This window comes from Crotalus tigris, unplaced genomic scaffold (genome assembly GCF_016545835.1).
Source record: "Crotalus tigris isolate CLP2741 ecotype Arizona unplaced genomic scaffold, ASM1654583v1 scf7180000023617.9722795, whole genome shotgun sequence".
Classification (NCBI taxonomy): domain Eukaryota; kingdom Metazoa; phylum Chordata; class Lepidosauria; order Squamata; family Viperidae; genus Crotalus; species Crotalus tigris.
The window spans coordinates 8,513,796-8,642,096 of record NW_024100081.1 but is presented as its reverse complement, the minus strand read 5'-3'; the positions used below and the strand labels follow the sequence as shown (position 1 = coordinate 8,642,096).

The 128,301-nt window shown below is 35.9% G+C and overlaps 1 protein-coding gene and 1 long non-coding RNA gene across 7 annotated transcripts; one reads left to right on the top strand and one right to left on the bottom strand.

Annotated features, from left to right (window-relative positions):
- Positions 1–7,894: 7,894 nt before the first annotated feature.
- LOC120297322 (phosphatidylinositol 3-kinase regulatory subunit gamma) lies at positions 7,895–51,322 on the bottom strand. Of its 3 annotated transcripts, none has more exons than XM_039319821.1 (11): positions 50,453–51,321; positions 35,102–35,357; positions 22,729–22,840; positions 21,131–21,229; positions 17,718–17,898; positions 16,826–16,951; positions 15,839–15,981; positions 14,215–14,391; positions 13,377–13,451; positions 12,702–12,872; positions 7,895–11,802 (listed from the first exon to the last, which is right to left on the bottom strand). In XM_039319821.1, the coding sequence occupies exons 4-11, from the start codon at positions 21,199–21,201 to the stop codon at positions 11,604–11,606; spliced, it is 1,143 nt and encodes a 380-aa protein (XP_039175755.1). In that variant the 5' UTR covers positions 21,202–21,229; positions 22,729–22,840; positions 35,102–35,357; positions 50,453–51,321; the 3' UTR covers positions 7,895–11,603. The 3 variants fall into 3 exon arrangements, with proteins under 3 accessions (XP_039175755.1, XP_039175756.1, XP_039175754.1); XM_039319822.1 differs by lacking the exon at positions 35,102–35,357 and adding an exon at positions 42,518–42,632 and having other exon boundaries at positions 50,453–50,543; XM_039319820.1 differs by lacking the exon at positions 35,102–35,357 and having other exon boundaries at positions 50,453–51,322.
- Positions 51,323–51,481: 159 nt separating this feature from the next.
- Positions 51,482–92,968, top strand: LOC120297394. Of its 4 annotated transcripts, none has more exons than XR_005553785.1 (5): positions 51,482–51,843; positions 55,602–55,666; positions 84,443–84,598; positions 86,631–87,627; positions 90,842–92,968. It is a non-coding gene; the product is annotated as an uncharacterized LOC120297394 (long non-coding RNA). The 4 variants fall into 4 exon arrangements; XR_005553784.1 differs by having other exon boundaries at positions 86,631–88,051; XR_005553783.1 differs by lacking the exon at positions 90,842–92,968 and adding an exon at positions 87,775–90,815.
- Positions 92,969–128,301: the final 35,333 nt, after the last annotated feature.

Here is a 128,301-nt window from a genome sequence, read left to right as displayed (position 1 = left end):
TGGTGAACAGGATTAAGCAAAATGCCAACCAAAGGGGAAAAAAAGGAAAATATTGAAATATATACACACATAGTTCTCAATGTCTGTGCTTGCAGAATGGCTAATGAAACTCAGCCACACCACAAGGCAATTGGCTCACACCCAAGCAAGGCATAGACAAGATGATGCAGTCAAGACAGAGGAGTCCCAGCCTTAAAAAAGGAAGTGGTAAGTGAATCATTTTCTGATTATTCAGAAAAATATTTAAGACGGAGCCTGGTGTGAACTGACATCTTCAAAGCCAGAGTTGGGGAGGTGGATTTATCTTATTCCGTCCTTATTTATTCCATCTCGCTCTTTTCTCCCACTTGTGTGTCCCCAGTTTTACAGAAGTATTCAAGTATTTTGACAGGGTTTCATAAGCAGGAGGAAAGGGGTCATGCTTAACCTGTTTAGAGGAGAGACTTGAAAAGAGGATGTAGTTTAGACCCAAATTTCTTTTATTTCTCCCACTGACTGGAGTCAACTTTAAGTTTAAACCGTCTTGACTCAGTTGAGTGTGAACAAGTGTACTAGAGATTGGACAAGTAAACAGTGCTTAGAGCCTGCTTATTTCAGTCCAGCAAAATTTGACGGCTTCTGGAATTATTAGCAAATTGCCACACCACACTGGCTTTTGGCTTCACTGTCTGCAGATTTAAAGTGCCTTCAACAGGGCCCTGTTGACTTGCTAGTGAGTTTGGATCTTGCAAAGAGTTCTTTCAGATCTGAATGGACAAACAGAGCATAAGGCAACCTGTGTCTTCTTATATCAAACTGATGCCTGTTTTGTGAATGATCATACAACCCTTTCCCCTTTCCTTCACAGAAAGATAAGAAACTAATTTTGAAACGGTCCCTCCATGCAGTCAATGCATTTATCTAGATGTAATATAATTTGGTCCTTTGCAAACATTTCTTCAGGATGCTTTGGAGATTTGCAAGGGAAGATTGACTTTTGAAACTATTTGTAAATTCGTTGAGAAATCTCAAAAATCTTCTAATCATTATAGTGGTATTTCTGTAAGGCCTATTGGGCGTATGAAATGTGTTACCCCAAGATAACATGAGAGAGTTGGATGACAATAAACATTTTGTGTAATATACAAGCTAAATGACATTTGAGGGCTTTAACCCCAATGGACTGAAGAAAACACTAGCTCAGAAGCAGATGCTATGGCTGATCTCTCCATTGAGAAAACAGTTGTCACAAAAAAGATACTCTCTCCAAAACACAGGGGAAAAAGAGGGCAACTTGTTTCCTGGAGAGTTGGAGGTTTTGAATATTTGCACTGTGGCAGTGCTGATTTGTAGACTGTAGATGGACCATGATGTGGAAGTGAGTGCACATACCCAGAGAAAATCTACTTGAGAATTCTGAAATTGCTGACCTAGCAAAAATAATCTCTCCTTCAAATTGTGCGTTATGCTAAAGGACTGGAAAGTGAATGTGGCACCAGTTTTAAAGAATGTAGTATTGGATCCAAGTAATTATAAGCTAGTTAGCTTAATGTTTGTACCAGGCAAACTGCAAGATATGATCATCAAAGAAAATCACACAGAAATACAAACTTGCTGAAGGAAAATCTGAAACGGTTCTGCAAACCAATTCTGTTTTACCAATCTGGAATTTTAAAGAACATGAAGAGAGGGTATGGATGAAGGTGACATTGTATTCATGAATATTCAAAAAGCCTTTGACAAAATTATTCACCGTGGCCCTTGAGTAAACTTAATAGTCCTGAGATAAGAGAACTCTGTTGGGACTGGTGCTTTTTTTAAATTCATAAATTATCTTGAAATAAGGGAAAAACAGCAAGATGGCCACATTTGTAAATAATACCAAATTACTCAGGATGATAAGATAAAAAATGAGATCCAAAAGGAACTTTATGAATGGTCAAGAAAACAGCAGATTTGATTAAATTTCAATGTATAAGAGCACAGATTGGGAAAAATCCATTAACTTCTTATATGCACTAATGGGATTTAAGCTGTTTGTATCTACCCAGGAAAAACTTTAGGCCAATTACTCTCTCAATCCAACACACCTAATAGGGTTGTTGTTGTGAGGAAAATAAGAGGAAGGTGTGTTGGATATGTTCTCTGTCTTGAGTTACTTGTCACAATAATAATGGCAGGATATAAATAAATCAAAAATATTTTAGTATCAAAATAGATTGCTCAGTTAAAATGTGAGGCAAGTATGCAGATGCTATGAAAAAGAACTCAAATTCCATCCTAGGTTCATTAGGAAAAGGAATATAAAGAAAAATATCAACACTATGATGTCTTATTATAAATCTATGATACACCCACATCTGGAGGATTGTGCAGTTCTCATTGTTGTATTGGAAAAGGACATATCAGAGCTAGAAAAAATGAAACAAACTACCAAAACAATCAGGGAAGTCAAAGATTTACATTGTGAGAAAAGTCTGTAGTATTTGGGGCCATTTTGTTTGGAAAAAAGGTGAGTGAAGACCAGACACATTCGAGATGTATAGTCATACCTGACATGGAAAAAGTACAGAGGAAGAAGCCTTTACTCCCTCTCAAAACCTTGGGGCCAGGAGTCATCTAATGAAGTTGACTGAAAGATTTAGAACAGATAAAATCTGGCCATATGACTGTAACAAACTGATTTGATTTGAACAGATAAAAGAAAGTATTTGTCACGCTGACCTTACTACCTAAGGTTTTCATTACCATAAGAGGTAGTCTTAAAACAAAACTGGGTAAATTTACGGAGGACAAACTTATCAAGGGCTGTTGGCCTTGAAGATGCAGTTTTGCCTTACAGCTGAGGTGAGCATTTGACAGATACCAGTTCTAAGAAAACAGTGGCAGGAGTGAGGCCTATCTCCACCTCTTATCTGTGAGCACCCTAGGGTCTTCTGACTGTTTTAAGAAACAAAATGCTGGATTAGTATGGAGCTTGACTTGATCTATTTTTCTATTTTGCAGATCAGAAAATTCAAATTTGGAAGTGTGCTTGAATCAGAATAAATACAATTTTGTCAGCTTTCTTTTGTAAGATTCACAGTTGATTTGTCTTAGTCAAGCATTTCTTCATCCTTGCCTATAATTCTGCTGATAGTTTTGATTTCTTCCAAATTCTTCTTATATATATATATAAAACGTATATTTTCATTGGTTAAAAAAACAGAAAAAACAAGAAAGAAAATATAGTACATACATATAAATATATTGTACAACACATCTAAATTAACTTATATTGTTAATATTTTTGCTATTGCATAAACTAAAGTGAAAACTGAAATGATAATTCAAAATATTGAATTATCAAATCAAATCATAGCTATATCAAAATTTAAAAATAAAAAAAAACACAGAAAAAAGTGTTATTGTAGTCCCCTTTTAGGAGATATTGTAATTAAAAAAAGGAAAAAGTATTCAGCCTTTGTTCTCTTTTTTTGTTTCCTGACCACTACCTCTTATTTAAATATTTTTATAACATGTTTAAACTTCTGGGATTATTGCTTATTTTGATTTAACTCTTTTTGATGATTTTTTCAACATTTTTTTTCTGAAACCACATTCTGAATATCTTAACTTTTCTGACTGTGTGTAGTGGTTTCCAGTTTCAGTCTAATATAATGCAAACATTGTTGAGTGCAAACAGCATGACTTTAGGAAGTGCAGAACCCTCTATATATTGAATAGAAAACAAGCATTTTAGTTCCAATGTGTGTGCACTTTACTCTTTGGGAGAAATCTTATTACGTATCAAAACATTTAGGATGCAATTCATATTCGTATTGGGCATTTAATCTTAGCATAGCATTGAGCCCAGGTCAAAGACCATTTAAATAATCATCTGATGGGTGCAATTTATAACAAAACCTGAAGCTTGGCAAAATTGAGAAAATAAGTCTGTTTCATGATAGATAGATAGATAGATAGATAGATAGATAGATAGATAGATAGATAGATAGATAGATAGAATGATCTAGGAAGCACATTGCAAAGGGAATAGAACTGCAGGAATAGGAAATCTTTAGAATTTTATTAGTAACAGCAAAATTGCAGTAGACTATATCTAGTAAAGATTCTCTTAACTGAAGAGAGAGTTCCTGTAATTAGCTTTGAAGTATGCATTAATGCTGTTAGGATAGATGGAGTTATATAAATATTAGTTTTTATTATTAAGGCTGGAGGATTTTGGTCAGAACGCAAGGGATAATAAACTCGATTGAACTGAACTGAATTTATTTAATTTATATGCTGCCCATTTCACTACCAAGCAACTACCAAGTATCCCTCTTTAAAAATATTACAGTTTTAGCATTGTCATATTGTGCTAGGTTATCATAATGGTCCCTCAGACTGCAAAATGCTTGAAGACAAGATGCTAAAGATGGATTTGAAATTTTGAAGCAAGAAAAAACTTGATGTTGGTATTCTAACTAAGGAACAAAGCAGTTTGGTAATCAGGATTTTAAATTGGTAAGATTTTTGGAGATTCCACAATGATATAATTACTGAAGTATCAAGATTTATAAGAATTTATAAGAAATCAAATGCTACATTGTCAAAAGAAAGCCAACATACTTTTACCATCACATCATACCAACTAGGCTGTATTTCTGAATTTATTAGAAACAGCGGTCAGTACATCCTTCTGAAACATTACATTTAAATGTGCTTTATTGCAATCTTTATTGCATTTTTTATTTTGAAGCAAAATAGGCCAGAATGCTTAGTGTCTGAAATTCCAAAGCTCAACCATCTATTTTTTAAAAATAAAAAACATAAGAAACATCATAGTACACTTGGTGACACATATGATGTTGCATTATTCATCTAGAAACTACAATATGATTTAACATACAACTGTTTTCTTCATGAAGCAGTTTCTTTTCGAAAGTTAAACAACATGAATTGGGCTACATTATAAAATGACAGAACAAGTTTTACATACCAACACGAATACCAAAATTACATGCTAGAATTCATATGAAAAAGAATAAAAATAAAAACAATAGCTGTGGCTTCATGAGTAGCAAATCTTTTGATAAAGAGTATCCTTAAGAGGAAAACCAACATGTATTTTAAGAATGCAGTGCTTAGGTGTGAGTTGTATAAAGGAGTGCACATTCCTAGCATACTCCATTAAAATGAATAACCGTATATTCTTAGAGAAAATAATGTTCTATTTATATCTACAGATATAATTGTTTCCATATGTTGCAATTAATGCTACAGTACTGCTCTCTTTTGCACACTATTTCTAGATGATGTGACTTTCACTTTTTAAAAAAGTGAAAATGTTACTTTATCTCAAAAGAATTTAGGGTTTGTAGAAAGCATTACAACTTTGCTTTATTTGAAGTGAGATAAGACTCATTTTACTTTTTGTAGCGTGGGCAGTCAAACAATGATCCCAGTTACGGCTGAATAGGTCTAGCAAGAGCAAGTGGCAATTTGGATTCAGTTGAGCAATGTCATGGCTAATGCATATAAATGTATAGGTGGATCCATTTTCCATCTATCTATCTATATACATATAGCACACTTGCACACACTCAAATACACAGTCAGAAAAGGTGCAGACCAATAGATCATATGGGGCTGCAAAACTCAATTAACAGACTCATGTTTCTTTATAATCAGTCACCCCAAACTCAAAATACTCTGTACAGGTGGCTAGCCTGGAGTAGGGTGCAAACTGCCACAAACAGCTGTGATGAAGAGATACGGAGAATATGGTCTTCTAAAAATGCCTGGAAATAGTTGTTTTCCTACAAATCTTTATTCCCTGTCTTAAAAAAATACTAGGTGTTAACTTCCACCATTGCAGGCAGATTACAAAAATAATGTGGAAAATCAAAGCAGACTTTAAATGACCCATTGTTTTATTTTTAGTGTTTCAGTTCTCTTCTGTTGAACTCAAAAGTTGCTTCTGTGCTATTTGCTGTGGAGAGCTATTTAAATTATATTCTAAGTTAACAGGAGTTATTTGTATCAAGGTATGTTGCTGAAGACATTAAATAAAAAAAATCGGCTTAAATTTATGGTGCCAGCCAAAATGGCAGGATTTAGACCTTTTTTTTTTTTTTAAGAAAAGTCATATTATTGGTATTGACCTTTTAGAGCAAACAAAATTATTTCCCTCCCACCTGCCTATAGAACTGCCTATAGAATACCAGCTTTTTTTTTAACCAACAAAGTAAACAAGTAATTGAGGTGTATACAATTAAGGTACTTAAAAAAAAAACCAAACAAACCTCAAAGTAACAATGTGAACTTGAATCACTCCAGATTGCAGGAATTGTGAATTTAATTCACAAGCTGGTATTTTGCCCCTGCTGAGTGCAAATACCTTCAGGCACCAGATTGTTTTTTTCTTCCATTTTCCTCTATAGGGCAAAAAATGCTTCAGGGCACTGATTTAACTTGCAAGTTAGCATGTAGGGGGAGGGAGGGACAAAAATTATCCCATAATTAAACATTTACCTAACATTATTATCTTAATAAACTGGATAGTGGACAATTGTTATGTCTTTGTTGGGCATAAATAAGTTTAAATGAGTTGAAGTAAAAATCATTTGTGTCATCATTAATTTCCTTGCATATTTGCTATATATAGAAATATTCAAATCCTTTCCTCTTTTCCAGACTCTTATCGCTACCTGCTAAACAATCGATTCTTTGTATTTCAATGTGGCTTTTGCATTAGTTGGAAGTTCAACTAATATAAAATCAAGTTCCTGGATTGTGATCTACCCCATTGGAACCAAAAATTCAATCCAAAAAGATTGAACAACTTCACAGGACTTTTATATATTTCTTTACGTTTTCTCCAACGTATGGGGCTTATAGTAGAAATTATCATGTTAAGTTTCCTTGACATTAAGTACCATCTGTAAAATACTCTGCTTCTCCTAATATTCACTGAAATTTATTTCAATTGTTTTAGTTTTGTGAGGGTGTTAATATCCCAAAGGAATAGAAGCTTCCCCCCACCCCAGCATTTCCATAGCGTTAGTTAACTGCCATTTCCATTTCACTGTTCTTTCCCCACTGTGATATAGTGGAAGATTGCTAGACCAGTGATAACATATGAGAATGGAAGGGAGGCACTGTTGGTAATGAAGACATCTACCATTGGCAAAGAAATACAGCCACTAAAAGTATGCTAGGATAGACTGCTGGCCTAAGTACAACAGCAACTTTCTCTCTACCATTTGATGACACAGAATATTTTTCTTGACTTAAGCAATGGAGAAGCAAGAGGTGAGTTGCAGGAAGTATTGTGACATTCCTAAAGCTTCTAGGAAGGTGGAGAAAAGCCTGGGTTTGAAGAGAAAGACTTGATGGGTCAGGTATAAAGAAAAGGCAAAGACAGCAACAGAGACTAATGGTGGCTCCTCATTCTTAATGTTGACTTTAGCATCTGCCTAATCAATCCAGAAAGAACGAACCATTCTTTTTTTTTCTTTTCTAAATGTAACTTTCATATTCCCACTGTAGTGTTTTAAAACAACCGTATCCTTGGAATAAGACCTTCAGTTTTGTTTTTTGTACAAGAATAGCTTTTACTATTAAAGTTACTGACAGTCGAATCTACAGTTAATTTTGGCTATACTCTTCTAAGCAAGTAGGGAGTTTCAAGAAATGAAAAGAAGAATTCTGCTTCCAACTACAATTCTCTTTAAGGGCAAAAGAAGACTGTATGTAAATTTACTTCAGAAATATATTCAAATATCCCAAACCATAAAGCACTGATTTAAGAATTAATGTGCACAAATAAAAAATAAAAACATGAAACCAATGGTTGACCATATATTAAAATGCTTGGCTATAATCCACATGTAACCTGTAACCTAAAAATAAAAAGTTTGCCACAATACACGGGCTACCACTTTAGCTTTTTATTCCCCATTAACTGTAAATTTAAGATACATAAAATTTAAAACAAAAACAAACAAAAAACCCAACAACCATACATTTCATCAGGAAAAAAAATCAAGTACCAAAAAGGGCTTTTCCAGATTTGAAAAAAGAGCAAAAAAGCAAAATTGCTACATGAACAAACACTGTATTAAGTCACCGTACATCTTGTCAAGACTTTCCATAGTGAGTGCCAATGTTTACCCTCCAAATCCATAACATAGCACTAAACATGTCCCTATTTCTTTAAACAGATCAGTATCTACCTATTCCAAGACAGATTAAATGACCTGTCTCTATTCCTGAGATTATGCAAGTTGGTGTCTTGTAGAATTGATGTGGTTTCTTTTATTTTAATCCAAGTGCTACATTATATAATTGAAATGCAATATGACTGGACAAATTGCATATAAATGAGTTCAGTGTAGATGGATTTGATAGACGTAGCTGGAAATTGGAGTATTGTATTCCAGCATAAGAATTTCATGCTTTGGCCATGATTCTAATGTATCCTACAGATGTGCAAGAAGTTGTAACAGTGTTAGTCTATATGACCTTTATGAAAAACAAAAATATACAAAAGTAATTTCTGAGGCAGTGTAAGAGGGAATGGAGAAACAAACAGTTCCCATTTGCTCATATGAGGCCTTGAATACGTTTAAAATGAGTCTCAAGTTCATAAACTATTTATATGATTAAATGAACGGTTCAGGGTTCTTCTTAGGGCTAAGAGTGCAAAAGAGAAGTTATACCCTAGATAGTACTGCTTCTTGAAATTTCCAATTAAATGTATGCATTAGTTCTTATTAAACACCACTGGCAAAGAAATTAAGTACCAGAAGTACTGGCATTTAGTTGTTTTTAACGTGACCCGCTGAGTGTCACAGCAAATTTAGCAACTGCATAAAAGATGAACTTATAAAAAAAAATACTGAAAAATTCTCAGCCATAACTGTGCATATTAGACAACACTATTTCATCCACCCATTACCATTTAACACTGCAAAAACAAAGAAATCGATAGATCATCAACATCAGCATTTTGTTTGAAATCATATTCTTAGCAACCCAAATATTTTTGTTTTCAAAAGCAAATATCTTTGCTTTGCGTTGGATGTACGTTTTCATTCATTGATTAGACTTCTGGAATTTTGTTGTTTTCCGTTCATTTTAGCTTTGCTGTTAATTGGTGATGCTTGTAGGGCAGCTAAGCCTAACAATCAGCCAGGAGAATTAAGAATGCTGCCACTTGAGGTCAGCTAAGTCTCACTAATGTAAAAAAAAAAAATATTGCACTCAAGGACATTAAATCAAGAATGCCTGCTGAAGCTGAATGCAGATGTTAAAACATGTTCCCTATATATTTCAATTAGGCTTTAGAGAGTAGAAAAGAATAGAGCCATATTCATAAATTGGATCATGGTGGTTCCTGAGGTGTACATGAAATAGATAATGTTTAAAGGAATTGTACATTTCAGAATTTACTGAAATCAACAAATTCTGGTGAGCTCGAATGGGTAAACAAGGTGAAATTTATTCATAATAGTGGGAGTTGGTAGATTTTTATACTGGCAATTCATTTTATATTTAGTTATATTTTAAACAGCAAAATTGATTACTGAAGGCCCAGAAAAGTTCCACTGATGTTGACATTTGACTTCTGTAGCCTAACCAGTACTTGAAAAATGAGCAAGTGCCAGATCAGACCAGTATCTCCGTGCTATTTTTGAAAACTAGCACATTCAAAATCACACTTAGCAATAGAAGTTTTGCTGGTGAGTAAAAGAAAAGTGTGGTGTCCAGGCTTTATTTCAGAAGATGGGAAAGGGTCATTCATTATCTATGCAGAAGCCTAGGGATTACACAGCTACAGTTCTTTTCACAAAGAACTACAGTCAATCCAGGGTTTTTTTTTCTGAAGAGACTACTGCAGCTCTTGGCTTAAATGGCAGTAGAATAGTGCAAATCAGAAGTGCTGTTGGGACATATTAAGCATTTCTACTTTGGCCCCTGCAGCTGATGATTAGAACTCAAGATTTTTCAATTTCTGTTTAGCAATTTCATATTCTGCATAATACGTATGCTTTCTGTAGTGCATTCTGCTATATGTAAACATTTGTAACAGTCTGGGGCTCAAGATGTCATGAAAGGAAGGTAAAGACAGAAGAGGTCCATGTCCCAATCCTCTGGCATGCACTTCATGCTGAGTTTGCTTGTTTCCCCCTTTGTGTGAGTAATTGTTCTAGCTCAAGTATACAGAGAAGATTCAAGAAAATCATATGTGTAGTGACAAAATGACAGCCTTTTTAGGAGCACAAATTCTCAGTCTAGTGGATCCAGTTGTCATTATTTGCTATTATTATTTGATGCTACACAGAATCTAGATGGATCTGATGACAGCAGAAAACCAAGCAGAGCTGTTTATATTCTGATAAATTCTACCACTTTTATAGCTTGAGCAGTCTGACAAAATTCAGTTACCCAAATATTTGCTTGATGGCAAAACAACAATGAATTATAAGGATATGTATACAATCTGTGCAATGGAATTAATGGTTTAGGGTGCAAGTCAAATATATTACAAGTAAAATTATTGTAGCCAGTTTTAACAATATATAGACTGCACTCATAGGGTTTTTTTTTTTTTTTTGGTTTAGCAAGCCACTGAGAAGCAATCCATTGCACTTTTCAAGAATTTTTTTTTATAAAAACAAAATCAAACAATGTTTTCAAAACAGCAAAAATTATTAAGCATTTTAAAAAACATGCCAAGAGCCCGCTTCATTCTAGTATACATTCCAAAGCTTAGTATCTTTTAAAAAGAACATCTGAAATAGTTATAAGAAAAGAAAAATGTTAAAAACTAATGGGGAAAAGTGGTGCAGTTACATCAGGTCAGTTATAAAAATGACATGAGAAAGTTGTAGCTTTCATAATTTTCTCTTCAAGTTTTGGCAAGTGTGCGATTGCAAATGCAATTATCCCCATAAGTGCTCAGTCCAGCAATGAGAGAAGTTTTGTTGGATAAAGTTTGCTTTTTTTAATTTGAAGATCTGTAGTGCTGTTGAAACTGAAACTTTGTTATTGTTGTTAATATATAAAGCAACATTTCTTTGAGGATATTCTTTTAAGAATGAACCTGAAACTTCCCCCAAAGTTCCTTTGGTCTCCTCACCAAATACCATGCTACATCAAGATGAGCCCTCATTTGTAAGTTATTCTAATTTGCAGCAAAGTTGCTAAAATTAACAAGGAAAAGCTTCTTTAAGTGAGCCTTCCTCCTATTTTCCTGGAGTTTAAGACTGAAAGACGTTACCAATACCTCAGAAAAGAAAAATCCATGTAGAAATTCCATTGATGGTGCCAAGCAAAAATGTTTCCTCAATTTTGCTTCAATGGATTTTTAAACACAGAGTTTGAGAGAGTTTTCTTGTTCTTTTTGGGAAAGCAAGAGGCAGTCTCCTTATGAACACAGCTGATCTTCAGGTAGCACTATGGTACCTCTCCCGAAGCTGTTGCTGCTAAGTTTCCAATTCACATTCATCATATCACTTCTTGTGCAAAACAAGCAGTCTAAGGAGAAAGAATGCCCTCTGAGTTCTAATAAAAATTGTAGAAAAGAAATTTGAGATAACCAACACTTCACCTATACTTCATTTTCCTAAAATTTATCTACAAAGGGAGGGCATCTGTGCGTAGACAGGATAAGCAAGACGGACATTTAGAGAGTCGTTGTGTTGGACGAGAGAGGTATGCTGGTAATGCAGGACTAATTCTTTAAGGGTGCTATATAGGTTATATGGCTCTGCAAAGCCATAACCTCTTGGAGTGCTGTAGATCACACAGTGTTTAACTTCGCCTTCAGTTCTGTTAAGGAAAAGAAACAATATTTAATGTGATACATCAGCTAGAAGAGTACAATAAAAAGATTCAGAAATTAATGGACCACATAGCTTAAGAATATTTTTTTTCAGCTCTGTAATCCCAGCTATTTTTAAGAAGATTTTCAGACCATTAAGACATCTATACTTTTAATAAATGTAAAGCTGTATCTAAGAGATTACATGTATACTATTTCTACCAAAATAGTTTTGTTTTTTAAGTAATAGAATTTAGACAATGGGAGAACTGAAGAATGAAATATTTTGTCAAAAGAATTTGAGTGAGAATGAACAAAACCCCAGTTTTTAAATAAAAACAGCCTCAAATTCCAATTAATTGTATCACTTATTTCATTAAAAGATTTGTATTTCGCTGCTTGTTCTAGTGATTTTCTCACTGTATAAAACACTAAGTTCCCCAAAAAGAGAAATATTAGGGCAATTGTGGCTGGGGAAGTCCATTATAAAAAGTCAAGTTAAAACACGCTGGTATGTATCACAAAGTGAGGCTATCTCACAAGAAAAACACACTATCAAGAAAAGCCTTCTCTATGTTGTTGATTGGCCTTCTTAAGCCATATCAGAGACACAAGCACCTCTCCTAAAGATTGGATCATTTTGCCTAGCAAAATAATGTACCAATTACTGTGGCTATCTTCCATCACATCCCATCTCAGTTTAAATATTTTACTTGTACAGAATTCACAGAACAAGTCTACTTTTTAGGTTTTTAAAATGTTTTTAAGAACTAAAAGGAAAAAAACATCCTCAAAACAAAAAGCAGATACACTGAACCACTCCCACCCTAAAGCAAGCTCCTATAATATAGTTACGTTTCGTAAGTGTGCCAAGAGCTTTCAGGTAATTCATAAAGCCAATACTTACACCACAGAACAAGCATAGCAGCCTTTCTTGCTACTTTCTCGAATTAAAAATGCTCCATCAGGTTTCCCGCAAAGCAAATCTTCTGCTTGGATGCGATTGATGTCTCCCACAAACCAAGTCTTTTCATCATAATGTGGCAGATTTTCATCTTCCTCATTCATAAAATATGTACTAGGAAAAGAACAAATCCTTTCTCCTTAATGCGGGGTTACTTTTTATAATAGGATCACTTATTCTTGAATAAAACAACGTATGCAAACATCAGCAAAACCTTGCCTTAAAAAGAGTCTGTAACACTACTATCATCAACTTCTGTTAGAAGCATAGCACCGACTGTGGAGTAGGTATCAGTTATCTCATATATAAATGTCCATACATATAATTAAAATAATGAAAGAAGAAGGTACTGAAGCATTGGTTACATTTTTGATGTTATATGCTACCTATGATAAAATGCATTACAATAATAAAGATTACTTTTTTATGAAAGTATATAAAACAGAAAATATTAGTGTTATTCGGCTGTTCTTATGGATTTTAGACATGATAATTTGATTAAGAAAAATATGCATATTTATGCGGTGACAACCTTATTCTAGCACAGATCTGTATGCAGATCTATTAGGATTTTAAATACAATTTGATAGCAATTTAACATTAAACAATTGCACTTACTCATCAACAGTTTCATTTTTGATTCCCAGCCAGTCATTAATTCGTTTCTGCCTTACTCCTTTATGATTAAGCCAGCTGCCAAAGAGAGACAATATTAGTTATTAACTTTCTATAATAATCTGGATCATTCCATCAAATGCCTCTCCAAGATCCCAAGAATACTAGACCTATTATTTTATCAATAGAAATGGTTTTATCACAGAGCTATGCCCAACAATAATGGTTTAAGAGAGAAAAAGACAGTTGTGCTTCTTTTGTGTGTGTGTATATTATGTGGCATTTTCTTTCTTGGCAAAAACAGCTGATTATGGCATAGAAAATATTTGTGGTATATAAGAACATATCCTTCCTTCTTCTTCCCTCAGTAATGAGAGAGAATGGCTGATTTATTCAATGAAGCTCCCAATCATCATAACACTAATGCACGAAGTCACCATACTGCAGAATGGCATAACTGAACTAATTAGTCTATGAACATTGCATTGCCTTTCATTTCAAATTATCTGGGAATATGGAACAAGAATAGTAGTGAACAAGCATTGAAAAGGCTAGCTAAATTTGCAATTTTTTTGTGTCAAGAGACTCACTTACCTTATACTATGTTATTAATAGAGGCAAGCAGAGGTGAGGAAGTTTACCTGATTGGCCATGGTTTTTTGCTTGTAATTAGAATCCCAATTTGAATCAGAAACCATGTATATAATTAAAAACTATTCAAATATTTTTAAAATGCTTTTGTAATATCTTGTTTAGTTTTGTTATCATTCTCTTTGAATTAAAGTAGAGTGTTGCAGTAGGTAGTGAATAATAGTTAGTTGCTTAGCTTGTGCTTACTTACACAAGGTACTGATCTCTGATTTTGCGTAACTGGATAAGATCAGGTTTGATACTGTTCATTTTCTTGTCTGTTTCTCGGTTGTCCAGGGCTTGCTTCTTCAAATCTTGTTCCAGTCGCATCTTACTATCATGAATCTCACCCAGGCGTAATTTCAATTTTTCATAATTTATCATAATCCTATAAAACAAATTCTAGTGTTTTAAAAAGTTACAAATACACTTCTCAAACTAAAATATTAAGTTCTGATTTTAAAAGTTGCACATATTTTATTCATAATTATATAGTCCCCACATCAATAGCAAGCATTCCACAGAGTAATTCTCGTTCGACTTGAAAACATCCTACAGTATTTCCAGTTCCTCCCTTAAAAAAAAAAAGCCTCAAAGTTTTATTAATGATATATATATATTCGTGTCAACCTCAATCAGCTAAATTATCTTCATTATATCAGGAAAAACGCTTATAATATCTAGCATGTACCTGTATCCCTACAAACTGCTTTGATGTGTCTTAGCTGATAGAAGTGATGAAGACAGAACCCTGATCTCAAAGGGAAACATTGAGGTCTCCTCTTGCCTTTTGCCAGCCTCCAAATGCTGGGTCTTTGACAAGATGAAATATCTCAATCCAAGGAAGTCCTAGCCCAAATATGAAAGAGGGCTGAGAATATGATAAACGTAAGCCTGATGTAGAGAGCATAGAGAATGGCTTTGAAGGACAGCGGAAGGATCCATGACCAAGCTAATGATCAGATAAGCACAGAGACTTTCCCAAAAAACAAATTTAAGAAAATGCCTCAAACAGGGCTCTCTCTAATTCACACAAAGATAGAATGAGGGAGGAGTGGGGCACATTCCGACGCGCAAGATTCTGTTACTGTAGTTGTTCTAATGGCCTTAGATTCATATGGCATTTGTTTCTTAGTCTGGTCTACCTTTGGCAACTCACACTTGCCCCCAGCTTTCAAACATTCCTACACCAAGGAGGGGCTTGTTTTGTCCTCAGACTGACCACTACCATTTCCTTCTTTCAGATAATATTTAAATGATACTGTGAGGAAGACGAATGACATGCTGTTTAAAGATGATTTTGCATATGGTATCAGAATCTGAACTAAAAGGAAATTCGGTTATATAATTAAGTATTGTTCTGCTGCTACACTTATACCTCTAGAATATATACAAACTTCATTCAATACAGGATTGTGTTATTAAATTTTTCTGCTTGGTTGTGTTTCTGTCTGTCCTGCAAAGTTTCTGCTGTTTTCAAACAGCATAATTAAGTTTTTTAAATTTCAATTATCATTTTTATAATGAAGAATTATTTAAATGTACCTGAACTGTTTGTCCCTTAATTCAGAAAATGGACATTCAAAATATTTTTTTAAAAAAGGCTCTTGTGTTAAAACCATTAAGCTTTCTGAACTCAACAGAACATTCCTGTAATTCATAGCTAAAAACTGCATATTTATGTAATGATTCCAAATTAGTTATTTAGGTACTCTTTAATATTTAATGCAGCTACTTCGAAGCTGAGTGAGAACAATTAAACAATATGGGGCTGACAATGTAGTTACCACATTGAACTAAATATTATTAGTAGGTATAGTATTTGGTAGACTTACCGTTCAATTTCTTTCTCATTCCCTTCTCTTCGAAATCGTTCAATGTATTCTTTGCTATACCGTTCTTGGGTGTGGCACTGCTCTTCAAATATTTTAATTGTTTCATTAAAAGCTTCTATTGCTGTCCTCTTCATCTGAATTTCCTGCATAAAGTAGTCCATTTAAAAGAGGATAATTTACAACCAGAAGCATTAGAATGACTTTTTATTACCATTATATGAAAATATTGCACACTATTAATTTAGGAGGCAAAATTTACAAAATTCAGGTTTTTGAGACTTTAAATTTGATTAAAATTGGTTCAAATCCAGATTTGTTGCCTTTCCCAAAGCTTTACATGATATGTAAATAAAGAAATTAAAGTGGCCTCAACCATGAAGAACTAAGTGAACCTAGCCATCAAAATGTGAACCCTCCAGCTCTAGATCTTAATATAGAAGCACAAGAGAGTTTAAGGAGGGAAGCAACTTGAGAAGCAAAAGTAATGTCAGCACAGGTCCATTTGCATGAAATATTGATAAGATATGAGAAGGAGCTTTCACAAATGACGTGATAATTTTTCTGATATGTTTTGTTTTTCTCCTGAATGTACCAATCTGGGAGTTTATTTTAGAAATAAAGAACAGGAAGTAGTTTGTAGCATTACAGATGTGGTTGTATCTCAAAATGTCTAGTACACATCAAAATGCTTCCTGTTCCAGAAGGTTTATTGCCAAAAATAGGAACCACCCTGTAATTCTTGCATTCTGCAAGAATAGTTCCCACCTGGATTATTATGATATAATCTCAGTTTAGAAGGAATATAAGGATGGTAAAGGAATGTAAAATTCTGTAAAGAAACAACTATACATACTGTAACTACTAATATAGCAGCTTGGTTCAAGTCACAAAATCTAATTACATATTGGGCATTTGCATGGGCATTTACTGTCAAATTCTATTTTTTCCATAGGTCACCACGAGAATGTAAATCAACTTGCAATATACCTGTGATGTTCTGGTATATTCTTCATATAATCTGTCATATTCTTTACTTTTCTCTTGATACTGAGTGTGGTATTCCTGAAGCTTTTTGCCCACAGCATCAATATTATCTTCTTTTACCAACTGATCCTGCATACATCAGAGCAGAAAATAGATACAATTTTCTACAAAAGAAATTCAGATGCTGCTTTTGATATATAACTATCTTGGGGAAAAACACATCAATCTTCTTAATCCTATAGAACAAAGTCTTCTCAATTATCAACATTTCTCCACCCAGATTTTAAATGCTGACTGTTCCAATTACTAAGGAAATCTATATGTCTAAAGATGATATAGTTTTTGAACTTTTTGGGAAATCAACTTTTTTAGGATAAATGCCCAACACTAACTTCTTAATGAATTGTTTAATGTCATTACAAAGCATGGTAGGTATTCATCAATGAAACTTTTGGGGGCTTTATTTTCTTTTTTAAAAAAGATATCAAATGCAGATTTTATTGTAAGTAGACAAAATTATAATCTGTTCAATTTAGCTTTGCATCAAGATTCATTTAGATACACTTTTTAAAAAAAAAGATGCGAAATTATATTAAACAGATCTCAACCATTATAGTTTAAAAATGATGCAAAATAATTGATATACATGGTGTAAAGATCAATTCTTGCTAGCAAGTCTAAAAAGCGCCTGCAATTATTTATGTCAAAATAGTAAACTTTTATTTTTACATTAGATACTTAATGAAATGAGTCCTCTAAAATAAAAGCTCTTGAAACAATCATATTTTAGTTGTGGTAAATTAAAGTATTCAAACAGGAGTAGAAAAGATTGTTCACAGCCTATTTTTCCAGAAACATTCCATGAAATCCATCTATAAGCTCTTTCAAATCTTACCTGCTGATATTTAGATACAGGATACATCAGCTTCACATCAAGTTTAGGATTATACTGGGCAAGAGATTCATGATGATAGTGGTTAATCAATTCCACAACAGAATTAAATGTCAGTGGATCAGAAAAGCCATATTTCCCATCCAGATGATAAATTTTTATTAATTTATTGTTGCCACCCTTCCTAGAAGGTAGATAAAAACAATCATCAGGTACATAGCACAATTGCATTGGTGATGCATACAAATCATAACATACTTTATGCTAGAACAGAAAGCCAAACAGAACAATTTCTGAATAATTATTTTGCACCATAATTTTTTTTACTTTTGTCTGTAACACTTCATTCATTTCTTTAATATTAGCACTTTAAAACCTATATGAAAATGCATCCTAAATAGAGCTACACCCAAACCCCACTAATCATTAAGAACACCATGCTTAATTAAAATTTTAAATTAAAATTTGGTAGAGGAAGTTTTTTTTATGAATGAATAGAAAACATTATTTTTTAAGCCTGAGAAATTTTATAAGGCATGATTTGGCTTCTTTGCCTAATTATATGATCAGATGTTCTACAGCAGAGGTCCCCAACCTTTTGGGCACTAGGGACTGGTTCCGTGGAGAGAGGTTTTTCCACAGACCGGAGGGGGCATGGTTTTATGTGCTGCCTGCATCCAGTGGATGGGGTTTTGCTTGTTTGCGCAGATCCGTTTCTAGCATGCCGCGGCCCGGTACTGATCCACAGACTGGGGGTTGGGGACTCCTATTCTACAGAACTACAAGAAAAATAATTTAGCTGGCCTCAAATATACTGCAGTCATTTTGTATCTGTGTTGCTATAGACAAATAAAACAATTCTTCTGGATTCAGTCTACTAAAACTATTGCTAGGGTGAACTTGGAAAATTCAGTGCTTTCCATTTCCAGATATTTTACTGTAATGGACTTTCCTTGAAGAATTAGTATCTCAAAAACAGCTGAGATAAATATGAGAATATAATTCTCAATAGCTTTTAATCATGTGGTTCTTGCACACATATATGTAACAAAACTAAAGATATTAATGGCCTGTCAAGTAAATGTTTTAAGCAGAGAGCAGAAGCAAGCCTTTAGCTTTTGCATTCTTTTTTACAGCTAACCCCATTTACTAAAAAAAAAACCTAGCTGCCGTTAATTCCAAGAAAGCAAAATAAAACACTGTACTCAAGGGCAAAGAAGCAAAGACAAAACAAGTATTTTTTTTAATAATGAAAAATATAGCCACAAACAGGAATCCCTATAATAAGGTAGATCTAATTTCTGAGGGTAAAATAAGGAGAAAACTTTATTTCTCACCCCAGATTAGGAGTTAAATACAAGAGAGAAGGATACAAAAACAACACTCCTTGCCCATCTATCATGAAAATAACCTTTGATTTGAGTTTGAGAAACAATTTGAAGTAGTGATTAAGGCGTCAGCTGAAACTGGGAGACCATGAGTCCTAGTTCAACTTAGACACAAAGCTGCCAGCTAGGTGACCTTGGGTCAGTCACTCTCTCTCAGCCCTTGGAAGGAGGCAATGGCAAACCACTTCTGAAAAACCTTGCAAGAAAACTGCAGGGATTTGCTCACGCCAACTCTGAGAATTGGTTATGACTGAACAGAAGAATTTTTTATTTTTTTAAAGGCATGGCTCATTTGCTTGTCCTGGCTATAGCAGTAGTATCAGGGCTTTTCAACCTTTTCATATGACAACACCCGAGTACCACCAGTCACCTAGCAAGGTGTCAAAAACTTGATGACAAAAAAAGTGATAAAATACAGGTAGTCCTCGACTAACAACAGTTCGCTTAGTGACTGTTGGAAGTTACAATGGCACTGAAAAAAGTGCTCCCCCCAAGCCACAGCTGAGCAAGACACCTGCCTGCCTGCCCGGCAGCGCTCTTCCTCCTGTCCAAAGTTTTCATTGTTGTGAGCATTTCTGTTGAGGATTGGCAGCGGGATGGGATGGGAGTGTTTGGTTTTTATCCCCCCCCCCCCGGGTGGTTGCAGCAGGTTTTGGTCACTTCACATGACCCTTGGACACTGTGACCATCATAAATATGAATCAGTTGCCAAGCATCTGAATGTAAATCACAAGACCCTGGAGATGCTGCAACATCCTAGTTGATTGGGGCTTCTTCTGGGTTCAGAAACACCAGGATTAGCACCGAGCTCCAGTTGGAGACTGGTGCGGATCCTGATGCTTCCGCTGAGCCCTGACAGCCCTGCAACTCCAGCCATCTCTGGCTCAGGCTTGTGCAGTGCTGCCATCGGTTCAGCTGATTCCCCTCCCCCACTACCACTTTTCTAGGATGGTCTCGTACCACCTGCCAGGTGCCAATGTACCACAGGTAGTACCTGTACCACTGGTTGAAAAGCCTTGGTATATATGAAAGATACAGGTAGTCCTCGACTTACAACCGCAATTGAGCCCAAAATTTCTGTTGTTAAACAAGACAGTTGTTAAGTAAGTTTTGCCCCACTTTAAAACCTTTCTTGCCAGAGTTGTTGAGTAGATCACTGGAACTGTTAAGTTTGTGACGCAACTGTTAAATGCATCTGGCTTCCCCATTGACTTTACTGTCAGAAAGTCAATTGCCAAGTGTCTGAATTTTGATCACCTGACCACGGAGATGCTGCAACAATCATAAGTGGGGAAATGGTCCTAAGTCACTTTTTTCAGTGCCGTTGTAACTTTAAACAATCACTAAATAAATGGTTGTAAGTCGAGGACTTCCCTGCATGTGAGAGATCTCAAGAGACTGGAAGTATATAAAAGACTGAGAAATTTCACCTCTTCCTTTCCCTGGCACATTTAACTTTTTGTGAAGTTAATTTGAGCTAGTGATTCCAAGGAAAGGCAAGTATTACTATTACTATTAAAGAAAATCATCATATATTGTTGCTTATTTTGAGATCTTTAGTTTGCCCTCACATAACTTTCTGGGACAAAAGAAAAGGTGTGGACAACAGCAACAGGGAAACTGTTAAGGATAATTATAACAACCAAGGCAATGAAAAGGAGCTTTGCAGTATCCAAAAGCAGCACAAATCCTGGCAACCCTGTTTTTAATTCAGACTTCTCACATCCTTCGAAATCACTCTGAAACCATCATCTCCAGAACCTGGTTTTATAGAGAAAGGAAAAAAGTCCTAGGCTGGCAATTTCCATATAGTTTGCAAATGCTCTGGCACAGATGATGCTACTCTTTCGTATTATGCAGCATTTTTATAGCCCAGCACATACAGCACATAAAAAAAAACATTCTAGGACAATAAAGAATATTTACCATTCACATTCACTGGTTGCAACACATCCATTTACTAGCAAGCGCTAAACAGAATTTTAAAACAGACAGGACAACTTATATGATATTATCCCAGTTATTTACCGGAGCGTGAGTGTATAGTCTCCCTGTTTCTTTGTTGATGCATCTCGCACCAAGAATGTTCCATCTGGCATGTCTCGGAGTTTGTCATTTACCTCTTCTCTGGAAGTATAAGAAGTAAATAAAATACGTTTACTTTTACTTTTAATGGGATTCCATCATAATAGCAGTGTTAATTACAAAAATATATAAGGTACTCTTGTTTTGTTTCCTTCTAAAACTAATATACACATTTCCTGCTTAAAACTTTCAGAACACAGTTGCCTAAAGTAGTTTGCAGTCGATTTTTAGAATTTACTCATATTTTTTGCAGCTTTAATTAAACTTTTTTTTTTAAAAATGGGCTAATGTTTGAACTAGTTACTTCTGACTAGTTGTAGTTACTAACTGATAAGTACACTAACTAAAGATTGCTTCCCATCAGATTATTTACTGTTGAAACTTTTAAATCACCTGAATCCAAAGGCAATTTTACATTATTTAAATGTATACAATGTATGAACTTTTTGTTCTGTAACTGAGTGTAACATATACTTGGTTGTAAGAAATGATTAAGATGCATGGGGCTTTACCTAAATAGTAGTCTACTTTTTTTGTTGCTTTTATGAACCAATATAAGAAAACTGCAAAACCAATGATTTGAAGAATGACGCTGATGCGTGGTGGTTACTGAGCAAAAGAGATTTTCTTTTACGAAATGAAAGGAGAGATGCAAAGTCGTTATTGATAATCACAACTTTTCTAATTTGCACAATAATGGTGGTAATGTGGCTATAATAGGAACTGTAGCTCTGCCAGTAAAAAAGAAGCACTGCTACTCCCCTCCCACTCTCTAGGAGTACATTGTACATGACCTACTGCAGTAGTGGCAAACCTATGGCATGGGTGCCAGAGACGGCACTCAGAGCCCTCTCTATGGGCACGTGCGCCATTACCCCAGTCCTAGGCCTTCAGCTGGGTTTTATAAAAACCTCTTTGTTTTAGGCCTCTGTCGCCATGTGCAAAAAAAAAAAAAAAAAGGTTCAATCAGTCAATTTCAATTTCTCATGGGAAAAAAAAAAGATCTTGCAAAGTTGGAATTGATTGAACTTTTTAGTCCCACCTAGTCTGCTGTTACCACCGCAGCCACGGCCACCCAATTGGCTACACCCAGCCAATGGGCTACACCCACCCGGCACTCAATGATGCATAAGTGGGTTTTGGGTTGCAGTTTGGGCACTCAGTCTCTAAAAGGTTCACCATCACTGACCTACTGAATCACATACGCTGTGTTACCTAATCAAAAACTTTTTCTCCAGATTCTTTTTTAAATTAGACAGCTGTATTAATGCAAAAAGGTTTAAGATCGAATTCACTTAAAATTAGGCTATTTTAGACATTTGATTTTAATGTAAAAATCAGTTTTTACTTACAAAAATTAAGCTTTAAAAAATTTAAGTGTCCATTTCTGAAACATGTGTTCATTAACTTACACTGATTTCATTATGGCTGAACAAGCAAGAAAATCATAATTTTAACATTCAGTAAAAAAAAACTCTTCACTAAGCTTATTGTCTTTGCAATACTACCTAGATAATTGCATATTATTTAATATTCTTTACCTTGAAATGTCTCCCCAGTACCATTCCGCTTCCTGCAATGGAGAGCTGCAGTTCTCTTTTATCTCATTTGTATTTATAGAAGTTATTGGCTTGGAGGGCTTTGGAGGAAGAGCTGAAAGAGAAATTTGGTCTATTATTTCTGACTGCATAAGTACAATCTAAAAATATTAAAGAGAAAATTCAAGAGGGAATAAGATAACTTAAGAACACAATATTAATAAAATAAACTAAAGAACTAAAGACAAAAGTGTCCTTCCTGAGATCCCTGAACATTCTGTTTAGCTGTTATTTGATTACATATAATCTGCAAATTTTATTCTGGAGTTGGGTGGTACCTGAATTAAATAAATTACATTAATATGTTTGCCATAAAGCAACATACAGTTATCTTGCATTTTGAGTTCAATCAGTTGTTACAGCCAGTCAAAATACTCTGTTGCTCTGAGTAATATGAATTGTATGTTGAAATAGAAGAAGCATGTATGATAAAATGGGCTAAGACTCTGGATATAACATACTAATGGAACAGTGGGAGAATATGTGTTTAGAAGGACTGAAATTTACATTGTTATAACTTAAAAGAGCACTTCCATAAAACTATATGGTGTTGGTTGACTCCAGAAAAATTGTCTTGAATGTATTAAAGGTGCTTCAAATTTATGTTAGAAATGTGGACAGTAAGAAGGGTCATTTTATCATGACTGGTAGATTTATAAAAAAAGCCATAAATTTTTGGACACTAATACATATAATGATATAAAGAATTTTAAAGATCAATATTTAACTGAAATCAGAACTTTTCTTGCTGGGTTAATGGAAAGTCAATTCAAAAAGACCCACGGAAGATTATTTAATACACACATGTAAACATGTGCATATGCGTGCGTGTACATACACCCCTAAACACCCTATAGGGATCGCAAAGGCAGTCCATTTATCTTGCTATCCCGCTTCTATAAAATGGTATTTCCCCTGGGATCAGGTCTGGTCTCCCTGACTTCAAAAACATACACAATTATATTTGATTAATACCCAGATAGAATAATAACAAGAAATACCAGGTATGAAAAGCTAATTGCAAATCACTTTTATATCACTGCCAAGAAAATTAACTGGACATATCCATGAAGTCACTGGGAGCTACGTGTGACTCAAAGGAGACACAATTTTATGAGTGATGAACCACATGTGTTTTCAATATTGGCGTAAAGAAACAAACCATTAAAGATCTCATATAAAATATTTTCTAAATCCTTTCTCGCAAATGTTTAGTACTATGTAATATATTGCACAAAATAAAAGCTGTGTTTAGTTTGAGGAGTACATTTTGTAGAAAACATGCAAGGTCTGCATCCTAAGGAACTTGATAGCATACTGCCCAAAACACATGGTTTGGATGCATAAAGCACCTGATGTTTCCATTTAAAATTACCCTATCCTAACTGGGCCAGGGAATTTTTTTAACAATAAAATAGATAGCCTACGAGAAACAATGTCCCTTGATGCTTTTAATACAGCTACATATGTTCATAAACAGGAAAAGTAAACCCTAATGTAGCCACACTAATATAGCTAAAGGAAAGCAAATAACAATGCTGAGGCCAAACTGCATGCTAATATTTTAAAACTTTTATGTAAATACAGCAAATTTATTCTCTGTTTACTACAGAGGGCAGAAAACAAACCAATAAACTCAAGTCATAAGAAATGGAACTGTGATAGCATACAACTATTTTCTGAACACCTGCTTTGTTAGCATTATGTACCTATGGAACAGTCAAATTACAGAAGATAAAGCTGCAGATTCACAAGATGATGTCATTATATCTTTCAGATACATAAATAAAATGTATTTGAGTATTTTGCCCCCATAAATTTAAAACAATTATTGATATGACAAATTTAGGATTCTTATTTCAATTTCTGTTCTGATCCTGGGACATTCATCACATATCTGCAAGGTACTGGGCTCACAAAAAGCATCATGTAATCATTAACCAATCATAGTTTTAATCACAGTGCAGAAAACTCCAGAATTATGTATTATATTTACAAATAATAGGGTATATTCACATTAGTTCTATATGAAACCATCACTGTTTCACAGAACAAACTGTGAATATAAATATACAGTATTTAAGGAAAATTACTTCATATGCTATCAATGAAAAGAACATACTATAAATTACGAATATAAGAGCAGGAATAGGGGTCTTAAGTAACAGGGAGGCAGATTTCTATTGAATATTAGGAAAAATTCAACAGTAAGAGCACTTTGTAGAAATCAATAACCAATAAGAATGTGAGCACTATTTCCCTGGATGTATTGAAACAGGCTGGACGGTTATGGGCACTTTTAATTGAATTTATGCACTGAACAAGGGCTAAACTGATTGGTTTAAATGGTCCTTTCAGTTTTATGATTTCATGAAATAAACAATAGCATGCTAGGATACAGTTACTCTGAACTATGTCCTATAACTGGAAAGGGACTGAGAGAATTAAGAACAAAGTGAGAGAATTAAGAACAAAGTATGTTAGTTGCAGTTTACTACTTGCTATACAAAGAATAATTTGCAAATATACAAAGTCATAATCTAAGCTGCCACACAGAGTTTGAAAACTGAGCTTGGCTCAATGGTCATCATTAGATGCCAAAGGACTCAGAAGACCAGAGCAGAAACTTCTCTCATAATCTTTTACAGCATCTGTTACAAATCCCAATGCAATGTACTGGATTTGTCTCTTTAGAAGGATAAGAATACTTCCTGAGTTCTTTGCAGTTCATAAAGAGACAAGAGGACTTGTATGTTGCTAAAGGCAGCTTTATTGTTAGCAGGCTATTTTTAATAATCTGTGAGCTGCTCTGGTTACCCTGATGGGCTAAAAGCAGCCGACAAATTCATTTGAATATATTCATCCTTACAAAACAAAAAACAAAAAACCCAGAGAATGAAAAATTGAAATTAAAAAGATAAACATCATGCATCAGGGGAAAAAACTGTATTTAAGAGAAAACATATGTATTTAAGAGAAAACAAATGTATTTAAGAGGGGAAAAAATTAAAACACATTATTAAACCTTGATCACACGGATGGACAATACTGGAACCAAATCAGCTATATAATATGAAAGAGAACATTCAGTCAGAATATATCCAGGCACAGATTGTGGAACATGCCACTAGTTTTAGGTGCAAACTATATGGATTATATTTAGAAAATAAAAGATAAAATATGTCCCAGAAAGATTTGATCTGGAAGATACAGTACATAGTTAGAACTCATGGTCAATATAAATAATGGGTTAAATATGCTTAACAAGTGAAAGAAACTCTAGGAGCTATGTGTAGAGATATTAGAAACAATAAAGTTTCTAGTCCCAATTTTTTAAAGAGGAAATAACTGGATGCATAGTAATTGAGCAATGACTTTCAGTATCAAGCAAGAGAGCAATAGGAATATATCTTAATCAAGAAAGTAAAACAAGGAAAATAATATAAATGAAAAATGTTTCCAAGGAATTACAGGAATATTTAGGAATATTTACAATATAGCCAAAACAGAACTACTAAAGAGCAATCATAAAAATTATGTAATAGAGACCAAAAAGATTAAATTAACATAGAAACCCTCTTCTAAAAGAAATACAAAAAGATTAATACAGCAAAGGGAATATATTCAGTAACCCACTCCACAGGAAACTTTGGTATCATAGGCAATAAACCAGCTGACCAATATAGGAAAGCATTAGGTGCTAAAAAAAAAAAGTACTTATTTAACTGTTAAAAGTTTAGGCAAAGAGGCATCTAAATTGCTGTTAAGTCCAACAAATTTCAACAAATATGAAATAAGATTCTAGGGCTTAGAGATGAAAAATTATCAGGATATATAGTCATCCTAAAGAAGGGAGACAAGAAAAAAATACTTGAAATTAACAAAATGTCATAGTAATTTCTCATGCAACAAAGTTTTGCTTAAAATTTTACAAAGAACAAAGCTATATAGGGAGATAGCAAAATGAATGGACAGGCAGTTTTCAGAAAAGATAGAGGGACACAAGATCAGATAGCAAACATAAAATGGATAAGAGAGGAAGGAAAAGAAAAAAGAAAATTACCTTTGCTTTATTGACTACAGCAAGGCTTTTGTGTAGATCATACCAGAATGTGTCCTACATTATAACTAATCAAAGTGTCCAAAGACCCAATTATTCTTCTGAGGAAGCTTTACAATGATCAAAAAAGCTACTATAGTATAAGAACCAAATTGGAGAATCACGGTAGTTGAGAATAAGGAACAGATTGAGAAAGAATGCACATTGTCCCCATATCTATTTAAATTGTACAGCAAATACATTTGAAGAATAGAACATGATGGATTGGATCAAAATTTGAGATAAAAATGCTAGCAATTTAGGAACTGCAGATGACACCACTTTGTTAGCTGAAAGTAAAGGAGCCTTAAAAGAATTCATTATGAAAATAAAAATGGAAACTGAATATTGCTGTTGAATATTTAAAAAAAGACCTTATTGAAGTGGTAGTTGATGGCAAAGTTTGAGAATTTTCTTGGGATCAGGAAACGTTAGTGTGCATTGTGCTAGATAAAGGAGGAAGCAACAACAAATTAAGATATAATAATCATTTCTATAATCCCCATTCCTCAAAAGACCCCAAAAAAGTGAAAATAATGGTTATTCCAGGGATAAATAGAGAAATGTAAAATCAAAACTTTGAGAAAAAGTGAGATGAAAAGATGGGCACCTTCAACTTGCAAATTTAGAGATGTTTACTGAGAACATTATGGATGGCAAAAATTAATCAATCAGTTCTGAATGAAAGAAAGACTGATTCTTCTTTAACTTGGAAAGTTTAGGAAAAAGAGAGAATGAGAAGGCAACAAAAAAGACAGATGGATAGGATCAAAAAGATTACCGGAATGCACTTGAAAGAGCTATAAATTATTGCTGGCACAGTTCCTGCCATTTATCTATACAGCTGCCGGGGTTTCGGCCCAGGTTAATAGCACATAGTTAAATTACTGAGGGTAAACAGTTTATACACATTAACAACTTACTCATATTTTTATTGTGTCATTTATAACCCACATCACCCTAAACAAAGTTTCCAAATACAGATTTAGAATGGCTTTTTTGTTAAAGTAATTGTAAAAGCTTCTTTCCAGTTCTAAAATTCTATGAAAAATAGATTTAAATATGAAAGAACTTCCACTTGAATGTTCTAGGCAGTTGCAGTCAATGGCTTCATATAAGTAGTAGAAGCAATAAAATTAACTGCTTTGGATTTTCTCTCTTGTTTCCCAGACCAGGTGTGAACTTGGCATTTTTAATAACCAACTTCCAATATTTTACTAACAGGGAAAAACCAATCAAATACCAGCTGCTATGTGACTATGAAGTGATGCCAAGAACCCAAAAGCAAACGTATCCAGATAAAGCTTGTCCAATATTATTTAATAGAATACCAACTTTTCAAATTACACATTATTTCACTGCATTTTAAAATAATACAAATAATAATTGAGAACAAAACTTCTACATTTAATTTTAACTCTTTGAACGTTAAAGGAAAACTAAACAATATAATAAAAAACAACTAAAAAATGAAAGCAAAAACGAAAACAACACAGTTTTTCTTTTACACTATACAACTCTGACTTGTGCAGTTTTTAAAAATCCAAATAAAAGGGTCAAACAGGAACGGCAGAAGATTCCTAAGGAATAAGCAGAAATTTTCTTCTCCCCTGTTTGCTGGGAAGTACGGATTCTTTTGGTCCTTTGGCCCCAGGTGTACCAGGAAAGCTACTATTTCTGGCAGAGATATGGATCTTTTGGCTCTCAAATATTTCAAAATTCAATTTAGCATGGCCAATATGAAAAATGCTGTTATTTAGTTCAAACAAGATTTGGAGGGACACTACATCCGTTAAAGGCAATACTGGATGGAAAGTGAACATTGTAACTTTTTTTTTTCAGAAAAAAAACCTTACATCTTGCTGATGGATCTAATTCAACATGGAATATCCTTTCATCAAAGGAGATGTTAAAGGAAATATTACTACATCTTTGGGCAACTTTGTATAATCCCAAACCCATCATTTTACTGCTCCAAGATTAAAAGATCAGCAGCCTTACTTGCACTCTTAAAGTTAAAAAAACCCCATAATTTGAGTTTGAAAATCTGTATTTTTAAAATCCATATTGTTGCAAATAATTGGGAATAAAGCATTATGAATTGGCTGTAAATGGTGCATATTTTTCAAAGCAAACTATCTTAGTTTGCTACTTTAGATAGATTTCTGGAAGTTAACACAGTACTTACTATTCATAGAAAGTGGGAATAATCACATGAAGGGCCCTCAAGACTAAGTTCCTAAATTTGCAAGACACATGCAGCCTTAGTTATTATTTGGCCAGCTAATAAAACCTGACAGTTCTAGGTTAAAATAGTATCTTTTTGAACCAAGCAATGGATGTATAAAGTAATTTAGATTCTTTCTCCCATAAAGCATTATGAACAAACTATCTGATTTGCTGATTTAACAAATCCCCAGTCTTTGGCATACAACAACAGTAGGGCACCTGGTATCAATGCTCCAGAAGTATCACACAACTTTAAGTAACTGTCAAAAACTACACTGATGAAGAACAATATTGCCACATAGTGTGTGCACTTTAAATTAAACCTGAAAATGTAGTTTATAGTTGTCAAACATAAAACAGTTTAATGTAGTGGGAGGAAGGTGGGAGAATAAAGAATGTAGATGGAAAAAATATTTTCCTTCGAAAAATGATTTCCTCATTTAATGCGTCTCTAATGCAATACATATAAATTATATAAAATATGAATATAGTGAATAAATGTATAAATAACTCTTTTCCCTTGGGGATCACTTATACTATGGTCTTTTGATAGAATTTTAAATATTCTAGTTTTTCTTTACTATATGTGCTTATTTGAAAACACAATATTAAAAATTGTAGCAATGATTCCCATTGATAGAAATGTTATCTATCCCTGAGATGCTTGATATTACAGTTAAACTATTTTTGCAGCCAATTTTGGTCACCATATCACAAAAAAGATGTTGAGAGTCTGGAAAAAATTCAGACCAAGAGGAAATAAGATGATCAAAGACCTGGAGACTAAAACATACAAAGAACGGCTGCAGGACTTGGGTTTGGCTAGTCTAAAGAAAAGAAGAAACAGGGCTAACATGATAGCAGTATTCCAGTATTTGAGGGGCTGCCACAAAGAAGAGGGGGTCACATTATTCATCAAAAGACCAGAGGGCAGGACAACAAACAATGGTTGGAAACTGGTAAAAGAGAGAAGCAACCTGGAATTAAGGAGACACTTCCTGACAGTGAGGACAATTAATCAGTGGAACAGCTTGCCTCCAGAAATCGTGGCACTCCATCACTGGAGATTTTCAAGAAGAGGTTAGACAGTCACTTGTCTGAAATGGTGTAGGTTCTCCTGCTTGAGCAATGGCTGGACTAGAAGACCTCCAATGTTCTGTTCTATTCTATTCTATTCTATTCTATTCTATTCTATTCTATTCTATTCTATTCTATTCTATTCTATGGGAAAAAATCAGCACAACAAAAGCAAGTTTGAATAACGATAGGCATCTCTAGTTTTGCATACCATGTTCACAATTTGACAAATATTTATTTTTCTGTACCTGGGAATCAATACAATCAATTTCAGATTTTGGGAGCTAGATAGGCACATGCAAGCTAGATTAGATGATTTCCCACAATAAGAAACACAACTGACAATGCAGTAGGCTCTTAAAATGTATCTATAGCCATACTCCCATTCTTAAAGTCAGCATTACCAACCAACCTGCTACATTCCAATGATTCTAACTGAACACTGGAGACCGAATTCTGAAAGAAACAGCATTTCCATCGAATATGAAATGTGCTTAAAATCATATGCTAGTGATGTCAGCATGCTGACTATTTGTGAATTTCTATCAAGGAGCTTTAGTACAGCTGCTCATGCTTTGCAAATTATTTTCCTTTTCTGTACACATAATTTAGCTCAATAATTCAATTTTTGTGTGAATGTGTTTATCTACATAGAAATAATGGCCTTTTTCATTCAGCCGGCTTTCATGTATAAATAGAGTTTGCACAAGACTGCAGTCTTATTACCTCAAAATATGAAACAAACTGAAGCTTTAGACAGCAAAAAGAAAGGTAGTCATACTAGTATTTTACACTACAGATAGTACTCACTTAGCAATCACAATTATGACCATTACTATGGTCATTATGTGAAACATAATGGCGATTTACAATTTTACTTGTTTTCTCTATTAACTATGATTGTCACAGGCCAGTGATGCAAATGGTGAGCACAAGACTACAGGATAGTCATAAATGCAAGGACTGGTTACAAAGCTATTTTTAAACATAGCTGCACTTCAAACAGCTATTAAATGAGGTAGTCAGGAAACAAGGCTTACCCGTACTACCAAGAATCTTGTGGTAACTTAAAAAAAGGTAAAGGTAAAGGAATCCTTGCAGATTTAACTCCTCTGGCTGCTATTTTTTAAAAATATTTTTTAATATTAACACTTAGGGATCTCAGGCCACTTTATCAGGTCCATGCAATGAATAGTCCCTGTTGTAGGACCTCATTCCATGCATCAGATGAAGTGGTATAAAATGTAATAAAATAAAATTGGATATAGCTCTTTAAAAAAAAAGATAGCGGGTTGGACTGGGACTCAGATTCAAAACCATCCTCAACTACGTTAGTTCAGTGGATGACTTTAGGACAGTCACTCTCTCAATTCAGCCTACCTCTGATGACTGTTCTGGTCAGGGGGGGAAAAGGTTGTATTTTTCATATATACCCCCTTGAGTTCCTAGAGGAAAGATGGGAAATCAATGTTACAGATGACCAGGCAAGTTCTTCCAATGGTGTTCCTTAATATTATGTATACAGTAGAAATCTTAAGTTCCAAAAATGTGTTCAAATCCATAGATTACTGCAAGTATTCATTTAGACTATAAAGGTTGGGGCTTCTAGCCTACTAAGAGCATTTTCATATTAGCTTTTATGCTAATTTAGACTCTGCTTCAAACTCCAGAGTTCCCATAGCATGGCCTGTATTGTGAGTGTCAAGCCACATTTTTCCTAGTTCTGTGTGGCTTATGTCACACTGAAACCAAAGCTAATAATTTCTTCTGCAATGCTGATGTTCTGCAGAAATTGAGAGTTGTTTGTTTTCCCATTGGCAGGAATTCTTGCCTCATCCTGTCACTTGATTTTTAGCTTCAGCATCCTGTTTTTGATAGCCTCTAAATGCCTATTGACCAGGATCTTCCCATCCTGTTTCTGATAGCCTCTAAATGCCTATTGACAAGGATCTTTCCTTCTCTAGTTCATCACAGCAGTATGGAGTCCATGATTAGAGGTGGCAGGTAAAATACCTTATTGCCAAAATGTTGATATATTATTCTTTCATCATCATTCCTTGTGAAATTATTTTAATTGCAGGAGAAAAGGCAACTTTATAACCAGAAAGATTATATCATAGCAATCAGATTTCCTTTCCCTACAAATGACCAAATACATTCAATATGGATTAATACTGTGATATTAAGTGGGGGATATTAACAATTTAAATTTCCCTCTTATGTGGGGTAGGGATCAGTGGGGGCTGTTGTTGCTAGTCAGTTGTAGCTTAGAAAATAGGAAACTGGTTTAATTTTTTTGTCACCTCTTTAAGCCCTGATTTTCTCAGGTTGTTTTCTGTACATTCTTATATGTGAATATGCAGAAAACAGCCTGAGAAAATCAGGGCTTAAAGAAGTGAATAGTGGTGAAGATGCTTGCTTCCCACTTGGAAATTTGAGATTTCAGTCCTAGGTAGCAGCAGCTGTTTCTCTCCTAGGGCACAAAGAAAAAATATCTGCTGTGAACTTCGTGTGGCATCCGGCCAGCTCAGCTCCATCCAATCGCCCTCACTCTACTCCGATTTAAGGCATGACATGGTTGCAAAAATGGAATTTTTCCTGTGATTTTTGTTTGGCAGGAAAAAAAAAAGATAAATACAGTATGGCATTAAATTATTTTGGAGGAATTGGAGTTAACAGCGGCAGTATGGAAATATTCTAAATCATACCACAATAGACTTTAGAGAAGAAATGTTTCTGCAACTTTACATTGTAACACTGATAAAGACAAAATTAAACAATATCTTATTATGAAAAGTATTATCATGGTTAATATTTATAATCATAATATTAAGTGCAAAGAGTTAAATAAGTAATTTAAAAAATGACTAAAATTATTTAGATCAGTGTTTCTCAACCTTGACAATTTTAAGGCATGTGGACCTCAACTCCCAGAATTCCACAGCCAGCAATGCTGGCTGTGGAATTCTGGGAGTTGAAGTCTATATGCCTTAAAATTGTCAAGGTTGAGAAACACTGATTTAGATGCTTTGTCACTATTATTAAGCTGCATATAGACGTTTGCCTTAAAGTACCAGGACATTACAAAAGAGGAGTCACAGGAAAGCCTGGGCGTTCTTCTTCTTCTTCGGTCCTACAAGGCTGTACAGATGATATGCATGTCATGTATGGACATCTGTGTCTTTTACTGTGTGTTCTACATATTAAAAAGCCCAGACTTGACTACTTCCTTTAAAACTTCAATCATTTACCTCAGTATTAACTGTTGATGTGATTGTTGTACATGTTGAAAAGCTTAAAATGGCTGGACATGATAAAATGCTGTTTAAAACTAAGTTGTCTTAAGATGCTTGCATGAAACTATTAAATTAATTCTACATTTATAAAAGAAGGCACCCATTTATTTTATTCTGTAGATTAATCTATGAATTGTGATTATGTTTAACCATATTGTAACATTTGCGTAATGATAAGTTCATCTTGCTGAAGAGTATCGCAGGCTTGTTACACTGTGTGACAAAATATAACAAAGCTGACTACTTTTGCTGTACTTTCATTTAGGATTTATTCTAGCTTTTATTTAGAATTTCTTCCGTTTCAAGAATTTGAATCCTAAAATTCATCAATAGGAAACAATTTATTAGTTCATATATTTAGACAGTATTCTAGAACTATCATTTTTAGGAAAATATAATTTAATGAACAAAGTGTTAGGCACAATATAGATGCAACGAACTTTAAACATTGTATCAATAGGCAAGAATATTACTATTACTATGGCTGTGTGCTAAAAAATGGTGACTTAGTTACACACTAAGTCACCAAATTATCCACCTAATTATTTCTTTGGGGTTTAATGAGTATTATTCCATTATAGCAAAATAATCAAGCCTACTTACAAATGCAAAATGAAAGAATTATTAAGGCACAAGTACTTTACTGTATCCAAACAAAACACTAATATCATATTTGTAATTCTTTAGATACCAGAAGATTATTGAATGAATTACATGAAGTTAGGAGGCCAACAGTTTTAGTCCAGCTCTGGACATGAGCGCTTCTCATCAAAAGATTAAACCAGCTGAATAATAGGATTTACATGAACAATTTAAAGAGTGGATTGGAAGTGCAGCTCTCTAAACTTAATCTAACACTTTAACTGATACACCATACTGGCTTATGTTGCATCTTTTCATTTCAAAACTCGCTAAGCAAAACATTTAGTTCAGCTATTTTGCTTTCATGTTCTTCTGAAACAAGATAATCCTTTTTTTTTGCTTTTTTTTGCAACTGAAGTTTTGAAGGAGATGGCTTTACACAATGCTTATTGTGTATTTGCTACCTTGTAACAAAATAAATCTGATTAGAGCAGTAATGGGAAAGATTAAAAAAGAATGCTGTATTTAATGGTAGAAACATGTCAACATTAGGCTAATCAAGAATTAGAACAGCCAAAAAAATAGAATTTACTTTTCTCATTTTTGTAACTATTGTACTTTGTTTTCATATAAAGAGAAAAGTCCTTGGAGATTAAGAAAGAACAGTTATAACAGTACCTAGAATAGTATTAATTAGTCTCTTCTGCCTGTTTATCCCTAAGATAAAAGTAATCTGGATATTCAATAGAGACTTGTATCTTTAGCTTAAACTAAAGCTATTAAGTGTGTTCTATGTTTCATGGAGAATATCTGTATCTTTACCGCATAGAACCAAGAGGAAGAAGGACAATTTAACTTGCAAAAGTGACATGAAAACCAGGCTATACATACATTCTTAAAATCAATTTGTGATTTTTTTTCAAGATCCAACAGCGAATTATAATTTGTTTTTTTAAAATTGTATACAGATATAGATACCTTAAATACAAATTTACTGTGACCCTAACTCAATCATTTTCTTCAGAAATACTACCTTTTCCAGATGCAGTAAGCAAATTCCAGACCAATCAGTTTTTCTTATTCCCGATAGAGGCCAACTGTTCAATGTGGATTATTCTGCCTTCTGACTATTACAAAAACATTCCATTCAATGCAATATTGCAAGGTTTTTTAAAAGTCAGGCTTTCTTAGGAACCAATTTATTTATGATTTTGTTCCTGCCTTTTAAGATATGCTCCTTCTGAAGAGGGCTTCCAAACGACTTGCAGGTCAATATAATAAAATGCAAGCTGTAAAATAAAACATTAAATAAGATGAAAATAATGACTAAATATGCCTCAATTGGAGGAAAGTACTGTTTATTTAATATCTCACACTTGAGCGGGAGAGTCTCTTATTGCAGCATACAGAACCATAAAAAGAGAGTCCTTTCCCTCAAGCTACAATCTAAAATATATTCATCCCTAGGATGAGGGGAAGGAGTGAAGCAGTATTAGTGTGCACTTAAACCAAATAGCCACATTATTATACAAAACAAAACTGGTAGAACAAGCGAAGATAGATATTACATGCATGTATTGAAACATTTGCTATTTGGAATCTTATTATTTCATTCTAAATGAACACTTGTAAAATAAATGTGGCTGAGATGTAAGCTTATATCCAATAATCATAAAACACATTCTGGTTGTCTTTTTCAAAATATTCTCCAAGATGGTATTGTTTATAATAAGGAAGTCAAAGAAAGATTGTACTTTTTGCTCTGAAAGGTACCCCTAGAGAACATTTTTATTGTTCTCATTAATTTGCACTTATAAAGAACTTCTCTAATTGCTTCAACTAATTCTGAAAATCATTGACGAACCATTCATTATAGTCTTTGTTTTCAGGTTTTGTTTTTTTGCTTGTCTTTCCTGCCATATTACTATAGTAGTATCAAAAGAACGAGACATGCATTCCTCTGCAATTTTGGGGGAGCGATGGAACAGTGGGACAATACTTCTGCCGCTTCATTTTTCAGACTTTTAAGACTAACAAAAGCAATTCTTGATAGCACTGTAGCAATTTTTTCAGCTAGGTCTCCTCTATTTCTCCACAGTCTGATCATCAAAAGTAAGAATAATGGACCACAAAAGTGGTCTAGAATTAATGCTATTGTGCACTCTACTTTTACCAGATGAGAGGTTTCGAAAAGCAGAAAACAAATAGTCCTGAAAACATGGTTTCCCTCAATATGTATAGGAAAAGGAACTGGAATGCAATCTTTATTTCAATCAAGCGCAAGAGAATAATGGCATATTTGCTGCCTTATGATGCCATAAAATGTAGTTCCTTTTTTGTTTTACCAAAACAGATGACTATCACCTTTTTTTCTCCTAAGGAGCCATTACCTCCTTACATTTAGATGCATGCAAAATCACAACTAACCAACATTCTCTCATACGAGCCCCAGATATAAGAAGAAGGTTACTCATGATTTTACACTCTTATAAATCTAACTAAGGAAGTAAGGGCTGCAACTTGACTTCAGGAGAAAGAAGGTGCTATGTATAGTGGGCTACATTTAAAGAATAATGACTTTATCATGAAGCAGGTGAGCAGTTACTTAAGACTGGCATAGAAGTTGCCTAAACCAAATTTGTGAAGAATGATGGTAGGATTTGTCAGCTTTCTAAATATGTATTTACAATCACTGAGATAAATAAAATTAACATTTGAGAAATTATTTATATTCTGAGTTTTAAACAACTTTTCCCTTGAAAAAGAACTCACCATTCCTTTAATGTAGTTAATTAATTCCTATCTTCCTGAAACTCAAGGCAACATATATATAGCATTTTGCACAATACAGTAATTACTTTATTTGATACGCTGGGCTGAGATACAGTTACAGGTCTTAAATCAATATATACATAACTTTTGCTAATTTCCAAGTAGCAGCCATGCTTTGTTATGACAAAATAAAAGAAATGATCTAATCAATATAATGTGAATGCTTTATGCTGATTAAAACAAACATGAACACAGAAAAATCCCATAGTAATTTTAATTGGGAAAAAGACCACTCTTTTTTGGAAATTATTTGGTCATTTAATTTAATATTCTGAAGGTAGCAATGATTAATGAAATATAATATACTTCAGCAGATACATGTGTACAAATGAATTGTGTTTTTTTTAAAAAGTTACCTTAGTGACCCCTGCTCTAGATAAAGCTTCCTTTAGATCTCAATTTAGATACATCCACAAATAAAAGTTATTATCTATTACAGATTACTCAGTTAAATACTTGGAAGGTGAAGTCAGCAGATGTTTGCAGCATAGGATTGTGTATCTCACCAGTCCTGCACATGGCAAATCAATAGACTGTCATGTCCAGCCATAGGGGTGTGAGTTTTGCCAAAACATGCTGCTCTTGTGTTCATTTGATTACCTTACCACAAAGAAAAGATATCAAAGTCTCACTGTTTTATTAGGTCACACTAGTTATTTGTTGAAGAAAACATAATGTTAGAAATGCTGTTTAATTTCACTCAGATTAAAAGATGAGTATAGTAAATTACGTATAGCTAGAAGTAATACATTTTACTAAAACAGACAAATTGATCCAAATTGAAGTAATGGTTATTTTTCCAGAATGTTATCCACTTTTAATTAACAAATACTATCATCCGGCTATTTCATTACTATGAGTAAGATAACCAAAAATACAATTTGCCAGCTTCAAATTATGCCATTAGAATTTCAAAAATAAAAACTTTTTTTTGCTTTTATGCTGTAATATCAACTGTAATATCTCAAGTGGAAAACGCTATAGCTAACTTTTAAAAGATCTACTCAGTAAGGAGATGAATATACATTTATGCTAAGATATGCAAATGCAAACATGCCCTTTTATTTAAGGTAAACCCTACATTGACATGCAGTTGATGCCATTATGATTTACTACATGTTGATGTGCCACTCATTCAAAAAACCCATAATGCAGCACCAAGACTGATACTGCAACTGCTTTTCTGATGTGTGCATGATTTTAAAAAGGGTCAGGCATGAGTTGTCCCATACTACATCTCTGATTTAGGAAGTACACTACTTTGTAATCCTGCCTTCTATTTTCATGGCATAAGAAAGAAGTTTGAAACATTCCCAGTATCTTTTAACAATCCCACAGACAAGAATTATGAAATCCAGCACAAATCAAAATATAACTACAAGATCCATCAACTTTTGCTTGAAAATCCCCTACCTTTAAGAGACTTAAAATGACTTTTTGTTCAGTATTCTACAGTCCATCCATATTGTAATATTCATTAGTATGTTAAAAAAAATGACACAACTAAAACTACATTTTAAAAAAATTCTTCAATTTTTAGGATCTAGATTTAACAAGATATATTTATTCTATAAATCATAGGAAGATAATAGTGGAACTATAATTGCTAAGAATATAATTAATGGCATTTTGAATGTTGCAGTCACGTCATATCAATAGTAGGTATAGAAAACGATAGTATATCAGCTTGGAAAAAGTGATAGAAAGGATAGTATATACCAGTGGTGGCGAATCTATAGCATGGGTGCCAGAGGCGGCACCCAGAGCCCTCTCTGTGAGCACATGTGCTGTTGCCCCAGCCTTGCCTCTCCCCGCGACCCCCTCCTCACCAGCAACCTCCCTGAAGGAGAGTCGCTCTCAAGCGTGGCCCACACGGAGCAGCGCAGCCAAGGACATGGCAGCCAGGCAGCATAGACAAGACTCTGCTCTCACACCCCATCATGCAGTTGATGCTGCAGGGCGCGATCAGAGGGTGTGGCCACCATAGCGCTGCTGGGCTGCCTGGGCGATCTGTGGTGGGCCCTGGACATGGTGAATGGTCCTGTGGGCAGGCGGGGCGAGGATGGGGGGGCAGAGCGGGGGTGGGGCAGGGCCAGTTTTTGGGCACTCGGTCTTTAAAAGGTTTGCCATCACTGGCATATACATTTTGAAATAATGTGAAACACGTAGACCAACAACTTCTAATTTACATTATTTATTCTTATGGAACATATAAATGGAATATTAACAATAACAGCAGCATTATGTCACAACTACAATATGCTTATATATCATGTTCTCTATTAACGTTGGAGAAATTTACAACAAAACAGTGAAGTCATAGTATTTTCTCTTAAATTGAATTGAAAGATAAATAACAGAGAAAAAGCCAGATAACTTTCATTATCTGACTAAAGAAATCTACAGAGCTCAAATTCAATGAATACAGTCATGATTCACACCACAGAATTTTAGGAGATTGTGTCATCCAACAGCCTTGTGAATTTTATTAAAGACACATATATACTTTACATTGTGTTCTCTGTCATTTATGTGGACTCAGCAACTATGACATCTAATCTTCACACATTTAGTACTCTTCACAAAAGGATTATTCTTAGAAAATGGTAGCACTTATGCAAATCATCCTTTTTTCAACATTTTTTCCCTTAACACAAACATACTAAAATTCTATTTTATAACTTTATTGAAGTTATTTTAGTTATGCAGGATCCAACCTGCGTCCATCACTGGGACCAAAGGTTTATTCTTCCCAGTTTTCGGGCTCCTACTTCTCTCTCTCCAGAATATGCAACATTATCCTGGGACACATATATATATGTTGATTCATTTTAGTGAAGTCAATGTGCTATAGCAAGCCTTATTCTATAGCAAGCTATAGAATATTTGTAGCTCAGGGTTGAACTGTGGGGTCCTTGGTGCTCTCTTAGCTTGGTTGTTTTCTTGCAGATATTTCATCACCAAATTAGGTAACATTATCAGTGCCTTTCCAGGAAGGGCTCAGAGAGCACCAAGATCCCCACATTCCAACACCTAATGAAACACAGAACAATTCATTAAAGGGAATGTGAAAGTGAAAATCTTACCTTCTACTTTGAATATTATAATGTGTAAGCTTTGAGGAATTAAAAAAACTGTTAAATTATCTAATCATGCTACCAGGCAATATCTGGTGATGGGGAAAATATGTCCCAGCATGCTTTAGGTATGTGTGGCAGGCAGATGTGCAATATGAAGTTATAAGACTCAAAAGGATGAAATCATAACATTTCAGTTGATCTAAAAGTGTACTATCTTCACAGATTTGATTTTTCCTTCATCAAAATGGTTACTTCTTTTTTTAAAATGTTCTTATCTTTGTCTTGTAGTGGATGGGGTTAAGCATCTATATTCACTTTTGATTTTAATTCGGCAAGATCAATGAATTCTGCTGACTTCATATCTGAAGTGTATCAGCTGAAAAGAGGCTAGATTTTAAAAGCTATTTTGATTAACTTTCAATCGATGAATTTTTAACAAAAAAATACTTTGATAGAATCAATATATATTGCTATCTTATGGTAGAGAAGGTCACTAGCTCTCATGTCAAAGATATAGTCAAATGGCTTCCCAATTTGTGCCCATTTTACTGGAGGCTGTATGTCATCATTCTTCAGAATACACTCACGATAGTTGTACCTATGCTCTGGAACTGGCTGAAGAAATCAAGGTGGCAAGAAACTGGCCCTCAAAAGGAAAAGATTTCTAGAAGAAAAGGAACTGCTTGGAGGTTAAAGAAAATCACAAGCCAAGAAATGGGAAGAAACTGTATACAATTGTAGAAAAGGTGGCTACATGACTCAAATATGTAAGATCTAACTGACTAAGAATATCTCTGAACATATTAAACATTACTCTGATAAGGAAAGAAAAGGTTAAATAGCTGAAACAATGAATAATGCCTCATTAAACTACGAGACAGGACCATAACCTTAAAAAAAAAGAATGTTCACTATGTGAAATGGAAGAATGCACCTAATCTGTTAGAAACTAAATATCAAATGGTGGTCACCATAGCCAAGTGTCATTAGAAGCATTTTTAGATATAGGCTGTTTCCAGTTTTACTAGAGATAGGAATTCCGTTAACACTGTTTCTCCCAAGAGAAAATGTAAAGATATTGAGTTCAACTGAGTCCTGACTATCTGTTAAGTGAGTGTACCAACTGAGGTGGGAGAAAGGGTTTTCTTTCAGAGTGGAAGTGAATCCCAAATTGCCTTATGAACACAATATCTCATTAAAGAATTTTAACGAGCCCCACATTGATTTCTCAGTTATTCCCAAATGTGTCACTTGTTTGATGCACTTGAAGATCCACAGAAGTAAGTGAAAATCTTGGAAATGCGGAAGGTACAAAAAACAGAAGAATGGAATTGGACCACCATAGGAAAAATTTCAATCTGACTGTTATAGTCAAAGAAGAGATGCATTGAGTCTCCCTGGGGTTGCAATTTTTATATCTATGTCTATTTCTATATGTCTGTCTGTCTGTCTATCTCATCTATCCATCCTAGTTTATATAGCTACTCATCTCACAACTGCAACTGTGACTCCCTATATAGTTTATATGCTTTGGTGCCTGGGCAGATTTGTAGCTGTCAGCTGATAATTGTGATAGACAATTTCTACAAACAATGTGGAAATAGTGCACATAAAATCCTAGTGATGGTTGTTGCCTTTCAGTGAAAAACTATGGACATAATGCTATCTCTATGAAAAAGTCAAGGAGGGCTCAAGTTTATTCTTAGACTGTTTAATTATATTATTAGGTACCAGAACTAATCCATGCAGGCAGTCTGCTTGGCATTGTTTGAATTGTTCTTGCAGATTAGAATGTGGAAGTAACTGATTACCAATCAAGAAAAAAACCTTACTAGTCAAGTTATAAAACTTCTTTATTTTGTTTGTTTGTTTATTTATTTGTTTTGGAAAATTTATATAGCCATCTACTCACTCATGGCAATTCTAGACAGCTTACAGAAAAATCTTTTGAAAATTAGAGTAAAAGGAATTCATACCATTATAAAATACACTATTGGAACCAGCTCCAACTGACACAGGTGGAATTTATTTTCATTTGCTTACTAAGAAGTACCAAAATCATTTCTATGTTTTTTTTCCTTTTTGAATTATTATATGCATGACAGACAGCTGAGAGAAAAATCCCAAACCTATTACAAATGCTGCCAAATACATTTTGAAAATGCAGGAGAGACTTTGGACCAAATGAGAATATGAAAGAAAGGGCAATAGAAAATGCTATATGAATAAAATACTAAGTTATGAGATTTCCACCTTGAACATAAAGGTATTTCTTTTGCTTCTTTATAGCACAACTGACAAGGACTTAGTGTAATATAGTGCACTGGGTCCAAATTATGAAATATTCATACATGGAAGATGGCCATCAAAATAAATCTGGCATATTAATTATCTGGAAATTTCTGGGAATGGTGGTTGGTATAGACAGTTAATCCTTAAGTGCTCAGGTAAGATGTTCCTCCAACTCATAAATCAAAATCAACAAAAGTGCAATGGGGCTAGGCTATGTGAAAAAGTGTTCAGAATTTGAAACTCACCTTTCTTCAAGCTTCAGTACTAAACATCCCAATTCTTCAGAGCTCTTCATATTTTAATAAAGATGCACACACTGGAAATGAGAAGACTTGAGCAGGTGCCATCCATAGGCACAGCCTAATAGCAATCAGTCAGAAGTTACTATGTGAGAAATTATACACTCAATTATGAAGCATGAATACATAGCTATTTAAGTAGAATAGCTATGGTAGAATTATTATTTGGCATAAAAGCTCTTCACCCATGAGGCTCTAAGATGGCTGCAAGCCATGTGATCAACCAAACCACCGGTCACATGTTGGTCTTTAACATTTTAACTCTATCAGTTCAACATTGTGTATGACCCAAGTAATGAAATATGATGGCAGATTATTTGTCCTGAATTAAAAAATAAAGGTGCTGCCATTTATGATAAAAATTTTATTGAAAGTAGCTAAACTTCCAAATAGACCTACAATCCAAAGTTCAAAAGAAACGAAACACATCTCCAAAAACCTTGTAACAAATCTAATGAAAAAATGGTCCAAGTTTCAGAAACAAGTTCAGACAATACATCCTTCTCCGATATACTAATCTTCAGTAGCTCACACCACTAGGCCAGGGGTCCCCAACCCCTGGTCCGTGGACCAGGACCGGGCCACGGCATGCCAGCAACTGGTCTGCACATAAAACCATGCCCCCTCCGGTCCACGGAAAAACCTCTCTCCACAGAACCAGTCCCTGGAGCCCAAAAGATTGGGGACATCTGCACTAAGCTATTTGGGAGCTAAGAAAAGGATAATGTGGTAGAGAAGAAACACCAGCTTTCTCATCTGGATTTGAAAATAGGTTTTGACAGAATGAATCAGCTAGTCTCCTAGCTGTGTTTTATAAAAAGGATTAATGAGGGAAGGGAAACATTGTAGAAAGAAGCTCTGTCCTTGGATTAGAAGAGATAAGATTTTTGTTTCAAGGGCCAAATTAACTGCTAGGAACACAGGAAAGCGGAGGAGAGCTGGAAGATACTGAGAAGCTTCATGTTGTGAGAGAATAATTAACAACTTTGCAAATTAATGGCTAACAGCCAAACAAACAGACTTGCACATCTGTGAGCCTCCCTCAGAAGGTATATCTCCCTTGGAGGAGCTAGCATCTCTGCAAACCATGGACAACTGAACATCAAACAGATTGGTTTGCAGAAAACCCCAGAGGCTTAACTTCAAATGGAGCTAACTTGAACTTCTAAAAGTGAGGAAACTGATCTCTGTTTTTCATACGGACATTTTCTTTTGTTTAAAGCAATGATTTTAGATTAGCACTGAAGCTTCCGGAACCTGGTTGTTCCCTCTAGGGAGAAGGAAGGAGAAAAGATAAACCCAATTTCCTTCTTAAAGCTTAGCTGGCGCCTTTGTTTACAGAGCTTGCAGACTATTTGGGGAAACTCCTAATTCTACCTAACACTATCGGCATATATAGTATTTTCGATTTTTAAAAAGCTTTTAATTGAAGAAATACAAACATGCAAGATAAAATAAGGAGCTCCTAAACTCTACATTTAAGCTATAGTAGTATTTTTAATCAACAACCAATGTCTTGATATCTTTGAAGATTTTTCTTCAAAACTTGCAAAATAGCTATTTAAAATAAAATGTCAGTGTACAAATTATCTATGAAGACTGTAGCAAAAAGTCAAGAACCTATATTATATTCCATCATTTAAACAGTAAATTTTAACCAAAATACTGAAAACTGTAGCTATTAATATATGAAAACTTACTGTTAATCATTTTGTTAGTATTGTAAGTCAATAAAATGTGTAAAAAAGGTAAGCAGATCAAGATCTGCTATTTAGTTTCTCTCACTTATGATACTAATAACCACAACCAAAATATTATGAGACCCCCCCCTTTATTAAATATTAATGAAGCAAGATATTTCAGCAAATTGTATCACCAGGTCCATGAATTTATCCTATAGTATTTAAAAATATTTGTCCATCATTTCACTTACTGTTTAAAAAAATGACTGAGAGCAGTTTATGGACACAATATTGACAAAAAGTTCAATTACAATAAAAGACAACACTGAACTTACATGAACATGTTATATGTATAGGAACCTTTCAGAAAAGATAGCTTGTACCTATTTAAATATATAATAAAATGAAAAATAAGATTATCAGAAGTTACTGGAAGCCATATTCATATTATCTCTACTTTCAATACTAATTGTAGAGGAATATAACTAGCAAAAGGCTAGTTTGTTTATGTTAGGCTTACTACAGACATGGCTAATTTCTGTGGGATTAGAGAGCTAGTTTACTGATCGCTCTAGTTTAAACAAAGCTTTTTCTTAAATTCAGTTCCTGGTGACTTCACAGACATGTTCATACAGTTTTCCTAGCAAACAGTATTGAAGTTGTTTGCCATTGCTTTCTTCTTGGATTTTGTTTTTTTTTACTCTGCATGTAGTCTGCAGCTCAACAACTAGATCCTGTGGTCTCCCATCCAAATACTAATCAGGAAAGTGAATGCTAGTGGGATAAAAATGCTATATTTACACTAAAAATGGGTGTGTGTGTGTGTGTAATCTGCTGGACTGCTGAGAGGATTCTAGGTTCCGAGAAGAGTGGAGAATGGTTAGGTAATTAAAGCTATTGATACTTGATTCTTGCAATAATTGCCTCTGAGCAGACTGTATTTGTTGACAATATTTTATTTTACATTGAAGACCTCCAGAAGACGAAATGTGGTATGCCAGAAATAATGCTCATTAAACCGATTGAATACAACTGATCTAAAAGTGATCACCATCAGTTGAAGACTGAATGATTTCCTGAAGAACCTGCCCTCAAACAGCAAACGGGGACAAATTCTGTCACATCTCCTATCTTCTCTTTTAAGAGAAGCAGAGGTCACAGAGTATTGCAGGATCCCTTTCAGACACACCTGGACATGGGATGGAAATTGCACTGGTTGCTCCTGTCCTGTGTGTGATTTATGACGGGATTTGGAGAGAAAAAGCCTAACCCTTTTGGTCCTCCTGAATTTCTGAACAGTCTTCAATATCACCTGTTGGGATCAGAGGCATTGCTCTGTTCTTTCTTAAGTGAGGGGCTTCAGTCTGGTGTGTACGGTAGGAGAGAAGCCAAGCTCTTGGCTACTCCAATGTGGGGAGTTCTAGGGTTCAGCCCTCACATATTGTTTAATATTGACATGAAGTTGCTAGAGAGGTTGCCCGCTGGCATTAATAAACTATGTATGTATGTATGTATGTATGTATGTATGCATGCATGTATGTATTCCATTCCATCTTTAGCTCTGGGCAGGTTTGAAGTTCCCTAAGAGGAGATTATCTATAACAGGAATCCTTCTGAACGATGAATCCATGAGCCATTGCTAGCTTCAGTTGGTGTGCCAGCTGAGGCTGTTCTTGGAATGAGAAGCACAAGTAACAGTATTTTACATCCCTGTCACTTGGTAGTTGTACTACTACAGTTCACTCTACATTGAGTTAGCTTTGAAGTTCAGGAATTATACCTGGTAAAAAAGGCAATTGCTCATAATTACTAGGTGAGAGCTATTATAGCCCAGTTACATCTTTAATATGGGACTTACACTGGTTACAATTTCCCAAGTACAATCTATGTACTACTAAAATTCTCATATCTGTAATCTTTAACAAGGTAGAACAGTACATATACCTACAATTTTAGAACCAAAGTACCTCAAATGGTCTAACATACAGAATGTGTCTGAAATCTGAGACCATGACTCCCGCAGAATTGAAATTTGACAAAGCTGAAATTGCTTCAGTGCTGCCGTGCTGCCATGCTGCCATCACTCAGAGATTCAGAAAATCAGTCTCACCCTAATTCTTTGGAGGCCAGGTGGGCTGGTTCCTCCTTTGGCCTCTGGAGATCACGTAGGCCAGTCCCACACTAGCTCTCGGGAGGCTGGGTGGACTGGACCCACCACCGGCTGCTGTAGGGCAGTCAGCTGCAGTCAGGTTAGCAAGAAGTCAAAAGTGGCTCCCACTCCCACTGCTTTTCCCCCCCCTCCCATTGTTTTTTCTTCTCCATATTCTGTTTCTCTATTTAGATAAGGAAATATCTCTGAAAAGATGATCTAATGGGTCATGGATTGTCTAGTGTCTTATATAGTCTTCAGTCCTGGGCTTTTTTGACACCATGTAAAATCTGCTCATTCTATTTCAACAAGCGGATTTGAAATGATAATACCCTGCCATTTGGGAAAGAGGTAAGATAAGTTCCCAAAAAACGATACTCCTTTGAGATGGCCTTCAACATCTGGAACATTTTGCCTTCCACTTTTGAAATTATAATGGCTCCCTTCCTGTTAAAATTCAGGAAGTTAAAATACTGCTGTTTCATAGTTTTTATGGAATAAGCTTTATGCTATGTTTAAATTATAAGTGTGTTACCTGGTGAATTTTTATAACAGGTTTTGTTACTTTTTGATATTGATAATTGATCTTCTCATTCAATAATTATTAGTTTATATTCTACTGAATTTACTTCATTGTATTGTAGGAAGCTGTTTAGTGTCAGTATTTGAAAAGGCATACCACTTTTGTAAACAAGTAAATTATGTCATCAGCAATGCAGACTGCTGTTCTGAAGTTATGCATTTTTTAGTCCACTGAAATGAGTGGAGCTTCTCTATCAGGACTAGATGCATTGATTTCTTGTACATCTCCAAAATCTTCAATTAAAATACACAACAGTTTTCACCTATTAGAAAAATCTTGGAAACTACTACTATTGGGCCTATATGTTTTCAGTTCTGCGTTTGACAAACAATTTGTACAGTGCGGTAGAAGAAACAACAATGAGCATTATAATAAATTTGTTTTAAAAAAAGATGAAGTTGTCTTAGCTGTAAGAATGTAAAGCCAATAAAGCCCTAGTCAGGCATTATTTGAAGTGGAAGGCAATGATTAAGCAGAGAAATGGGGTCATTTCGAGTACTCTACCTCTAATATGGCTTTTTCTAGTTTTCATGATTACATCATACATGCAGGTATCAGAGGAACAATTAATTAACCAAGACATCAGGGGTGAAATTACTCAGTGTATCTCTGTTCTCCACTTATGTGCTGCATTAATCAGTTTAAATTGTGCTTTAAAAAGTCTTAATTTTAAAAGATTCAACACGTATGTTTTAAAGGATTATTAACAGACAAATATCCTATTCTCACAAATAGTTATTATGATTACTTCCAATATTATTTTCTGAATAATTTGATCATAATGAACTTTTTGAGAAAAATATTTAAATTTCTGACAGCATATTATATATATTCACAAAATGATTGACATGGGGATGGGGAGTTTGTCTATTCATTAAATAGCTGTAACAGTGTTCATAACCAGCCACACAACATATATTTTACCAGAACAGAAAGAAATGAAGTTGCTCTCCACACTCCTATTCCCCTATCCCCCAGAATGTTCTCTACCCCTCCAATTTACCTTTGTCTTTTTTTTCTGAACAGGTGAGCAAACTTCCAAACAAAACACTGAGCTGTAGTATCTATCATTTTTATTAGTCTTCTGAATAGCTACTAGGCCTGTGAGGAGCTCAGAGAAATTATTCTAAACAAATATGATGCCATAGGTTGGAGCTTCACATTACAGTGTGCCAGCTTCCCATTTTTAATTAAAACAGTTTAAAAAATTCAGAGAGCACCAGGACTTGAGGGACATTAAGAATACACCTATAGGTACAGATATATCATGCTGCCTATCAGAACTGCTGCCTATCAGAACTGCAACAATCTATCTATAGTTACCAAACATAACAAGTACAGTAAAGAACCATGTTGTTTCACACAGTCATAGGATTGCTGCATACAGATGGCTCTTGCAGAGAACACAATTTCTTTAAAACCCATGGAACAAGTTACTTGTTCTCATGGATTTAAAGAAACAAGATAAATGTCTGATGAAGCATCAAAATTTGGGTAGGAATAAGGAGGACTCTAATCATTTGCTTGCTCTATTCTTAGAAGCAGCATTACCTGCTCACAGCTAAAAATATGAACTTATAACTAGTACTTTAATGTCACCCTCCATTACCAGCTGTTACATTCTGCTATCTAAACTTGTATTATCCTTAAGACATCTTAAAGTTGGAGTGAACATTGCAAAATTATCCCATGCAGAATCTGCTTCATTTGCATTTTATTTCAAAGAAATACAACTTTTTTTTCTCTCTAAGTTATAAAAGCTTACCGTATATCCTAGAAAGACTATATAAATGTACCGGTAACAGTCTAGCTTTACAATGAATTTTAGCTTTGTTGGATTACTTAAATGCATTTGCAGATCTCAGTTATGCATTGTGATGTGATCTCATTGAAAAAGTGAGATTTAACTGAAATTGAAAGATATATTAAAAATAAAGTTTTAAAATAAAAATGTCTATAGAGTTTTAACAATCTGAGTTACTCTAAACTTCTACAGTACCTAATTTGGTTGCCATACTGTTCCACAACTCCTACCAAATTCCAAATATTAATAAAATGAAGATAATAGCCTGTAAAGTTCATGGCATGTAAGAAAACAGGGGAAAACTGAGCACATTTGATTTAGTGATCAGCAGAATTTTACATATGATTACTTTTAAGAAAATTCTTCTTAATTCAATGGGACTCAAACACTGAGACTACAATACTATATTAATGAAAGAACCACAGTAATAGTTTTTCAATATCTAGAAGATTACTCTAAAAAACCCCAGATTATAAGAATCAGAGGCTTAAACCTCACTGAAATATTGAAGCACTAGTTTTATAAACTTTGGATACCTGAAAATTCTCTTATTAACATGCATTCAGACAGTTAAGTTTTCTTAGTAACCTAATGAATGCTTTTCTCCAGAGAAATGTATGAAGGAGAAACAAGCATCATCACCATGGTTAAAGTCTAAAGTATAATGCTATTACATCTGCTTCACAACGATGATTTCTGTTATTACTTTTGCTTTACAATATGACCACCCCATCTGCACCCCCCCATGAGCAATAATACCAAGTAATGGCAAGAATGGTTTCTCTATTTAAAATTTTTAGTTCAATATTGTTTTTTCCTAAACAAAAATGATGTTTAAGAAAATGTATACAGATACATTTTTCATACTGAGGATTTCGTCAAAGCAGAAGCTTCAAGAACTGTGAAACTCTCATAATCATATTTCTAAACACATCACCAGAGAGTCAACCAACCTCTGGCTCCTCATACATCTTATTCCTTCCTAGGCACAAAAGAACCACTATGTGAGAGCAAAGTAAGAATAATACTTCTCAAACAATGGAAATATTCACATTAAATATTATAATACCTTTAACCGTTTTAAGATACTTAAACTTGATGATGTGCATCCTTACTTAGTCTTAAAAGCCCACTGAACTTAGTGGGACAAATTTTCAAATAAAGAAGCACAGGATTAGATCCCCCCCCCCAGAACACCCAATTATAGAATTGAAAACTAGAAATAGAAAGTATTAGAAAATAGCAGTATTGAATGTTTACAACTAAATATTTAGTTAGCTGGCACATCAACCAACTCTTTTTTAAAAAAAGGTTGCAGCTTAAATTACAGTGTAATGTAGGTAATAAATCCACTAAACAGAACTTTGAAGGACAGGAAAAGCGGATATCCTAGATTTTGGAATTTAGAGTGTTTTTCGTCTTTACAAAATATAGCCTTTTGAAAACGGTGACCACAATAGAATAAGAGCAAAGTTTACAGGCTTCCATTCAAGCATAGGTTTCTCTCCCCCCCCCCCCCTTTCAGAAAGGAAAGCTAAAGCCTGCACCACTGGGGAAAAGAGAACAATGAACTTCTGCAGATGGCTGACGCTGAAAAAAAAAAAAAAAAGAAGAAGCCTACCGCGACTCTAAACCTGAACACAAACTAAAAACTGTTTTTTACCTGGAGGGTCCATTTCGATATAGAATATCAGCTCGGTGGAATACGGCATCATCACCTCCCTCCAGTCCGTATCATCGCGATCCATATCCCACACTGTATTGTACATTGTGACAAACAGGCAGGTGGGCGACGATCGCTCGGAGCTCTCTCGCCAGATCTTTACTTTTTCAAAAAATAAAAAGTCTGGCACAGCACGAAATAAAGCCTAGCCTCCCGAAGCATGTACATACACACACAAAAAAAACCCGGGAGGCGGGTAGAGAAGAAACTTTCTTAAGAATAGCTCGATGGCTTCCCTCTTCAGGAAAACCACTCCCCTCTCAGGAAGCGAAAGAAATGCCTCCCCCTCTTCCAATTTCCCCTTTGCTTCGAGGGAACGGAGCCGCTTATTTCAGCTTCTTTCGCAAATCCAAAATAAAAGATCTGGGGGGGGGGTTGACAAAAAATAATGTTTAAGATGAGCGAGATCAAAATTTGGGAAAACGGAGCTGCTTGGAGGCAGTTAGAAGATGGGGGGGGGGGCCCGCGCGCGATTGTTCTTAAAAAGCAAAGTTTTAAGACAGGTCTTTGCCGATTAATAACAAAACCCTCCCGTTGTTCCCTAAAGCCAGCGACACGCCTCGCTTCTCTACCCCTTCAGGGCAAAGCTCGCCACCGCCGCCGGTTCAGCGGCGCTTCCGTCCCCCTCGAAGTCCCGCGCTCGGCGGCGCCCACTGCTGCAAGCAGCGGCTCCCGACCGGCTTCTCGCTCCACGTAAGCCCAGCCTCAGCCCCCGCGCGCTCTTTGGTGCTCGGCTACTCCCAACCCCGGCCAGTTTCATTTTAAAGAGGCACCCAGGGCCCCAACCGTCGCTAACCGCCTCTATGCCGGGGATAAGCCCCGCCTCCGAGGTGGGAAAAGGAGAGGGCAAAGCGAGAGCGAAACCACGCCCCCTAGGTTTAACTCGCTCGTGTTCGGATAAGATATTGAGCCGAAAGGCTTCCTTCCTTCTTTCCCTTTTTTTTTTTTTTTGCTTCTGGTGAAGTACCCTGGCCGTGCCAGGAAACAAAAGCTGCTAGAGAGCGGGAGAGTCGGCTTCCAGTTTTACCCCTAATTGTTTTTGAGATTTCATATGTAGATATATATATATATAGTGCAAGTGGCAGTGATGCGAGGAAGCTATGCCTCCAGCTGGAGCAGCTGGCGACAGATGCCCCTCCATCACCCGTCTGCGCCAGCTGAATGTATAGCCCCGTGCTCAGCGGTAAAGTTGCCAGAATATTCAGAGATAGGAGAACTTCTTCCCGCTTCCCCCCATTTTCTTCTCAGACGACACATAAAAGATGCAACCCCCCCCCCAAAGTATCCACTTGATTTCTGTCATGATTTGACAACGCATAGCAAAGTAAATGGTAGGTTATCTTTCACCACCTATTTCCTGCATTTTCGGTTGGTATATAGACAATATTTAGGGTTGTGTGCCTGCAGCTGGGGCTGGGACTATTTGCAGATGAGGTTGTTCTGTTGTACTAGTGACTGTATGACTCTTAAATATATACAAAGAGCAGGGAGAACTTGGAATGTGCTTAATATTTCAGTATGGATTTATGTGTGTATAGTATTGATAATATATGATAGGTCACCCTCAACAGTCCATCATTTGAATGACTGATGTAAAATATGGAAACTCTAGACGTGTACTTTATGAATAGCTTTGAAGGATACACATATGGTAGTTTAGAATGTGAAAATTGTCCACTGGGTATCAAGCTTATAACTAAGCACTTTAATATTCTTAAGTACTAGGTGTAAATATGACTATCAAAACTGAAACTAGGACTCAAGTGTATTTTATTCTAGTCTTGTGTAACAATTCACACAGGTATACAGTAAATCTCCATGCATAAATAGAAGGAAGTTGGCTTTTCAAAGGGAAAAACAGACTTGGGAAAGTACACTGTAAATTGGGTTTTCATGACTAGTGATAGTAGAAGTTGAAGTTGAAACGGCTTTGAACAGTTGGTATTTCTTTTACTTCTAACAAACTGCAAGTTCAAATGTATGTCCTGTGTACAGCAAGGGATGGTCAAATGAAAATATTGTCATTTGACAATATTTATGTTAAATTATGTTTAAACCTTTGTGATACAGGCTTACAAACACATGGACTCCTACCAGTGTGTCAGTGTACTTCAGAATTATGATTAAAGTTAATGTGTAGCTGACAGGTGACTTACAGACTATTCAACTGCTCAGAGCTGTATTCTTATTTAAAGTAAATCTTATTGTCATCAGTTGGGTTACTCTGAAGATGTACAGTTGGTGTCTCATTGTAATGGTGCTGTCTGCTTGGATTGTTGTCAAATTCAAGAAGTATGATTAGTTGGCAGAATATGTTACTCATTTCCCCAAAATGTAAAAAGTATATGTTCACATTACACTAGTTAAAATTCCTTTCCATCATAGAATTTGACCTTATATATATATAAAGTTGATGAGACCATGGCTCCTTTGCTCTCCCCATTCAGATATTGAGGTTTATTAACTTTCGGTGATGCGTCCCTTAAATATTCAAAATCTTATCATGTTCATGATTTGATCATATGACATTGCCCAAGCATTAATATTTGGAAGAATGGTTATAAGTACTGAAGAATAATGTAGTAACAACACTTGCTTTCATCTATTATGTTTGTGATGTATTTTTTGTATATAGAGAATCAGAATGTTCCCCATCTCCCATAACCACAATTTTCTTGCAGCACATATGAATTATTGAGATGATTATTCACTGTAATATTTGTGATCCATAGCCAAGCCTTGCAGGATTGTTTGTGTGTAATAAGGATATCATATGGAAGAATTATCTGCCCAGTCACATCTGGTACATGTATATTTATTTTGCTTCATGTTTTTAAAGAATATACATGATGGAAGTGTTGGCCTATCGTGCCCATTATTTACAAATGGAGAAAAGTCAATGACATCTGCAGTCATTTTAATTAGGTTTCTAATTAGAAACTGAGATTTAACATATCATCTAGACAATATCCTCACTTTGCACTAAGGTTATGCCAAAGTCACTTGATGAGAATCTGCTTTAGTTTAACAATGATAAAGTTGTCAGAAAATTCAATTCCAGGACCAGCTTGTTGCTATCCTTGAAGATGTCCACTGGTTTAGGATTAGTAAGCAAAGAGTTTAGGTATTTTAAAGTCCATATGTCTTTTTATGCTCAAGGTGGAGATTAGTTGTTTAAGCAGATATTCAAACAGCTTTAGATACATTGTTAAAACTTCCAAGTTCTTTGTAACAGAAGAGGGCCTGCGTGCTTTATTATAGTATCTGGAGAAACAGCATTATTTGGTAGGGAGGGTTTTTTTTCTCGGTTGAATATATGTGTGCATTTCCACTTTTCTTCTCCACTCTTCTTATTTCAAGAAAAGGCAAAGTTGCATATTCCGTTTCTGGCTCGCTTCCAGGATGGACGCCAGGTCGGCTGGATGGTGGAGGAAAGTGAATGTCGGAAGGGGGAGGGGGAGTGCAGATTAGTTAGCCCCGTTTGCGAGAGCCCCCTCGCTTGTCTTTTGTCTGAGAAGAAGCAACGAGCGCGGGGATTCGCTAAAAGGTCTCCAACAGAAGTAGCCAATGGCAAGGCTGCGAAGCCGGCTGGCAGTTTGTGGATTGGTTGGCACTCTCGGTTACTAAGCGGGACCGAAGAGGAGGGTGAAGGGAGGGTGCGTAGAAGCAGGAACGAAAATGCTTACAGAGCCCGTCTCCTGTTTTCCTCATCAGTTATTTTCTGCCCCGTTTTACTAAAAGGTGTTTCAGCAGCAACATGAACAATAGACCAAGTGATACATGTCGAATGCCAGCAGTTAAATTTGAATATTCCTCTGGACATATATAGCCTTCCTGATCGGACCGTCCCATATAAGAGATACGAAACTACCTTAATGGTGAATGGAGGGCAATGTTAACGGGGACTAGGGTTTGAAGCTCACGTCAGATGGCTCTGTCTAAGATAGCCTCGCTTTCCACCGTTTGACACTCATCCTAGTAGCCCCAGTGCCCTTTACAACAGAGACGATGAAAACTATATAACTTTACAGAAAGTGACAAGTTAAATTGTAGCGGAATAATCTTAAAACCCACTACAGTTTCAAATGGGACTGAAAGATTTCTTTAATGAATAAAGAAATTTTAGAAATACAGAGATTAATCATAGATAATGGAGTCTTAAATAGGCTGCTATTGGAGGGTACAATATCTTCAATTAAAATAACTAAAGAGAGAAAAGAAAATTTCTGCATTTGTCCCTACAGATTTGAAATAGACTGATAGTCAGGAGACAACTAAGAACCCTAGCCATGTTTACTCAGAAGTAAATGCCATCTGAGTTCAAAGAGAGATACTTCTAAATGCAGAACTGCAGCCTCCCTCATATACCTATTTCCATTTTGTTGTTCGTACCTCAGATCTATGCCCTAAGTATATTTATTTCAAAGTAAATTTCACTGAATTCAATAGAAACTGTATCTAAGAAAGCATATTTGGAATTGCAACTTTATGCAGCATTTATAAACTTTGCTATCTTGTTGCAGCTAATCCAAAACTAAAGGTGAAAGTTGAACATCATCAACCATATATGATTCATCCATGCAAGATCAAGTGCCTCTGTGCTGATTTTTTTTTATCACTTGTTGATATTTTTACATATCATATATTTATTGCTTATCTGGTAATATTATGTCCTTTTCACTAAAATATAAATAATAGATCACTAACATAATCTGCATTGAATTGTTGTTGACCTGGCATTATGAATATATTATATATCCTGTGCTAGCCCCAGAAATGTTCACTGGATTTAGGTCAGGTCATTTTAACTGCAGTTAATTTCCTATCACTTGTATTTTTAGCAATAGCTACAGTTTCTCGCCTCTTAAGCACAATGGATATTAGATTCCTATAAATACCTGATCAAAAGTAAATACACAAAATTCAAGAGAATTTTACTTCACGGAAATGCCCACTGTATTTATATGTCTAAAAGATAATAGAGAGAATGCTTTTATATATACATACATACATATATATATATATAATATATATATATTATATTATATATATATATAATTTTTTGGTTTTGCATCCTGTCTTTTCACAGGAATTTAAAGTGGCATACATGCTCTGTGAAAGAGATTGCACAGATACTAGTTGGCTTAAACACAGGTGAGTGCCATGGCTATAGTAGACTTGATCCTGAATCTTACCAGTTCTAGTCAAACTTTACACACTATATTTTACTATACTTTATTGTGATGCTATAATTGCAATACCAGTAACATTTAAGAATATGTAAATTTCAATTTTTATCAGGGCAAATGTATCCAAGTAAACTATGAATAATATCCAAATATCTTGTTAATAGAAAATTTCTTTTATTTTACACAGCCCAAATTTGCCAATTTCCTCCACTATACTTGGGAATATCTGTTATTGCAGAAGTCCATAATCTTTGGCTCTCTATAATAATATGATGATGATGATCTTAAAAGATATGAAATGAATAAAATGAACAATCTGCCTGCTCTCTGGTGCAACAACAGAGAGCTCAAATTCTTTTTCATTCCCTTGCATCTAACAATTTCTACTTTGAGGTGACTTTAAATTTTAAAGGCTTGAACATTTTCATGTAATTTAGAAAAAGCTAGAAGAACTTGTAACAGAATATGCAGAACATGTTCTAGATTCCTTCTGGATAGTGCTACAAAAAACATCATAACCAGTAACCTATTTTAGCTCTGCCATGTAGTTCTCAACCTTTCTAATGCCGCGACCCCATAATACAGTTCCCCATGTTCTGGTGACCCCCAACCACTTATACATCACCGGGGTGCCAGGGGCGTGGCGAAAGAAAAAGGGAAAAAATGGCGGACTGCTTTGTTTGACGACTCCCGTGAAATGGTTGTTCGACCCCAAATGGGGTCCCGACCCACAGGTTGAGAACCACTGTTGTAGAGCATAGGGTTCAATAGAAGTAAACAAGCTATGCAGTGAATTCCATGTGAATACATAGGAAGTAAGCCAAGATTTGTATATTATGTTAAGTGGAGATTAATTTTAACCAAAGGTTGTTAAGAAACCACAACAATTACATTTTCATATCCTGTCATAAATCATGCTTTTCATGCCACAGTGCTTACATTCACATGTCTTCTAATTTTCATACCAGCTGTCAACACTGCAAATATTGTATATTCTTGCTTTTGACAATATGTAGAACTGTCTGGTATTTATGGGGTTAATACAGAGCAGAAGGGGGGTGGGGGTAAAGCCCGGGAAAGAAAGAGGAAGAAAACCTTTGACCTTCACACTAATTGGATAATGTGATATATGACAGCTAATTTAGGGAGGGAACATGCTGATAATTTAACTGCTCAGAGGAAGAGAACTTAGATCTTAGCATCTGTCCGTTATGCCTGTGCCGACATTTTGCAACAATAAAAGACTTTTAGGAAAATAAATGCCTGGAAGTTCTTTGAAGTGTTTCATTAGCCAGAACCATAACACTAGCTCCTTGAGGACATCTATGATCTGGAACCTGGTGAAGTGGTAGGGAACTGATAAAGCCCAAAATAGCAATAGCAATAGCACTTAGACTTATATACTGCTCCACAGTGCTTTACAGCCCTGTCTAAGGGGTTTAGAGAGTCAGCATATTGTCCCCAACAATCTGGGTCCTCATTTTACTGACCTTGGAAGGATGGAAGGATGAGTCAAGTTTGAGCTGGTCAGGATCAAACTACTGGCAGTTGGCAGAATTAGCCTGCAGTATTGCATTCTAACCACTGTGCCACCATGGCTCTTGTACATATCATGATATCATGGCATTTGTACATATAGTAAAACACTATCTATTGAAATTATAGCTAGGTGGGTCACATTTAGAATCTGAGAACTAACTGTGAGGCAACAGTTAATGTCAGTGGGGCACATGATTGAAAGACCCAGCTCCCTAGAGAAAATTTTGATACTGGGAAAAAATGGAAGGGAAGAGAAGAGGATAACTAGCAGCAGGATAGAAGAATACCATTATAGAAGTGATGGATGTACTGCTGGAAGACCTGGTTATAGACGTATTGTCATGGAGAAAATCTGTTTAGTTCTAAGATAAACACTGACTTGATGGCATATAATCAGTCATGTTAGTAGGTTGTTCACCAAACTTCAGAATGGAAAACCGAATACAGCCTTTTAAATGCTGTTCTTTGTTTGGTGCACTTGTTTATCCAAAGAATGAAATTTCCCATGTGTAAAAAGAGTTAATTGTCCTTTAAAGGAGTTAAAACTGGAAATGAAAATTAATTTAAATCTCTTTATGTTAATTAGTGTTAACTAAAGCATATATATATAACCTTTGCTAAGACCATATATTTATGTATAATAATATTGTGGCTTGCACACATTATATACAGAATGCTTACAATTTTCTAATATGTCAGCCTTTCAAAAAGATAGCATACACATACGCCATAAATTCTCTTGTTCCTGAAAAAGTACTGATGCAGATTGCCTCACATCTTTAATAGAAAAAATGGGTATAACAAAAACTCAATTTTTTTTACTTGACCTAAGCAGGCAAACCATTGTAAGTACAGTATTACAGAGGAACTAGAGAGGAAAGCAAAGTATCCTCAGAATAAGACCAATTGATGTAATCTATGACAAATTTCCTTCCTATGTATAGATACACCTACTCAAATTGTGAAAGTAAACTCATTGATTAATTCAAATTGAAAATTTTTGAAGCAGTGTAACAATAATCTACTCTATCCAATATTTCTTTTCTAAATATTGTACGTGGAAGCATTATCTCTCTTCCTCCTCCATCAAAAACTAAAAAGAGATGGGAATTGGGGGAAAGAAGGAAAGAAAAAGTGAGTTTCTAAGAACAAATTCTATATTGCATGCCTGGTAGGGTGTGGCAGCTACAATTTAATTGCAATCTCTAGCATTGTCATCAATTATACTGTCAACAGAAGTTTTGAGTAACATGGCCAATTAATTTTTTTTTTGATCAAAGTAGTCTGCTTTGATCACAGGTTTTCATCAGAATTTTGAAAGGATCTATTTTCAAATTTTCCAAATTTGATTTCTATCCTCATTCTATCATACTCTTTTTTCCAAGAATTCAAGATTTTTTCTATGGGGATGTTGCTTAGTTTTATCCCCACAACAGCATGCTTATGAGGTAGGTTGAAAAACAGCCCAAAGTAATACCTTTGAGTTTTTGAGGCTAAAAATGATCTTCTCAGCCTAATCTCACAATCATTATATCACACTTCATTCCAATATAGAAAGTGGTGGGATTCAGCCAATTTACACCACTTCGGCAGAACTGGTAGCTAATTTTTTATTGCCCAGGCCCAGAATGGACTTCCGGAAGCGGCATCCACACAGAGAACCGGTTGTCCACATTTTTGAATCCCACCACTGAATATATAGATATAGATTATATTGCTACTATATGTCCTCTTCCAAGTTCCAAATGCAAAGTTTTCATAGCTTATCAGTCATCCACCATAGCTATTTAATATTGTAGTGAAATATTTTTGGCTGCAGATTGTATAATAAAGTGAAATTGTGTGCAGTTCATAAAAACTTATCAAAATGATAAGCAGTGTTGTTCAAAATAGATTTTAATAATACAATCCTGTATGTATCTATTCAGAAATAAATATTGCTAAATTCACTGAGACTTATTCCTGTATAAGAATTAGATTGATTTTTAAGGCTATTTCATTAATGTAATAGCAAGAGAGGGGAATGGATGAATGGCTTATTTTTTTCCTTCCTTCCTTCCTTCCTTCCTTCCTTCCTTCCTTCCTTCCTTCCTTCCTTCCTTCCTTCCTTCCTTGACTTGTCTGCCAAGGCTTATAGACCAAAATATAGGCTTATAGACCAGAATATAAAATAGGCTTATAGACCAGAATAGGTTTATAGACCAGAATATAGTAATTGTATTAAAACATGAAGCTAATTTTAAAAAACCTGTAATAAATGCACAAGAAATGCTTAAAAGTTATACAATATTCCCCTGCAAGAAGGAATGTTAATGTTAAATGTTAAAAGGTTTGTCCTATCCATAGAAAATGCATTTTTTTCTCTTTGGTTTTCTTTTCTTAAGGAACACAGTCAGGAAGCGAGGCAGAGGATTTCTTAAGATGAGGTGAACATTGCTTAATGAAACTTTAATTCTTTCATTTGAAATAAAAGATATTAGATATGACTTATCACAGTGGTAACCCTGGGGGTAGGGGAGAAGAAAAATACAGTTGAAACTTATTAGTAAACAATACTCACTGTGGCTTATTGCATCTGTGAGACATGTTGTGTGATAGCAAAAGTGGATTCATATTATCAGGCTTAATTCAGAGATAATGAGTGATGCCGACAAGGATCTTTCTTGGCACCTTACCCTACCTGACCCTAATTTTATTTTTAGATTCTATTAATTAAATAATTAATAAAAAGGAAAACAGGTATACTATAAAGCATAGAGCCAGCTTAGAGCAAGTGTATGGTGTAAGGTCCCTTCAAGTGTATTTAGTATATTAAAACAGTTGGTGGCTATTGTAGCCCTGCTTTATTTGGAAATGCCCAGACTTCGCAAAGATTACATTTAAAATAATGACTTGCCCAGAGAAATAGACAAAGGTAGGTTGGAGCTTGCACACAGCATGCTGGAAAGAAAGGAGAAATGGATTAGCCACAATTTTGATTCCTTAATATTTTTAACTAGCCATAACCATGACAGCCATTTCTTGAACATATCTTAATGATATTTTTTTGTGAAAACTTTTATAAAATGCACTGAAAACTCCAAATATGTCCACCATCCGAAAAGGTGCTTATTCTTATACTAATAATGGTTTGATTTAACTATTTGCAAATTGCTAGTTTGTAATTCAAGATGTAACAACCATAATAGCTCAATTAATAGAAGAATTTTTATTACAGCATGGCTGAAAAAGATAGATTTATGCAAAGATATTTCTTTATCTGAGAATGGAGGAAAATAATTTTTACAAGCAGGTTTGACACCCCTTCCCCTTATTTTAAAATTTAAGTAGTAACTTGCAACAATACTACTACAAATAATGCTTTTAGCCAGGGCTTTTTTTCTCATAGAACGCCCAGAACGGAGTTCTGGCACCTTTTTTGGATGGAACCTTGTAGGCTGGCAAGGCGGGTTGTATAATGTGTGTGAATTCTGGCACCTTTTTTTTTTTTTTTTAGAAAAAAAGCACTGCTTTTAGCAGATCTGTGCTTGGTTATCATTCAGATTAAAATTCTGCAAAGAAATATAGCTCTTTGCAAAATTTAATCTATTTCAGTAGCTATATTCTTTCTGACTTTTCCTTTTTTATTATTAAAAATAGGACGATCATTTTGAAATCTAGCCATTACATAAAAATATGTTACATTCAGTTGAATGTATCACATTTTAATACACAGTTGGAGAACCATTGCTAAAGTATACTTAGTGCTTTCATTCATTCTATAAATTGCATGAAAGTATGTGTTCTCTTTTCTCTTCAGAAGAGTACAGCACATCCAAAGAGTGAAAAACATGCTGAAAGACACTTTTCTGAATAAATTACGGTTCTGATAAGAAATCCAGAATCAGGAGTAAGCTAAGTGTCTTGGTCCTCCAATTTTTGTCTCTGATTACATGAAGGGTTTACTTAATATGGCTGTGCAAATCATAGGAAAGAAATCTTTGCAACATACTGGAGTGCTAATGAAGAATCTCAGTTTCAGGGATGAACTGCAGAACCTGATAGTTTGTAATTGTATTGACATTTTATTTCCTGTGGTGTAAAGCACCTAGAGCCCGAAGATTAGGCAACACAGAAATTCTATTATGTAAATTATTAAAGTTACAAATAAATGTTATGCCCGCATGCAAGCCTGTATGTCCATGTGACATCACAACACATAGGCAAAAAGAATGGAGTTTGTGTCATTGTAATATAACTTGTTTTTGTTACTTGTTTCACGTCCCAGTCCCCCCCCACCCCGTGACCATGGATGCTTCTGCTCTCTGAATTGTTAAAGCAGCTTGGCGAAGAGGAAAGGACTTGTGGACATGGCTAACCCCTTTGATTAGAGAAAAAACAGTATTTACATTTCTGTTTGATTGGAAATCCTTTATGCTGTAGACTTTTTGCATGAAATGGAAAAAATGTACTTATGACTTTTGGTTTTGATGATTAGAAAAAGGTCTGGATAATAGACAAAAGAGTGAGGTTTCCTTGTAATCATGGAGTAAGAGATAATTTTGTAATTGTACTTATATTTGCTGCAAAGGAAATCATAAACTCCTTTCTGTTTCTTTTTCTTTTTTCTCTCTGTGCTGTTGCCTTTCTTAAAGCATCATCGTCTTTTGGGAAGCCTGTGTGGCTACTTCAAAAATAGCTGTACATACACATCAGAATGGGAATGACCAGGGGCAGCATCTGATTGCCAACACATGGCTCTGTTAATATGTCAAAAGAATTATTCTGTTTGTGCTTTAGCATGTTGCAAAACATCTCTTTCAAATGCTTTACTCAGACCTATTATATAGACTGTCAACGAGAAATCACAGCCACGTCCCCACACATTTGGAACTCTTCTGCCTTGCTGATTCTATGTAAACTTTCGGTCTTCCACAATTTATTTTAAAAGCTGGTCATGTCCAGAATTATTTTGAGCATTCTATGTAAACTCAGATTCAAGATCCATTTGAAATCCCTATGTTTATAAGTATAGTATCATGTTATAAAATGACATTCTTTTTGCTATCATTCTCCAGATTTTGGGATTTTGCAATGCTTCACCATCCTGCCAAGTTTTTAGTGCTCTGCTAGCTAAGAATCCCGGACATTGGAATTAATTTCTTTGAATTCCCACAAGATTTACCCTTTCTAGTTGGAATAGTAAAAGTTCTTGAAAAAACTAGTACTCTTGAAGAACCCTTAATTATCTAAGTCTCTGAAACTCTTTTTCTAGTCAATCATAATTCAAACAATATAGGTTTTGACTGGGAAGAGTTTTTATATATGGTACCATAGTACTGCATTCTAGGGTTAATGGTTCTGATCACACATGAGAAAACAAGGGAGAAATTAAATGAAGCAATGCGAAGCTGAACAAGAAGTCAGGAACATTATGATGGAACTCCAAACCTGTAGATAAAATTAGGACAATTTTGCACTGGTTTAGTATAATCCTGCAGCAGGTTTTGGTAAGTGTGATTCTCCCCACTTATTAAATTGTATAAGCAAAATGCGTTTGTTACAATATTGCATTTAAAGAAAAATATGTGTGATAAATACCATATCCCTACTAAATCAACAGTTTCGTGTGGTTTATGTGGATTAAAACTGCACAATAACTTGTTAAAATCCAAACTCTGAACTCAAAGTTAGCGTATCGCATTGATTTTCAGTAGAATTAACTATATATTGCTGAATGGGATAAATAGAAAATAGGAGGTTACTTTAGTTTACTAGATAATCTTGATATTTAAGAGACCTACTTCACCATCTCACCCCATTTCTGGGGAATTGTGTTGGAGTATCGTAATGTTCACTATCAGAAAGAGAACACTGAAGTACACTTAACTATATCCACACGTGCAATCTAAAAGAGACAGATAGGAAAATGGCTTCACGTTGAATTGCATGTGGAAACAGGCAAAGCAAAGAGAAATTATTAGTTATTAGTTAGAAATTAATTAGCAAGAAAACCACAAATACTAATGAAAAATAGTTCCACATAGATCTACCCTGATTTGAATTGCATTGCTTCATCAATAGCCCATCCAGGCCGCAGATAATCCTGTAAGGAGAAGACAGATTCCTGTCTCCTGCATCAGGTGGTTGTACTCTCAGTCACTCATAGCCTGGTCATATTCTGAATGGATTATTGTAATGTGTTCTACCTGGGGCTTCCATTGAAAAGTATCTGGAAGTTTCAGCTGATGCAACATGTATTGATACGGGCAATTATGTGCGCCTTAATGAGTGCATGTTATACCTCTGCTTCGTGTGTTGCATTAATTGCTTCTGAGTTCAGTACAAGGTGTGGGTAATGACCCATAAAGCCCTTCATGATGTGGGACCAAGTTATTTGAAGGACCGCTTTTCCCAGTTACATTTACCTATCCCACTGCCAGTGCCCGCTCTGAAACATCATTAGTTAAATCATCCACAACTCTTTTATTTTCTGAAAGATGTGGCTTTGTCCTTGTACCTGGGATCCAGTTGTTTGGGGCCTGCTGAATGGTTACATTGATTGATCATGATTTGCCCTTGCCTGCTTATTATGTTTTATGGTTTTAATGTAGTTTTAAAATATTTTTAAATTCCTATCATTACAGAGGGGGAAGTTGCATGGTTGTTTTAATTATATGAGCCACCCAAAGTCAAAAATGTGAGATGGGTAGGTGTACAAATTGAATGAACAAGAAATAAATAAGGATAAATAAAGTATTCCCTAAACCTTTGAATTTTTAGAATGTTGAATTTCCACAATATATGAATCATTCTTTTACACAATTAAAATTGGTCGCAAATCTGCTGAATGTGTTTTGTGTATGGATATACATGTGATTACTTTTTTATTATTTGTGAAAAAACTGATTTCATACATTAAAGTTTGCATTACTTGGCCTGTATGAAAGCACTACCTCTATTTATATCAGGCAATTCTTAGGACATTTAATCTGAAAAATGGATGACAAAGTCTGACCTTAAAATACTTCACTCTATCCTTGGCATAGAATTTGCTTCATTATTTTCATAAATTGCAATTGCATATTTCTGAAGCATTATATAAATAAAATAATATTAGCTGGGCAATAGTAAATTTTCACTTGAGATGAAGTGCTGATGAGGAAGTGCAGATATTTGAACAAATTGGTCAAAAGGCCAAGAAAGGCAGGGAAATTACTGTCATCCCAAGCTACAGTGATGGGGTTGCTTGGAAAGAGAATTCATGTAGGCATAGAAAGATATACTTTTATAAACATGCTAGAGCAAGTCCTTTGGGAAAATCTTGAATAAGAATTTGAATTTTATTTCAATCTTCTAAGATATGAATTATCCCATCCATTTTGTGTTAACAGCAAATTTGGTGAGTGCCTCTTTACTTACTGCAACTAATGAATAAAAATGTTAAAAATACAGTTGCAAAGTGGAATCTTATAATATTTTGTTTAAGATCTCCTTTCAGTTTTTGAAGGAGTAATTGATAAGTAAGGTTTTTGCACTAGTTATAGCAGAGTGACAGCAACTAAATCTGGTTGAGCATGATCAGTATTTTGATGAAGTAAACAGAATTGGACTTGGTTAGACCATAAATAAGTTGGGTCAGACCTGGTTAGTACAGGAACTATCAGGATTTTGACTAGGGAGTTAAAAAAATCCTGGAAGAATGCATGCCAGTTTCATATTGTTGCCCAAATATTTAAATAGACAACCCTAAAATCACCAAGAGCTGAACTTAACCCAAGGGGGATTTAACTAGTAACATACTCATTTAATCATCCTGCATCCAGCCCACATGCCATCAACCTGCTACTCAGAATGTCATGGACAATTTGCTTTGTTGAAACTAATATTATAACATCATTCTCACAATCTTATTAGGGAAGAAACACATTTGACAAACAAGATAAAGTTAATCTGACAAGGCTTTTCTTGATCAGTTCAACCTGACTTTTGTTAATTATCATGTACATTTCAAGATGATTACAGCTTGATCATTGTTCGACCTGCTCTAGAATTTTCCTTAGTATTGATGTCAAACTGACTGATACATAGTTTACTGGTTCCTTTTGTATTGTCTGAAATAAAGGACAGTATTTATTTTCTTCCAGTCATTTGGTACTCATCAGTTTTTCAGAATTTCTGAAAGCCATTGAGAACCAGATATTGTTATCTATGTTATACATATCAATTCAGCCAGCCAGTCTGCAAGTTCCTTTTTTTAAAAGATTAGATTAGATAACCTATATTGTCATTTTTTTTCCTGTGGGCACAATGGCACACATTAAAAATGAAATTTAGTTGCTTACTCTCAAAGTATACGCATACATAACACACATTTAAAACATACTATATACAACATATGTTTAGACCTACATCCTTACATATAAGTAACATATAAATATTAATCACTGTCCATCTTGAATACATAATGGAAAGAGGAAACTTTAGAGTTCAGTACCCTAGGCTGCAACTGATCTGATACCTGGAAAATTCTGTTCAAGCTACACATTTCTGTTCCTCCCTTGACCAGAGTTCTACTGAACCAAATCACATATCTTCTAGGACAGTGGTTCTCAACGTTTGTGTGACGGCGACCCCCGTCACACAAACATTCTGCGCATGCATGGCACGGGGTGCATGCGCGGCGCCACCCCATGCGCGGGGCGCATGCGCGGGGCGCATGCGTGGGGCGCATGCGCGGGGCACATGCACGGGCACATGCACGGGACACATGCACGGCGCCACCCCCTGAGGGGAGAAAATGGCGGATCGCCTTCTTTGGCGACCCCTGAAAAATGGTCGATCGACCCCAAATGGGGTCGCGACCCATAGGTTGAGAACCGCTGTTCTAGGAGAAGAAGAATGAGACAAGAAAAGAAGGGAATGTTCTTGCTGTGTTCCTTATTAGCACTTTATCCTTTTCACTAAGCAGCTGTTACAGTGATTCTTTTCTTTCTCTATTATTCTAAATGAGCTCTTTTATTTGTGCATAGCATCCTTCATTAAACTCAGCTTATTGTAATTGTTAACTTTCCTGATACTCTCAATACTCTCAAGTTCTAGAGTCTAGACTCTAGACTATGCACATGTATATTTCATTGATGACCTTTTCCTTTTTCCATCTTCTACATATGTTCTTTTTTCAGAGCTTATTTCAACTTTTTGCATAGCCATATTGGTGTTTTCCACTTGTTGTTTGCAGTTCTATTTTAATATGTTTTTCTTTTAGCAATTGCACCATCCTGAACTGTTTTTCCCATTAGCTTGCCTGCTTTGGAGTCCCACCTGTAAATAAACAGTAAATGATAAGTAAATTAGTAAATACTATTTAGAAACATAGAAAACTGATGGCAAAAAAAAGACTTAGCAGTCCATTGAGTCTGCCCTTTGAGTTTATTTGCTTTTTGTTTTACATTTATTTATTATTTTTATTTATGATTTTTATATCTTATTTTTATTTTATTTTTTATTTTTGTCAGATCATGGACATGTGTTTATCCTAAGCATATTTAAACTGATGACTGATGACTAACTTTCTACCTTCGCTGGAAATTGGTTCCAAGCTTCCACTACTCTCTCTGTGAAGTAATACTTTCTAACATTACTTCTGAAGTTCCTTCCTGTCAGTTTGAGGTCATGCCCCCATGTTCTTCATTTTTGCTTAACATTGAAAACACTGCCTTCTAGAACATTATTCACAGCCTTAATATATTTAATATATTAATTTAATATATTTAATTTTAATCATGTCATCTCTTTTCCTTCCGTCCTCCAGGCTGTATATATATTCGGTTCCTCCAATCTCTCCTAATGAGAGATTTGCCTATTTACTTGAGTTTATTAACATTTATTTTTTTGAAATCCAAGACCTTTCTCTACTATACTCTGGTTAAACAATAGTATGTTTCTCTTAAAAAAGAATGCATTTTCCTTTCTACTGCTTTTGTTCCTCTTGAACAAACTTCATACTTCAGTTGTCATATTCCAATCACAGGAGTCATCCACAAGGACTCTATTATAACTATTAAATCTTATTTCCCATACTACGAGCATTATTTTATAAAAAGTGAAGGCCATGAACTTTATGAGCCAATGTTCTTTCTGATTTTTCACTGAGAGGTTTAGTGAGCCATAGTAACAGCAACACTCCCATTTCTTCTATACAAGTCTTTGTCTAAAGTTCTTGTTCAGAATGTTTGTCTACAGCTTTCAATTTAAAACTCTCCTGAGCAAACGTACCAAGCTTTGTCCAAGCATATTTTTATTAGTCTATGTGAAGTGCAACTCATCTCATGCCAGCAGTCCATCATTCGTAATTCAGACCATGAATTCAGAAACCAAATAATTGTCAACATAATTTGAATAATCATTTTTTCTTTTTATGAAGTGTGGATGAGAACACTATTTCATCCCTTAGGTTCTTGAACTTATTCCTAGACTTTTTAAGTTGTACAATTATAAAATCACTTAAGTGAGATGTGCAATGTAGAAATGCCATAAATAAATAAAAGTTACTTTTTGTCCATACACTGATTAACAGAAAAGGATAACTGTCAATTTTTGGTAATCCTTGTAAATGATTCTGGCACATTCCTGGTCCATGAGCTGATGGATCTGGTTGACACACATTTGTTTCAATAAGTCACCAATTGCCATGACTCTTTAGCTTCCCATAGGCTGCAGCTGTAGTCCCTTTGATTTCACAGATTCAAAATCCTATCTTTTCTCTGACAGTGTCTTTTCCTTTCCCAGAAAGTTTAGAGTCCTATTTCTTTTGCATGGGCCAGAAAGTGTCTTCTACATGTCCTGCTTCCTTACAGTCACTTTCTTCCCTGGAGCTTGCTTCTTTGCTTCATGGTCTTCTGTATGGAGAGGTGCTTTGTCTGCTACAGTTACCATGTTTGGTACTAAGGAATACTGAGCTAGGTGGAGAAACAGCCTGAACCTTGGACTAGGCTAACTGTTGAAATAAATCTCCAAATGATTATTGCTTTGTTTATGTGATCTAATATTCCCAAAGTTTCATCTGCATAGAGGACACACACATACACACACACACACTATATTGGGGGCTGGATAGCATAGTGGTTAGAGTGCCACCTTTGATATGGGATACCAGGGTTGAAATCCTGGCTGTTACCTACTTTACCAGGAAAGGTCCTTGGGCAAAGACCTCCTAACACTTTACCTGCCTACTTCAAATATGACAGTTTCACGAACAAGGAGTCATTCTGGCTCAGACATTGCTCTGATTAATAAGGTTTGTACCAGATGTTGAGGAATAGTACAGTCTGATTGATAAGTGGGCTACTGGGACAAACCATACAGGGATGAGACAATAGAACTTGTAACTGGTGGAATGCTACTACAATAGCAGACCTAATGAGAGAAGATATACGAAGTGTAGAAGGGAACTATGGATGGACAGGAGACCTGCATTCATACTAAGTCAGAAACAGCTAGCTACCCAAAGCTTCATTGTAGTGAACAGGAAGCTACTCCCACAACTTGAGATAGATAGACCAACTTTATATTACATCCCAGATTCAAGAAGACCTGAGAGAACAACTGGATGTGCAGTCAACACCTGAAGCAGGAATGTCACTGCCACCCTCTCTGTTAAAAACCACAGCTGCTAATATGAGGTATAAGATCTTGGATAAATTAGCTACTGTATAATCAACCCTTGAGACCAGTTCCAAGACTCAGTAGAGAAGTACCATCAGATAGTATGTTAGAAAATGCTAGCAGAATCTTCACAACAATCCCTACTACCATCATATTCAAACCAATGAATTGGTATACACCATAGCCACCATAATCCTGTAACTCCTAATCTGGGAGAATAGCTCCAACAGCTCTCAGGAATGATGTCAGAGGTCTCTGTCTGGAAGAGTGCAGTGTTAGAAACAGCTAAGATACTGTGCAGAACCCTCAGTCTCCCAGGCCTCTGGTAGAGGACCTGAAATTGAGGATACGATCCATAGGGGTCGGAAAGGAATTTTGGAAGGTTTTTAAATAAGTTAATGTGGCCTTTCATCTATTTGACAATGCCAGCTATATCCTTGAAGAACTGAATCTGCAATAATATCAATATATGAGAAACTGTTCCTAAAACTTTTTTTTACAGTGCCTCAGAATGCAAAAAGATAATTAATCACCTCTGCCATCCTTCCATTTTTAGATTTTTGCCAAAAGACAAAGCCCTTACTTCAACTTGGAGAAGTTTTAAAATGTGTTTAGCTGCTAGCATTTTTTTTTTCCATCTGTGGAATGACTTTTCCTAATCATTTGATTATTGGAAAGTAAGGATGGTCTGTGTTCAAATTTCACTCAGCCCTAAGAGTATTCCTCTTCATAGGATAGATGTTGGGGGTCAGGCACAAATGATAGTAGGATCCTGAAAGCTGAGTATCATTTCACTAGATATCAGTAGAGATCAGCAGCGTGAAATCTTAAAACAATGCTTTTTTAAAAAAAAAAATCACTTCATTTTTGAGATTTGGATTGAAAAAGCTGAACTCTTGTGAGATCTGATGAGATTTTAGAATGTGATCCTTGAAGCTCTTTCAGTTTTGGGAACCTTCTGGAGAGCTGGGGGTCTGGGATCAAGAGTCATTGCAGGGATGCTGATAGAAAGAATAATTGGAGACTTTCCATCACTGCTGTTCTCCCACAGCAAAATCTAAATAGGTCCATTTATGTACTTGTTCCAGTTAAGCCTGACCCCTGCTGACATTGCTTGAATGTTGTCACATGTCTGAGTACAACTGCCTGTAGTAAAGAAGCCTTCATATATACAGCTGTACATGCCTTTTGGCTTGTGCATAAGTTAGGAACTTCAATTATCAGGGTCTTTGCTCATGTGGAAGACTGAAATTCTTTTCCGCAGACATTCGGAGTGAATGTGCAAGTGTAGGAAGCTGTCATCTGAACAATGTTGGTAGGGAGTATAACTTAATGTTCATGATATGAGTTTCATACTGATAATGCCTGCATAGGGCTAAGATTATTTGCAAATATTCTCTAGTTCACATGTTCAGTATAATTTATTTTATTTTCTACTCTGCTAGAAAATAAATATATAAGATGGGCTGACTTTTAGAAGAATTATTGCCAAACTCGTGGATGAATCTGTATCTCTTTTACCTGGAAATGGCAAATATTTGATTAATTCCATATTAAAATTATGTTAAAATACTTAAGGCTGGAATGAGAAATAATCAAATGTGGGAGAAAGTAGCAAGAGCAGTATCCTGCTTCCTCCGTCTCCAACTTAATAAATCTTTAAACATAGCTGGACTCTAACAGTTTCTCAGACAATACAGTACCTCAACATTTTTATCTTTCAGGATCAGAATTCCACCAAGAGTCACAAGCAATTAGAGATATTCTAAATTACTATTAAAATTTACAGCTATAGTCAGCTGGGAAGGTCTCCTGTGAATGCTTCACTGAGATTTCATAATCTCAGCTTTCTGCAACCTGATACCTTCCAGATGTGTTAGAGTGTAACTCTTGTCAACCTATTGGCCAAGCAGCCTGGGATGACAGATGTTAAACTCCAACATATCTAGAGAATACCAGTCTGGAGGAGGCTATTTCACTCTGATTCTGTTTCCAATTATTTCAAGGCAGTTGAATATTTTTTCTCTAGCATAGAAGGAACTGTCCTCAAGTAGTCTCAAGGTGAGATTGAGATGGGGATGAAGTTAGCTTGAGGTTCAAGGCTAATGGTTTCCCTCCCTCTGAGTACTGATTCCTATTTCTTGCACTTTGAGAGGACAGACCTGTCTGGTTATATAAATGGCAAGGAAATTACTGCCAGAGAATATTAATATCCAGTCAATTGAGGATAGCTGGGAGGAAGGCATAATACAAGAGAGAGTCAATCAAGCAAAAATGGAAGAGGTCCAATGGTCAAATGAAAGAATGTGTTAGAAAAGATGAGTGGACAATGAAAAAGACAACCTATTAGTCCAATACATCCAGAGGGGTACCAGGCTTGGAAGACTGTTATAGATCAAGACCTTGAGTAGCTATTTTTCTGGAAAAGGCAAAATACTCTTAAATAAATTGATTTTGGCTTAATTTAGAAGGGATCTCAGTGCAAACTAATTTTTGATTGATTTGTATCAGACACAAACTACCTAGTTTAATTATACCAGGTCTAGGAAAGCTTCTTCATGATTTGTCCTCCCTGCTAAGCTCTTTCCAAAACATCAGTAGTAATTATGGGGGAAATGGCAGAAGGGAGCCCATATAGACAGGGATGTTCTATAATCATGGAAAATAGTTTTTAAAATAATGAGATTATATTTTTCATGCTTCAGAGTGGCCATGGGGTTTCTACAACTGTGGTTTTTCCAAATTATATCCATATTTGCAAGGCTGCATTGGGAAAAGCTGGGAAAGTACAATGATCTAGCATGATATCTGGACTGATTCTTCAGAATAGCTTGGGACAGGTTTATAATGTGAGTGGGAAAACTCAAACCTTTGAATGATTCTTCTGAATCCATCAGACTAGATATTGGTACTTCTTATTTCTGTGAATTATGATTTTCTTTATTTACAAGAAGTTTTTTTTAAAAAAAGGACAGTACCTGTAATTTTTTCTATAACTGATTTCAATATACTACAAGCATGGAAAAAGGAATCACATAATTACATCAAAAATTTATATTTCTTCAAAACATTCTAAGTGTTTGCAATCTTTTTAATGTTTTAATGTTTCTTTAGACTTTAAAACACTTTATATTTTCTATCATTTTAAATAATATTTGTATTTTAAATTTTACTCACCTGTCCATAGTTAATATTTCAACTCCTTAGGGAATTTAGTATTATTAAATTTAATTTTTAAAATTTAGTTAATATGCAAGAGAAAGCTATATGTAAATTGGAGCATTTATCACATTTTAGCCAGCATTTAAAAGTCCAATATTATGTGGAAGAGAGTTAATTAGAAATTATTTCATATAATGGTATCAGTAAAGCTCCTTGCCGTTTTGCTGACTATTTTTGAAGCTCTACAATACAGCATGATCTTTCAGATTTGTGTGACATTTCCTTTTGCTACTTTCAACATAGTTATATATACTATTTTTTTATTATGCTCATATAACTAGCTAATAACAAATTTGTAAACATGAATTGTAAGCCTGTAAACATGTATCAGCTCCTATTGCAACATCGTTAACAATTCCATTTTACACCTTTACTTAAAATATGATTTTTGATGTGTTCCAATCAAATTCTGAATTGTGATGATGTTTAAGTTCTCTTTGAACTGGGGATGGTTATCTACCAATGTGCTCTGATAGTGCAGCGATCTAGAACTGCCTTCCACAAACACAGGGCTTTTCAAATATAATGGGACAGCCACTTCCAGAATTCATAGCCTGTAGATTGGAAGAGGATGCTTTAGAGCTCATAATTAATCATTGGCATCCTTCTCACTGAATTGTGATTTTCATTGGCAAACAAATTAAAAACACATTTACCACTTTCATTTATTGTAAGGGATGTGTAGTTTGGACATTAGTGACATGAAAGAGAGGAATCAGGCCATTCATGGAGGATAAACTCTGGTGTCTAAAGGATGCCAAGTGTCCTTAAACAGAAATCAATACATAGCTGCAACATAGCCTAAGGAGTTGTTTTCTTGTCTATTCAACTGCAACAAAAAAGACTGCACATACTGGCTATCCGGTCATGTTAATGTTATCCTTGGTTAACCCACTGAATATTAAATCCAAATAGTTTATGAACATTACAACAGCATAAACTGCTAACCTGGAAATTGTAGGGCAACTTACACTGACAGGGAATGGCAACCATTCAGTGTGTTTTACTGCTGTGTGGGACATCTCTCTAATCTAAAACCAATGGTAACCCACTGAGCAATAACTTATGTTTCTTTCCTTCAATATAAAGTTATAGTGACATTTCCAGGTTTTTCTTGCTTAGTTGTGACCTCTTTCAGCCTTTTCGCTTTGACTGAAAATGTCTCTGGTCTGCGTTGCCTATAGTGTAGATGAATAGCACTCCCAATCAAATCTGCTCTGATTCCATTCCATCTCACACTGAAAGATCAGGTATCTAAGAACATTCATAATAAGTGAAATCAAGTCTTCCACTTGTAATCTATTGAAATGCAAATTAATCATAGAACTTTAGTAATCTTTATATTAATGGCTGTGGCATTCAGCAAAATAGAAAATTTTCTTTGGCATAACTAGCATCATTAGCAATCTCACAAAAAAGGTCTCCCTTTATCTAATCTATGTACAAATAGATGGGACATTTGCCCCATCAATGCAGGCAGCTACAGAAAAAAGTAGTTAAAATAATTGTATCTGTGCAGTTATTTACATAGTTACTATTCTGGTTATAAATGTATTAGATAGGCTTGCTGGCTGTTGAGAAAAGTGAACTTGTTTTGCTGTGTCAGAGAAGAGCTTTGAATATTGCTGAATCCTCAGAACTAATCCTTGACTTGGCTTCCATTGAAGCAGCAGAAATAGACACATAGCAAAAATGTGTTGGTCATGATCAGCGATTCCCAGTGGGACTTTCTGAACAAAGTATGAGTCTGTAAAACAGAAGTCAGAGCAGATGCCATTTGGTGACATCACTGTCTGTTTTTCCAAAGTGATTGTTTCCTGACTGGTCAAACAGATGTATGTGTCTGTCTGTCTGTCTGTCTGTCTGTCTGTCTGTCTGTCTGTCTGTCTGTCTGTCTGTCTGTCTGTCTGTCTGTCTGTCTATCTATCTATCTATCTATCTATCTATCTATCTATCTATCTATCTATTTCCTTCCTTCCTTCCTTCTTTCCTTCCATCCATCCATCCATCCATCCATCCATCCATCCATCCATCTTTTCTGGGCTTGCATTCTGTAGCCTTTAGTGCCCAGTGTCCATGAATAAAAAAACAAACAAACACAAGAAAAGGTATGTCAGTGGGAAATCTAGCATCCCTCTCTTTTCTGAAACAATTGGTATCTAATGTCACCTAACTGTGCTTGCTGTCTCCCCATTTAATGGTAATGCTATCTACTGAATTGCTGCAAAATCATTAACTAACTATTCAACAATAGTATAAGAATTAAATTTTATGTGCACATGAATTTTATTGAACTCGGTGAATTGGGGCTTCTTGGTTTTGTAGCACATCCTCCAACTCTTATTTTAATATATGAGCATATTTTCAGATAGTCAGGCATTGAATTAGATTAGACCACATTAGATTATGTCTGAGGAAATCTGGCAATTTAACTTGGAACATATTCTCAAAAAGCCTGATTTATTTCAAGGTTTATATGGAAGCGATTGTAAACATCTATGTATTTCCTCCCAGTCTTGTGGCATTTCTGATCGAGTTTTGATTTTTGATTGCAATCATCGGTCCAGTATTATCACTGATCTTGCCTAATCTCATGTCTTATAAATATGTTGGGATTCCAATTCCCCAAATCCCCTAGCTAGAAAAGGCCTTTTGGTCTTATTGACTGAAAATTTCTGGGACGTGTAGCCCCAACACAGGTGGGGAACATTGGAAAGAATGTTTTATATAGAGACATACCCCCCAAATAATGCCTTTAAAAATACTGTTTGGGATATACATATAAGCTATTGTTGTCTTTACATAAGGAAAAATACTTTCATACCCAAGCAACATAAATGGTTTGGTTCTAATTTCATATCAAGGATGGCAACCTGGAAGCTTTAGCTGATACATAAGGCTGAGTTAGGTTGCTAAAGGAGTAACCCTATTACACAGATATCACATCTGTTCTGAAAGAGAGGCCCTTGCTGCCAATTTGCTGCAAGCTTAAATTAAAGTGAACTGCTTATTATATGAATAAGAAATTATATAGGTTTGTACCACATCCAAAATTTGGGTTTCTCCTAAATATTCCAGCTCTACTGGAACTGATAAACCTGAATAGATCTTCAGTAGCCTTTACTGAATGTACTTTATAGTGATACACCTTACTATAATGTCAATCTTTTTCAGTAATTTATATTGCTCTGAATACTGTTGTTGATATTCATACCTTGCTCGGATTTAAGAAAGACCTGCAATCTTGAAAATGATATATATTCAGTCATTTAACCCCAATTAATGAAATAGTGAAAATTTTACCCTAATTCTGTGATGCGTGTAAATTCCCTATTTATTCGTTCTGTGTTTTATTTTACTTTATTCTTTTTTCCTCTTTTTTCCTCTAGCTATCTATTTTTTTCCTTTTCTCTTTCTTTTCTCTCATTTTAAATGCTTAATAGAATAGTTTTTTTTAAAAATAGAGCACCGCTGCATTACTTACCACTAATAATTCTTACCTTTTTTCAGCTGTTTGAATACATGGGGGTATCTGTGCATTGACAATTAAGAAAAGATGTTTTTATATTTTAAAATCACTAATTAAAAATGGAGGTATGAAACCTTATTTTGCAAGGAAAAAAAGTGAGAAAAGCTAAAAAAAACATGGCTTGCATAAGCCACCCACACAGTAACTCTATAGTTAAAGGAGAATATTTGTAGCTCAGAGTGAAATGAGGGATCCTTGGTGCTCTCTGAGCTTGGTTGTTTTCTTGCAAATGTTTCTTTATCCAAACTAGGTAATGACCACTGGATGCACTGATGATGTTACCTAGTTTGGGTAATGAAACATCTGAAGGAAACAACCAAGCTTAGAGACCACCAAAGTCCCCACAACTCTGCATTTTGTTTATGGCTCCAAAGAAAACTTCTGCAGCTGAATAGCAAATAGAACTCAAGATAAAAGTTGACCAAAAGGTACAATAGCAGTCAAAATGTATTTGCTATGCCACATTTCTGAATAGTGTGTACTTGGATGGTTGAATTTCTCTCTCATGGAATGCTTATTATCATTAAATGCATAAACCACCATGCAGAACTGCCATGGCACAATGTGTCCCATTTAAATGTAGTTTATGTTGTACCCAAGTTTAAAAAGCAAAAGATGTGAACTAGCTCCAAGAAAATAATAGAATAGTTCCAAGTTTTGAAGGTCTAAAAATTTCAACCATATTGTTAGCCTCCTTCACCTCAGAAATGAAATCTAAGCATGAACTTGAAATGGAAAAAGAAATCGAGGTCACCATCCAAAGGAGAAAATCTAACAACTTTTGCCATCTTCAAATTGAATAAATGACACTGCAGCTTGTCAGAGACAACCACTTTAGATAAATCATCGTTAGTCATGTAACTGACTAGAAAGAAGACAAACTAAGAATTAATCCTGAGTGTTGTCCTAGATCTAGAATAAGACATGTTGTCAAAGACTTACTTCATTCAGTTCTGTACCCAGAAGGGCCAACCAGTTACTATGGGAAGCATTCTTCTCTTCATGTTCTGTAACAATATGTATTGAGAGGCCTATTTCCAAGGAAGAGGTCAAAGATATGCAAGAGTTACTGAACACACTATTTTTAGGAACAATGAAGAAGCGGAATATTTCCTTGCAACAACTGTTCTTGAAGAAAATTGAACTATAGAGGGTCTACTACTCTATATAAACTTTGTATTTATATGGAAATTTCTGGAAAATAATCATTATGGAAAAGAATGAACAGATTGATCCATTCACTTTGTGCTATATCTGTCTGTCTGTCTGTCTGTCTGTCTATCTATCCATCCATCCATCCGTCCATCAGTCCATCCATCCATCTATTTAAGCCTGCATGGAAATTTATATTTATTTTTATGTACATTTCTTTTTGCAGAAGATAGATTTGAATAATGATGTCAGTTTATATATGATGTTGAGGAGGCTGAATTAATGTAAAATATTTGCTATTTATATAAACCACATATAATATATATAAATCATATACAAATTATCTAAATAGTAAAGTAAAAATCAAATTTATTTCTATCATAAGAGAAATTGGCAAAATTCATGCACACAACCCATTTATTCAAAATGAGGCATTCAGTATTTTTAATATTTTTTCTTCTGTAAGAAATTTTAAGCAATTGCCTTTTGCTTCTAAGCAATGCTAGGAAAGATATTATCTTGAAGAATAACACAGATAGCTGTAATCACTACCTTTAAGGCACAGAAAAAAATCTATTTGTGACCAATTAAATCAAAATACTCTCCTAATGGTTTGGAAAAAAAAATTATCCTAGAACGAACCAAGTACATTTACCATACTGGAGTTTGGATTATCCATTGTAGTTATTTTTTTAAAGATTTTTAAAATCCTACCTTAATTATTTTTATAAATAACTCAGCATACCTAATATTCCTTTCGTCTCCTATTTTCCCCACAAAATGCCTTGCAGTGAGTTGGGTGGAGAGATAGTGACTGGTCCAAAGTCATCCAGTGGCTTTTATGCTTAAAATGGGACTAAAACTCACAGTCCCCTAGTTTCTAGCCTGGTGCCTTAACCACTAGACCACACTGGCTCTGACAGACACATATTGGACCAATTAGAAAGATGAATCAGGAAGCATTTAATTAGGGTAATGGCCATGGATGAGTTTCAGGCTTTCTTTGGAATTCAAAATTTCTCCATCAAGGACAATACATGCAGTGTCTCTTGATCGTGCTTCTGTTTGAGAGTAGATACAACCTTTTATGAGTATTATAAGCACAATAGTTTGTACCTATAAAAGGTCTCTCCCTCCCTCCCCTTCTAGTGCAATTAGCAGTCAGCTTAGGGACCTTAGGATATTACTGTAATGGCATTACTGATGAGTTATACATTACTATCTGCTACATATGGTGGGGTCCTTTCTTTGCTTTAACACTACATACATCTGCAGTATATTACAAAGAATTGTATTTCAATTGTGAAAGGATCTTTAAGAGCAAAGGCTCATCTGAAAACAAATTGAGAGCAGATAATTGTTACAGGGATATTGCTGTGATGAGTATGTATATACTTCCCAGCATATGTGGTCCCTTAGAGCACCACCAGAAAAAAATAGTGTCAGAATTACTGGCTTTTGATTTTTCTCATTTTCCCCGAAGGAAACCATCAAATGGCTCCCAAAACCCAGTCTGCTCACTGTGGTAACTTTATCATACGATTCCATGTTCTCTGTGATCCTCAGAGAGTCTACTGCAAATAAATAACACAATATCTGCAAGTTGCAAAAGACACCTGGTGTAAATAAAAAAAAACATGTCACAAAAAAAACCCATTAAGATTCCTGCATTAAGATTCCATTAACTCATTCCAAGGAAACTGAAACCTGGAATTATAACCATGACCACGCCATCACCGTCATCCTTATCCTTGATACATCATGACGCAAATATAGCAAATAAAATCCTAATTGCTGTTTTCAATAGCTAAACACAGAAATGAAAATGATTGACAACTCTAATAATTTAATTGATTTGGTTGCCAAATAGCAATTATCCCCACATCCCAAACGATGAGATTTCAACTGTCAAAAAGGAACTATATTACATAGAACAAATAGATCTTGATCTTGAGTCCCAGCCTACATGTTGAAAACTGCCACTGCCCCAGTTTCTATATGGAATTTAGTGGTGAACTTTAAGGAGGAAAAGCAACCTGGCTACTCAGCAAATGCTAGAAATAAGGTTTTATTTAGCAGCGCTGCTAAAACTTGCTTCAAGAAGCGGATTCTGGTGCATATCTCCCAAACTTTGTTTTTCCATTGAGAAGGCTGGACTTTTTGCTATACTGCTTGCCCCTCAGCCAGTGGCATAAATTGCAGTAAATTGTGACAAGAAGGATCTGTGTTTTGTTTGCTTTTTATGGAAAGTAACAGTTTACTCACTGGATTGAGGCATAGTAAGGATCAGAATGACAATCCAATTGATTCTGTTTTTATTAATTTGTATTGATTTACTACTAGAAATATTGGAAAAAAATAACAACCAAAGTAAAACAAAATAAACCACCGTATATACAGAAAATACTATACCATTATAAAACAAATGATTATGTGAACAAACAAACATACGAAGAACGGCTGCAGGACTTGGATTTGGCTAGTCTAAAGAAAAGAAGAAACAGGGGTGATATGATACAGTATTCCAGTATTTGAGGAGCTGCCACAAAGAAGAAGGGGTCACATTATTTACCAAAGCACCAGAGGGTAGGACAAGAAACAATGGTTGGAAACTGACCAAAGAGAGAAGCAACCTGGAATTAAGGAGACACTTCCTGACAGTGAGGACAATTAATCAGTGGAACAGCTTGCCTCCAGAAATCGTGGGCGCTCCATCACTGGAGATTTTCAAGAAGAGGCTTGTCTGAGATGGTGTAGGTTCTCCTGCTTGAGCAGGGGTTGGACTAGAAGACTTCCAAGGTTCTATTCTATTCTATTCTATTCTATTCTATTCTATTCTATTCTATTCTATTCTATTCTATTCTATTCTATTCTATTCTCAACAGATTTAATCTTGAATGTAACGAATCATATAGCTCAGTCTTTTAACTGAGTCTATAAAGGCATAATTTAAAATCTGAACGCAAATACATTTTTTCAATCTGCAAAGTTACATCTAGGCTGTAGTTTCATTCTAGCTACACATTACTATCTTTACTCTTACCCAGTTCTCTTAAACTGAGAAATTCCAAATTTTGGTACACAAGTTTACGTTCTTAAATATTAATTTTCTTCTCCATATCTTATTTATAAGAATACACATATTAAGTCAGGATGGGACAATAAAAGTGTAGTTTCAAATCGTGTGTTAAATGCCCTTCAATTTATTCTATCTCCAGTATAAAAGTCTGATCACCAGCCTTTTTTAAACTTCTACTGGGATGTCCAATAAATATGAAACAGCATTTTTAATTAACTAATCACATTTTAAGATTGTAAGACAAATATCTAATGTTTTTTAAACATTTAAGGCCAGTGATTTTATGTAAGAGATTATTTCATTTTTTTTTGTAAATTCTCATTAGATTTGATCTTATTAATAGTCTTCACTTGTTATGTAGCTAGAGTCTGCCAAAATCTTTCCATTTTTTTTATGTTTTGTTGGCTGCTACCATATTAGATCAAAACTATAGGATCAGCAAATGCTTTCATTTACTGTACTAGTTTTTTGATAATTCAAATTATTTATGTAGTGACTCAAAAGCTTTAAGAAACTTTAATATTCATGGATTCTTTTTTTTGCCAAAATTCTGTAAAAAGCGACATAGAATAAAAAAAACCTTACAAGGTTTTAATTAGACTTAACCTATAGAATAATTTTCTCATGGAAGCCAGATAAAACTTAAGCCTTTGTCCCCAAATTTTCCAAATATTTATGCTGTTTTTAAAGTAAGAAAAATAATTGAGTGTTGAATAAAATGAGAAGCACTTGCCAGGTGTTCAAAGGAATCAAATAATAACTTCCTGATGTTCCCATAATGGTTTACATTCAGTATTATTAACATTCTATATTAAAAAAGGATATAAGCTCAATATTATGAATAGAAATGTGGGAAAGTAACCTGTCATTTTCATAATATAATCTAAGTTTAGAAAAAGAAAAGAAAAAACTCTGGGTATATCGCTGTTCCATTAAAAAAATATCCTCAATATTTTTCAATCTGTTTAAAATATCTAAAAGGAATTCCTCTTAAAGTATAAATCAGTCTAAAAGTAGTATTCATTCTTACAGCAGTTATTCTCCTCCATAATCTCATAAGAATTTTCAATCATCTCATATGGTATTTGAGGAATAATCTTTGTTATGCAGTTTAAAATATTTAATTCTGCTAACAAAGATGTCTTTCTGGGAATACTTATTCCAAGGTACTGAACAAGACTTGGAGCCACAGACAAATAATAATAATAATAATAATAATAGTCTGGATAGTGGACGTGGCAGTGCCTGGAGACAGCAAAATAGACGAGAAAGAACTGAAGAAGATAACAAAATACAAAGACCTACAAATAGAAATAGAAAGACTGTGGCAAAAGCAAGCAAGGGTAGTACCAATAGTCATAGGCTCCTTGGGTGCAATCCCAAAACAACTGGAGCACCACTTGAACACCATTGGCATTGACAAATTCGCTATTAGTCAATTGCAAAAGGCGGCCTTATTAGGAACTGCTTCCATCCTGCGACGATACCTGTAATACCATCAAACATCCACATCTGCCTATCCCAGGTCCTGGGTAAGGACTCGATAGATAGACAAAATGCCAAATCCAGTCTGAACATCTGGCTGACTGTGCGATGATCCATAATAATAATTGGAAGGGACCTTGGAGATCATTTAGTCCAGTGGTTCTCAACCTGTGGGTCAGGACCCCATTTGGGGTTGAACGACCATTTCACGGGGGTCACCAAACAACGCAGTCCACCATTTTTTTCCCCTTTTCCTTAGCTGTGCTACTGCCTTTTATTCTATTGGCTTTCAAAAGCCAATAGGAATTGTTCAGGCTGTCTCTGCCCTGCTGAGCCCGCCAAAAGTCCCATTCTGCAAACGGTGCTGCAAGTTGTCTGCAGCGAAGGTGAGCTGTCTGGAAGTTTCCACCCCTCCCTGCTGAGCAACTACTAAAAATGTAAGTAAAAGAGGGCCAGGGGTAGGAGGTGGTAGGCTGATGGGCACAGGGAGGGTTGCTGGCGCGCGTAGGGCCCGGCAGTTACCTTACCTCCCTTGGGCTGGGCCAGCTGGTGGCCCAGCCGGTGGTCAGCCTGTGCCATCTCTGCCGCTTGCCAGCTACGCCTCGGCCGGCGCAGGGGGTGGCACCACGCATGCGTGGTGCTTCCGGGCAGGGAAAGTCCTCAACTTACGACAGGTTGGGTAGTCCTCGACTTACGACCGGTTGGGTAGTCCTCGACTTACAACCGGTTGGGGTCGCGGCATTAAAAAGTTTGAGAACCACTGATCTAGTCCAACCCCCTTCTTAGGCAGGAAACCCTATACCATTTCGGACAAATGGCTGTCCGGTCTCTTCTTAAAAACTTCCAATGTTGGAGCGTTCACTGCTTCTGGAGGCAGGTTGTTCCACTGGTTAATTGTTCTAACTGTCAGGAAATATACATTTCCATAGATACCATATGACTGAAAGAGAAGTGTATAGTTAATATTACAAGTTTTAGTAAAGGTTCTTGATAATTATAATAATATCATTTGCCTACAATTGCAGGTTATTTGTTAAATTCTAACCACCTTGACACCTGAACTTTCCTTGAATTATCTAATACTATAGGACAATAGCTGTAAAACCATATCAAATATAAGAGAAAATAAATCTTGATACAGTTTGAAGATATATCCTAATAGGTGAAGGAATAACACTAACATAATGATCTTAGCTGAGAGAATAAAATATTACTTTCTGATCCAATCGAGTAGAAACATTTGATCTACATTTTAATAAAGGATTTTTCAGCATCTACAGAAACCACTACAACTAGGTAAGATTTTCAGATTCAATTTCTAAAACATCTACTAATTCTCTGATATTATCAGAATCTTGCCCTGTGCTTCCCTTTATGCAATAGAAAGAACTATATTCTACAAACTGTGCTAATGTTCCTGTGAGAATTTCAGTATCTACATTTAACAAGGATAACGGACCATAATTTGTTATTACCCAGTTTTAATTCTATTGTTTACTAAGGTTCATAAAACAGAAAGGGAAAAGTTCCTTGCACATAAGTCAAATACCTGTTATATAGGATCAAAAATTTATATAAACAACTTCTAAATCCATCTGGACCACTATCTTTTCCTTCCCCCCCCCCCTCTGTTATTTATTTTTTTATCATTCACATTTTTTATGAACTAAAGTATGATTAAATAGCCCCATCTCCTTTGGATTCACCTGATGGGATGATAAATGTTTCCTGAAGTTATGTTTGCCTAGATTCAGATTATACTGCCCCTATTCTAGCAGCAATGCAATCTATACCTGCAGAGAAACCTGTAGCCAACCCTCCTAGAATTAATTAATTAAACAATGGTTTGCAAGCATTGTCCGCATACATAAATAAAGGGAAAAAGAATGACCCTGCCAACTGTAGAACTACCGGCCTCCTTAACAGGATCAGTAAATTCTATGCCAGACACCTATAACTTAAATTCCTGGACTGGAAGGAACACAAAACATACTTGCAGAGAAGCAAGCTGGCTTTAGGGAAGATCAGTCTAGGGAAGTCATCCTCTGATGGTTGCAGTGTCCCAGGCTCATGTGATCAACTTTTGCGACCTTCTGACAATCAAAGTCAATGGGGAATCCCAATTCACTTAACAACCATGTTTCTAACTTAACAACTGCAGTGATTCACCTGACAACTGTGGCAAGAAAGGTGGTAAAATGGGGCAAAATTCACTTAACAAATGTCTCACTTAGCAACAGAAATTTTGGGCTCAATTTTGATTGTAAGTTGAGGACTACCTATACCAGTGGTTCTCAACCTTTTTAATGCCGCGACCCCCAACCGGTCATAAGTCGAGGACTACTCAACTGGTCGTAAGTCAAGGACTACTCAACTGGTGCAGCACCGTTTGCAGAATGGGACTTTTGGCGGGCTCAGCAGGGCAGAGACAGCCTGTACAATTCCTATTGGCTTTTGAAAGCCAATAGAATTAGACTATATTCAAGAGAGTCTATTCTATTGGCTTTCAAAAGCCAATAGAATAAAAGGGAGTAGCACAGCTAAGGAAAAGGGGGAAAAAATGGTGGACTGCGTTGTTTGGCGAACCCCGTGAAATGGTCATTTGACCCCAAATGGAGTCCTGACCCACAGGTTGAGAACCAGTGACCTATACTTTCAAGAACACCTATTGGCCTTTAAAGAGTATTGCAGGGAAGACCTGTTATTACTCAACTATCAAAAAAAAAAAAAAATCATGGGATTTGTCAAAAGATCTATTCCTGGATGATAGATGAGCTGGTCTTACACAAATAATGGAAAATAAGCAAACCAATATCAGAAGGTTTCATAACCAAATCTATCGACTGAAATCACTCCCTATAAAAGATAGTCTTACAATTCCATCCCTGTGGAAATTACTAGCAGTTGCTTGAATATCTTCATATTTCAGAGCCATTGTTGTGACAGAATCTGGTATGATTTATACAGCTTGTGGCTTTCATATTTTCACTATTTTTGTCCATCCTCACTGTTGAAATATGGCAAACTTTGGTTGGACTTCGAAAATGGTTAATGCCTGTAATAGGCTCCTCCTCCTCTTGTCTCCCAAGATTATTCTCTCAGACCATTGCAAAATCTCTGTGAAGCAATCCTGCCTGCCTGGAATAATATGAGGGATTTAAAATATCATCATCCTCATCATCCTCATCCACCACCACCACCACCACCACCACAACAACAACAACAACAACAGGAACAACAACATGGTAGGATAATTTTTCATTTAGGAGAAAGGTCTTGGTGGGGTTTCTTTACACTATAGCCAGTGTTTGATAATGTTGATTGTTGAAAGTTATTCCAATGTCATTTCACACATAGTTTTTTTAAATGGCTAATGCAGCATTGAAAAAAGTAATGACATGATCAAAACTCAGGGCACTTGGCAACTAGCATGTACTTATGATGTCTTGCAGCTTCCTGGGGTCATGTGATTGCTATTTGTGACCTTCCCAGCCAATTTCTGACAAGCAAAGTCAATGGGGGAAGTCAGATTCACTTAACAACCACATGATTCATTTAGCAACTGCAGTGATTCACTTAATAAGCATGGCAAAAAAGGTCATAAGATCAGATGCAAATCACTTAATAACTGCTTTGGAAATTCTGGTCCCAATTGTGGTTGTAAGTGGATGACTATATATGTAAAAACACAATCTAAAATGACAAAGTCATTTAGCAAGGAGTATAGGTGGCCATGGAATGCTGCAAAAGCACCAGACAATTGAAGAAGAAAAAGGGAAATTGGAAATTATCTGAAGGACAATGAAGATTTACTGAATACTAAAGAGACCAAATTCACCTATAATAAGGACTAAATAAAGAGCAGAAAAGAGACATGACCAGACAAAAATAATACATACTGAGTATTAAAACCAGCAGGCAAAGCAATTAACAACAAGACCTGACAATGGCTAAGAACAGGAATATTGAAGAAAAAGACAGAAGGGCTAATTCTGGCTGCACAAGACCAAGCCTTAGGAACAAAATGCATTAAAAACCAGAAGTGGGAAGACAGAATCAGAAAGCAAATTCTTGAAAAAGAGGCTGAAAAAAGGGTGGACCTTCCAGACAGTTTATAAACAATGGCATGACAAACAATGGTTCATTGGAATATCTGCAAGAAATACCACTTGTATGCAGGCAAGAACTAGTGGGACCACAAAATAGATAAAATATTAAAAAGTGAAGAAGCTAAAGTGCTCTGGGATTTTAAAATTCGAACAGACAAGGTCTGCCATATAATACCCCTGATTTAATAATTGTTGATAAAAAAAGACAAAAAAAATCTAGATAATGGATGTAGTACCTGGAGACAGCAGAACAGAAGAGGAAGCAAAATATAAAACCTGCAAATAAAATGACTGGGGCAAAAGAAAGCAAATATAGTGACAATAGATGCATTTGGGGGTGTAAACCTCAAACATCTGGAACACCACTTGAACTCCATTGGCACTGACAAAATCACCATCAGTCAATTGCAAAAGGTAGCTTTATTTGAAACAGCTTGCATCCTGTGATGATATCTTTAACAGCATCAGACAACAACATCTGCCTATCCCAGGTCCTTGGGAAGGACTCAGTAGATGGATAAAAATGCCAAATCCATTCTAAACATCTGGCTGACTGTACAATGAACTATAATGGCTATATAGTTACCTCAGAGTGGTGTGACTGTTGAACTGTAACTTCACCTCTGATCTAAGAAAAAATGGTGCCCAAAAGGTTGGGGACCTCTGGCCTAGAATATCAACAACATGGATTTGGTATTAAACCAAAAGTTACAAATGCAACATGAATACATATAGCTGTAGGGAAGATTTTTTTCCCTGGGATTAAAACCTACCTAATGTCTTATACCAGTATCATTCCATTTCATACTGCCAATTTTTGCAAGGTAATATCATTGTCATATATAAAATAGTTTCCCTCTAGTCTCAGGCAAGGAGAAAATTTGATTTTCCTGAAGTAATTCTGGACTGGGTAAATAATCAGTTATAATATGAATGCATTAAATATTTAATAGCTAAAGTCACATTTTACATGAATTGGGATTTTTGGAAGGATCTAATAACAGTACATACAACTGAAAATTATTGAAAACAAATTGATTTTTTTAAAAAAATGTTACTACCTAGAACTTATCCAAGAGCAATAGTTAAAACAGCTGATAGTCTTATGCTGTGCTAAGGGGAAAAATTTTTTTTCTGACAAAGAATGGTTTCTTTTTATTTTTCACAGAGATGTCTTTCTAATTCAATTCATTTTTGGATACCATAGCAACTGTGGAGTAGCTGATGTTGATGGGAAATATGCTCAGGAAAGGTGGAAATTTGCTGTCTTTCTTGAGTTGCTCCAACTGAAATATGTAGCTTTTTTCTCTTGAATGAGAGGTAAGTGCAAATTCAGGTGTGCAAACGGCATGGAATCCAAAAGGAAATCTGGTATCATTCAATAGAAATTATATGTTCATAAGATGGCTCTATTAAGAAATTACAAATTATTATTTATTAATTTTTATTTAATTATTAGTTTTTATTATTGCTATTTAAATATTTGCCAGTTTAGTTCCAAAAAAGCTTTGTAAGGAAATAGGTTCCATTTATTTGCATATAACAACAACAGTATCATAATTCTACACCAGTAACATAGCCATTACTTTATTTTTATAACAGGTACAACATAAATACCATTTCTAAAAGTGATCTTGTGAGTGAAAATATAATGTAAGAAAACTGGGTATTATTTTCTTCATGTTCTTCCCCAACCTTTGTGACTTGGTGGTATGACTAGAGGGGAGAGAGGGAAACCGGGCTGTATGAGTGATGGGTTGACACGCATGCACATGCACACACAACTCGACTACAACATAGCTATGTGTGTGTGTTGGCCTGCAGCCTGGTTGCAAATAGGCCATGGCCTGGTAGTGGGCTGTGGCCCAGGTGTTGGGGACTCCTGGTGTAGATTATGCAATATCTCATGAAGAATATGAATTTAAGATTTGTATTTTTCTGTTTAACTTAGGCACCGTGACTTACAATGAATCTTCAAAAACAGATGAGCAAGATACTTGTGGAAGAGCAAGTAGTAAGAAGAAAGCCCAGCACTGCAAAATCACACAAAATACTCTCCTAGCAAAGGTTCAGGATGAAAAGGGCAGTTTCTGTTCCAAACTTAAATTTGAAATTCAAGTGAAATGGATCTAGAAAATAATTTTCATCCAAGAATGATGGAATTGGTGAGTGACAACCTGCTTAAACATTTGTTTCTGGAGGGAATGCCCAACCGGCCTATTTGTTCTGGCCTGATTTTTGGGCCAGGGAAGATGGTAAAGGATTGGTGAAGAGCATGGCAGCGACCAATATCTTCTCTTGTTCTGTGGTAGAGCCGAGAAGATGATGTGTCACCAAAGACCTCATTGGCTATCTCGATGGATGGTATCTACGCTGCTATTCTCTGGCATTGAAACAGGGATCCAGTACTTGTATTTGCAGCCCAAAAGCAGTTCTGTCTTCTAGGTTGGAACTTTCTCCCTTCACCCCAAAGAATGACATTTTTACAGGTGCCAGAATGACTTTCTCCTCAAGGAAGAATTTATAAATGCCTGAGCAGAACTAGGCAATTCCTCTGCAGTATAACAAATTAAGACAGACGAAGTTCAAGTAAGCAGATGGCTGTCTGAATCTCTCCAACTAATCTGTGTGATCATCCCAGTCCCTGTGATTGTTATAAACCATTCTAATAGTTAAGCAGGATAAAAATTGAGGGGTATGTTGATATACCCTTGTATTTAATTACATTAAACCTTGTGTGTTACTTTAACAAACTTCAATCTTTTACATGGGAGGGATTTAGTGAGGCTTAATTTTTAGTACATCTGCACAGAATAGCAGTTGCCAGTCATCCAGTTTGAAGAGATCTCTTCAGTGCCTTTGGCAGTCTGCCTTGGTTCTCATCAGAAATCTTGGCTCCCTCACTGTTCACTCTTAATTTTAGAATTTAATTTACACAATTGAAGATATCCTTGGGAATTCCATTTCTTCCTGATTGTTATCTTATGTGTCAATGTACTCCCATTATTAGTGATTTATTTGGTGAACCACACTTAAACAAACCACGGGCTAGTGTGATATGGTAGGCATTAACTGCTTGGTTTTCTGAAAACATTTTTATAATGTCCTTTCACCAATAACTCCAGTGTAAACCTAGAAAAAACTAGATAAGAGGATGTAGAGCAAAGACATCATTAAAAAGCTTTTTTAAAAAATCCAAATATATGTTGTGGGTTCATACACACCAGGACATGATTTCTTGGACATGGTTCCCTGAAAAACACAATTAGCTTAATTGACATGGTAGACTGATACACTGTTTACACATCATGTTATCTAACTTAAAAAGCCATACTAAACTAGCCATATTAGCAAATTTTGGAATCCCAGACAAGATGAACCAAACTAGATATATTTTGTTTCTTTATATTTTCTAAAAAAAAAAAAAAAAGTCCTGTGAGACAAATAAGTCTTCATTTTTCAAAACAAAACAATTTTTTCATCCAACCTATTTCAGAACTTTATTAATAATGCTTTTCATCAATATACCAGAATATACAATATACAGAACAACTGTGTGTGTGTTTTTTAAAATATATCTCTCCCTTGGCTTTTCTTAAAAAAATCAAATCAGTATTGTAATGGCTACTTTCCAATTCTCACACAAAGGTGCCAATTTCATGGCTAAGATGCATATTTCTGTTAGAAGTTCAGCAGTTTCAAATTAATTTAAGAATGTTTAGGTGGATGTCATACAGATTTCATGAATAGTTATTTTTTAAATTTTGTTTTTATGAATTAGTCAATATTTTCTATATCTGTTTCAGAGTTGGTTCAGCTGCAGTACAGCTTCCTCCATAGCCAATTTCCTGCTTCTAATGTATTTTTTAAAAATAATAACTTACTGCTATTGTTACTGCTTTTTGCAATATGTCTCAATACATTTTTTACCTGCCTTATTATCAATTTATATTTATTTTGCTGGAGTGTGTATTCAATGTTCTTTTTCTGATTTGGACAATTTCTGAAGGAACTCTTTTTGAAGCTGGTTGTTTTCCTGCTGACATTTTCTTTCCTAATCTAATGTACATTCTAAATAGTTGAGCTTTTATTGTAATATTAAACTTTTTCCTCGTTTGTCCGTTTTTTAAAATTTTTTTAAAATTAATCCCGTAATACTTTAAAACCATTTTCTTTTGAAGTCAGTTATGACTTGTCAGATGTTATTGCCAGTATTCCAAAAAAACACATATATGTTATTCCAACCACTTTATTCATTTGTTTGCTTGCTCATTCTTTCATTTCATTCCATTTATATTCTGCCACAATCAATAAGATTCTTGGTAATTTACAAAATTACCAAGGCAAAATCTAAAATATTACCCCACTAAGTTATATAGAAAAAAAGTCCACAATGAATTCCTCAGAATAATAAAATCATGATGAGTAATCACTTTCACAAATGAAAAAAAATGTGAAATAAATGAATGAAAATGTAATCACGTTCATTATACTCATTCATGTTAACTCTACAACAGGCATTGATAGTGTCATTTTCAACTGCAAATATTCTGCAGGAGAATTCAGTTTTTAACATTTTTTTCTAAATGAAACCAGGAAGGGAGGCACTCTGATTTCAACCAGAAGATAAAATAGTGGAGATATTTAAAATATTTAGAAATGTTGCCATTGTTATGACATAAATATGCATTTGCCCGATCTATGTGAGACTAACTCAAGTCACTTATTTTTCTGAGATTTCCTCCTTTGGATGTCTTCCTATTCCTGAATTTCAAGATCAGACTCAACATTTTGCTGATGGAGAAAACAGTACCGTTAAATCACTAGCAATCTGCATGCCTAAAATCATTTACCATTAAAACTAATGCTAAATTTCCTGTTTTGATATGGTTTTTGAAAGTTACTATGTCTTGCTTGTGTCACTGTTGCACTAGAAAGCTACGATAGTGATTCTTTGACCCTATAAGCAGCACAAACAGTATATGGTGTTTGTGTGCTAAAAATTGTCTGAAAGCAAGCAATGAAATTCAATAAGGTCTCCTTATGATCAGTATTTGGATGGGAAAGTACCTGAACTATTCTAAGCTTATTAGAGAGAATCTAATAATAACAAATGTATGATTATACAATAGATATAGCTGCACCCACCCACCCACTCACATGTTCAACAATCACTGAATGCAAACTACGGCCTATGTAGATTGTATAACATTTTACAATTCAGGGAACATGTCAAGGATTTGATGTTTAAACATGCTCAAAGAAGGAAGTCCTGGACTTTGCAGGATGATAGAAAATCTGTAATACTTTGCCTATTGAGTTGGCTGTCTACACAATGCAAAAGTCTTTTAATCTGTTAATCTTCCTCTGTTTCCAAAGCTGAACTCAGAGCAACCCGGAGATGGAGATCTCAGACTGACTGGCAGCAGAAACCGGTCAAACCCAATGGTGCTGGCAGCTAATCCAGAGACACATTGTTCAGCCGAGATCATTTGCACTGAACTGAATTTCCGTCTATTGTTTCAGAAGGGGATACAATGAGGTGTTTGACAGCAGGGAATCAGCTGAGTTACATATTAGCTGCATTCAGCATGCTTGGTTGATGTTTAGCTTAAAGACCATGTGAGTTTTTCCCCCTGATGTGCTGGCTAATGAAATGAATTCTTGGAACACCAGACTGGATAATTGTCTTCTATTACTCATGAATATCTCACAAAGGAAAAGACTCTGATTCCAACGATGGATTTATTTTATCCATGCTGTGGCTTAAAAAAAACCAAGAGACACTGAATAGATTGATACAAATAATTTGTTGTATAGCACATCAATTGGTTGTAGTTCTGCATTCTGCAGCAGGGTTATTTTACCTGAAAGCCTATTTTTTTGCATCTTTTAGTAAGTCAAGTTATACAGAAGTTTGGCTTCCCATGAATAAGTTGCTTAGCTCTTCCTGTCAGGAAAAATAGCTAAACAGACATGGTAGCTGATTCCCATATGTGTTTATCATGACACACAAACAAAGCCAAATTAATAAATAATAAATTAGAAGCCAAAAGCTTGCATCTGACTCTGGCTTGTAAGAAGAATAAGCTACAGTTGCACATCATGACAAACATTATCACAAAGGGAGATTCAATGATTTATTTAGCCACTATTCCAAGCTATAGCAACTTTATGATTATGGTCACTGCATTTACATTTATAAATGTACAAATAAACATGCACAAACATACATATTTCCAGCGCTATAGCTCTAGGCTGCTTAACTGATTAAAGAACAGTTCCATGCTTGCTCCTACTGAGGGATCAGTTAATTAGAGTAGTCAGATCTGAATAGAAGTGAAAGTTGGACTTTGAAGAATATTGATGTTTTTGAATGTCTGTGTTGGAGAAGACTCCAGAGAATACCATGGGCAGCCAGGAAAACAAAAAATGGATAATTGAACAAATCAACCCAGAGTTCTCACTCAAGACACAAATGACCAGGCTCAAATTATTATACTTTGGACATATTACCCAAAGATCCAGGTTTCTGGAAAAGGTTCTAATGCTGGGAAAGATGGAAGGAAAGATAAGAAGAGGAGGACAGCAACAAAGTGAATATTACAGTGCTGCAGGAACAAGTTAGACAGGTCATAATGGAGAAAACGTGTGGCTGACTTGATGGCACATAATCAAACAATACATCACCAGATGTGGACTGCTAATATCCAAATGGTCATGAGATATCAGCAAATAAATACAATTTTGGTATCGCTTTATCATTTGTGCTTGTCTGGATTTTTTTTTTTTTTTTTGCTAGTGGTTCTAAATTACATTATCTAATGATATTTTTCTCATTTTCTAGAAGTTCAGACCAACAATCAAGTAAGCAATACCCCAATCAAGAAACTATCAAAGAGCCTTTTGTAAACAGCCCAACCAAAGAATCACTAAGACCGCCCCCACCTAAACAGATAGGCAAGACAGCAGAATATAAACTGATAGTAAACAGCTCTGCTTACTAGCACTGATGATATTACCTAGTTAGGATAATGAAAGGTCTGCAAGAAAATAAGAAAGCTCAGAGAGCACCAACAGACATAGATATCTTATCCCAGTAGTATACAAAACCGTCTCACAGCAAATCAAACTGTTTGACAAAAGTAGCTTCCCAAGGTCCCCAACACACTATTTTTCTAGCATCCAGTTCCTTTGGAGTTGTTAGCTAGGGATTCAAAGTGGAAACATCTGCTTGCTCACTATGCTATATCTGAAAGCTAACCAAAAGTTATCATAAGATCCATCCAGATTCATGTCATCCCAGCATTAAGATCTGCTTCAGAGGCTTTGCTCACTGCTCTAGTTTTAAGGATGTTTTGGTGAAGTAGTATGAGAACTAGGAAGTTTTTAAGTGATTTCTCCCAGATCATTACAAAGGTTTACTTAAATTTTAAAAAATAACTAAAGTTTTATTTATATCTGTGTTAACTACTGTATATATTGAAATCTTTACTACAGTTTTTAATGCTTGGATTAAATTATTTTTTGAAATAAATCATATTGTCAAGTTTAAATATGTGGATTTGAAATATCTTTGTTTTGAGGGGAGGGATTGTGATTTAAGCCATGCTCTAAATAGGAAGGAATTTCAGATACCAGATAAGCATAAGCTATAAGCTACATTGGCCTTAGACTAAATATACAATTTGGCACAAATGCTAATTTCTTCACATAAAGTAAATATTTGCCTTTATTCCTATGGCTATCATTCCATTTCCAGTTATGTGGTTGCAGTTCTGCCAATATCAACCCACATGGACTGTTTTGTGATTGTGCAGTCCCGCCTTGAATTTTGAAAAAAAAAAGTGATTGTGCTCACTGTATGTGGGTTGGTGGGTTTTTTTTTTTTTTTGGATGTTGTTGTTCGATTCTCAGAGATTACTTGGACAAAGCAAGTTGCAGGATGTACATTTAGAAATAGGTATGCACCACAAAAGCTTGCTACGGATTCCAGTAGAAAACTTGTTCTTTTACCATTATTATTATTATTAATCCTATTTGTGCTTGGAGGAATATTTGCAGAAGCAACACTTATCAACCAGTTTAGGGTAGACCAGTGATGGCAAACCTATGGCACAGGTGCCAGAGGTAGCACTCAGAGCCCTCTCTGTGGGCACACGTGCTGTTGCCCCAGCCTTGCCTCCCCCCACAACCCCCTACTCTCCAGCAGCCCCCCTGAAGGAGAGTTGCCCCCGAGCGTGGCCCACACAGAGGAGTGCAGCCAAGGACACGGCAGCCAGGCAGCATAGACAAGACTTTGCCCTCACCCCCCCATCATGCAGTTGATGCTGCAGGGCGCGGGCAGAGAGTGTGGCAGCCATAGCACTGCTAGGCTGCCTGGGCGATCTGCGGCGGGCCCTGGAGGTGGTGAGTGGTCCTGTGGGGGGGGGAGCGGGGACGGGGCAGGGGGTGAAGCGGGGGCAGGGCCAGTTTTTGGGCATTCAGTCTCTAAAAGATTCGCCATCACTGGGGTAGACCCTCCCTGGAGAGTAATCCAAATTTTGTTCTATCCTTAGCCAAATTTGGCATCTCCTTTCCCAATGTGTGGGTGCTAAAGGGATGAAATTTTGGTGAAAACCCTTTGTTCTGGGACAAGGCAGGTATTGCTATTTTTCTTCTCCACTTTATTTTCAACCTTGAGAATGCAGCTATCTTCTCTTTCTTTCCTCTCCCCCTCCCACCCGTTCCCTGAGCAAAAGATGACGATTTCTCTTGACTTCATTCCAAAAAGGCTGTTTTCTCTTTATTGATGGGGATTGTGCTGTTCATTCTTATCGGAGGAATAGGTTTCAGCTCTGCACTCGTTCCATTAGCTCCGATGTACCGTGGGGAATAAAGCTGCCCATCTCCTTCACTGCCGATTGCTGGCATTAGAGCACTCTCCGAGTTGCTGCCAACTCGGTGATGTCATCCTCAACTGCAATGCGACCTCCCCTCCTGGCCTTGTGCAAAACTCCCTTAATGAGGCGTCTGTGCTCCTGGCTGCTTCCTTGTTAGCACTCAGGAAAACAAAGGGCGTGCTGCACAAACCCATCTTTGCAGGCATTCATCTTTATTGTTGCATACTGACCCAAAGAACCTCTTCTCTCTCCCCCCTCCTCCCCAGACTGATTGAAATTCAACGGGGGGGGGGGAATGCCAGGAGAACAATTTGTCCTTAACTAAACACAGTTTCTTTTTCTCCCTGCTTTCTGCCATCTTCCCCACCTCCCCCAATCTGTGCAGGAGCTGCTCTTAGATTTGCTTCCAAGATTCTCCTTCTGGCAAGGAGAAAAGATTGGGAGGCTGAATTTCTGAACATTAGCTCAGCGTTCCCCTCCCCAGCACAGAGCACCTTTCCGCCATGCAGCCTTTACAATTGACTGCAACAAACCATTGCCAAGCAGCAAGAAATGTTCCCAGATTTTGAGCCTTGGCTGCTCAAACTCAGGTGTATTTGTTTTGTGGGGTGGGGGCAGAGTACACAAATAAAAATAGGTCTTTCCCCCCCTTTTCTTTTTAATGACTGCAATGGATCATTTATTTCAGGAAGACAGTTCAGATTATGGTGCTAATCCACAAGGAAGATAGATGTAGCCCCCCCCCCATTTGAGAAGTCCCTCTATTGCTTCAGGTCCATGAGAAAGAACTAAACTGAATCTGGAATTGCTCAGTCGAGTTAAGTTCCGTGGTGTTTATGTATGTTTGTAATGTATTTGCTTCTTTCTTGTTAATCCTTAAATAGGAAGAGATTATAGGGTTTAGGTACAGACAAAATACAAGGGGGAGGGGAAATGAAAGCAGTACATAAAATTATACTTGATATAGAGAGAGAAGATATGGAGATAATAGCAGAACTTGAGAGCATCCAGTAAAATTAAATAATGGGGGATTCAGGACAAGTCATATGAAAAATTGCTAACAAACCAATTCACTACTGCACAAGAGCCAGTGTGGTGTTGTGATTGGGTTGTTGGAGTAGAAGCAGGATTCAAGTCCATCCTGTCTAGAAGCTCAATAGGTTGCCCTCTTTTATTCCAACCAATCTCGCAGGGTTGATATTGTGGGGAAAAATTGGGGGAGAATCTGCCACATACACTGAAGTGAATTCCTGAATGGAAGGTAGGATATAAATCTAACATCTAAATAAATATGGCAATGTCACCAACTTTGGCCTTTAAAGAGAAGAAGACAAATCCATGTAAGAAAAGGTTATAAGTGGCTATCAAGCTCCTTCTGGAAGAGCAGCAGTAGAAAAATGAAACAATGATTACTCACTGTTACCATGGTTATTTAAATTCAATTAAAGGAAGCAATGGCTTTTAAATGGTAGCTAGTTAGGACTTAAACCATCTATTGCATGCAAGTATTCGCTATCTAGAAAGGTTCATTGTAGCATCTCCTCTCATTTTAGTCTTCTGACTCACGGAATTGGTGTGAGTATAAGAGTAAAGTAGGAATTTGGATCTGAAACCATTTTCTCAGTAGTAAATTATAGCATCTTATAGCATCTTCTGACATAACCATAATAAAGACAGGCTTTCTATTGCTACAATATTGCTTGAGTGATTCCATAAGTTGCTATAAATCACTGGTTTGAGACTCTTAATGTCAAATCTGTGATTGGACACTTCTGGACAAAATAAATAAAAATACTGTGCATAATGTAGACATCTAAGTTTCACTAATTGTAATGGAATTACCTTCTGCATATATATTCTCCTTGGAATGAGGTGCAAATATGGCATCATTTTCCAAAATTCAGACAAGGCTCATGTATGGCTCTTCTTAATGTTCAAGTAGTTATTTTGTCTGAAGTGGTTGAGTCCAGCAGGAACTGAGAAATGTTTTCAGCACTGAAAAATGTTTATTCCTAGAAATGGCTGATGGAACATGTACAGTTTCATTCAAAGGACAAATATAAGTTGAACAAACCTATGAGAAAGAAACCATTTTCTTTCAACAATCTGCTCCGTGGCTTACCACACTTGACAGCAAAAGAGTATTGATATAATCAGCCTTGTCCCTGAAACAGTTTAGTTTCTAAAACAGGACTCAAAATAGCGAATCCTTCTGCTTAACTTACCAAATTGCAAAACAAGACCAATGAAAATCTGTTTGGCTTTAGCTTCTCCTGATTAGTGACTTATATCCATGTTTCATATGTCCAGCACACATATGGGGTGGATGTTGGAAAGTAAAAGAAGTCATAAAGTCAACCATAGTCACCATCTTGATTTTTTTGAAACCCTACCTCCACCCTTATGCACCTGCAGATGTTGTCATATACTTCTTGAGAAGAAATCCTCTAGGTAAAGCCAGGATGAACAGAAACTAAAGATTAAGTTATTGAATAGTATAATTTAAATAACAATGGAGGTGCTGAATGGAGATTGAATAGCAGCTGTAACAATATTTGGATGTTATGAAACAGAAGTGTGATGAATTAAGGGTTATTTTTCCAGTCTAAAGAATGTTCCAAATAAGAGATAAGTGTCTAGTAGCAATGTTTTCTGCCTAGCTTACAAGATAGTGCTCTGTTTTAAAAAATGTCCAGTCCGAGCCTAGTTTAAAGACAAAAAACATTATGAAAAGACACAAGAGGCCTTGAAGTTAACCATTAGATAGCCAGCTAAAATTGTGTACCAAATATCCAGTCATAGTGATTACAATGATGGATTTACCAAATTCCTATTATGATTGCAGCAGTTATTATGGCTGTGAAGCACTTTGAATTCCATACCCACAATGTGAGACTGGCTGAGGAATTCTGGAAGTTGAAGTCCTTAAAGTTTGAAAAACACAGATATGCTATTTGCGTGCTTTGAAGCCTTTTTGGAGATCAAAGCTGCAATGTTGCACAGTCCTAGTAATTAATTATCTGTTATAGATATATGTAATTAGCATGTAGACATTTTATCCAAATCTCTGACTACATTTGATATAATTTTCTCTTGAGCAATGCATTTGGCTAGCCATAAACTAGTTCAGAAAATGATCCCTGAAAGTCACATTGTACACTGATAAGTATTAAAACAATATGTGATTACTCAAAATTCTTTTTTGAGTATTTAGAAACATTAAAGAGATTTTTGCCCCGCAACTCCTATACAGTAGAACTTTAAAGAATAGGAACAGTCCACTTGCTCAACAAGGCCTATACAATTCTGTATTCCACTTTTAAAGGAGCAAAAATGTATGAACTCAGCTGCAGATTTTACTAATCACTTCTTGTGGTTAAACCAAGAACAAGTTTTGGAACAAATTCTTTTCGATATCTATTATATAGATACATCACATATAGTGATTCTTTTGCAGGTGTGCATTGCTAGGATGAGCAATGTGAATGAACCACTAGTAGCCTAGTCATAAATAAATAATACAACACCATTAATAATAGTAGTGCCAGTCCTTTCCCCACAGCAGTGGCTAATGATATACTGCAGCAAATTTATATAAATAACGAACAAAGTTTTACAAAGATGCTGGAAGCAGGAGATGAAAAGTCAGTACTGTGCTAATTCGCTTGCTGACTTGTTACCAACACTTTATGCTCACTAATGTTACCAGCAACCTATACTAATATGGGGAGTTGTTGATCTAATTTCTAACACTGGTGTGTATCTTCTGCCTATAGGAAGACAAGGCAGTCCTTCCATTTCTGTGCTGCGCTGCAGCAGCTGACATAAGCTACTATCTGCTGTGCCATCTCACTTGCCTTCTTATGTTCTACATTTTTGCAGTTTGATATCTGCACTAAGCCTTCTAGAACAGAAAAGAAACTTGTATAGAAATCCACCAAACCCTTCCACCCCATCTTTAGAAATGCACCACTATTTGCATAAGCTATTAAGCAGTAAACTAAACAGATGTGACCTTTTTAATTTGTAATCCAGCATAGACATGAGCTCAATGAACGTTTATTATGACATATAATAAATTTCAATTCAGCACATGTGTCAGTAGTTCCTTTAATATTAACTTTCAGAAAGTAAATACTTCCTTGTATTGCTCACATTTCTAACCCCAACTCCATCAATTTAGAATTCATCCCAAATTATCACGAGCTAGGGCTGGGGCATGGATAACAGTGGAGGAAAAGTCACGAGCCTGGAATAAACTAATACTCCAGACCAAAGAGCATCGAACTTACTGGTAGCATTTTCTGATATGATTCCATTACTTCCTTCACCCCCAAAATTGATTAGTAATCAGCCTACTGAATAATGACAATGGAACCTGGATAGGTTATAAAGGAACAATGTCCTCTATTACCTAGATCAGTGGTTCTTAACCTTTTTGAACGAATCGCCCCCTTGAGCCAATGAGGAAGTTGTCATTGCCCCCTCCCCCAACATAACCTCTCAATCATAGGAAATAATTCTTCAATTTATGCAAACACTTTTTTTGTTTTCTTTAAAATTGTCATCAGGACATATCGATGCAAATAATTTATTTCCAGTCTTTTTCCCATATCTCCCATATTCTGGCCAATGGCGTGCCACTGTATGGGTAGAGGCTGCTGCACAACGCGCATGAAGATAAGCGATGCATATTCACATATGTACAGCGTTCTGTACTGAAGCTAGCTGGAGGAACATTTGAAAACACAATTCAATCCACTAATAGCAAGCGAGCCGATGTTTTTCTATGACAGATATACAGCGATTCACTGTATGAAAAAGTCTCAAAAGTGTCCCCAAAACATCTTGCTCCCTCGCCCCCATATCACCCCCTTTTCGTTCCTTCACCACCCGTCGCCCCTTTTCGTTCCATTGCCCCCCTGAAAAATGAAATCAACCCCTGGGGGGTAATATCGCCCAGGTTAAGAACCACTGGCCTAGAGCATATGAGTTGTTATCTCACAGAAGTGAACAACTGGTATGCTCTGGTTGAGGTGCCTTACTCTGTGACTTAACACAAAGGTTATGATCATCTGTTCCACAGATAATTTTGGATTCAGGATTGGCAGGAATGCAAATGAATGCTCATGGGCAACTCATGGCTGCCCCACACTGTATAAATGCAGTTTAAGCAAGAACCCGATACTTCCATTGTTCCTGCTTCAGTAAAAATGGAAGTACGATTAATTGAACTTCGAATGTGGCCTGAGTAAGAAGTCATTCATCTTAATATGTTAATATCTGCATAGGCCAATCAATCGAGTAATTCACAAAACCAAGAAACGAGTGATATGAATAAGTTATACAAGTTAGATATGCACCCCATTTTGCAATAAGTTCAGATCTTTGTGAACAAGGATGCAAAATTGGAGGTTTCCAGGAGCCTCTGTTGTCTAAAAATATTTCCTGGTGGTATAGTTTTAAATGTGCAGTATGAAAGGGCTCATATCTCACTGTTTTTCACTATCTCACTACCCTTTAAAGTAGTCCAAATAGGAAACCACCCCCCATTCTTTGGGCTGAGATACAAGTGGTCCCCATTAAACAACCACTCATTTTGAGATCATTGAACTTATAGCAGCACTGAATGAGTGGAAGTTATGAATAGTCCTCATACTTACAATTGGCGCAGTGTCCTCAGACTGGTCCAATTAGCATCATTAAACAAGGACTAGCTGTATCTTTTATCTGACCATTGCCCTGACTGTAGATGTTCCTTTTTTCTCCCAACAGTTATTTTCACATCCCATTACAGATAATTAGGCTTTTGATATTTGGGCCTTTTTTGCCATTGGTGTATTGTTTTATGATTTTTAACTTACGGTGTGGTTTCTTTTAAGCCATAACTTGAAACTGAATTGGTAGCATATAAACATAAAAAATAAATATTCCATCCTTATGATATCTATTTAATTCAGTGAGATTTATTCTGAGATAAGTATGTATGGTATATAGGATGACAGCTAAAATATAGGAATACAAAGAACAAGTCTCACATCAGAAGATATAGTTTTTCTTGTATTTGAGCATCCCTAATTTAATGCTACCTGAAGGAAAAATTTATGCAAAACAAATATGTGTATGAATTCTACCTCCAATTCTGGTTTACACCTCTCGGAAGGAAACATAGTCCTTAGGATGAAAAAAAAAAGGTTTAAAAAGTCTTCTTCCAGATGACAACCATTAACTGTGACTAGCACAGGTAGGTCCCATAGAATATGGAGTTACAGCCAGTGTGAAGCAATAACAAGACATACCAAATTACAAATTTTCTATTGATAATTTACTGCAGCCTTCCCCTAGATCACGGGTGTCAAACTCGCCGCATCACGTGACATGACATGTCGTAACGTATCATGACTTTTTTCACATTGCCGGAGCTGGGGTGGGCGTGGCCTCCACATGATGCAACCGGCCCGTGGGCTGGCAGTTTGATACCTCTGTGCCTAGATGATACTTTCCAAATATACTGAATAGTAACAAAAACATGTGTAGTATACCAGGTTGCTTTTACCTAATATCCAGAAGGTTATGATTAGTAATATCAGTTTCCAGTCCTGCTATATGTACTCACATACCACCAACAGTGCTTTATTAGCGTTCACACTAATAAAACAAGAAACAGGAGGAACCACAATTTTTATAAACTGCAATGGCTGTCAGTGTGTGGATGTACCAAACGTATTAGGATATTACTAATGGCTGAGAGCTGACTATTTATTTGTTACTTAAAAGACTCTGTGTAGCTTTATCCTTCATTTTCTATACTGCCAGTTCTCTTCCCCCCACCTCCATCCCCAAATGACTGATGTGTTTGATGTTCATTTTGTCTGAGGAAATCAATGTCTGTATCAATAGATGAATGTATTGAATTTACTTTTCCAAAGACAGCCTTCTTTAAAAAAGTTGGTATGTTCTAACCAGTATCCTATAACCATGTCATTTTAATTTAAAATATACCAAAGGGCTATTCATGTTAAAGACATGTGAGAAGATTCAGAAACATGCCCTTGAGCACTTTAAATTTTAAAAAATTAAGGTGGCTCTTGGGAATGGGGAGGATCCTTCTTTTGATGGAATTAAATAAGATTTATAGGATCTTGCAACAGAACAGGGTTTTGTTTAGTAATGGTAGTAGGGAATGGTGGAAGATTGCACATGATTTGCAGATTTTTAGAGATAAATCATAGAGATGGAGGAGAAGAAAGAAACTTTTGCTAGGTTGCTGAATTCTGATTGGGTAATTTCCCTTAATGGGAAATGCTCCTTTTCTTTTACTGTGGTAAGTTAAATTAAAACGAATTCTGGACCAGCAAAATCCACCCTGATATAGGCAATCTTGCTGCCACCTCTGATCTGCTTGATAACCTAGAAAGAAGGCAAATAATGTAAGTTAGATAGAAAGAAGAAAAATAGTAATTGATAAGGATATTTACTTTTTCAACACATCAAACAAACCAAGGGAGAAATGTGAAATTTCTAAACAGAAGATCATGATGTCACATGTCCTTGGATCTTCTATTTATCCATTTTGTTGTAGTAAAGAGCAAGAATAGGACAGTAGTTTTCAGTCATAATTGAGGAAATATCTTAGGCAATTTGAAATCCCTGTCAGCTAAACATTTTTATATTATTATCTGGTTTTATGGATGCAATAGATTCTGGTGAGCTTATAGGACGGAAGGCTAAATTTTCAAACTTCTTTCAGAAATCTACAGCGCCTTCACAACCTGGACCCAACTCCTGCTTGTTATTTCCTGTTGCTATCACTTGGCTTCAGATGAAGGGTTACTGAAAAAGATAGAATTGTCACAACTACTTCCACTTTTCTGGGGAGATAAAAACCAAAAAGTAAAATAATTCCTATAGTATCATGTTCTGGAACATACAGCATTAAAGTATATGTTCTTTTCCCTCTTATTTCTTACACAAGAAATAAAGGAAATCAAACTTTAAAACAAAGAATAAATGATGAAAATAACATGCAAACCTTTTAATATCCAAACTGCAAACATTCAGCATTGAAGAAGATTCTTTATGGAATTGTTTTGATTATGGGAAAACAGGAGTTTGATTAAAAAAGAAAATTTATAAAAGAACATGTAATGCTCTTGGTAAATGATGTGATGTTGCTGGTTTGCTATAAGTGAGTATTTTACCAGAAACTAAAGCAGTGGTTCTCAACCTTTTTAATGCCGCAACCCCCAACCGGTCATAAGTCGAGGACTACTCAACCGGTCGTAAGTCGAGGACTACTCAACTGGTGCAGCACCGTTTGCAGAATGGGACTTTTGGCGGGCTCAGCAGGGCAGAGACAGCCTGTACAATTCCCATTGGCTTTTGAAAGCCAATAGAATTAGACTCTATTCAAGAGAGTCTATTCTATTGGCTTTCAAAAGCCAATAGAATAAAAGGGAGTAGCACAGCTAAGGAAAAGGGGGAAAAAATGGCGGACTGCATTGTTTAGCGACCCCCGTGAAATGGTCGTTCGACCCCAAATGGGGTCCTGACCCACAGGTTGAGAACCACTGATCTAAAGAGAGATCTTGGGGAAGATTTCCAATTTATTATTATGGATCAGAAAATACATACTCATGTATCAGCCCATCTGTGGACAAGATGACCCTCAAAATTTTCATATGTTTTAATTTCCACAACTGATCTATCTGCAAGTGGCAGATACATTAATATAAATGGGATATACATGTATTTTAAAAATGTATTACTGTAAATATTTGCAGATAAGCTGAACCCAGTTTTTTGGGTGTGCCTTTTGGCATTTAAAATTCTCAGCTTCTCTGTAAAAAGAACTGTAAAGCATGCCAAACTTGAAAAATCAAAAGGCTGAGAAGATAGATAAATTCCTAAGGGGAACAAAGAAATAAAAGACAGGAGAAACAATCACAGTAGCTCAGAAATTAAAGCACAATTTCCTGGCTAGATTGTTACTATGAGAGTAGCAATTTTGTGCGACAGATATTTTTTTCTGTTTCAGGTTATTCTAGATTCCTTGAGATTCCAGAGTTTTATCGGGCTGTTTGAGGAGATGGTAAGCCCCACTCTTCTTGTCCTCCTCTAGCTACTTCTGCCCTTGCTTTAGTAAGGTTCTTATTCTTTTTTCCTCCTATCTCAAGAAGATAGAAGAAAATCCATGCAAGCATCTCTCCCTTATGAAGACATGGGCTCGGCACGACAGAATGGCAGCCTGCATGCCAACAACAATGAACTAGAGATGTATTATCTTAAGGAAAAGCCTTAAGCAGATAAAATTGCAGTAGAATTTCTGTGACTGATTGGAAGTCTTTGGCTTTTATTCAGCAGCTATTTAATTCAGTCAAAGGTTACATCTGGATCTCAGAAGGTATAATAAAAGGAACTGTCTTTAATCTGAAAGCAGCTAGGTAGTCCATGACACTGTAGCATTAGTGACTATGTCATCAAAGTTTAGCTAGTTTTGGGGTGGGGGTGAGGGTAGGGGTGGGAACTGATCATTGAAGCACTGACTTATTTGAAAGACATATAACGAGCCACTGTGAAATTTTGAGACTTTCAAATAAATCAAGATAGCAAATCAATCTGCCTTATTGGCATTAGGGAATTACAGTACTTGGTAAGATTAAAATAAGAAATAACAAACACAGAAGCAAAATATGGGAGGTAGTTCAGGCAATGTGAATCTTACATACACATATATTTTAACAATAGTTGCTGGCAGAAAAACTGCTGATAGGAAAAGTGTAAGATAATAATAAGGAATACATGCACGAGAGGAAAAATTTGAGGAGTGTATGACAAAGGAAGTGAAAGAGAAAGAAGAAGGTTTCAAATATATTTCAAACAGAATTTGAATTGAAGCAGGGCCACTAGATGCTAAAGGTGTGAAAGGAACACACAAAAAGAATGTGGAAATTGCAGAGACAGATATCTAAGCTTGCACTAAAGTCCTTTTTAAGGAGGGAATTGGAACAACTAAAGTACATTGAGCTGAGGAAAGAAGATATTCTAGAATAATTTGAGAGGTTGCACAATTAACATATCATAGGGTCCTTATAGGTTTCTTTTAGAATTCAAAAGATTAAATTACTGATCTCCTCATAAAAATACGTAACTTCTCCCTGAGAGTGGGCTTAATATCAGAGGAATGGGAACTAACAATGTGATGTGGAGTTTTAAAAAGTTGCCCAGGGTAGATCTGAGAATGTGTGGGCTGGGTAGATTAATATCTGCTTTGGACAAACTAGTTGAACAAGTAATCAAATAAAAAATAACTAAGCAAATAAAAGTACAAGTGCTTTGAAGAAAAAATAGCATGGATTTAACACACACAAATCTTCCCTCACAAACTTGCTAGAGTTTTCTGAGAATGTCAGCAGGACTGTGTAAAGAGTGGAACCTCCTCCCATTGTATACAAGTAGTATACCTGACTTACAATTGTTGTTTTAGTGGCTGTTGAAAGTTACAACAGCACTGAAACAAACGATTTATGACCAGTTTTCACACTGATGACTCTTACAGCATCCTAATAGTCATGTGATCAAGATCCAGGTGCTTGGCAACTGGCATTATGACAGTTGCACTGTCCTGGGGTCACGTGATGACCATTTGTAACCTCCCCATCTGACAAGCAAAGTCAATGGGGGAAGTTGCATGATTCATTTAACAACTGCAGTGATTTGCTTAACAACTGTGGCAAAAAGATCATAAAATGGGGCAAAAAAAATCACTTAACAACTGCCTTGCTTAGCAATTGAAATTTTGGGCTCAGTTGTGTTTGTCAGTTGAGGACTACCAGTATTTGAATTTTCAAAAAGCCTGTAACAAACTTTCTCATCAAAGGCTCTTGAATAAGCTTTGTGGTCATGGAATAAGAACAATCCTCTTATCAACTGCTAACTGGCTAAATAAAGCAGAAAATAGAAGTTAATAGGCCATGTTCTCAATAGAGAGAAATTAGAAGTTGTCATTCAAGGATCCATGTTGAAATTAATGCTTTTAAACTTATTTTTCAATGAGCTTAATTTGAGGTAAGCAGTGAACTGATCTCAGCTTTGTGGAGCATACTAAACTATTTAGGATGGAGAAAACCAAACAGGACTGTAAAGGATTCAAAAATATAGCTTTAAATCATGTGAACGGTCAGCCAAAAAAACAAACGTGGTTCAATTTAAGTAACTATAATCTGTTGCAAGGGAATGACTGATAGAATACCAAGTTCATAAATTGTTTGAACAATTCTTTGTTGAATGATTCTCAACTGGCTGGAATCACAGTATGCAAAGCCATAAACTATGTTTTATAGACCATAATGGCTTAGAATGATGTGTAAAATAGCAAATTGATACTTGTTGCTAATTGATTATGTACAGGACTATGCTGCAGGTAGCAATGAATATCCTGGAAGTGACAGTGATTTTTGAAGGAAAACATACTGAGAAATTTCTCTTGTAAATGGCACAAATTTAAATAAATAAATAAGCAAGCAAGCAGCCACTGAAGGAAGATTAATTATCTGGCATATTAGTCCCAGGGAGACTGATTAGTGAGCAGGTAGAAAATAATTGATCACTCAGTTCAGCACCTTATTACTTTGTGCTTCAGTTTATCATTCAGTTATCACATGCTGTGGCTTAATCCCGGGAGTCTCTTGCTTGGGAGCTACCTATGGTGATTCAGTGAAGAGATAAAATAAAAGTGATCTGCACATGTTCAAAAGTATCCCAGGTCTGTACAAATTCAAAAATCTCCGATCAGCTATCCCAATTTAGATTCTGCATCATATGATGGATATAGGTTCAAAGCTACAAGAGAAACAAGGGAATATTCAGATGGATTGATAGCCTGAAGTTTGTGTATATGATTACGCTTGGTGTTCCTTAATTATTGACAAAAACAATAATGAGAGAAATAACTCCAGGGCTCCAAATTAGCAGTGCATCCATTTAGATTTTGGATTGTTGGACAAGACTGAATTTACTCAGGAACTTTGAGCTTTCCACCTGCATAGCCAATGCCTGGATGAGGGTTTAGTTGTGAGAACTGTGCAACATAAAGAAGTACATCAATATTCATGGTTTCTTTTTTCTTAATTGTTTCTTTTGGGGTTACACATTTTAATTGAAGTCTGTTCTCTTCGATCTATGTCTGAAGAATTAGATATAAATAAAAATATCTAATGAACATCTGCATCAAAGGAAATGCTATTCTGATTCAAAGAACAGAAGACAGTTTTTTTTGTTTTTACTTGATATAATATAGCTATTATGTTTTGAATGAAGAGAGCCAGTTAAGTCCCATTACTCAATTCTGAGCTAGAAGAACAAAATACTTTATGTAAAATAAGGCAGACCCATTGGTTACTGTCCTTTTTTCAAAGAGCAGTACACTGACATATATGTGGCTTGTGTAGGACACATTTTTTGCATTCTTTCTCCCTTCATAGGAAAAATGAATTTCACACAAGGGATCTTAGAAGAGAAGGGCTCAAAAAAGTCAAGATGATGGTCACAGCGATACAATCAAAGGTCTGTCCCCCTTTATAATGTATGATGCAATAGATAGGTGGGTAGATGATAGATAGATAGATAGATAGATAGACAGACAGATAGATAGATAGATAGATAGATAGATAGATAGATAGATAGATAGGATGTGCTTCCATCTTCCGGCTATGATCACCATCTTGTCTGACACTGTCACCTCCTTGCTGATATTCTTGAGAAGGCATAATGAAAAGAAGTAGCCTGGAGCCAGGAGGGAATGGGGTAGAACTTGAACAAAGCAGGACCTGTTTCTACTCTCTTCACACTCAACGCATAATTTGTAGGCCTTCAAAAAAAGCTGTGATGGAATTCTGTCTGACATGAAGGCATCCTTTGGCACTCCAATGTCCTAAAGACATTTCTATGCATGCCCGATTTTACAATCTTTTTTGCCACAGTTGTTAATTACTGCAGTTATTAAGTTACAGTGGTAATAAGATTTTATTTCCTGGCTGAGGAATTCTGGGAGTTGAAGTCCACAAATCATAAAAGGGCCAAGTTTGAAGACCCGTTTTACGTGAACCTGGCTTCCCATTGACTTTGCTTGTCAGGTGATCACACGGCCCCAGGATTCTCCAACCATCATAAACATGAACCACTTGCCAGGCATTTGAATTTTGAGCACGTGATTTGTTGGGCCATAAGTCTGGAAAACGGTCCTAAAGTCCCTTTTTTCAGTGCCATTGTAACTTCAAGATGTCACTAAATGAATAGTTGTAAATCGAGGACTACCTGTATAGATCATACAAAGACTGATTAGTTTTATTCTAGATAGTCAAGGTTTACTGATACGTTTAAAAATTGGGTTGAGTGACATTATATATCTGTTTGTTTTCTTTTTATTTCTTTTGTTTGTTTCTGTTTTGAATTCCTTTATAGTTCTTTCCTCCCCTTTCTTTACTAAAACAATACAATAAAAAAGCACACACAAGGTGAATCAAATCAAAGCTATGCCTCAATTAGGGAAATCATGGCTCCCTGACATATCCCTAGTAAATTCAACTGCCAACTGAAACAAATCCGGAGATTTCCCAAAAGGAACAAAAGTTTGTGAAACTATTAACTTGCCTGCTGGTGGGAAGTTATGTAAGAGAAACAAAGTCAGTAATATCTACATGTATAAAGCCTAGTTTAAATGAAGTGCCAAATAGGTTTCTTGTTTTGGAAAATAATAAAACTGTAATTTTTAAGAATGATTTCCAAGAAATTATTGGACAACAATGCTTTACTTGAGGTGCTATTTTTCAATACGAGCAAATTGTGTAAATTGAAAAGGATGGCATCAAATTATCTTTGAACTGCTGCTAGCAGAATTTCAGGATCAGGTCCATACACTAAAATCTGAGCCAGTCTGGCTTACTTGGTCTGGAGACTAAGCCTAGGCCAGTGGTGGCGAACCTATGGCACGTGTGCCAGAAGCGGCACTCAGAACCCTCTCTGTGGGCACTTCTCTGAACTGCTGGTGGCGGGCTGCGGAGCCCCAGAGTGCGCCGGTCAAGAGGCCGGTAGGTTGTGGCTGCTGATGGACACTGTTGGCCACCATGCGCTTGCTGGCCTCTGTGTGCCAGGGCTGTTGGTGTCAGGCAGCAGCCACCACAGACCCTTGCCCTGTGACAATGGCACCCCTGCCCTGCCTTGCATTGCCTCACCTCACCCCACAGCACGAGCCTCCTGCCCACCACCCCACCTGCCAGAGACCCCCTGGATCTCCCCCAAACCTGCCCGGCCCCCACAGGGTCCCTCCCCACGAGCAACATTGAGGTGACCACAATCCACCCAGTCTGCCATGACCACCACAGCCACGCCCATCCAGTGGGCCATGCCCACCTGGCACCCGGCAATAAATAAGTGGGTTTTGGGTTGCAGTTTCGGCACTCGGTCTCTAAAAGGTTCGCCATCACTGGCCTAGGCCTAGGGGCATTGTATATAAATATCATTTCTCTGTAAGGAATTAAGAAGGGAATTATAAGCAGCTGATTCTCTTTAGCAGAGTCAACTATGTTACAGGAATAAGGCAGCATGTTCTTAATTCCCAATCCTCCATTGTGCTGAATACCTCCTCAACTTGCAGGAGGAACAAAAGGAGAACAGGATGCAGCTGGGCTGGGCCGGCTTGACTGTCTGCCAATTGGGAATGTATGAAAAAGGAGAGCTGGCACAATTATTTTGTATTAATAATGTGATGGCTCTGTTTCACAGCAAAAGAAAGAGAAAGGCTTCTTTTCCCTCCTTGAACGGCCAGGGAAGCAAACAGGATAATTAAGGGGAATGTAGGTTTGGCATTAAATGTATTTGGCTACTTTTGAATTTGTTAAAATCATGATTTTAAGAAACTTACTAGTTGTCCATCATTATAAAGAAAAATTACAGAAAATGGGAACTGGGAAAAAAGTCTTGGGGGAAGCCAGACCAATTGACATTGTAATTTAAAATGTGAGGGGAAAGCCAAACTTTCCCTTCCTCCAAATTTAACTTGGGCAAGTTGTCTTTTTTTTTTTTTTCTTGGCAGAACTAATCATGGGTAAATTCTGCCTTTGACAAATTATCATTGAATAGAAAAGTAAAGAAAGGGTCAGAAAAGGAGTCAGTGTCTCCATCTTCCTTCCATATGAAATGACCACGGTTTCTTTGGTTGTAACCCTTATTCTTATTTAAGAATCTGCCACCATCATATCTAGTTGAACCTCAGAAAGGTATTTCTATATCTGCCTTTCTTCTAATCATAATAGAGATCATCTTAGGTGGCAGTTTGAAGTTTTTGAAAGTCTATCTGATCCATATGTTCAAAAACTTTGATCTGTTAAGGGAATTGTATCTGATCACAATCAAAATTGATCAGATTATATCTGATTAGAATCAATTGAAGCATCCAAAGTTTCAGGATCTGAGCCGCCCACCAGAAAGCATGAAAAGACAGTTTTTAGAGGAAGAAGTGGTCATATGGAATAGCATGAGCAAATGAGACGAAACTTCAATTTTTGCAGGCAAAGTTTTTTTTTAATAACTTTTTTCACATACATTTTTGCATCTGAATGAGGAACAGTGCAGCTGAAGGGCATTAACTGGGCCTCAAAGGTCAAAAAGCAGATAATTTATGTGGGCAAAATGCTGTCCTGCTTTTTTATCCTGGGTGCTCCCTTCTTAGCAAGCTCTGTGGCCCATTCAGTATTTGCTTATCTATTGCTATCCCCTACAGATACGGAGAACCACTTTTTTCTTTACTTTAATGCCGGTTCATTGAGAAAGTATTTAAGGATATAGTAATTGGTTGGTCTCCAAATGACCAGGATATTTGTTTTACAAGTGGGCAATATATTCCGTCTGCTTGAATAAGCCCTCAATTTGACAATCCTGGCCCAAAGAAGGATTGTGACATAGCGTAAGTCCACTTGCACCAAGAATATTACCACTATTTAATTTATTTCATCTTTTTGAGAGATGAAGACAGGAGATTTTTAAGCGGGGAACAGGAAAACGTGTAGCTAAAATTCTTTATTGGTACTTTATTGGGGAAAATTGCTATAAACCTTGAAGTGTTATGGCTGAGAAGCATCATGCAGATCTTGTCTTTCATATACATTTTCTTTCTGGTGAAATCTGATGTCTGCCCCATCAAAACAAATCCTAGACATTCTATTCCTTTTGTACTTCTTTTGCCCCTCTCAAACTTTCAGACCTACTCTAAAGGCTGAAAGTACAGTTGCTTTCAGCCATTTATGTGTACTGCTAACTCTGTATCATTTTAGTTGCTCCCTCCTGAATCCTTCTTAGTTTGCTTGCATTCTTAAAATATGCTGACCTAAACTGGCTGTTTTCCAGATTAGCCAGTGCTGAGCTGTAAGAGTAATTTTTACCTCTTATGCCTTATAGTGTATTACAAGGTAAGTTCTTCAGAGAGGTGTTGCTAAGGGATATTAGCCAGCTGACTAATCAGACAAATGGCTGTAGAAGTGTCAACTGGTAATTTCCCCACTTTACCAAATTCAATTTCTGCTCAGTTAGTTCTCTTACAAGGACAGTGTGTCATCAAATGGCTACAGAACAGTTTTTGCTTCTGGTTGACAAATGCAAGGGTCTAATTTGTTGCCATAGGCAGGCAATGAGGATGTGTGGGAGGATCAGCAATCATCAGAGTATCTTCCTCCCAATCCTTGGATGTCTGTTCCAACTGTTGCAGCTCGGAAACTGTGGAGGTGGATTGGGTAAATCAATCTTGCTGTGTGGCCCTGTATAATCAAAACTGAGAAAGACGCTGGGTCTATGAAGCTAAAAGGGTAAAGAAAAGACATTTCTATTAATAATACATGGTACAAGTTAATTTTGACAAAGATCACAATATGTATTTTATTCCCAAGGCTGCAATTGTATATAGGAGAAAAAGTTTCAGCTTGACTTCAGAGTAGACATAGATTAGAAAGTAAAATGCAGTTGCTGGCAGTGCTAACTATAATTATGTAATTCTGCATATATATCCCCTTTGAAACAGCTCTGGGTCGACTAAGAGAGACAAAAAGAAATTCTATAGTTTGCTTCTTAATGGGAACAAGAATTGTACAGCAATACTCTTCATTCTGGCCAAATGTCTCATTTCTCCTTTGTTCTTGTATTGTAATTTTTAAAACAAAATATGACTATGCTCATAACCATAATTCATACATTCATTGATTTCCGGTTCAACAAAATTCCTGTCTTAGAATCCAGTTTACAGACAATGTCACCATCCCTTTCCCCAACACAGTTTACATATCCTCCAAAAGTAGATTGCCCAGAGCCCTTGAGAGTTGGGTGGCACACATTTAATGAATTATTATTTTTATTGTTCAATTATTATTAATATGGTTGGGTGCATAGTCAGCTAGATGTTTAGAATAGATTTCGCATTTTGGTCCACCTATCGAGTCTTTTCTAATGACCTGGGATAGGCAGACGTTATTTAATAATAATAGAGGCATCGTTGCAGAATGTAAGGTGTTCCAAATAAAGCTGCCTTTTGCAATTGACTGATGGTGACTTTTATCAATATCAATGAAGTTTAAGTGGTGTTCCAGGTATTTTGGAATTGTATTCAAAGTACCTACTACAGTTGGTACTATCTTTGCTTTTTTGCCACAGTTCTACTTCTATTTGCAGGTATTTACATTTTGTGATTTTCTTCTATTTTGCTGTTTCCAGGTACTGCAAAGTCCACTATCCAAACATTTTTGTCTTTTTCATTGCCAATTGTTAAGTTTGGAATGTTGTGCAGCAGGTGCTTGTCGGTTTTAATTGCAAAGTACTAAAGGACTTTAGCTTCTTCATTTTCTATTACTTTGTCTATTTGTGGTCCCACCAGTTCTTGCTTGTAGGCAAATTGTTATTTGTTGCAAATATTCCAGTGAACCATTGTTGCTACTTTGTTGATGTTTGCAGTCATTTTGGGCAATCTTCTTGCAGCAGCTAACTAGGTGGTCTACCCTTTCTTCAGCTTCTTTGTAGAGGTGGCATTTGCTGTCTGTTGCTGTTTTCCCAATTCTGGCTTTGTAGGCATTCTAAAGGCTTGTCTTCTGCAGCCAGAATTGACCTTTCCTGCTCTTAGCCATTGCCAGCACTTGCTGATAAATTTTGCCTGCTATTTTTTTTTAAGTACTGGCCATCTGATAATTTGCTTTCCATGACTCTTTTGTATTCTTCAATTAGTTTTTCCCCCGTAGACTAATTTGGTCTCTCCTTTATTCAGTAAGCCTTCATGGTGTACTAGATTCAGTGTCTTCATTATCCTTCAGATATTCTTACAATGCCCTTTTTTCTTCTTCAACTGTCTGTGTATTTGCAACATTCCTTGGCCACCTACATGCTCTCTGTATGCTCCCTGGTAAACAGTCTGTCAACACTGCTGCATGGATTAAGGGCATGATTCATTGCCATTATTTTTCTGGTCTTCCTGTCCAGGGCTTTTAGGTCTGTTTGAATCCAGTCCATTATTCCAGCGGTAGATCTAATGACTGGAATTGCCAGGTGTTAATTGTCTTAATGGCATTTCTACCACTGAATTTGGCAAATTTAATATCTTCTTCACTCTTCACTAATTTTTTTTCTTGACTTCATTTTTTGATTAATCTTGTGCTTGATGTGGTCAGCCTGAAGGGTGCCCAGATAGTTGAGGCAATGTTTTAAAATCTAGATCTTGATGTTATTTCCATTTCCGATTTGACTGAAATTTGACATTCTGCCTAGAGTGTGTAATTTGAGCTTTGTATCTGCTGATTTTCTCGACTATGGCTGTTATTTGCTGTTTCATTATTTCCAGTGCTTCCTTGATCTTCCTTGTTTCTCGATATTTCTTGATCAGGTATTCTTTGGTCTTCTTGTTCTCAGCATCTTTTCTTTAATCTGTTCTAGCTTGCTTGCATCTGATCTTAGAATGCTGGTCTTATTTTGAAACCTGATCTTCCATTTTGCTTCATGAAATGTTAGACTTTTTTTTCTTGTTTGTTAATTTTGCATCCAAAATCTCCTGTTACTGTTTTTCAGCTAGAGAACTTCATTCTTTCTGAGGAGAAAGTAGAGGGAAAGGTGTCTGGTTTGGAAATGAGAATGATTCAGTAGTGATGCTGGCTTTCTCTACTATCGTCTCCCCTTAGTTTGTCTCTATTATATGAACTACATCTGGTAAGGCTTCAATTTCTTTGCTCTGGGGTACACCTATACAGTTCTTCCAATTCTACTTCTGTGAATATTTTTTTTGGTATTATAAATTGATATCATTCTGCTCCCTTTGTTCTGTTATATCTGACTTTGGATGTTTTTCTTTACAGAACTGGTACATTCTTTTGAGGTATTCTTGTCTCCTTGGACTTTATTTGTGATAACTAATCATTATTTCTTTGTTTTCAGTCTTTGTATATTTCTGAAGGGTGAACAACTTTTCTCTCAGTAGTACTGCAGCTGCTGGCCCTGGTTGTTTAGCCAACAGTTCACTTGTCACCAGATTCCAGGAATTCTAACGTCTAACATAGTCCTTGTTGACCCAGTTGATAACTGATCTGATATTGGTTTTTGTAAATTACATTTCAGCACATTCTTTATGGGAGAGACACTCTTCATCTGGCTTCTCTGTTGAGACCTTTCCAGTATTGTTGAACCTCTGGCACAGTTCTCATCTTCTTCAGAGCACACAAGTCCCACAACCAGTGGTGGGATTCAGCTGGTTCACACCACTTTGGCAGAACCGGTAGCTAATTTTTTGTTGCCCCGGCCCAGAATGGACTTCTGGAAGCAGCATCCACACAGAAAACTGGTTGTCCACATATTTGAATCCCACCACTGCCCACAACCATGTCAAAGTAATGCCTCATAAGGTATTATTATTATTTCAAGGAATATACATCTGAGCAACAGATAATGTACCAATCTGGGATTACTTAACAGTTAATTTAAACTCCATTCTTAATATTTAAAGAATAACACTTTAAGAATGATTACATGGAGGTAGACTAAGTCAGGCATGGGCAACCTGCTGCCCTAATGGAATGTTCAGTTCTTAGTTACCTTCAAAAACTGCATAAAGTTAGTTCACATCTCTAGAGGGAATAATCTGTGTGGGGAAGCCGAGAGAAAACGGAAAGAGAGGAGAAGATGACAGACAGAAATGGTCTTATTGCTCTAGTCCAGTGGTTCTCAACCTTTTTAATGCCACGACCCCCAACTGGTCGTAAGTCGAGGACTACTCAACCGGTCGTAAGTCAAGGACTACTCAACTGGTGCAGCACCGTTTGCAGAATGGGACTTTTGGTGGGCTCAGCAGGGCAGAGACAGCCTGGACAATTCCTATTCGCTTTTGAAAGCCAATAGAATTAGATTCTATTCAAGAGAGTCTATTCTATTGGCTTTCAAAAGCCAATAGAATAAAAGGGAGTAGCACAGCTAAGGAAAAGGGGGAAAAAATGGCAGACTGCATTGTTTGGCGACCCCTGTGAAATGGTCGGGTTCCGACCCACTAGACCACTGCTCTAGTCATACCCAACTTGAATTCCTCTGTATTGAATGACTCTTGACAGGTTATTATGAAGAGAATATAACTCTCAACAGAAAAAAAGTTTCCTGTTATTACTATCAAAGCAAACTGATGTAGAATAATGTAAATAAACTGCAGAGGAGGCAACATCTGCAATGATGGGAGGCAGACTAATGCAGGAAATGATAAGGGGTGTTGAGAAAGCTATCAGGGAGGCAGATGGGACAATCTTCAAATCCTGAATTTTAGTGAGTTCCTCTTTCTAAATTTCTTGCATCATTTGTCTCCCTCCCTCCCTCCCTCCCTTTTCGTCCTTATTCCCGTCAATCAGATGATGATCCAAAGATAAAGCATGCTGTTTTAACTCATCACATTTTCTGGATTAATTTGTAGTCTGAATGGTTGTGCTGCTGACCAGATGAAACATTCCCTTCTCCTTTTCTTTATTTCCTTGGAGTGGCTGAATGAAAAGTACACAATAAAATGGGAGGGGAGGTCAGCGGGTGGCCTTGGGATCCTTCAACTTGGTCATTATGGCACTGACAGTTGGTCAGGCAATCTAGTTCTGGAGGCAGGTCTTTCAAAATGACCAGGGATGAACGATGGGGCTGCTGGAACAATATGCACAGGTGACAAAGGGAAATCTTGAGAGCTTCCCAGAGAAAAGGACTGCAGAAATAAATATCCTAATGTTTATTGATTTTTTTTCAAGTACTCTAACTGTCATAACTCTCACCCTTTGAAAGGCAGATTATAAAATGGAGGAGGACATACTGAAACCTCTTATTTTTACTACTCCAGTGTGATTCTAGAAGCTGTAATGAAAATAAAGGAGCAGGTAAGTTTTCAAAAAATATATGGACTTTTGCTTTGTAGTGTGAAGCCTAAAAGAACAGTTTCTAAATGTGAACTTTAGTTTTGCAAGGAAAATGTTAAAGACACACACAAAAAATGGCAACCTGAAGGGCTCCCTGATTAATTTTTTTTATAGAGTTCTTCTGATATATCTATTCATAATACCAAAGTAAGAAGCTTCATCCTGCAGAAGGTCTTTTATATGGCTGCTTACAGATGATACTGACTTGATGGCACATCATTAAGGAATAAGCTTATTTGGACTTAAGGATGCACTACAGTGAGGCTGTCCAGTCTGCAGTACCCAAAGCTTCTCCAGAAGTAAACATTGAAGTATGATTTTTATTCAGATAGAAGCAGTGGTCCCAATCTTTTTCCAGGGACTGGGGTGGATGGGAGGGGGAGAATGGTTTTGGTTTCACTTGCTTGCTCGATTGCCTGCTGCTCACCTCCAGCCGTGCGGCTCAATTCCTAACAGGCCATGGACTGGTACCATGGGGTTGGGGACCATTGGACAGAAGTGAAAAATGATTAAATCTAGTGAGAACAATTGTTAATGAAATATTGCTTTCACTGTATTATTATTAATGTATTAGTATACTGATTTATTTAATTGTAACTATGGTTACTTATTACTATTTATTAGTATTTATTTAATTTATTTTCTTGTTTCTATTCAATGTATAGTGTTGACTGGTTTTGAAATGTGAGCACGAGCCTTTTACTTGAAAAAAAAAGCAGCGTTATTTCTACACAACCGAATGCAGATCTATAACAAGAAGTTGCCTCCTTGTAGCCAATTAAAATTATGGTGAAATCTGAAACCCTTGTAGGAGATGTCCGGCTTGATTGGTGCCTGAAGTTCCTTGAGGACATGTCCAGACAGAACTTAGTGAAATGGACACAATACTTCCCTTCCTCCATATATGTGAGTTATTTTAGTCTCCTTGTTTCAGTACAAAGAACATTTTCAAGCTTATATAATGCCCAACCTTCTATTTAGACTCACACTTTAGCAACACAATTCTGCCCTTTCAAGAACAAAAAAAGGAAAATAGAATAGTCTGAACCCATAAAAAAGATATGGCACATAGGATCCATCTTATAATTAAAATGCTCCCTAGAATGTTTGGAAAAGCAAGTTACTTTATTCATGATTGGATAAGTGAAATAGTATGTGTCTGTGTGATGGGGGATACTATAAGCAAAATAGTTGTATATAGTGAGAAAGAAAGGTAAATATTTGTAAACTAGAAAAGCACTGAAAAACTGTAGATATAATAAGGAAGGAAAGAAAATTCTCCAGACAAATGTATGTCACAAAGTACTTTAATAATGAAAAAAAATCTCTTTTCTTCTTTCTTATAGAATTCTTAAAAGCCAACCTTCTCTTTTACTCCTCTGAGAACCTGAACTAAACAAACAAAATATGTCTTTACTTTCATTTTCCAAACATGGCCATCTACATAAATGGCTCTAAGAATGTCTGAAACGTACATGTGAAAGACAAATCCTTTTTTTTTTTTTGTAGAGGTTGGCAGTATACCAACCACCAGTTTTGTAGCTCAGATTCTGCCTGTGTCCCTGCAATTAACAACGTTCTAAAGAATATTCCACCATAAATTGTGTGAATAAAAAAGTCTACGTTCTATAACTTACAACAATAGTGGGCATTTTTACATTAGAAGCGGTTTCTTTCAGATCATTACCGCTACATTCATTCAACCATAGAGCTTTCAGAACAGCTTGAATGCAGAGTTTGTCAATATTATGTTCAAAGTACTTTCTAAAAACCAGTGCTTGCTACACATTGAGAAGTGTGTTGCACAAACTGTCCCATCTGTAACTGTTTCATAATCCAAATTAAAGTTTCTAAAATATACCAAGTTCTATTTGGCCTTAACAAAAATGTACTGGCTGGAAAAAAATTCAGGTCTGTGACATTATATGAAACTCAAAGAATAGCATAAGCATTTTTATAACTATAGAAACATTTATTATTAAGCATACTTCTTTTCAGGTACTGTATGGTTAAAATAGTGAATTGGGTTCCTGCACATTTCATACTTGTAACAAGAATAACCATTGTATCTATTGAACCACATTATCCTATTAAGGTTCGGACGTCCATTCTTCTTCTTCTTCTTCTTCTTCTTCTTCTTCTTCTTCTTCTTCTTCTTCTTCTTCTTCTTCTTCTTCTTCTTCTTCTTCTTCTTCTTCTTCTGCTTCTTCTTCTTCTTCTTCTTCTTCTTCTTCTTTTCTCCTCCTCCTCCTCCTCCTCCTCCTCCTCCTCCTCCTCCTCCTCCTCCTCCTCCTCCTCCTCCTCCTTCTTCTTCTTCTTCTTCTTCTTCTTCTTCTTCGTTTGGCCAGTCAGTTTACACACAAAGGTATGGAATCCATTTTTATAACTGATTCAACAAAGCCCCAAATAAATTGTCTCTGTCCTGTGGATTTGTAAAAAATAAAAAATAAAACTAGAAAATGTTGGATTCAAATACACCAGTGATAAAAATTTTTTTAAAGAAGAAGAAGAAATGAATTTTGGTGAAAACATATTACAAGCCCTTAAGGTAATATATCAAAAACAAACAGCACAACTTATTGTTAATGGAGGTTTGTCGGAGGTTTTCACAATAGAGAAAGGTACTAGACAGGGGTGTCCTTTATCGCCATTGTTGTTTGTTTTAACTTTGGAAATATTATTGATTAAAATTCGAGAGTCTCAGGAAATTAAAGGAATATATGTTAATAAAAAAGAATATAAGTTGAGAGCTTTTGCGGATGACTTGGTTGTTACTTTGTCGCAACCTGATTATTCTGTAGTAAACTTATTACAGTTGATTCACCATTATGGTTTGGTCTCGGGTTTTAAGATTAATGTAAATAAGACTAAAATTTTACCTAAAAATTTGTCGAGTCAGGAGAAGCAGATTTTGGTTAACTCGACGGGTTTTGAGATTGTTAATAAGGTAAAATATTTGGGGGTGATGCTGTCTGTTTCTAATGCAAAACTATTTAAAAATAATTATGAAAGGTTGTGGGTCGGGGTACAGAAAGACTTGAAGAATTGGGAAAAGCTGCAATTATCCCTCATGGGAAGAATTGCAGTGATAAAAATGAATATTCTACCCAAGTTTCTTTTTTTGTTTCAAATGTTACCAATTTTGAAAAATGAGATTAATTTAAATGAGTGGCAGAAGGGTCTCAATAAATTTATTTGGGCAGGGAAAAAACCAAGGGTTAAGTTCAAAATTATGCAAGACTTCCGTGAGAGGGGTGGACTCAAGGTACCAAATTTGAAATTATATTATGATGCGGTGGTTTTAACATTAATTAGTGACTGGGTAAATTTGACAAATTCTGAGATACTTTATCTAGAGGGATGGGATTTATTTTATGGGTGGCATGCCTATTTAATATTTAATAAAAAAATAGATTGGGCTTTTAAATCTCATATTTTAAGAATTTCTTTACTTAGGATTTGGAGAAAATATTATAAAAGTGATTTTAAAGTACCATTATGGGCTATACCTTGGCATGCGATAGAAGGAATAAAAAGAGGGGTTAAAATGGATATGGTGTCTTATAGACAGTTACTTAAATGGGATGGACAAAACTGGCAATTAAAATCACGGGAAGAGTTAGCACAAGAAAATTTTACTTATTCTTGGTTCCAATATAGGCAACTACTAGATAGATGGAAGATGGATTGTAAGGTGGGTTTTCTTAGAGAAGATGAAAATCTTATTAAGCAACTGAAGGATCAAAGACAAACCCACATTAAGAGAATTTATGGGGTTTTAGTTGAATTGGACTCAGAAACGGAACTAATTAAAGATTGTATGATTAGATGGGCGCAGAACTTTGGTGAGCCAGTTTCATTGGACACCTGGGAAACTATTTGGGTGAGAAATGTCAAATTTACTCAAGCACAGAATCTAAGGGAGAATTTTTATAAAATGTTTTATAGATGGCACCTTGATCCACAAAAAATGTCTTACATGTACCCTGACGTGCAACCTAAATGTTGGAGATGTGGTTATAAGGAGGCTTCCTATTATCATATTTGGTGGTCATGTAGAGAGATAAAAGCATTTTGGATCAAAATATGGTGGAATATCCAGAGAATTTTTAGAAGGAGGGTAAAATTTACTCCGCAATTATTTTTGTTAGGTATTGTTACAGATTGTGATACAAAGGAGGTTGTATTGATGTTAAACTTGATCACAGCCGCGAGGCTGTTAGTTGGACAATATTGGAAGAAGGAATCTTTGCCTACATTGCAGGAATGGTTTTTTAAAGTAGCTTATCTGGCAGAAATGGCAAAGATTTCGGCTTTCTTAAAGCAACAAACGCAAGAGAAGTTTTTTGCTATCTGGGACAAATGGATAAAATTTATACAATTTAGATGGGGTATACAAAAATATTATATAGCTTTTTCATAAGTTTTATTTTTATATATATTATAGATATCTTTTTTATATATATAAATATAAAGTTTTTAATTTATTTTTTTTATTTTTTTTTTTTTTTTTTATTTCTTAAGCCTATATTCTGCTCTGGGAAGCTCAGGGGGGGGGAAGGGAGGGTTTTTGGGAGGGGTGTGGGGTGGGGGGTTTTTTTTTATATGTATTGTTTAATTTTTTTTTCTTTTGTATATGTTGTTTTTTGTTCTGTATTGTTCTTGTTTTTCTTGTAAAATTTATAAAACTTTTAATAAAAAAAAAAAAAAATTTTTTTAAAGATTAATATTCAACTAAGACCAAAACTGTTTTTGCAGGATTAATAAACAGACAATTAGAATAGATTAATGGGTAATTGTTTTTATACATGGTAACTGCAGGGAGACAATGGCAAATTGACTTGTTTGATTAGGGAAAAGACAATAACTAGATCTGTCAGTGATTGGAAACCCCCTATGGACTTTTGGCCAGAAACAGAAAAAAACGAACTTGTGATTTATGGGTTTGATGATTAGAAAAGGCAGAATATGGAAAGAAGGATAACCTTTGAGAGAGTGTAAAATATAAACGCATTTGTAGCTGCTGTAAGGAAGATAAAAAGTCATTTTTTGGATCTTTATTGTTTTTCTTTGTAAAAAAAATTAGTGTCCCTTCTATACTTTTATTAAGTCTCCATGGAGACTCATAACTGTTTTTCTTTTTTCATTCAGATTTTCTGAATATTGCCTTTCTCCTGAATACACAAAAATGGTTTAGGACAAACAGTGTTACAGTACATTTCCTGGATGCATTCACAAGAGCTGATATCACAGTATTATACCTAAAAGAACTTTTCCTTCTGTTAAAAGGTTAACTTTCAGTGAACATCATAGAGAAAAAGTTGGCCATTAAAGGCTGGCTAGGTCCATTCTTTTTTTCTTCCCTCCTGAATCAACTCAGTTCTATCTGACAGCAGGAATCCAGGAGGGTTAATGAAGCAGCAACAGGTTGGAAGAAAACTTCATATCAGCCAGCCATAGAAAATTACGTTTTGCTTGAGTGCTTTATGATGACATCACCCTATCACTTCACTGCAAGACAATCCATCTTCCTTCCTTGTTGTTTCCATTTCTACGCAGCCCCTGATCTGATCATTCATCCATAGGCCTTTTAATCTTGACTCTGGTTTTAAAAAGCATCTGATATATCTTTACAAGTATTACTCTTTGTAATTTTTTTCAAAGGAAGACTTTATTCCCTTTTATAAAAATCCAGAGCATCTAGAAGGCAGATCATACAGATTCTTGCCTGCTAATTTAGAAGGTGAAGGGGAATTGACAGAGAAAATATTGATGATTACACCCTTGCATGTTTTAGCATTTAGTCTTAATTTAGCTTGTGTTATTTTAAGCAGTGTTTTGTGTTTGCCAAGTCACACAATTTTATTTTTCTAAGGTAGAAGATTGCCATAAGGTGGTTTCACATGACAAATATAGATTAGTGAAAGAGACATCTCTTGATAACAACCAATGAGATTTTATAATTAAATGATGTTCTTTGTTTTTTAGGGATATTACAAAATCTCTATGTGAAATTTGTTCAGCATATAGGAAGGTACTAAAGAAAATGTTTTATTACCACTTCCAGTTTCAGACTCATGTATACACGAGAGGAGTGGTGTATAAATTTGATTAAATAAATAATTGTTGGAGAAGAAGGGGTTAAATGCTCCTCCCTACTCTTATTTATTTAATGTATTTTTAATTGTTTATCCAATCTCCTTGAATTGATTATGTACACTTGGGTTCTGTTGGAAGCTCAGGCTTCTTTCCTCAAAAGGGTCCTGAGAGATGAAGACAGCTAACTTGGGTATTAGGTATAAGCTGTAGTGCACTGCCAATCTTTTGTTATGTTTTTACAATCCAAAGTCTCCTTAATATCTTCCCAGGCATGTATACTGCTCAAAAAAATAAAGGGAACACAAACGTATAGGATCCTATATGTTTGTGTTCCCTTTATTTTTGTGAGCAGTATATAATAAACTCATACTCTTGCACTTTTTACATTCACTTTTGCTACTTTTCACTTTGTATGAGGGAACAATAATGATATTCTAATAATCAGGAACATTTCATACATCTATTAAGCCTTTGTGCAACTCTTAAGCTATAGAGTTATTTCACAAGCATATTTTAATGTTTTAATATATTAATATTTTACCAGTTATACCATCTACACTTGCAGCCTTATCACTTTAAAAACATTGTCAACAGAATGTATGACTGCTTTTTTGGTACATTTTCCTTGGATATTAAAGTTGGTTTCAATTTCCTTCTTCAATCATACCATTGGCCTTCCCACCCAAATCTCTAAATTATTCTTCCCAGCATTCACTCCTATCAGTTTAATTACAATTTATTTCATTGCTCTGATTTTTGATTCCCTGCTTCCAGCTCCATGTTTAATCTTCTTTCTTCAGTTCCAAAACAATTTTTATTTATTTTTACCAAAATCACTTTGCTTCTTTTAATCTTGTTTAATGCTTCTTTTCACTCTATTCTGATGTATTATTATATATCTTATGCAGTAATCTTTTGTCTAATCTTTATTTTTTATCTCCACTTCCCATTGTGGTTTTGCTCAATTGAGGTTTTCACATTATACTTCTTAGTAAAATAGAGCACGTATAGGCTAGGGTTCAAGCTTTGATTGTGACATTTTCAGCTAATGGTAAAGACTGATCAGTTTCAACATATTTTGTCCGATATGCCATAATTGCAAACATAGCCCAGTTCTTATTAAGCCTGTTGATAGTATCCTCTAATCTAGTAATGTCTTCATAAACTAAGATATTTTGACTGCATTTCATCAAGAAAACATATACAGTATATTCTCATACATATGAGAGAGGGAGGGAAAGAGGGAGAGAGAAGGGGGGAGGGAGGGAGAGGAAGAGAGAGAGAGGGAGGGAGGGAGAGAGGGAGAGAGAAGGGGGGAGGGAGGGAGAGGAAGAGAGAGGAGGGAGGGAGGGAGAGGGAGAGAGAGAGAGGGAGGGAGGGAGGGAGGGAGAGGGAGAGATTAATTTAGGGTTTTTTTGCAACAACTCTGAGCTGTTGGTATGAAAGGAACAATGAACTTTCCCCAACAGCTGTAACCATAGTTGTAGATGCTCTGTAGAACTTTTAAGTAGGCCTATGGGTTAGCTTGCTTGAGGCCAGGGCCATAGGTGTGGTTAGACAACAGCTCTTTTATGCTTTACATAATGCTTATATAAACAGGAAAAATCAAGCTCAGCAGTTTTTTTTAACATATATTGTGAAACTAAGTAGAAGCTAACTAGAAGAATTAAGATTGCATTCACTGATAAGGTTGCCTGTAAAATCTATAGATCTGTGAGTTCAAGTGGTGGGAGGTGAAGTGTGGTAAGAGTTTCTACTAATGATGACCTACCTGAACCATAAGTAACTCTGGCACTGGAAACCACAAAATGGAATTTGAGCTGCCCTAGAGCAGAGGATGGAAACAAATAATCATATTAACAGATCGGTGCCGGGGGGGAGGGGGGGAGAGACTAACAGGAAAGAATGGCAAACTTATGGGAAAGAAATGGGAAAAATATTTTAACACTGAATATATTGAAGGATATTTTTGAACAATGGATTGAGAAGTTAATTTTAAAGAGTGTCTACTTATGTAGACAGACTGTGTTTAAAAGATGTAATGGAAGAGGAACCAATTTTATTAGCCAAGACTGAGACTGATCTGAAATGGATTTAAAAATGATGGGCCACAAACAATGTTATGGAAAAAGATGCTACATTTACATTTACAAAAGAAACTGGCTGATGTCTTAATAATTAAAAAGGATATACAAATAACAAAATATAGATACCACTTCCCTATATTGGATTTTAAAAAGAGGCTTGTTAAAAGTTTGAAGAATTTTGTGAGAAGGAACAAAAAAAAAATGAAAAGAAATCAACTTTTAGGACATTATTTGAAGGGACTAAAGATCAAGATTGTTAAAAGTAAAAGGAAGGAATATTAAGTTGGTTTATTTGATCAATGTTAAAAGAGATATATTGTTATTTCTCGTAACTCTTAATGGACTTTTGCTGATTAGGACTAAATAATTAAACTGTAAGGATTTATTTATATAAAAGACATGGGATGGGGGAAAAGTGATGATTTGTTGTATTTTTAGAGAAGGTGATAAGTTAACTAAAATTGTTTTGTGATAAAGGGGAAGGCATTTCTTTATATATTTCTTTTCTTTTTTCTTTACTATATTCTTTTTTTTTGACTTTCTTTTCTATTTTTCTTTTTTTGCACTGTTTTTTTTGTTTTTATTCTTTCAGTTTCTATTTGTTTTTGTCTTTTTCACTGTATTTTTTAATAAAAATTATCTATAACACTATCAGATCAGTACCAATGTAGATGAGCATTCTGATGTCTAGAAACTATTCCAAAGTGCCAGTAAAACAAATACACCAAATAAGTTGTCAACATGTCAATTTACCCATCATACTGCATAACATGATAGTAACAAATCCTGACATTTCTTCTTTCTAGAACATGACTGGGAAATGTGTGGCTTTCCAGATGTGCTGAAATAGTTTCTAGCAGCTCTAGATCAATGGTTAGCGGTGCTGGCAGCTTTAGCTTAATAATATCTACAGAGGAATGTAGAAGTATGCTGTCAATGCTGCAAATACTGTATATTCTTGCTTTGACAATATGCAAAACTGTCTGGCATTTATTGGGTTAATACTTAGCTTAGACTGAGCGGGGAAAAAGCCTGGGAAAGAAAGAGGAAGTAAACGTTTGACCTTTTCACTAATTGGATAATGTGACCTGTGAATGCATGAGAAGGGAGGGGTTGAGCAAGGAAAGCTTGATGCCAGCGACCGGAAGGTCAGATTCTGGCATTAATTAGTCCAATGGTGACCGGCATAATTTGTAGCTCTGCAAATAAAGACTTTTGAAACCTATAAAAAGCAGGCTGATAAAAAGAGGGCTCCCCAAAGAACATTCCAAGTTGGGGAAAAGGTCTATCTGTCAACTAAATATCTACGCCTCAAATTGCCCAGCAAGAAATTGGGACCAAAATTCTTGGGGCCTTTCCCCATAGTAAAGGTCATCAACCCAGTCACAGTACAACTAAAACTCCCTAAACTGTTAGGGAAAATTCACCCAGTTTTCCATTGTAGTTTGTTGAAGCCTTATCGGGGCTCCACTTTGAGACCTCCTCCAAAGAAGGCACCTGGACCCCTCGTAGTGGCAGGGCAGACCCACTATGAAGTGAAACGTATTCTTGACTCCAGAATCTTTAGAGGGAAATTACAGTACTTGGTACAATGGAAGGGATACCCATTGTCTGAAGCCACCTGGGTGAAATCTAGTGAAGTGAACGCTGACAGATTGATCGAAAAGTTTCATGTGAAACACCCCAGCAAACCGAAAGATAACCCTTAACATATGCTTTTGTTTCCTTACAGGATCTGTCCTTCTTGTAAGGGGGGCCGGATGTCAATGCTGCAAATACTGTATATTCTTGCTTTGACAATATGCAAAACTGTCTGGCATTTATTGGGTTAATACTTAGCTTAGACTGAGCGGGGAAAAAGCCCGGGAAAGAAAGAGGAAGTAAACGTTTGACCTTTTCACTAATTGGATAATGTGACCTGTGAATGCATGAGAAGGGAGGGGTTGAGCAAGGAAAGCTTGATGCCAGCGACCGGAAGTTCAGATTCTGGCATTAATTAGTCCAATGGTGACCGGCATAATTTGTAGCTCTGCAAATAAAGACTTTAGGAAACATGCCTGAAAGTTCTTTGAAGTGCTTCATTAGTCGGAACATGTGACATCTACAGTATAATGTTTCCCCAAAGTGTCCATTTTTAAAGATTTTTTTTATCCTGCCTTTATTATTTTTGTATATAACTCAAGGCAATGACTGTATCTAATACTGCTTCCTCTTCCCATTTTCCTCAACTTTGTGAGGTGAATTGGACTGAGAGTGACTATAAAAAAGTCACCTATCAGTCATCCATCCATGCTTAAGGCAAGACTAGAACTCGGTCTCCTGGTTTCTAGCCTAATGCTTTAACCACTAGACAAAAGTTAATAATAATGATGATGATGATGATGGAAGGGACCTTGAAGGTCATCTAGTCCAACCCCCTGCTCAGTCAGGAAACCTTATACCAGTGATGGCGAACCTTTTAGAGACCGAGTGCCCAAAATGCAACCCAAAACCCACTTATGCATTGTTGAGTGCCAGGTGGGTGTGGCCCATTGGCTGGCTGTGGCCCATTGGCTGGGCGTGGCTGCAGTGGTAATGGCAGACTGGGTGGGATTAAAAAGTTCAATAAATCAATTTCAACTTTGCAAGATTTTTTTTTTCACGAGAAGTTGAAATTGACTGATTGAACCTTTTTTTTTTTTTGCACCTGGTGGCAGAGGCCTAAAGCGAAAAGGTTTTATAAAACCCAGCTAAAGGCCTAGGACTAGGGCGATGGCGCACATGCCCTCTGAGTGCCGCCTCTGGCACCCGTGCCATAGGTTTGCCACCACTGCTCTATACCATTTCAGATAAATGGCTGTCCAGTCTCTTCTTAAAAACTTCCAGTGTTGGAGCAGTCACAGCTTCTGGAGGCAGGCTGTTCCACTGATTAATTGTTCTAATTGTCAGGAAATTTCTCCTTAGTTCTAGGTTGCTTCTCTCTTTGATTAGTTTCCATCCAATGTTTCTTGTCCTGTCTACAGGTGCTTTGGAGAATAGCTTGACTCCCTCTTCTTTGTGGCAACCCCTGAGATATTGGAACATTGCTATCATGTCACCCCTCATCCTTCTCTTCATTAAACTAGACATACCCAATTCCAGCAGCCTTTCCTTATATACTTTAGCCTCCAGTCCCCTAATCATCTTTGTTGCTCTTCTCTGTACCCTTTCTAGAGTCTCAACATCTTTTTTACATTGTGATGACCAAAACTTGATGCAGTATTCCATGTGTGGCCTTACCAAGGTATTGTAAAGTGGTGTTAACACTTCACATGATGAACCCTAACTATATTTTTTTTCATAAGGTTATTTAGGGGCTTGTTGTTCATTGGTTTACATTTTTTTTTTGGTTGAAAACGTATTTCTAAATCAGCCTGTTACTTTAACTTTTATGGAAAGCAGAGGCCTTAATATAATTTTTTGTTTCAATGGACAGTTTAGTTCTAGTTGAAACTGAAATTGCAAATCTTTAGAACTAATTAATAGCAAACCTTAACGAAATAGACATTTCAACTTCCTCCAATTGGTGTTCTCTTCAAGTTGCTTTGAACTATAACTTTTTAGCAAAAACACCATGTTGATGTTTCCAATCTGCATTTGTAAATATCATTAAAACATCTCTTTGTGAAAAGAACATTCACTTAAATAGAGAACAAAATGTATGAAAGAAAGTTTTTTGATATTGGCTTTGTGTGACACATTACCAGACTAAAAAACATCATTTTTTCCCTTTCTACCAAGAAGGCCTTGTGTACTTTATTTGAGATTTATGGAATAAATAAATTGAGGTGCCCAAATCCAGTCAGTATCAGGGCTGGGACTTGCTTATAATTTCTGTGACATTCTACCACAGATCAAATGTTAACAATAATTATTAAATAAACTTTCCTTTATATTGGAGAAAATTAGCAGGCATTTTACATAAAAGGCTTGAAGCAATTTTATGGAAAATAGTATTTTTATTTAGGAAGCCCAATCTCACTCTCCTTCAAGGTAGCCTGGGTACCTAATTGGTGTTACATACCTGAGTCTTAAGAGTCACCATGCACTCCCAGTCATTATTAGACTTAACTCATTACAATTTTGAAAGTTGGCTTTTCAGTCTTACTCAAGCCAACTTGTTTTATAATATGCCCTTCATATAATTGCATTTGTCTATGTGTTGATCTTTGCTGCATGCACCCATATATCCAAATTAAACTCCTTGTGATTTCTTGTAATCAAAATATCCCAGTAAAAGAGCAAGCGGTCTGCCTTAATTCAAAAGATTAAGTATTGTCATATTTGCTGAACTTGCTCCT

Excerpts from the sequence above, each read along its gene's own strand:
- LOC120297322 (XM_039319820.1), bottom strand. The coding sequence starts at position 50,558 with ATGTACAATACAGTGTGGGATATGGATCGCGATGATACGGACTGGAGG. Across the intron at positions 22,841-50,452 it reads TATCGAAATGGACCCTCCAG|CTCTTCCTCCAAAGCCCTCC; the intron begins GTAAAAAACAGT and ends TTTCTCTTTCAG. Across the intron at positions 15,982-16,825 it reads AATATACCAGAACATCACAG|GAAATTCAGATGAAGAGGAC; the intron begins GTATATTGCAAG and ends TACTTTATGCAG.